General features: G+C 46.9%; 1 protein-coding gene across 2 annotated transcripts; it reads right to left on the bottom strand.

Moving 5' to 3' along the window:
* Positions 1-37,910: 37,910 nt before the first annotated feature.
* On the bottom strand, positions 37,911-117,665 carry Rasgef1c (RasGEF domain family member 1C). Of its 2 annotated transcripts, XM_040748519.1 has the most exons (14): positions 117,572-117,665; positions 62,051-62,233; positions 61,780-61,902; positions 60,505-60,642; positions 58,613-58,813; positions 57,998-58,072; positions 51,875-51,964; positions 49,966-50,068; positions 49,152-49,231; positions 48,973-49,068; positions 45,341-45,436; positions 41,076-41,199; positions 39,134-39,206; positions 37,911-38,647 (listed from the first exon to the last, which is right to left on the bottom strand). In XM_040748519.1, exons 2-14 carry the CDS (start codon positions 62,225-62,227, stop codon positions 38,623-38,625), a joined length of 1,401 nt encoding a protein of 466 aa, XP_040604453.1. In that variant the 5' UTR covers positions 62,228-62,233; positions 117,572-117,665; the 3' UTR covers positions 37,911-38,622. The 2 variants fall into 2 exon arrangements, with proteins under 2 accessions (XP_040604453.1, XP_040604454.1); XM_040748520.1 differs by lacking the exon at positions 58,613-58,813.
* Positions 117,666-121,826: the final 4,161 nt, after the last annotated feature.

The raw sequence follows: 121,826 nt of genomic DNA, 5'->3' as shown, positions 1-121,826 counted from the left end.
ATGAGTACCACTGTCTTCCCTTCCCTGGCCCCCAGTTTGGATCTCTCTTTTCTGTCTCTCTGTTGATGCCTCCACTATTGTTATTGATCACATCCAATCCCCAAGATGTAACCATGGATAAATTGTTACAGAAATGGATCCAATGTTTTGGAGCAGGCTATGCTGGAGGTGTGCCAATCCTCAGGATGCTACAGGTGGTCTACAGTCCTAACCTAGAGCTCTGTAGGGATTGCTTCTAATGCTAGCGCATTCACCTCAGATTCCCTCTCTCCTCCTTGGGAATGATGTGAGCAGCTGTGTCCTTTTCTTATAATGGCTTTACAGGGACAGGATCTAGGCTCCCAGAGTCCTGTCTTTAGGCCATCGGATCCAACACACAATGTTTTAGTTGCTTTTCTATTGAAGTGACAAAAAAACCATGGCCAAGGTAACTCACAGAAGGAAACATTTGCTAGGGAGTCACAATTCCAGAGGACTGGAGTCTGTGATCATCATGGCAGGGAGCATGGCAGCAGACAGGCAGGCATATTTCTAGAGCACTAACTGGGAGTGTACATCTTTATCAGGAAGTAGGAGGCAGAGAGAACTAACTAGGAGTGATGTGGGCTTTTGAAGCCTGGAAGCCCCCTCCATTGTGACACACCTCCTCCAATAAGGCCGTATTTCTTGACCCTTCCCAAACAGTTCTACTAACTAGTAGCCAAGTATTGAAATATTATGAACCCATGGGGGCCATTCTCATTCATTTTAGCCAGGTGTGGTGGCTTACAGTTATAATCTCAGCACTCAGGAGGTTTAGGCAGGAGAATGGCTCAACATTCAAAGGATATACCTTGAGTTCTAGTCCAGAGAGGACAATAGAGTGAGATTTTGTTCCAAATAAAGTACTCTTTTTTTTGAGATAGTCTCCTGAGGCCACGTTGGTCAGGAATTCATTATGTAGTTGAAAATGATCTTAAAGTTCTGATCCTCTTGCTTCTATCCCAAATGCTGGGAGTACAGGTGTTCCAGCATGTCTGCTTTTAAAATGCTCATTTCAATATTATCTTCTCCTTTGTGGTGAGGGATTTGACTTTCAGTGATATTCATATCACCCGTTTTTGGGTATAGCTCAGTGGTAGAGTACTTGGCTCACATTGACGAGGCCCTAGATCCTATACCTAACCACAAATAAAAAGAAAGCATATAGGTGAGGAAAGAGCAAAGAAGGGAAGGGAGGAAGGAATCTTAAAAAGATTATTTGATTAATAGATAAGTGGAACCTGAACATAGTGAAAATCTGAAAATGATTATTTAGAAGTCAAAATATAGGACATACCGATAGAAAAAAGGAGTGTAAGACACCCAGGTCTGGGTTCACATCAATGGTGCACTAGAGCCTGTTTTCACATATTCAGGAATTTAGAGAGCCAATTGTGAAACCATTGGTACCCTGAAATTGACCAGGATATTGGGGGTAATATTGAGGATATTCACAGGATTCTACATAATCCTCTTTTCCCTCTCCCTCTAGTCTTTCCTTATTTTTGGAATGATTTATATCATAAATAAATTTTTATATCAAAACATAAGTGTTTGGTCACAGGTCAGCTGCATGGTGTCTGCTTGTCCCTTTGACTCCAGGTCAGCATCTCTGTATGGAGTAGAGATGAGGTTCCTTACCCCTGTAATTTTAACAACTGCTCATCTGGTGATGGGCACCTGCAACCTGTAGCCACTAGTCAGCACACTTCCTCATGACTTGTTGCTGGAAAGACAAGGACTTTGGAAAAATCTAGCTCATGGTCTGAAGTCCTGATCTCACACAGACATCCCTGGAATAGGCCAACCTGAGTGCATGGATGCTCAGGTAGACCAGCATCCAACACCCTTGGGTACCCGGCACCACCCTGCTGTCAGGAAACACAACATAGACGATCCACAACATATCTGTGTCAGTGATTGTTGTGGAATGGTCTCTTATAACAGCCATTACCATCCTAATTAGAGCAGCTGTGATCACAAGAGACCAAGGTCTCAAATGTTGACTTCCATCGTAGAAGAAATATGGGGCTCTCTGCATCTACAAAGTGAGTTCCAAAACACAGAAAAAACCCTGTCCTGAAAACCAAAACAAACAAAGAAGATAGGTTCTCTAGATTGACAAACTCCAGTAAGGGTCTTGGGAAGGATCCAGTATGATCTTGGCTATACAAATAATGCAAAGGTTACCGGGCGGGCTGTTAACTACCTTTGGTCTCAGTCTTCTGGGCAGATGAAAGGTTATACATCCCTTCCTCTGAAAACAACAACAACAACAAAACCCACAAAAAACCTGTATGTTTAACATGCCTGGATCCCCCACTGCTTATCCGTGATCACAAGAACTTCCCACAAAGGAAGGCGGAGCAAGGGTCCTGAGACCCTAGCCTTCTATTCAGCCATTCCAAGTCTTGCACCTTTCTCTCTGTTGTATGTAATTCTGTGCAGCGGCATGTGGTATTGGGAGATGCTGGAGTTCATAGAGTGGGGAAAGTTAACTTAAGGTGGGGAGGACTTCAGCTACATAGTAATAACTTCTTCACTCATGCTTTGGTGAGACTTTAATGACATTGATGTTTTGGGGTCACCCACACTCCTCTAAGTAACCCTTCATTCATACCCCTTCCGTGAGTGACACCTCACTTGTGCTCCTTCTGTGGTGACCCTTAGCTCGTACGCCTGTGAGCAAGCTCAATAAAATCATTGCTTCACCAAGCTAGACTTGAGTGGAATTATTTCTTTGGTTTGTTGTTGGAGCTTAATGTAGTGGGGACATTTTTGTTTATGCCTTCCCAAGAAAAGTTTGCACAACAGTGATTCCTTCCAAAATTTAATGTTACTTAATAAAGAATAGCCAATATGTGAAAAAAGCTTTTTAAGTGGCACCTGTATACTCTCGCTACTTGAATTTACCCATGGTTATTACCTTTTGGTCACAAATGCTCTATCTTTACATTCTTTCATATTTTGCCTGAATTATTTGATGACAATCCATTTTCCATCACTATAGAAATACTTGAGAAGGACCTCTATAAGGAGGTGGGGTTTATTAGCTCACAGTTCTAGACCATCAGGAGACCCTGTCTCCTAAAAATATGAGTGGCTCTTGAAGAATAACACCTGGTGTTGACCTCTGGCTGTCACATGTACACCTGCACATGCGTCCCCATCGTACACACGAGCGTGCACTCACACAACGCACCCACCCACGCCCACACTCGGAGAAGTAGACGCCTTTCCTGAGGCTTGAAGCTTGTCTCCTGCAGGACTACACCACTCAGAAATTTATCAAGAAACATACTGTGTTCTTCAATTGCTTTGTTAACAACACAAGTGCCCTGTATTCTTTTCATGTCTAAACACTGAAATGATGTGATGATTACTCTAACCTTCCTAATTTTCATATGAACCTCAAAAAAATGGAAGTGGTCAGACTCCCCTTACCTCTAAGGGGACAGACTAGAGGAAGGAAGCTGGCCTCCCTCCTTTTGCTGTTAGTCTTTTAAGGGAAGCCATATGGCAGATTGCATAGAGGGAAGACCTGTCACACTGACCATACCCACAAGCCCAGGGCTCACAGACCATATTGGATACAGTGGCCTTGGGGTTAGGTGAGATGATAGTGTAAAAACCTCTATAAACAAGCTGGACGGTGGTGGTGCACGCCTTTAATCCCAGCACTTGGGTGACAGAGGCAGGCAGATCTCTGTGAGTTCAAGGCCAGCCTGGTCTACAAAGCTACACAGTAACCCTGTCCTGAAAAAAAAAACTTCTATAATAGATGGACCGGGATGTAACTAAATTGGTAGAGTGCTCACCTAGCATGCAGGAAGCCCTAAGCTTGATCACCATCAGCTCATAAGCTGTTCATGGTGGTACATGTCTGCAACCCCAGCACCTGAGAGGCACAGGCAAAGGACCAAGAAGTCAAGATCTGCAAAGGAAATTTGAGGTCAGATTTGGAGCCTGTTGTGTGTTACAGAGCAGAATTTAATTCTCCAGGGGATACCTGGATGAGGAAATCAAAGCCCAGGGAAGTAATGTCTTTCCCCCATAGACGAGGCTAAAGTGGAGGCCAGGGATACAAACCTAATCCTGGCTGCTCCCAGGGCCCTCCTGCATCTCACCACCAGGATGGCGCCAGGCTCAAGATTCAGATGAACTCTGTGTTTCCTTGCATTTGGCTCAGTGCAGGAGGCTAGAGACTTGCAACTGAGCTCTGTCCAGGAATTTGAGTGGGTCTTGGGTCTGATTCCTCCCCTGGGATGCTGAGCTGGGATGAGCTGCCAGGGTGGATGCCCTTTTAGCAGAATCGAAGGTATCACTTTGCCCTTTGTCAAGATCCCTTTGGTTGGAATGATGAATGACTGAGTCACAAAAAGCTGAGAGAGCAAGTAGGTGACAGCTGACTGGAGCCGGCCTGGACCAGCCAGCCCTCTTGTCTGACCATTGGCACTCACACTGACTTGAATTGGACATCCTCAGGGTTCTAATGGCTCCTTCACCAGGGGATTTATTGTACCCAAGGGGCCTTCAGCATGTTAACAAGAGAAACAGATTTGTTCAACAACACAGAAAAGGATTGTTTGGGGAAGCTACCCAGCTGCTCTTCTGCTTAAAGGGAAGGTGGTCAGGCTAGCCTCAGGAAGGATAGGACACCCCGACCTGGACCTGGACACCCGAGCAGCTGGATTCTTGGAGCAGCTTCGTTAGGATGCTGCTGCCCTGTTAAGTCATCAATATGTTCCTCCAGGCTTTGCATCAGATTTCTCTATCTGAGCCAGGGGCTCACACCTGGAGTATAGACACACAAGACACATTGACCAGGGAGCATCTGATGGCCAGAAAGTAGCCCTACTGGGGCCAGCACGGCTCAACAGGTGTGTAACGAACAATGGCAGTCTTTATCTGATGCAGGCACATGCTGGCACAATCTCCCTGATCTCACTTCTTGCTGGGTGGAATCTGGCCACTTTCTTCCAGAAGTAGAAGCAGGGAAATGAATGTCTCTCTTCAGACATGTCATCTGTCATGGCTTAGGTGTCACCCCTCCAAAGTCATATGTTTATGATACTTGGTACATTTGGGAGGTAATTTGGAAGGAGCTCCTATGGTTGCATTGGTAATGAGAAAGAGACCTAAGCTTACAGGCTTCTGGCGTTCCATGTGACATCCTATGCTGTTTGGGGACTTTGTGGTGTCCCAACCAGCAAGACCCTCCGTAGATGGTACAAGGGACTTCCTAGCATCCATTTGCCAGGCTTTTAAAATCTGGGTTCTTGAATGGACAGTGGTGGAGCACGCCTTTAATCCCAGCACTCAGGAGGCAGAGGCAGGTGAATCTCTATGAGTCTGAGGCTAGCCTAGTCTACAGAGTGAGTTCCAGGATAGCCTGGGCTACATAAGAAACCCCCTCTCTTTCTCCCTCCATCCCTCCACCTCTCTCTCTCTCTCTCTCTCTCTCTCTCTCTCTCTCTCTCTCTCTCTCTCTCACACACACACACACACACACAATTTGGGTCTTGTGATCAAACTCAGGTCTTTGTGCTGCATGACAAACATTTTACTTAGTGAGGCATCTCCTCAACCTCTGATCTTAGCTTTTTGAAACAGGGTCTCTTGTAGCTCAGGCTGACCTTGAATTTGCAATGTAGTCAAAGCTGATCCTAAACCCCTGTTCCTCCTGCACTCACCTCCCACAGGCCTAGAATTACAGATTTGTGTCATCATACATGGCTATAAACTATCCCTTGTACATTTCCCAGTGTGTAGGATTCAGTTATAGCATGGAAAGCCATCCTGAGACATCATCCAGGAAGGAGACCACATCATTTCCAGATCACTTATGGTCAATGGAGAGTCTGATGCTTGGGACCATGAAGGTCTTTCATAACCAGCAGCCTGGAGATTTGGGAGGGACAGGACAGTGTGAGCTGCCAGTCACAGCTGATGCCAGAGTCCAGGCTGCCACCAAATCAACATTCCAACACAAGAACAAACAAACACAGTGCACAAGCATGTTGATTACAGCATTTGCTATAGGAACAAAAAGTTGGAAATAAGATCATTTGTCTGTTAGGAAAATTATGGTGCAACAAATTTGAGAATGATTAGAGGCTATTAATACATCACGAAGCTGGGGCAACACAGAGAGTGCTTCTGATGTTCTGTTGAGTGCAAAAGTGGAATGCAAAATATCTGGTTGCCACTACATCGAATAAGTCCACACGTGTGAGCCAGCACTGGAAGGGAATCAGCAAACAAAAATAGTTGGGCTTATTTGGGAGGATTATGGATGACTTTTCAGGTGCCTTGTTTTCATCTTCTCAAAATATATTCTGTTTTGCACTGGGAAAAGGTGATCTCCAGATGACTTGTCAAGAGGCACCAAGAGAATCTGTGAGAGTAGTCAGATTGCAGAAGGAAGAACCAAAGGTAGGGGGAAATATATGGCAATTGCTGAAGTCTGAGGCTGCCAGAGTCAGGTGATGGCCCCAAGGGACATCCTTCTCCTGTTTTATAGTCTGCTAGGCCAGTCTAACAAGCTCTTCTAAATTGGATGGCCTAAATGACCAATGTTTTAACGTTGTGTGTGTACATGAGTCTGAGCATGTACATGCCTTAGACATGAGGGTCAGAGGACAATCTCCGGTGTTGATTCTTGCAATCCATATTAGTCAGAGTTCTCTAAATATATATTTTCAGGTGTATTAGTGCTTGACTGCGTGTATGTCTGTGCATGTGCATTCTTGGTGTTGGATCCCCTGGAACTGGAGTTACAGATGGTTGTGAACTTCCATGAAGTTGCTTGGGATTGAACTTGGGTCTGCTGGAACAGCAGCCAAGACTTTTAATTGGGATTCTGAACCCCACAATCACCAAGAGACTCGTTCCAATGCAAAATCAAAGATTCCTTTATTGTTGTTGTTTAACGGACTAACTGTATTAATTTGGGCCCTTCATCCTTTCATTGCAGCAGATGGTGGGAGAAAGACCTTGAGGAACCTGGAGGCGGGGAACTTATGGGGCAGCATAAGGGGAGTGTCTAGGAGTACGCAACTGTCTCGGGATTGGTGAGCTTCTGGGCTTAGAAGACCTGTTCTGTGTTGATTGGTCAACTGGTTGTTATGGCCTATAGGCCCTCCCAGGGCGGTTGCTATGCTCTGCATGCCACTTGTACCTTAAAGCCCAGAGCCCTGCCAGCTAACTTCTGATTGGTTCCTGGCTTGACCTCCTAGTGACTAGGGCAGGCCCAGCAAGGTCAGACATGTGGTGAGTCAGAGGCTTAAATGTCTTTTCTGCAGCCTGTCATGGCTGCTAAAGAGGGTGGGGTTTGCTGGTCCCTTCAAATCATTGTGCCATTTCTCCAGCTCCAATAGGGTTCTCTAAAGGAGCAGAAAATTATAGAATACATATATTAGGAGAGGATTTATTAGATTGGCTCATAGGCTGGGGTGTGTGTAACCCAGAAGCTAAGAATCTAATTGTTCAGTTCATGAGGGCCCTGTCTCAGCCGTGCCCACGTGGTATTGAAGGCCTGGATGATGCCTGGAGAGCTTCTGGTCTTTACTCTGTGATGGAATCCTGAAAAAGTAGATTCTAATTTCAGTAGAGGAATGCCTCAGCAACAAGATAGATGAATTTGCCAGCAATAGTGAGTGCAAGCAGGCAATAATACAGTTTCCTTCTTTTATATGGGTTGCCACCCAGATTTAGGGTGTGTCTTCTGCTTCAAATAATATGGTCAGGAAAATCCTTCACAGGAGTGCCCAGCAGCATGGGTATTGGTTGAGTCCAGGTGTAGTCAAGTTGAAAACCAAAGTTAGTCATTACATCCTCCAACTTGTTGAAGTAGTGTCTTGGCTAGTCTTATGTCAACTTGATACACAAAATAGAATTATCTGAAAGGAGAAAATCTCAACTGAGATAATGCCTCTGAAATATCCAGCTATAAGGCATTTTCTTTTTCTTTTTTTCATTTTTTTTGTTTTTTAGACAGGGTTTCTCTGTGTAGCCTTGGTTGTCCTAGAACTCTCTCTCTCTCTGTAGACCAGGCTGGTCTGGAATTCACAGAGATCTACCTGCCTCTACTTCTGCCTCTGCCTCTGCCTCTGCCTCTGCCTCTGCCCTGCCTCCTGAGTGCTGGGATTAAAGGCCTATAGCTGGGCCTGTAAAGCATTTTCTTAATTAATGTTTGATGGGGAGGTCTCAGCCCATTGTGGATGGTGCCATCCCTGGGATGATGGTACTGTAAGAAAGCAGGCTGAGTATGCCATGAAGAGCAAGCCAGTAAGTAGCACTTTTCTGTGGCCTCTGCATCTTCTCCTGCCTCCAGGTTCCTTCCCTGTTTGAGTTCTTGTCCTGACTTCCATCAATGATGAACAGCAATATGGAAATGTAAGCCAAATAAATCCTTTCTTCCCCTGAAGGTGGGGTTTAAATCAGTCCACTAGACCCAAGATAAGTGATAAACAGGTATTTATTAGGGAAGCACTTACACAAATAATAGTAAATAGCCAATGCAGTCTTCCTGCTCCTGAAGACTGCAGTCTGTGCCCTTCCGATGATTACCATAACTCAAGAGAGGGAGCCAGCCGCTCCACTACCTTATAAGGGGCCATGTCTGAACACCTGAAGCCATGCCCCTAGGATGTGGCTAACACCACAAGTTCACTGGCAAAGCAAGATGCCATTACACTTTCCAACTTGCTTTTTGGTCATAGTGTTTTGTTGCATTAGAAGAAGTAACCCTAATTAGATAGGTAGAGACTCTTTTTCTTGTCCTCTGCTGGCCTGTGAGCAGCTGTAGGTTCTCCTGTCTCCCATCTCACAGTAGGTAGATTGCATATGGAGATTTGAACTCAGGTCTTCAAGCATGTATAGTAAGGACTTCACCCACTGAGGCTAAGATCAAGCTGTGAGGGCTTTCTTCCTGGATTGTAGATGGCCACCTCCTCACCATTTCTTTATTTGACCAAAAAAGAAGAGTACAATTGTCTTCTTTCTAATTCAAGTGTATTGTCACTGTTGTTATTAGTGTGTGTGTGTGTGTGTGTGTGTGTGTGTGTGTGTGTGATATGCAGTAGTGCTATGGTATGCATGTGAAAATCATAAGACAATTTTATGGGGTTGATTTTTCTCCTTTCACCTTTCTGTGGGTTTCAGGGACTGAACCTGCGTCATCAGGCACGCACAAGCACTTTACCACCTGAGCCACCTCCTCAGCCCTCTTTGCTCATGAACTGCTGATTCTATTTTAAGAACCTCACCCCATGACCCTAACCAATCCCAATGACTTTCCAAGGGCCTCATTTTCAGATACCATGGCACTGGGGGTTAGGGATTCAGTAAATGCTCTCAGGGTGAGGAGGCATACTTCAGTCCACAATACTGAGGCTTCTCTGACAGTCTCCATATATTGGCTGGTTCTTGCTACATCTCTTCGAGGGAAAAAAGAAACATAAATTTGGCTTGACTGTCTATACTTTTGTTAAAGGAAAATCTACTATAATTTCTGTACATGGAATGTGAATGCTAAAAGTGTCCCTGTCCCCCCCCAAAAAAAAACCTTGCGAAAAAACTGTATCAGTTTGGTGTCCCGTGTCTTTACTAAAGGCAGAAGGCAATGTGCTACGGCATCTGCTGGAGCTGTGACTGGATAGCAAATCTGCCAGTAGTTCTGGCCTGGGAGCGTTGAAGGATTTGGGGACATATCTTCCCAGTGAAACAGGCATGCTTTGTAGGGTAAGACTTTCCTAATAAAGGTGGGTGGGATGACATATCCAGATCTGCTTAGATACAGGGGGGAAACCCCTCAAGAAACTTTTTGTGGAGGATAAAGGCCCACGAGGGGCATTAAGAGATGGCTCGCCTGACTGCCTGGGGACCAAGGTGCCAGATACTGTTGGAGGGTCACCTGGTGCTCACCATAATCCCTTCTCCCATGCTGATTCTACTTTATAGGCTCTAGGAGATAAAACTTGCATTCATTTTCCTGAATGAGCATCCATCCACTTATTCGCCCAACACATCTGTATAAAGCAATGACCCTGGGTATGTACAGCGCATCAGCAGGCAATCAAAGATGCCCACCTCATGCACTGTTGGGAGGGGAGCTTAGCTCTTGCCCCATCTCCCCCTTCCTCCCAACCACTTGGAGCCCGGGCATCGTGGTCAGCAGCTTGTTGGCTTGAGAAGCAGCGGGAGGGTAGCTATACTACTCCTCTGTGCGTCTGTCAAGGTGTCTCTACAGAGACTTGACTAAGGGAAAACTTGCTCTGAATTTGGGCAGCATCGACCCACAGGCTACAGGCCCAGATGGAGTAAGGGGTCAGGAGAAAGGCTGTAGGGTAGGAGAGCCATTCTCTCCCATCCCTCTCCTGTTCTTTCCTGTTCCTCCCCTCCACTTCCTGTCTGCTCTACCACAACCTTCCCATCTCCATGGACTGACACTTCTGAAACCATGAGCCAATATAAATCTTCCCTTCTTGAAGTTGCTTCTTGGGTGTTCTCGTTACCTAAGCCAGTTGGGCTAACTCAGAAGCTGTGGACTCAGACAGGTGAAGAGCAAGGGAGAAGGTGCGTGGTCGAAGAGTTCTCTTGGCATAGATGCTGGCCCAGCCCTCCCTTCTCGTCTTCACTTCTCCATCTAAATCACTGTGTGAAAGATTTCCTGCTAATTGCATCAAAATGCAGTTCTGACTGATATAGGTGGATTAAAAGGGAATAAATTAAAAGAAGAGAGATACACAGAGTCTAGAATCTGGTTTCTGTCATCTGGAGACTTCCCATGCTGCCTAAGACACCTAAATTAAGCCTAGTCTAGAGAAATGAGCCATTCTTGACTGAGCTAAGAAAGGCCTGAGGTCTTTGGTTATGAGGGAGGGCATCTAGGACAGCCTCAGAGCAGGACTGGTAGACTGCAGATCAGCATGGCATGTCATCATTTGGTCTCATTTTAGTTGTCGAAATTCCAGCTTAGTCAGGATTTATTGCAAAGTCTGGGGCTTATTATCACCTCAGGCACAACTATGATAGGAGAATAGGACCTGGGGAGGCAGGTAGGGGGAGGCACTGCAGGACATCAAGATTAACACGGAAAACAGGCCAGTTCACAGAGGGAGACTAGAAGCCCTGGAAGACAGGCGGATCTCTGTGAGTTCCAGGCCAGCCTGGTCTACAGAGCAAGTTCATCTGATGCACACAGCATGCTCACAAAACAGCCTGGGAAATACAAAGTAAAGGGGAGGGGCTATAAAAGATCATACCCACTGAGGCTTTGGAATCTTTCCCCCGTTCATTAGCAGTGTCCTTTCAATCTTGGTGGTGGTTTTCCCATTTATTTATTTATTTATTTACTTATTTATTTATTTAGTTTTGGTTTTTCGAGACAGGGTTTCTCTGTAGCTTTGGAGCGTGTCCTGGAACTTGCTCTGTAGATCAGGCTGGCCTTGAACTCAGAGAGATGCACCAGCCTCTGCCTCTCAAGTGGCTGGGATTAAAGGCGTGTGCCACCACAAGTCAGCTCTTTTTTTTTTTTTTTTTTTTTTGAGACCGGGTTTTTCTGTGTTGTGCTGGTTTCCCTCTGCCTCCTGAGTGCTGAGATTAAAGGCTTTTTTCTTTTTCTTTCTTTTAAAAAATTTTTATTTTTATTATTTTATGTGCATTGCTGTTTTGCCTGCATGTATGTCTGTGTGAGGGTATCAGATCCTGAAGTTACAGGCAGTTATGAGCTGCCATGTGGGTACTGGGATTTCAACCTGGGTTCTCTGAAAGAACAGTCAGTGCTCTTAAACCACTGAGCCATTTCTCCAGCCCGTTTTTTTTTTCTTTCTTAATGAGCTGTTTGTTTGTCTTCCATGCCTGTCAGGTTCAAAGTGCCCCTGCCCTCCACCCCTAATGGCAGTGGTGGTGACAATGTCCTAGACTTGAAGGACTCTGGCTGGGTAAACAGAAGGATTGCCATTGGGTAAACAAACCTAATGGTGGGTTTCTGTCTACTAGAAAAACAGATCTTTTAAGGTGGTTCCTGTTTCCTAGGAACCCTCTCAAAAGGCCCAGCCTCTCATTACTGAACCAAACTGCTGATGTTTGACCCTCCTGGATATGGGTCACTTGCTCTTGCTGGCTCCTGCCACCACAATATTTGACACCAAATTTTAGAGTCCACCTCTCCAGCCACTTCTTCTCCACCTGTTGTAACCACTAGCCTCCCCTCTCCTACCTGGTAAGTGTCTGTCTCAGAGCTGCCTGCTCTGTCTCTCTGGGCACACGGAGCCTACCACAAAACCACACCAGTGAACCAGGCAGCCTCTCTATGCCCTTTGGGTGTCCCGTCATGTGAAGGAGATGTCTCTCCGTCAGCTTGGGGACACCCTGGATTGAAATTCTTGTCCCACAACACTTACTCCTTAATGTGTCGCTTTCCTTGTTTCTGTCACTACACTGGAATCCTTCTTCTGATGGAATTCCTGCTCGCATCTCTCCTGCCTCTCCCCCGTCCCCTTAGTCTGCTTCTGACTGCTGTCCAGCTTGCTCTCCAACCATGGCAAACCATTTGTCTTCCTGCCTCCTCTTAGGAGCTGCCTGGTCTGTCTCTGTCCCTCTTGCTAGCTCACTGGAGCCTGATGTTTTCCCTCGCTGCTCCAGGAGTCTACTCCACAGAAGTCCTGCAGGTACATCAGGCGGCTTATCTGGGCCCTCCTGGCCCTCTGTGATATCGGTATCTTCCCCCCTGGCAGAGCTCCCATTTACCATCCCTTTCCCGAAGCTTCCCCTCCCTCCCCTTTACTCCTCTGAAGAATGTCTTTCCTGCTGGCTCTGTCTCTCAGCTCACCATCTCTAACCATAGGCTTGTCCATGCAGAATTAGACTCCTGGACGCCTCCCCTCCCCTCCCCTCTCTAACCTCGTCCCTCCTCATACTCAAAGATTCTATTAAGGGCATGCTGTTTTACTGCAAGCTAGATAATTGGTGTCAAGCACCAGAAAATGGCACACTCAATTTCCAAATTCTCAGTTTGTGACGAGTGCCACTGCACATGCAAATGTTCTCCGAATCCCCTTACCTGTGAGCTTTCTCTAGTCTCCAGTCCTGAAAGCCTTGAATCTCTAAGTTTCCTTTGCTCTCTGCTTGCTCTCATCTCTCCCCTGGCCACTAAACTCAGTCTTGCAGAGATTCAGATGTCCTTTGGGTATGGATAATATTGAACGCTTATTTCACACTTGAATGAAAAAATAAAAGGAAAGGACATGGCTGCTCCTAGGTGGCGGAGGAGAAGGTTTGTTGTAGATATGTGGGAGAGCTTAGCCAGAGGCAGAGACATTTAGAAGAGTCCAGAGCGGACCTGACCCTGATCCAGGTGAGGACTGGGTGAGGGGGAGGAGGAGGGGAGAGAGGGGAATCAGGTGCAGCAGCCAAGAGGCCAAAGGTACAAAAAGGGCAGGTAACCAGAATGTCTGATTATATAGGGAAGAGCCTCCAGGAGCAGGATAGCCAAGGCCCTGGACTGGAGAGCTGGGGTAGAGGGCAGGGTGTGCCAGCCGTGCCCTGTAATAGGTAGAGGCTGAGGGATGCTGGGAAAACCTGGTGGCCAGGTTCACTTTGCTATGCTAGAATGGCAGCTCAACAGTTTGTAGCGATGTTGCTCTACTCTACTAAAAAGCTGGCTCTGGAGTTTGGTTATGGCCCCATATCTCCAGACCCAAGCATGCTTGTTTAAAAGTTTCCTCCAAAGCCTGTCGTGGGTCAGGCTGGGCACCTGACTCTGCGACAGGGAGAAGGAAAGCAAAACAGCTGAGCTCAGGAAAAGACACCTTGTGCTTTAAAACCTAACAAATGAACTGTTTCCAAAAGCGACTGCTACAGCTTATCTCACTCTTTTTCTGGGTTTTACTGCACTTCCAAGTCTTACAGCTCTAAAACTTTGGCTAAAGTATAGTTAATCTCAAGATGTGTAAGACCATTGTGTAAACGTTCAGGATTCTGAAATACTGAGTGTAGTAAACAAAAAATTCTATAAAATCTGTAACAAAAGTTATCTTAAGACTGGTAATAGAAAGTGTTGGCAGTTCTAAAAAAATCTATACATAGGAATTCTCAATTTGCTACAGCATGTTTGTATTCAATTTGGTTTCAATTCTTTTTGGACAATGTCTCCAGTACTGCTGTTTGTGGGGGGGGGGGGGGGGAGCTTTGGACCTGACAATGCCCAGCTTACAAGACATGACCTTTTCTCCATCTCACCTCCTCAAGGCTGCCGGGGTTTTCACCTAACCGATACTATGTGGGATTTTTTCTTAAACACTAATAAAATTGTCCTTGAATTTCCTTCTGAGTACATTTCTAATTTTTTTTATCACTGAGACTAGGACCCCCCCCAAAAGAAACTCTATTTCTCCAGGAATACACTACATCTAGGAAATTAAAAGATAACATCAGAGTTGTGTTCTGGCTCTGGCTCAGCCTTGATCTCCTCTGGGATGAAGTGACATATCCTCAGATGGGCTTATCAGTCAGTCTCAGTTCTCAATCTGCCTGCGGGAGTGAAAACGACTGTATCTGAGCTCCTCGGAACTGCAGTGCGGGAAACACAGGCTCAGACAGCTCTGATACATGTGCTAAGGAAGGCTGTCAATGAGCTGGAGATGTATTTCAGTAAGTAGAGCTCTTGCCTCACATGCACCGATCCCTGGGTTTGATCCCCAGCATTATGTAAAACCAGTGCAATGCCAGCACTCAGGAGGTGCCGTGGGGGAGGATCAGAAGTTCAAAGCCATCCTCAGCTATGAATCAAGTTTGAGGCCAGCCTGGACTAAATGAGGGCCTGTCTCAGAAACAACACCAAACCCAAGGCAGAGGAAATAAGAGATTAAATGTGGGAGGGTTTAAAACAAAAGAAAATTTCCTTGTGAGCCAATATTTTGTCCCTTACAAGGTCAATATGGGGCATCTATTAAAATGTTCTGTAGCTCTGGTGGACCACCTTCCTACTAAGAGGAGGGTCAACACAGGAAAGATTCCTCAATGCTTCTAAGCCAAGTGGTGGCCAAACAAGGGCTTTGAGTCATCCTCACACTGATGGGACCACTGGTGAGAGAGAGAGAGAGAGAGAGAGAGAGAGAGAGAGAGAGAGAGAGAGAGAGAGAGAGAGAGAGAGAGAGAGAGAGAGAGGAGAATTTTTGGCTACCTTCATGGTCTTAAACACCCCACAGGAAAGTATAACCAAAGATAAAAGTGACCCACGGGGATCACACACCCAGACTTTAGTCTTAAGAGATATTATTTAGATGCCATTACTCACTAGTGATTTTCTTTTTTATAAGGAAAATGTCGCCAGATATAGGACATCATGACCCTGCTCCATTCAACACTGCAGTGCCTACCTGAAACCAAGAACAACAGGCCTCTTATCATTTTAAACGAAAGATCAAATGATGGCTGAAGTTTTTCTCTCTCCCCTTCTCTGGAAGCCATCTGGGAGGGGCACACACTGTGATTCCAGCCAGTCCAACAGCTGGGAATATCTTGGGTTCATCACTCTTGAGTCTAGTTAAAAGAAAAACCAGGAGCAGCCCAATGGATGGAGGTTCATGTGAGCTCATCAAGACAGTCTAATAGACTTTGATTAAAAAAAAAAGCCCTCTGTTCTGGCTTCTCATGGCTCCCTAGCTAGGACTTGTAATGCTAAATACTTTTGCTTTTATTTCTTCACATCTTTTTCCAGGCACTAAAGATGTTCTTTCCTCACCACACCTGGCTGTTACACAAATGGAAGTACTGATCCACTCTTGGAGTCTTTCAGATAGGCCCACTGGATGGGGTATCCCCATTGCCATACCTGGATGCCCCCCATTCAGCTGGAAGAAGCCAGATGCATCATCACCCAAGTTCCATGATTGCACCGCTTCAGAGGGGGCATGTTGAGAACAGGGAGCAGAAAATGACTAGGCAGTTTGGAGTAAAAAGTCCCCAAAGAAAACGTAGCCAGTTTCTACCCTGGTGAAAAGCCAGAAGCATCCCGAGCCTCTTGGCATCCTCATCCTTGCTACAGGTCACAGATGCCAAACATGTCTGGGGACTCTGAACCCCAACTTGGCTCACAGATGACCTTTAGGGTTACTTCTTCAGAGGGAATGCTAAAGTAACAATAAAGGTCCATTAATAAAAAGAATTCCTTTTGGTCAAGTGAATAGAATCTCAGGCTTAGGTGGAGACCTAACATTCTAGTTGGGCCAGGTCAATCACCCTTAGGAAGGCAGTTCACCTTAAGCTGTGCTAAAAAGACAGACAAAAGACTTTTTCCTATAATGAGACACCTTTCCCTCTTAGAGTTTGTGATCCCTGCCAGCCACCTTGAGGTTCGGCTGGCTCTGTCCACTTTTCCTTTCTCTTTTGTTCTGCCTCCTTTTAGATGTTGGCCAGAATGCAAGTGTGTTTTCAGTGACGCTATAGGCTTTCTTACTTATTCTTTAAATACCTTCTACCCCTCCCCCTCCCCCACCCCTTCCATGGTGTGTCTGACCTCCATGGTGGTTTCTCCATGCTTCTCTGGGTAGCTGCTGAGATTTATAACTTGCTTGCCTTGGGGTGTCTTTCTTTTAAGTTCTAATAAAATTGTCAGGGAGGGAGGGGGAACTGGGGTTGGCATGTAAAATGAAAAAATATTTAAATATAAAAAATTGTTCTTAAGCCTCCATTTGAGTGCATCCTTAAATTCTTTTTATTAATGAGACTAAGACCCTAAGTAGAGACCCCAGATTTCCCTGTATCAGCACCAGCAGCTGGGGATCAACCTGAAACACATGACCTTTGGTATACATTTATGTTTCAAGCCATAACAAAGCTCTATGGTCAATTCACTTTGTTAAAAGTTGATATATACATTTGAAATCTTGTTGGATATATCTATCTTAATAGATAATGAAACTTTTTGTCAGGTCCAAAAGGAACAACAAAAATTCCTTTGTAAGGTCAAGTGTAATGGCACTCACCTGTAATCACACAAAGAGAAATGAACAAATCCAAAGCAGCCTGGCAAGGACATTTCCTATTGCAAAAAGGGTGTGCCACAACCCAGACTGTGTGAGCAAGCACACCAGGGTGGCAGTCCACTTTGCTTTTAATGAAGGCAGAGACTGTGTCTCATTCTATTGGTGAGAGCTGGACCTCACAACCTCACAGTCTTGGCTAACTCATAATCATTGTGTAGGGAAGACTGTGATAGACTCAGAGCTCAGGTATGTACAGGGGTTGGGCAAACAGGCACATGCTCAAGGGTTTCATAAGATGGGGAACTCTGCGGATTGCTGACCCTTGGCAGGTGAGCCACCTTTGATAGGAAAAAGCTGTTTCTCCCGTATGCCAGAACTTAGGTTTGGTACCCAGCACAGCCACAGAAACATCTCAATTGCTTTACAGGGAACTTCCTATTGACGTTGAGAATTGAGAGAAAACAGGAGCTACATGGCATTAATTAACAACGAGGAGGTGAGAACAAATTTAAAAACTAGGAGTCCAGTACTTCCTGTTATGTCTCTGGAACCAGTGTAACCTGCTGTTCTAGATGCCTACAGTCAGAAGGGACCCCAGATTCCCACTCCCAGCCAGCAGTGGGAAGCATGGCTAAGTCCTTCAGTGACATCCCCACTCCGTCCCAACAGGCTGTCTCGGTGTCCCTTACATCATAATCGTCTCTCCTACTTTTGAACTTCTGCCTCCACTGTTCCAGTGCTGGGATTACAGGCGTACATGGCCACCCTCAGTGTGCACCGCCGTTCCAAGTGTCTGTAGTATACATTCTTACTCTGAGAAGCAGAAGTAGAAAAACCTTGATACAACCCTGTGCACTGAGAATGGATGGTGTGATTGAATTTAAAAAAATCCTACATATCTGATCTTTGTTCGTAGTTCTCAGAGCACAACTCTTAAAACCTTGGGGATTGCAGATAATAGTGTCTTTGATATGCCAATTAGATAAATAACTGGTGGACTTGTAGATAGCTTTACATGGGAGTTGATTGGCAAACTGAACTACTCAACACCATGGCCCAAGGTCTCAAGGAGGAGAGAGGCTGGAGATTGAGTTACTCATCAATGGCCAGTGATTCAATCATTCAGGCCTGTACAAGGAAACCTCAAAATCCTTAATTGTGTGGGCCTCAGCCATATATACAGGCACCTAAGGGATGCTGAGAGTGGGAGAATAGTCTTCCTCAGGGAAGAGCACACCAACTGGTTGTCCAAAACCAAATGGTCATCCCTAAAAACATACACACAAGTAACATTATACAGAGTGAGCAGGTTTATTTAGGAATCTATATATGTATATAAACATGCATATGTGCATGTAATAACGATTAATGAAAGGAGAGGCCATGAATTTGAATGAGAGCAAGGGAGGGTATATGGGGGGATTTGGAAGTAGGTGAGGGAAGAGAAATATTATAATTACGTTAATCTCAAAAACAGTAAAGAATAAAACAAAATAAAAAATCCTTAAATTGCAGGCCCAGAGAGCTTACTGGTTGGTAAACACACACATTGACACAACTGGTTGGTAAACGAACACATTGACACAACTGGTAGGCACAGCCTCAGAAGTGGCATAGGAACCCCACATTCCCATCCTAAGACCTTGCCCTAGACATCTCTTCCATTTGACTTGTCTTATGTTACATTCCTTATCGTCATCTTCTAATGGCTGTGCTGTGGTTTGAATGTCTCCTCAAAACTCATATTGAAATTTGTTATTCTGACGGTACAGGAGGTGGGCCCTTTAAGAAATGGCGGGGTACGGACAATATCTCCTGGAGCAGGCTTGAGAGTAGGTTGTTAGGAAAGCAAGGTCAACTTCCTTGTGTTCTGTTGCTTTCATCCTTCCTCTGCATTTCTGCTCAATGCCCTCTGCTATGCCATGACCCAGAAAGAAGGCTTGCCAGATGTTGGCCCCTTAATACTGGACTTCAGCCTCTTGAACCAGGAGAAATAAATTTCTCTTCTTTGTAATTTATCCTTTCTGTGGTATTCTGTTACAGTAACAAAAAATTAGACTAAGCCATTGCTTCCAGAGTTCTGAGAGCTGTGCAAAGTATGGTACAATAACTAAGGGAGTTTTGGGGACCTCTGCCTTTGTGGCCCAGCTGGACAGAAATGTGGGTATTTGGAGAGTTGGAAGGATCAGCTATTTGTGTGGCAGGGAGAGAGGAAAGAAGGGTTTCCCAAGGAATTTGGGATGTTCTTGTAAGCATAAAGAGTGTAGCTCTGAGAACAGAAAATAACATCTGGACCCCCTTCCCTGTGACTACAGGTGGCTTGCTCTGGTCCTAGGCCCAGAGTCAGGACCTCTCCAGCACCCGCACCATGGAAAGGACCTTGGAACACTCCCCAGGAGCAGCCCGGGCAGGAAGGAGGCCAGCCCATTGGGATGTTTTGGGCTAAGAGGAGCCAGAGACCTGGCTTAGACTGGCTCACCTGAGAAGGAACTCCAGAAACAGGCAAGAGTCCAGACTGGCAGCTACACATCCATCTCTTCATGCACTGACTTTGGCCCCAGGATTTTCCCTCCCACTGCTGTAAGCCAAGTACCAGCCACAACCAGAGCTCAAGAGGCAGAGAGAAAGACCTCTCTCTTCTATATAACAGAAATAATCTCCAGCCAAGTTTGGGGTCAATGAGGGAATGCCAAGGCTCGCTGAGTTAACCCTGGGTCCCTGGCTGTGGACAGGACTGTGTACACTGCTTATGTGCCCACATTAACCTTCTGAAGGAGCAGGCTGCATGCAATCAGGGTGGGCTCTGGGTAGACATTCTCAGCACACAGTGGCCACTACCTCGTGCTATCTTCAGTCATGGAGAAGACCTATTGCTGTCTCTGTCATCCCCTCCTCTCTTCTTCCTTTGCTCTCCCACTTTGTCCTCTTTCTGCTTCACTGCTCTGTTCCTCCATGTCTTGTTTACCTTTCTGGCCTTTCCTGCTTTCTGGAAAATATTATAGTGTGTATATATCATACGTCAGCTATTCTGGTAGACTGTTTAGCTCGCATGAGCACACATGCACAGCTGTCGCCTGGTGTCTTAGTTCACCTACTTTAAAATATCACAGACCAGCTGTTACGTGAACACAGCAGCTTACACAATCTCACAGCTCTGGAGGGTGAAGAATCCAAGATCGAGGTGCTGATAGATTTGGTGTTTGGTGGGAGAGTCCCATAGGCCCTAGTCACCCAGAGACTGTGTGAACATGGGAATAGCACAGGCCACAGACAGCGGCGTCCTCGGCTTCATCTCTTGTGGGGTCATCTGTGGTCACCTGTGGTTTGACTGCCCAAGACTTTTACATATGTAGTTAATGACATACATAACTTTCAGTTGGCCACAACCATGAACCTGCTCATAAAACTATAGTGGAAATCCTATGGGAAAATTCCTGTTGTCCAGTAATAGCACAGGGTCATGCTGGTTGAAACAAACTTACTGTGTTGCCAGTCATGAAGAGTTGAACATTCATTCATTGCATTGCATGTAATCATAATGATGGGCTATCTTCCTGGCCTATGTGTTTTCTGTATTATATTTCTTATCTTCATTTGAAAGATGGTCTAGGGATTATGCTGGACTGGCCTCTAACTCATAGCAATCCTCTTACCTCAGCCTCCCAAAACTTTGCCACTATTTATTGTTTTTTGTTGTTGTTGTTGTTGTTTTTCGAGGCAGGGTTCTCTGTGGCTTTGGAGGCTGTCCTGGAACTCGCTCTTGCAGACCCGACTGGTCTCAAACTCACAGAGATCCACCTGCCTCTGCCTCCCGAGTGGGGGGATTAAAGGCATGTGCCACCACTGCCCGGCTGCAACTATTTATTTATTTGTTTGTTTGTTTTTGTGTGTGTGTGTATGTATGTGTGTGTACTTGTACCACCAAATGTGTGTGAAGGTCAGAAGACAATTTGTGGACGTTGGTAACATCTTTCCATGTGGGTCCTGAGAATTGAACTCAGGCCACCAGGCTTGGCAGCAAGTTCCACAGTGAGCTATCTCACTGTTTTCTGGCACTTTTAAGATATTATTATTATTTGCTTTTTTGTATGTGGGGGTGGGAGGGTGCACATGCATATGCATGTGTGTATCTGTGTATGTGTGTACATGTAGAGGCCAGAAGTGGGTGTGTTGGCATCTTTCTCTATTGATATCCACTTTATTGTTGTTGTTGTTTCTGTTATGTGTGGGAGGGTGTGGGGCCATGGCACACATGGAGGTCAGAGGACAACTCTGTGGAGTCAGTTCTGATGGGGGATGTCCTTCTGTATGCTGTGAATATATGCTTTTCTTATTGGTTAATGAATAAAGCTGTATTAGCCAATGGACAGGCATGATGTAGCCAGGCAGGAAGTGTAGGCAGGGCTACCAGACTAGGAAAGGCTGGGAAGAGGAACTTGGAGAGTGAGTCAAGAGGAGATGCCATGTAGCCACCGAGGAAGGAAGAGACCTGGGCCTCACCTGTAAGCCAAGACAATGTGGAGATACATAGATTAATAGAAATGGGTTAATAATTAAGAGAGAGCCAGCCAACAAGAAGCCTGAGTCATCAGCCAAACAATTTATAATTAATTTAAGCCTCTGTGTGACTATTTGAGACTAAATGGCTTTGGGATTGGGCGGGACAGAAACTTCCACCTACATGGGTTTTAGGGATAGAAACGAAATCTCCAGGCTTGTGTGGCAAACAATTTGACCTGGTAAGTCATCTCACTCTATCTTACTTTTTGAGACAAGGTCTCTCACTGAAACTGGAGCTTGCTACTTTGGCTAGACTGGCTGGCCAGCAAGCCCTAGGCTCTTCCCATCTCCACCTTTCCCGAATTTTATGTTGGCCAACTACTTCTGGGCATGAGGTCTGCCCTGGAGTGTGGTTGAAATACTCAGCGACACCTATTAGAGAAAACTGATTTCCTCAGCAGGTATCACCTGCAAATAGCTTCTTGGTTAGGGGTGGGACCCGTGTCTATTTCTTTTCTCCTCTCTGTGCTGAGGCCTGGTCTCCCCTGCTTAGCTTTTATGTGGATATTATCGGTCTGAACTCGAGTTCTCATAGTTGTATAGCAAGTATTTTACCAACGGAGCCATCTCTTCAGCCAACATCTATTTCTTCTTATATAAAAAAGTTTGCTGTGAAATAGTATAGTAGCAGCAGCTCAAACATCTTGGGTTTGTCATATCTCTGGCGTGTGTCAAGAGGTCATGATAAACAATGGACCTTGGCCATCTGTTTTTGTGTGAGTACGTGCTGATGTCCACTCAATGAGAAATCCCCTACGAAAGCATTTCTCAGAATGTACTCTGACTGTTGAAAACACACACTGCACCTTCTTTGTTGAAAAACCTGTGTGTGTGAGAGAGCATGTGCATGCATGTGTGTGTGTGCTTTGTTCCCTCTCTTATCTCACATGATTTCTTAGGTTCACAGTGAGCATGTGATCACAAACCTGGTGAAGCTAACAGCCCCCCCCCCAGGCTCTGACTCAGCTGTTAGTCTCAATAGGCATAGCACCTTACACCACAAGACTGTTAGGGGGCTCGTGGAGATATTGTTTTAAGATTACAAATGAAAAATCCCTGTTAGTCAAAGACTATATTAGTCTTTAAACTGACACAGTCATAAAAAATAAATCTTGTGAGGGAGGGGTGGGGAGTGGCTCGGTAGGCAAATCCTTGTTGGGTCTCCAGCACTGATGGAAAAGCTAGGAAGAGCAATGAGTCTGTAACCTCAGCACTGGGAAGGGGCGTGGGTGGTGACAGGTTGATACCTGAGCCTTTGCTCAGCTAGTTTAGTTGAGTGAGCTCTGGGTTCAGTGACAGACTCAATGAGCTCCAGGTTCAATAAAAGACTCAGCGAGCTCTGGGTTCAGTGACAGACTGTCTCAAAAACTAAGGTGGAGAGAGACTGAAGTAGATGCCTGATGCCCACCTCTGGCCTTCACAAGCACATGCACACACACACACACACACACACACACACACACTTATACACACACACAACAAACCCCCCACCAAATAGATTGTTTGAAATATTGTATTACATATATTAAGTTTTTTTCTAAACATTTTGGTATTTTAGCATCTTAAAGGATTCCTTCTGGCTGAAGAGATTAACTCTCCAGAGCTAGCCGACTCTTAGAGATGGGGCAAGCTTAGCCAAGGGCATCCCTGAGATACACAAACTGACCAGTCAGACTGGCACCTCCTCTAACTGGCCCTAACACCCCAGAGGTTATAGGACTGGGCCTTAATTACCTCCCAGAACCGGGTACAAGGGGCTGAGGGAACACCTGCTTGGCCTGTTTTGTGTTGTAACAGAGCCCCACAGCCTAGGTGATTTACAAGCAATAGAAGTTTATTTGGCTTGTGGTTCTGGAAGTTGCAAAGTCCAAGACTGGGGGGCCAGTGGTCGTGAGAGCTCTTAAGCAATTCTATCTCCATGACAAGAGACTGAGAGAAAGAGCAAGAAGAGGCCGCCTCTTATGACAAATTCTCTCAATGGCAACCCATTCTAGTAATGATGACACTTATTCTGCCACGTAAAGCATGCCACTCACCACCTAATCAGTTCTTATTGGGCCTTCCTGTTGCTAGGCATTAAGTTTATGGGCACATTCAGCTGTAGCACCACCCCTGCCCTAGTTTAGAGCCTGATGAAACAGTTCGAACCAACCAGTCTTAAATTGTCTGACAGCAAAGTGTAAACCTGCCCTTTACTCTTGTCTTTTGCCTCTTGGACACCCTTGTTTGTTTTCAGCTTCGTGTGACATCATATGCCTCCTCTGTCTGTGACCTGCGAATATATGCGCTTTGTCTCCTGGAGCCTTGTCTGAAGGAGCCCCTGAGCTATCTCACTGGCCAAGGACACTCATTAGCTACCCCCACAGCCTGAACTCCAGAGTTCAATCCCCCAGGCTCACATGCTAGGAGAAAACAGAACCCCAAAGCTGTCCTCTAAGCTCCATAGGTGCCTTGCTATGATGTGTGTTTTTCCCTCTCCAACACACAACACAACAGGTAAAGAAATGAAAAAAATAGAAAAATATAAATACAAAACATGTCTTTTATGGAGGAAGGGTTCCACGAAGGGCAGAATGGCAAGAATCCAAAAAACGTCACAGTGCAGCCCTGCCTACCAGTGGGCAAAGAGCCCAATGTGGGTGTGGGCTGCAGCTGTGCTATGTGTGTTGTTACGGTTAAATATTAAATGTCTTCCAAAGGCACCTATGTTGGAGGCTTGGTCCTCAGTGGGGGAACTATGTCAAGCAATGAAAACTTGAAGAGGTGGGGTCTGGGGGAGGAGGTGGGACATTGGGGGCATGTGTTTGAGAGCCCCTTCCTGTCTCTCTGCTTCCTGACCACCAGAAGGCGATGAGCTTTGCCCTACCTCCCTCTCCCCACGACGATCACGCGCCTCTGTCTGTGACTCAGACACGACGGAACCAAATGGCTGTGGACTAAAACCTCTAAAGTGGCCAAAATAAAATCAGCTTCCTTTAAGTCAGGGGTTCTCAATCTGTGGGACATGACCCCTTTGAAAACTGAATGACCCTCTCACCAGGGTCACCACTGGGAAACGCGGATGTCTGGTTACATTATGGTTTATAATAGCAGCACAGTAGCAGTTATGAAGTAGCAATGAAAACAATCTTATGGCTGGGGGGTCACCACAATATGAGGAACTGTATTAAAGGGTTGCAGGATTAGGAAGGTTGAGAACCCCTGCTTTAAGTTATCTCAAGTATTTGTCACGGTGACAAACAACAAAAACACAGGCGAACAAAACCCTGACTAGCCCAACACGGGTATAGTCTAAGAGCCTTACTGAAACTTCTGCGCAGGCGTGTTGGCAAGCCCGTGGAGGGGCCTAGAGGGAAATGCTGGCTCTGACCACTTTGCAGGTACATCTGGCTCCTTCTGGATCTCAAGCCGCAGCTCAGCTGGACTCTCCAGTCTCTTGAGCCAAAGACTGAAATTTTGCTGGGACCAATTTACACTGAGTTCCTGTTACTCAAAAACGGAAAGAGTCCAGACAGATGATCCTACAGGGAAACACTTTTTTCTCCTTCATAAAACGACTGGAATGCTTTAGGATTGCAGACCTGTCACTTTTGACAAGCTCTCTTTCTCTCTGGGCCACTCCTGTGGTGATTTCACCACGATTGAGCAGGCTGGGTGAGCAAACTATCACTGACCCCCCAGCCTATGTTGTTTTTTTCTACATGTGTGGTGAGATATTTGATTACACTATATAAAGATATGTCACTGTGATTGGTTTAATAAAAAGCTGAACAACCACTAGCTAGGCAGGATTTCCAGGCACGGAGGACACAGAGAAAGAAGCGGGTGTGTGTGTGTGTGTGTGTGTGTGTGTGTGTGTGTGTGTGTGTGTGTGTGTGTGTGAAGCAGGATAGACAGTACTTAAATGAGGTAATCAAGCCTCAGGCAGCACATAGATGAATAGAAATGGGTTGATTTAAGTTACAAGGGCTAGCTACTAGCTGGGCGGTGGTGGTACACGCCTTTAACCCCAGCACACGGGAGGCAGAGGCACGCGGATCTCTGTGAGTTTGAGACTAGCCTGGACTACAAGAGCTACTTCCAGGACAGCCTCCAAAGCCACAGAGAAACCCTGTCTCAACCCCTCCAAAAAGAGCTAGCTACAAACAAGCCTAAGCTATCCACTGAGCTTTCATAATGAATAATTAGTCTCTGTGTTGTGATTTGGGAGCTAACTGGCAGAATAGAAAAAGACTCACTACACACATGGATTCTTGATAATATTCTCTCATTCTTCAGAGAATTTTGTTTTGTTTTTGTTTTCTGTTTTTGGAGGTTTCTTTGTGCAGCCCTGGCTGTTCTGGAACTCACTCTGCAGACCAGGCTGTCCTCAATTCACAGATATCTGCCTTCCTCTGCCTCCTGAGTGCTGGGATTAAAGGCATGCGTCACTACTAACAGGCCCTGTTTATTAAATTTTTACTGTTCAAATTACTCTATGGGGCTAGGAATCATGGTGCATGCCTCTAATCTTAGCACTCAGGAGGCAGAGGCAGGTGGTTCTCTGTGAATCTGAGGCTAGTCTCGTCTATGTAGTGAGACCTTGTCTCAAAACTGAAAATAAACCAAACAGCAAAAACAAACAAACAAAAAACCCCTGTTCTGTGGCTTCTCCATCCAGACACAATGCACACACGTTTATTTTGTGCTCTTCTGTTATACAGATGTGGAGACCAGAGGACACACTCAGCATGAGTCAGGGTCTCTTACTGGCCCAAAGTTAATCAAGTGGGCTAAGCTGGCTGGTCAGCATGCCCTGGGATCTCCCTTCTTGGGCCTTGTCAGTTCTGTGATTGTAAGGGTACACCATCATACCTGGTGTTTTTCATGAATTCTGGGTGGTTGAACTCAAGTCTTTGGGCTTGCCTCACGCTTGCAAGGCAAGCACTTTATGGACGGAGTCACCTCCCAATCCCTGGGGGAAAATTAATTTGTTTTTTTAAAAGATGTTTATTTTTATGTGTGTGTGTGTTGCCTACATGTATGTATGTGCACAACGTGTGTGTGTGTGTGTGTGTGTGTGTGTGTGTGTGTGTGTGTGTTGAGTGCCTAAGTCTTGCTGGATTTTGAACCTTGCTTGTACTCCAGGTTCATCTCCAGCCGTTGGCAGCTGTGCTCTGTATAATTCTTCCTTGTGGACCTCATAGACTGAGTAGCCTTTGCTTGAACTCCACTGATTTCAGAGGCAACCTGAAGAATGGGGCATCTCCCACTTCTGCCCATGTTTCACTGACTGAGATGAATCATCTGACTGCCTACATGTGGGCAAAGAGCCCAGGAGAGGTGTGAGCTGTGCTGTGGTAAGCATGTTGTGACGGCTGAGTATGAGATGTCTTCCAAAGGCATCTGGATTTCAGAAGACAGAGGCCCAGGAGGAGAGAAAGACAGATGTTTCCGTGATCGGCGTTAGTCACCAGAGTAATCTGTTCACACAATTATGGTCACACAGGATGCATCTATCACATGTGCGCATGGTAACACGCTCTTCAGCCTATTCTGTAGTTATAATCTAAAACACCCACTCTAAGTATTAAAAAATACAGTAAAGAAAACACGCATCATAAATACTACGTACATCTAACCTACCAAACACTGTATTATGGCTTGGCTATGAATTGCTATTGTTCTTTTCAAAAGCTAGCGTTCAAGGCACGCTTCCTGATGCAGGGTTCCGGGGAAGGGCTTGGGGAAGTGGTTAGATCATGAGGGCTCTGATTTCATCAGCGGATGACAGATTTATGGAGTCATATTTTGATGTTGTCGGGAGGAGATAGACACCAGGAAGAAGGGCCTGGCTAGAGGAAGTAAATTGCTGGGTGTCTGCCTTGTCCCTCCCGCCCCCTCCTCCCTCCGGCTACCACAGGGTGAGTAGCTTCCTTTCCCATGCTCCACTGCCTCAGCTCGGGCCCAGAAACCTGGAGTCAATGCAGCATGGCTGAGCCCGCTCAAACGAAGACACAAAAAATGGTTCTCTTCCTTAAAATGTACTTATCTGTTCTTTATGTGTGAATGTTTGCCTACATGTATGTGTGTGCGCCATGTGCATTCTTGATACCTGTGGAAGGCAGAGGAGGACATGAGATCCCTGAAACCAGAGTCACAGATGGCTGTGAGCCACCACTGAAGGGTTGGGAACTGAACCTATGTGCTCTGCAAGAGCAGCAAGAGTTCTTAACTGCTGAGCCATTTCTCCAGTCCTTAAGTATGCTGGCTAATTTTATGCCAACTTGACCCAAGCTGGAGTTATCCTGGAAGAGGAACTTTAATGGAAAAATGCCTCCATCAGATTGCCTGTAGGCTAGTCTGTGGGGGCATTTTCTTGATTGATGATTGATGTGAGGGAGGGTCCAACCCACTTGGGGCATTGGTACCCCTGGGTGGGTGGTCTTAGGTGATATAAAAAAGCAAGCTGAGCAAGCCGTGAGTAACACGCCAGTAAGCAGCATTTCTCTGTGGGCTCCTCTTCAGTTCCTGCCTCCATGGTCTTGCCTCAAGTGCTCACCTTAAGGTCCCCTAATAGTGGACTCTACTCTGTAAACCAAATAAGCCTACTCCTCCCCAACTTGCTATATATAAGAATGCCTGTCACAGCATTGTTTTTTGAGGTATCAAAAGCAAAATAACCACACACCAATAATGGAATGACTGTGTATATATATATATATATATATATATATATATATATATCAAAGAGTATCACAGTTATTAAAATGATGACGAGAGCTTTCCTTTAATTTGGAGGGATTTCAAGGCTCATCGGTGGGTGAGAAATAAGATTCAGTAAAGGAGGGAGGAAAGCCAACATTTTGTAATAGAATTCTATTTTTGTAAATGGTTCAAACCCACTGTATGTAAAGGTTATATAAAGGATTCAGGAAATATGTATGAGAAAACACATATTAGGTTACTTCAGTAGGTAGTGACTGGGGGAGGGGGAGGGGCAGGCCAACCAGTAGAAGAAGAAAGAAGATCATCAGAATCAGGTCAATGTGCACACATGGTTGATGTGGAGGCAACCGTCTCAAGAGAAACTGAACAGTTTTTGAAAGCATATGTTTAGGAAGTTATCAGTGATTCAGACTGGATAGGGGTTTCCATTGATTTTTTAATTTTCCTTCACATTAACGTGAGATATACATATATGAGTATCACAGTTATTAAAATGATGATGAGGGTTTTCCTTTAATTTGGAGGGATTTCAAGGCTCATCGGTGCTCAGGGCTGTGAAACTCAACTCAGTTATTTAAATAAGTCAAGATGCAGATCATTATGTAATCTAGAGTATGGAGACATTTTTAAGGCCAAAAGTTAAGCACACTGTTGAGGTTCAACTGTTCTAGAGACCTCAAGGTCCTATAGTTGTTAGAATTCTCAAATTCAGCCTGAAGGAACCACCACTGGCACTCTAGCAGAAGCAGCAATGCTAATCCCACACCCAAACTCAGAAGGTCAAGGTAGGCCCAGAAGTGGCCATAGTAACTGATGCAGGTGGGGGCACTTCCTCTCTCCCTCCCTCACAGTCATGTTGTAAAGGGAAGAGGGGAAGTGAGAGGGATAGGGGTAAGAAGTGAAGGTAGGGGGTAGGGGTAGGGAAAAGGGAGTTGGGAGTGGGGGCTTGTTGGTAGGTAGTGGATTTGGGGGCAGGGAGTGGGGGTTGGGGATTGGAGTGGGGGGTTGGGTGTATGGAATGAGAGGTGGTAGTGGCTGTCTAGAGGATCCCAGGGCTTGTTCCTTCAGAGCGCGCGAGAGAGAGAGAGAGAGAGAGAGAGAGAGAGAGAGAGAGAGAGAGAGAGAGAGAGAGAGAGAGAGAGAGAGAGAGAGAGAGAGAGAGAGAGTGCCCTTTGAGACGGGAGTGGCCCCAAAGCTGTGATGCTCACCGAAGCTGCTTTGGGTATTTTGTAGAGACTCTGGGTCCCCCCTCTTTTCCTTGTTGGTCCTTTTTAGATATGCAGGACCTTTTCCTTGAAATGTCTTCTGGGAACCAGACACTGCCAAGGAAGGTGGGGGCGGAGCTTGCTTTCCCTTTCCTTGTCTTTCTGTGTCCCTCTAACTCTCCTTCACTGTTCCCATCCTCAGATGGCCCAAGACCCTTGCTGCCTAGTCCTTCTCAGTCTGTGTTACCACCCCCAGCATTTTGCTCTCCCCCGCTCTTTACCCTCCCCTGCTTTATTTTCTTCCTTAGCCTAACAGGTTTTACACGATGACAAAACATGTAACGTATTTGTTCCTGGTTTATCTCCTGAGCATAGTGCCCAGGACAGATTAGAATCAGTGGTTCTCAACCTTCCTAATGCTGCCACACTTCAATATAGTTCCCTATGTTGTGGTAACCCCAGACCATGGAAATTATTTTCATTGCTGCTTCATAACTGTAGTTTTGCTACTGTTATGAATCATAATGTAAATATCTGATACGAGACCCCCTAAAGGGGTTGCAATTCATACATTGAGAACCACTAGGTTTTGTTGAGAATTATTTGTAGAGTGAATGAATGAAATCTGTGCAGGTGCTTTCAGCCTCTGGGCCTTTGCAGGGTGTGGTGGTTTGGAAGAAAATGGCCCCCAAAGGAAGTGGCACTATTAGGAGGTGTGGCTTTGTTGGAGTAAGCGTGTCACCGTTGGGGTGGGTTTGGAGGTCTCTTTTGCTCAAGCTTCCCTCAGTGTGACTGTCAGTTGACTTCCTCTTGCCTGCAAGCCACGATGTAGCCAGCATCACGTCTGCTGCACACTGCCATGCTCCCCACATGGTGACAATGGACTGAACCTCTGAAACTGCAATGAAGCCACCTCAATGGAATGACACACACCTTTAATCCCAGCACTTGGGAGACAGAGGCATGTGGATCTCAGTGAGTTCGAGGCCAGCCTGGTCTACAAAGTAAGTTCCAGGACAGCCAGAGATATACAGAGAAACCCTGTCTAAAAAAAAAAAACCAAGAAGAAGAAGAAGAAGAAAGAGTTGTGATGGTCTTGGTGTCTCTTCACAGCAATAGAAACTCTAGTGAAGACACAGGGTGGTGCCTTAGTTTGGAATGTTCTTTCCTTCAGAAGAACTCCCATGTGGCCCTTTCTTGTCACTCAGGCCCCATCAAGTGTCTTTCCCACAGAGATTCTCTTAATAATACCTTACTCTACAATGCATCCTTTCCTTTTTCCTTAAGTTGAGATATAATTCATATAACACAAAACTCACTATCTTAACACAGTCAGGGCTTTCTTGTGCAATGACCAATGCTATCAAACTCCCAGTCATACCCATCACCACCCAAAGAAACCTCATTAACAGACATTCGTCATCCTCCTGACCTAGTTCCTGGCAAAAGATGAGATTATTCTGTCTCCATGGGTTAGCTGCTCCCAATATTTCATAAAGTGGAATCCACAGCTTGCAGCCTTTTGTGTTTGGTTTCCTTTGTTTGGTGCAAGCTTTCCAAAGTTCATTCTGTGGTGCTGAATTGACCAGAACTTCCTTCCTTTTTTTTCTGGCTGAAACATGTTTCATTGTATGGATATAGCAATATTATTGAGCTAACCACTAATAATACATTTAATCCTTTTCCCTCATACTGTGGATACCATGGACAAGGCTGCAATGAACATTTGTGTACAGTTTTTTGCATAAATTTATGTTTTCATTTCTTTTGGGTGTATATTTACAAGTGGAATTGCTGGGTCCTACGGGAACATCAACTTTTTTCTTGCTTTCCGAGTTAACATTGGGATTCTAACAGTCTCTGCTGGGGTTGTCTCTAGAGTGCAGTGAAGACAGTCCTTAATTTAGGTGCAACCAAGGCACGCAAGAGCATCTCAATGGCCAGCAGAAATGATACTTAAAAATGTAGGACCCGGGGTGAAGAGATGGCTCAGAGGAGAACTTGCTGCTCTTCCAGAGGTCCTGAGTTCAGTTCCCGGCACGCACACTGGGCAGCTCAAAACACCTGTAATGCCAGCCCCAAGTTATCTGGTGCCCCTTATTGGCCTCCACAGGCACTGTACTCAAGTGGCATTCGCACACACACATGTTCACACACACACACACACACACACACACACACACACACACGTACCCCCTGCACATAAATAAAAACAATGCGTTTAAAGAATTAGAGCAGGTAAAGGTGCCTGCCTCCAATCCTGGCGGTCGAGTCACCCCTGGACCCGTAAGGTGGAAGGAGAGAACCGACTGTCACAAGTTGATAAATTGTTCTCTGACCTCCACACTGGTACTGTGCCATGTGCGTACCACTGTCTTAAACACTAAATAAATGTAAAAATTAATTGGGACGCAATCTTACGTTTCTTATGGAGTGTAGGATGATAGTTGGATCTGCCTGTATAAGGTGCCAATGATCCAATCAGCATAATTAGCATTTCAACTAAAAGGTCAAAGCTGGAGCTTGAGACAAGAGGAAACATGTAATCCTGGCTATAAAATATTGGTACTTGGGTCATCAAGATGGCTCAGTGGGTAAAGTGATTGCCACACAAGTTTGATAACTAGAGTTTGATCTCTGGACCCCATGGTGGAAGGGGGTCAGACTCCAAAAAACAGTTTTCTGGTCTTTATTCCTGCCGGCTTTCTCTCATAGGACATTAATTTAAAAACGCTACTATGTGGATTCATCTTCATTAACTTTTTCTTTTTAAATTGCAACCCAATATGGTAGCCCAGACCTATGACCCCAGTATTCCTGAGGCCAAAACACCAAGATTGTAAGTTCCAGGCCAGTTTGGGCTGCACTGCAAAGATTCTGGGGTTTTTTTTTTGTTGTTGTTGTTGTTGTTGTTTGTTTTTTTGTTTTGTTTTTTGTAAAAACTATCTCATTAAGCTGGGCATAGTTGCTCATGCCTGTGACTTCAGCATCTCAGAAAGAACAGGATAATTTCAAGTCCAGAACAGCCTGGTCTACATAGCAGGTTGCAGACCTGTCTGGGCTACACATCAATAATGTACCTTTCTTTCTTTCCTTCTCTCTCTCTTTTTCTTTCTCCTTTCTTCTTCTTTTTTCCCCTTTTTCTTTTTTTTTCCAAGACAGGGTTTCTCTATTGCTTTGGAGCCTGTCCTAGAACTGGCTCTATAGACCAGGCTGGCTTCGAACTCACAGAGATCCAACTGCCTCTGGTTCCCGAGTGCTGGGATTAAAGGCGTGTGCCACCCAGCTCCAAGAATGTATCTTTAAAAAAATTAAGAAATTATTAATTCGAGTCTTGGTCACTCTACTAAATTTTGCACTAGGCTTGTGGCATGCTCAGTCACCCAAGTCCCTTCCGAAACGTAAATCTCAGACAGGCATCTTCTCCCCACACTCGGCAGCCTCGCTGGAAGTTCGGGAAAGAACTGTTAGTGTGTAAGGATTAAGTTGCCAGCCTTCACTTACAATAGGCCCTCCAGTTGTGAAGTCCACCCTAAAATCAAACTGGGAGAAAGATCTCCCCGGGACATCTTGGGGAAGAAATGGACTAATTAATGGGTGGTAGAGGAGGAGATGTCAGTGAGAAGTCAGCAATACCTTCTGGCACCTAGAACTCTGCATGGTCGGTGCACAGCCAAGCTTGTGCTGGAGCTGAGTAGGGGGTGATGGGGAGAGGGAGCCTCCTAGTGGTTCCGTGTGAACCTGCTCACTGTGCAAGCCTCCATAGTATACACCCAAGCTCCGACTTGAAGAGGGCAGGACAAAACACAGCAATCAGGATACTATTTTAATGTAATATTAAATGAAAAAAACAATCTGTAAGTTTCTGTTTATGAGCTGGCCACTTTATTGTCAACTTAGCAAAAATCGGAGAGCTAAGGCTTCTGGTGCCTGCGATGTTCCACAGAAAGGCGCCAATAGGGGACTGGATGGAGACACAGCTATTTGGGAAAGCAATTTGCTATGTCTGTTCAGATCTAAACCCTTGATCCCTGGACATGAGAGATGGTTCAGTGGTTAAGACCATGCACTGCTCTTTCAGAAGATCCAGAGGTCAGTACCCAGCATCCACATTGGGGCTGCTCACAACAGTCTGTAACTCCAGTCCTAGGTGATATGATGCCTTCTTCTGGCCTCCTTGGATACTGAACTTGTACACCCACATATTTTACAACTAAAAATAAGACGTTAATAATTAAATAAAGCCTTGCTTTCTCTTCCTTACATACTTCCCCACCTCCTTTTCTTTCCCACCTGGCACAGTTGGGACAGTCTTTCCAAACAGACAACGTGACTGTCATTCTTTAATGGCTCCTGAGTTACTTTTCCTATATCTTTATGACAAATTATGTAATGTAATGACTTAAGGAAGGAAAGATGTTTTTCTGACCATTCCATTCTCTCATTCTCATTCCATCCATTTTCTCATTCCATTCTAGCGGGGAAGCATGGTAGAGTTCATGGTGATGGAGGCATAGGACAGAGGCTCAGGTAGAGAGCTCAGTGTTTGAGGACCCTCTCCAAGGACCCACTACTAGCTATGTCACCTTCCAGAGGTCATACCCTCCCCACAGGACCACCAGCTGGTGACCAAGTGTTCAAACACAGGAGCCCATAGGGGACATTCCACCTTCAAGTCATGATGGCTCTCAAGGACCCAGAAGGTGAGAGGTGATTCCTTTGTACACACCAGCCTGGCTTCCAGTCGCTCACCCTCTGCTCTCTGGCTTACATCTGAGATGCCCCCTTCATTCATTACATTTCCGTCACTGGGACAGAATACCTGCCAGAAACATCTAAATGGGAGAAGGATTGGGGCTTGTGGCTGGAGAGGATAATGCCCACCATGGTGGCGAAGGCATGGTAGTTGGGATGACTGGAACACAGTTGGGCGGAGCAGGGATGGAGAAAGGTCCAAAGGCAAGGCTAAGCTATAAGCCTCAAAGCCCACCCCCCAATGACATCACCTCCCCCTTCTAGGCTCCACCTCCTAAAGACTCCACAACCCCACAACAGCGCCACCAGCCGGGAACCAAGTGTTCACACAGTGCATTTCCAGGGGCCATTTCCTACTCAAAGGACAATATCCTCCCGAGGCTGGCCTGCCAAAGACTTGGCTGCCAGCCTGCATTGCTCTTGGAGGTGGCAGAACCTCAGGGAGGTGGAGCCAGCATGGAGAGAAGTTACATCACTGAGGTCATGAATGCCCTCAAAGAGGATGTAGTGGGACTCTGCCCCCCCCTTCTCTTTTGCTTCTGGGCTACAGTGGAGTGTTTTGAGTGCCGTGTGCTTTTGCTGTGACCTACTGTCTCATTACGGGTGCCAGGCCACCACGGCTCATGAATCTCTAGGATGAACCAAAGTAAGGCTTCCCTCCTGAGAGCTAATTTAGTTGAGGCCTTTTGTCTCTGTGACAGAGAGCTGAGGAACACACCCTCACGCTGGCACACACATTTGGCCAGGGGACACACCCCAGGGGACACTCTGGCATCTTCCAGCCCTTCTCTCTGGCCCCACTGTCTCTGATATTTTTATATCACAGCCATTCATATTATTAGGGTCCTTGTGTAGATGATATGCCATTTTTATTTGGCTTTATTCAAACTTTTTCTTTGACTGTTTAGTACTTTTACCACACTCTGTATGTGCATGTGGTATGTGTGTGTGTGTGTGTGTGTGTGTGTGTGTGTGTGTCTGGGGGGGGAGTTGGAGTGTCTGTGTCTGTGTGTCTTTTGACTCTATCCTGGTTGGAGTTTATTAAACCTTTTAGATGTATAATATTCCCATCAAATTTTGGAAGCTTTCTGCTATCATTTCAACCACGATATAATTACCCTTGCTTCTTTCTTCTGTTCCTCTTATGTTTACATCAGGGAGCACAGTTCTAATGTCACAAGACTCATAGTTCTTAATGCAGTTTTAGTAGATTTTCTTTTTTCATCTTTGTGTGTGTGCGTGCACGTGTGTGCGTGCCTATGTGTGTGTGTGTTTTGGGTGTGCTCACCTGTGCATGAGAATGGACAATATTCTGTGTCTTTGGTAGTCTCCACTTCATGTTTTTGAGACAGGGTTTTTCACTGAACCTGGAGTTCACCGTTTTTGGCTAGACTGGCTGGTCAAGAGCTCCTGGGACCCACCTGTCTCTCCCCCACTGGTGCCAGGGTTATGGACGTGTGCTGCTGTGCTTGGCTTTTACATGGGTGCTGAGGATCTGAACTCTGGTCCTCATGCTTGCACAGAGCAAACATTTTACTCACCGGTCCACCTCCAAAGTACAGATTTTCCTGAATAAACTTTCTTGAGTTGCAGAGAATTTAGAAGTCATTTCCACCACATACAGCTGCGCCTCTGGAGGAACTTCATATCACACAGAGCTCTGTGCAAGACCACAGGTTCTCAGTTTTGGGAGCTGGATCCCACCTTTCACTTCAAATTATTGCAATGTTTTTGAAATGCTAACGATTGAACTCATGATTCTATATTCTAGGCAAGGGATCTGCCACTGAGATGCACCCCAGCCCCAAGGTACTAGAGACAGAAAAGGTTTATTTTGGGGATATGGTCTTGCTAGGTAGCCCAGGCTGGCCTCAGATCCTTGTGCCTCAGCCTCCTGAGTGTTGAGATCATAGGCTCATGACCCCATCTAGCTTAGAGATTCAGTTTTTGTCCAAGTATTGTTTGTAATAACTCAGTATTGAAAGGCTTGTAACAAAGGCCTCCACTTCTTTTCTCCCCCATTTCTTCCTTTTCTCTATCCCCAGAGGCACTCGGCAGCTACAGGAGCATCCCATCCTCCAGCTTACTCTTAACTGAGGCTTCTCCAGGTGCTCTGGCTTCTCCCTTGTTCCAACCCAGCTCCTGTCTCACTACCAACCTGCTGTCTCTCCAGGATTTCCTATTTGTTTTCTTGTTTTGGATTACATGATTGCTGAACCTCATCATCTTTCTTGATTTTATTTCCTTATTTGGGCGGCATGCATCTTGCTGCTGGTGGGGTTTTGGGAGGGATTCCTGAGACATGTTGGTGGGGTATAGATGCACACAGCCACCATGGAGTGTCACCCTTTTCTTGTCAGTGCCTCAAGCATCCTTGTCCCACCTGAGGAGGTTGGACCCAGTGATGACTGACTTATGGATGCTGTGCTGCCCCCCATCTTTTTCCTCTCAAACAGCTCTGCAGTAAGAGTTTATAAGCATAATGACCAGATGAGTCATCAGAGGTGACAGCCACAGACAACATTCAAACATTTGTAATTTTGGTGGCAACTCCCCATTCTGGTTTGGCTACTGTGTCACTAACCAGAGGTCCATGTGTTGGAAGCTTGGTCCCTGGAATGTGGTACTGGGAGGAACCTTGAACTTTGGGGCTCTTTTTTCCCTTTCTTGATGGGTTTTCTCTGTGTAGCCCTGGCTAGCTCTGTAGACCAGGTTGGCTTCAAACTCACAGAGATACACCTGTCTCTGTCTTCTGAGTGCCGGTATTAAAGGCATGCACCACCATGACCTGGCAGAATCTTAGAGCTTTTAAGAGAAGGAGGCCCCTAATGCAGTCATTGAGGCAATCAGGGGAATCAGGGGTACTGCTCTCTCTATGAGGCCTCTTTCTCTGTCTCTCTGTAGAGTTGGAAATCCTCTACTCTCCTAACCCTCCATCATTGTAATCTGCCCTGACTCGATACAGTAAGGGACTGAGTCAGTTCGGGTGTCATGTCCTGTGAGCTAACTAGACCTCCTTATTAAGTTAGTCTCTTCCAATCTTTTGTTAAGCCGTTAAACAGTGACTGGCATCCTGTCAAAGTCACAGCTTTGAATATATCAATTTACATTATAAACAGCAATGCTTGGGCAGCCCTCATGGAGGGCTAGATGTGGACCAGTTACCCCCACAGTGAAGGCCCAAGGGCTGATGCACTCCCCAAACTCCAGTGGGCATCAGTGAGGAGTTGCATGAGACAGAGGAGGCCATCTTGATTGGATGCTGCCAGAACTCATTCAGAATTCTCAGGATTCCTCATGGGCCCTTGAAGTTGCCTTTGCGGCCTAGAGGCAGGGATGGAGCTTTCCACCTTTTTTTTTTTTTTGAGACAAAGTCTCTCACTGAACTTTCAGCTCAGCAACTGTCTACCCTGGCTGGCCAGCAAGTTCCAGGGACCTGCTTACCTTTGCTCCACCAGCACCAGGGTTACAGATGTGCTCCACCAACACCTGGTTTTTATACAGGTGCTGGGGATCCAGACTCCGGTCCTCGAGTTTGTACTTCTCTGAGGACCATCTCTCAGCCCCTAATCCTAATCTGAAAGTGTAGGGTGACCTGGGAATCCCACACTGTACTGTGTTGAAGCTCATCTTGGACCTGAGGATCAGAGACACACTACGGACATTCATGTGCAGGACAGGCGTACAAATGCGTATTTACTCCGACTCTAAAGTTCACAAGGGAGCTAGGCAGAAGGTCATAATATACACATTGCTGACTCCATGACTCCCGTTTGTCTTCCTGACTTGGTTCACCGCTGTCCACCAGAAGGCTATCCTGATACCAGCAGGATGCAGAAGGAGATGGGTGACTACAGAAACAAAGTCCACTGGGAGGGACAGGCCAGGGGCCATCAGCAGAATGCCAGGGGCCAGAGTGGGCTCTGAGCTGGCGCAGGCACATCTCATGTTGCACCATGATTCCCGCTGCAGTTACAGAGGCTCCCAAGCCACCTGGTGACAGATGGTGGTGTTAATCTCCATGGCACATGTCACTCAACAAGATCACAGGATTGCAGTCACCCAGCCCATGGGGGGGGTAGCACTGTGTCCCTGTCCAGAATGGACAGATTGAGTATGTGACCCACTCGGTCATGAAGGCAAAGTTTGCCCAAGGCATGTCAACCATGCTCTTGGAGGCCCTGCAGGTCAGCCAGGACTGAGATACCATAAAAGGTTTCCTGTGCCAATGTGGCCATCGTGGCAGGTGCCAGGGCACAGGGTCTGGGTTGCAAAGTAGTGCGGCTTCGCATCAACTTCCACACGTTGGGCCATCTGTGACAGGGTTGGGATGGGCTGTGTCAGCTCCGTTGTTTCCTCCTCCTCCTCTGTCTCAGGACTTCTCATGTCTTCCCCAGAATAGAAGACCTGCAGATTCAGACACATAGGAGAGTAAGATGAGCCCCTCCCTGTGGCCAGCCGGCTTCCACCATAGGGCACCTTCTCAGCATGGTAGAGGTGGCTGGAGAGGGTGTGCAGATCCTTTTAGCTCAGCCCTCTGAGCCTGTGCTTGTTTCTGACGTCCACCTGGCTGTGCTGACAGGCTGAACAAGCTGGAGGTCATGTATGGGGTGGGGTGGGCTGTGCAGAGGCATGTGTCTTATTTTCTGGTATAAAACAATGGAGCAGGAGTTCCCGGCCCTGGGATGTGCATCCTGACCATCCCACAGAGGTGCAGTCTCCTTCCAAAATCCATAGCCCTTGAGTTCTGCTCTGATCTCTCTGGTCCTGGCTTGTTCCTCTTCCCTCCTCCCAGGGGGGACACTCGAACCTCTCCGCCCTGGCCTGGCCCCAAGTGGCCCAGGTGTCTCCCTCCACTCACCTCGCATGCCCCACCCTGGCACACAGACCCACCTTAGAGATCTCCACCTCTCCTTTTCTGTCTGGTTCTCTGGGCTCTCACTCTCATAGGAAGCCAAATACAGACCTAAACCAAAGCGCAAGTGAAATTATGCAATCATGGCAGGTGACCGTAATTTTTTGTTCACCCAGAACTTGACCTGCTTTTTTTGTGAATTAAGCTTCATTTGGAGGTCATTGTTCATAGGCAGTTTTAAGAAGCAGCATGCAGGCCGGGCGGTGGTGGCACATGCCTTTAATCCCAGCACTCGGGAGGCAGAGGCAGGTGGATCTCTGTGAGTTCGAGGCTAGGCTCGACCGACAGCCTCCAAAACAATACAGAGAAACCCTGTCTCGTAAAAACCAAAAAAAAAAAAAAAGCAGCATGCAGAGACCCCATGGCCCCTCTACCCAGTTTCCACCAGCAGTAGCCATATACAAAACTATAATGATGGTTTAATGTACAATTTTTTTCTACTCAGGATGCTATAAGGTTTAGTACTTAGTAGAAATTTGTAGAAAACACATTCTGAAAATTAAATTTGGATTTTTCTCTTGGCTAGCAATAAGTATGCTCCCCTCTGTGAGCTGCAGCCACGCCCCCATCAGTCATGTGACTCCAACACATACAGTGTATCTTATTCAATAAACAACATGGACTATTTTGCATATAGTGATGTAATCTGTTTTATGTTAAACCAAGCATGCTGGCACACCTTTAATCCCAGCACTCAAGAGTCAGAGGCAGACAGATCTCTGTGACTTCAAGGCCAGCCTGGTCTACGTAGAAAGTGTCATGCTAGCCAGGGCTACATAAACCAAAAATAGTTGCCTTTGTGTTAGATGACTGTGTGATGCTGTAATGTAAGTGTTCTAAGCATGTTTGCTGCAGGCTGGACCAAGCCGTGACGATCTGTAGTCTAGGGTTACTTGAGATGTGTTTCCGACTCATGGTATCTCCATTAGGATGGGTTTGCTGGGGTGTGATTCCATCGTGAATCGAGGTACCTGGTACAGTGTTACCATAATCAGGCCACTGACACTGGCAGAATTTAGACCCAGGGCATTTCCATAGCAACTAAAGCGCCGTGGGCAAAGGTGCCCCTTTAGAGTCATGTCCACCTCCCCCGTTGCCCCCACTTTCTTTTCCTTTATCCTCTCCCCCATCTCTCTCACCTCTGCTCCTCCCTCCCTCCCTCCCTCCTTCCCTCCCTCCCTCCCTCCCTCCTTCCTGTGATGTTGGAGATTGAACAGAGGGCAGCATTCTATCACCAAGTCACATTCCAGACCCCCACCTCTTTTCTTAATGTCTGGCAATCACTAATCTGTTCTACATTTCTTTACCTTAATCATTTGAAAAATGTTATATAAATAAAATCATGCCATGAAGTGGCATGTATCATTGGCATGTATCCTGTTTGTGTCTGAAAAAGTCTAAAGTAGGGGTATATCACCATTCATTTAACCATTCACCCACTGACAGACACTGGAGTTCTTTTCAGTTTGAGGTTATAACAAAGGGAACTTACAGACATTGATATACAGGGTTTTGTTTCTCTGTGAGCATGGATATCATTGGTCTAGAATAAACCAATGCCCAGGAGTATAATTTCTTGGTCATAAAATGTTTTACCAGAAACTCTTTACTAGTTGGGCATGCTGGTCCCTGTCCATAATCCCAACACTGGGGGACCCAAATGTGAGTTTGGAATCTGGACTCAGGGGCCCTTGAGGCTCTAGCCTGTGACCTGTTGGGTTGGTCTTGTGCTTCTTAGGAGGCACCTGGGTGCTGACTAGACAAGGGAACGTACCTTCTCTGTTCCACCTGGGACCAGCAAGTTTGAGTGTGAGGTGTCTCTGCCCAGAGCTGGGGTCCCTGCATGGTGACTGACTAAAGGACTGAAGCATCATTGGACAGTCCTACTGCCCGAATGTCGAGATCATGGAGCTACCTTACCGTCTTCGCTGAAGATGGGGGCAGTGTACAGGTAATGGGTGATGCTGGGATCTTGTTCAAAAGGACATTCCACTTGTTTCCATGTGATGAACTCTCCAACCTGTTTGGCCAGTTCCAGAAATTTCTGCCAGGTTTACAGAGACACAAAGTAGAGCAAAGTAAGTGGCTGGCCTTGGCTCATCACCCTTGAGTGATCTTGTAGATCTGCAAAGGAATCTGGAACCACGGGTGACAGCAGAACCTCGGGAGAATGCTGGGAGTTCTGTGAGAGTCACCTTGCCAATTCTCCTTCATCCCTCTTAGAAATCTGTGACGCCTGTTGCCTCAGGCTCCCAGCTTCCCCATCAAGGGGGGTGGCAGCCAATGGCCCGTAGTAACTTTTTGAGACAGTGTGTGGTAGAATATTACTATAAGGTGTATGACTTTTGTTTAGAGTACATTTGTTGAACTCTGAAGCTGTGTTGCTGCACCTGTCTAGGACACATGGTAGTCCTAACCCTGAATGGCCAGTAGTGAGGCGTGAGCAAGGATAGGCGGGGCTGGAAGATGGGGAGAATAAATTAAAGTGGAAACAAGAAGAGAGGAGCAGCAATGAGATAGAACAAGGAAGGGCGTTATGTCAGGGGTCAGTCACCCAGCCACCCTACCAGCCATGGAGTGAGAAGGGAAGTAAGATAAACAGAAGCAAAAAAGATAAAAGCCCAGAGGGAAAAGGTAGATGAGATAATTAAAGATAAGAAAAGCTGGCTAAAAACTAGCCAAGCTAAGGCTGGGCATTCATAAGTAAGAATAAGCCTCTGTGTGTGATTTATTTGGGAGCCAAAGAGTAAAAAACAACTGACAACAACAGTGTCTCATTATGTAGATCTGGCTAGTCTGGAACTACCAATGTACATCAGGATGGCCTCGAACTCACAGAGATCCTTCTGCCTCTGCCTCCAGAGTTTTTGGATTAAAGGTGTGTGTCTCCACACCTGACTGCCCTCAGCCATTGCCTTTATGTAGCAAGAATGTGCATAGCTTTATTTCAATTTCTTTTTGTGTTTTTCTTTTGGGAAAGTGACACTTGTTGACTTATAGGGGGATGTGAATATAGTTCAGTAAATCTATTTAAGTAAAACATAAGTAATTTAAGGTGATTCGTGTGACTTTTAAGTATGAGTATATATGTGGGTATGTGTACGTGAGTGCAGGTGCCCACAGAGGCCAGAAGAGGGTGTTGGAACCCCTGAAGCTGGAGGCATTTGTGAGTAACATGGATGCTGGGAAGCAAACTGGGCCTTGTGGAAGGTCAGCACATGTTCTTAACTGCAGAGCTATCTCTGCAGCCCAGGCGAACTGACACTTTATTTAAATATCTGCTGTGCGTGTATGTACATGTGTAGGCACATGTGCACCTTGGTGCACACGCGGAGGTCAGAGGACAACTGGTGGGAGTCTGTTCTGTCCTTCTACCACGTGGACCCTAATGATGGAATTCAGGTCCTCAGGCAGCAAGTACCATCATCCACTGAGCCATCTCAACAGCTCTGAGTTAATTATTTCAAGTGTAGTTTTAAATAAAATCATCTTTAATATGCGCAAGCAATTGATTCTAGGATCCCTTCACCCCAACCGAGATACCCACATCCACAGAGGCCCTGGTCCCTTTTTTTTAAAGACGGTACATTATTTCCATGTAGCAGATATACTCCTGTTGCATACTATAAATCATCTCCAGGTTCCTCCTCACACCTAACACCATGTAAATGCTATGCAGATGGCTTCTGTGTGCATTGTTCTGGGAACGGTGACAAGCGAAACAGTCTGTACTCCTTCAGTACAGATGTAAATAAGAAATATTTTCCATCCACCAATGCAGAACTCACGGAAACAGAGGGCTGGCTGCATGTGTGTTTGAATACTCAAAGTATGCTAACTTTCAGAAGGGTTTTTAAACACTTAGCAGCCGGCTGTGGCTTGACTGTGAAATGCTTCTTGCCCAGTTGGTGGCGCTGTTGGAAGGTTTGGGACTTTCGGGAGGTGGAGATTTGCTGGGGGAAGGAGGGCCCTGAGGGTGGGCTTTGATGGGTTACAGCCTGGCCCGCTTGCTGCTGTCTGGGGTCCACTTCTGCAGTGCAGATGCAGTGTGGTCAGCCGGCTTCCTGCTCTACCTTCACGCCTTCCCTTTGGTGGTGGACTCTCACCCTTTGGAACTATCAGCCAAAAGAAACCCTTTCTCCTTTGTTTTTGTCAGAAATAGCAAAGAAAACAGGACACAGGCCAAAGCCATGCCTGTGTCAGAGAGCCTGCCCTGTGTCATCCCTCAATCAGCTCTAGTAGCAGGGTCTAGCCCCTCCCCCACCTGCTCCCCTCAGTGTGTGGACACGCGAGTGAGCGTCTCATAGCCTTCCCCAGCTCTGATTCTAGGGACCAATGCAAAAAGAGGAAATGATGGAGTCCCAATTCCTAGTTATATGTCAGGATCACTAACAGAAAAATCCCATCCCAGGCCTCATCCATGTGACCCCTAGACAAGAGCCTTGGACCACATGCTGGGTTGGACAGTTACCTGGCACTGCCAGCTTTGGAACAACCAGGCCTGCGAGTCGCCCGAGATTGGGCAGGCACCAGCTATAGGCCCAAAAGGCCAGGCTTTGTGCTGTGGTTCTCAGGGGCAGGGAACACTCACAGAGTTTTTGACAGCCTTCAACACCACCGATGTATGGCCATAGATGTGGCCCATTTTACAGAGGGAGGGGATGAGCTTTCCATAGAGCAGTGGTTCTCAACCTGCCTAATGCTGTGACCCTTTGAAACACTTCCGCATCTTGTGGTGACCCTCGGCCATAAAATCATTTTTGTTGCTACTTCATAGCTAATTTTGCTATTGTTACGAATTGTAGTGTAACTGGGCAGTGGTGGTGCACACCTTTTATCTCAGCACTTGGGAGGCAGAAGTAGGCAGATTACGGTGAGTTCGAGGCCAGCCTGGCCTACAGAGCAAGTTCCAGGACAGCCAGAACTACATAGAGAAACCCTGTCTCAAAAAAACAAAACAAAACAAAAGAACTGTAATGTAAATATCTGTGTTTTCTGATGGTCTTAGGCAACCCCTATGTAAGGTCCATTTGACCCCTAAAGGGGTCGCAATCCAGAGGCTGAGAACCATTAATAAAAAGTAAGTAACAGGTCCAGGATTTATGCTCCTTGGAGTTGAAGGCTGAGTGGGCACTGGGTGACCACTGAGGGTCACTTGCTGGCCCTCCTGCAAAACAAGAGCCTCTTCCTTCCCACAGATCAGAAGATCCCACTACTTCATGCCATGCTCTGTCTGCAGAGCCCACCAGCCACACAGGTATGTGGTTGGGCTCTTCTGAGGCATTCGGGAACTCAGGTTCTCTGAGTGGGTGAGATGCCCTGCCTGCTGTGGACCCCAGAAGGTGGGATATCTCTGCCTGAGAGGTGATGGGGACTTTCTGGAGGAGGGGGCATTTGATGGCACTGGTGAGCTGAGACAGCAGACACCTCTCTTTGCTTTTGCCCTGTGTGGTTTCTGCTTCTCGGCTCCATCCTGCTGTTCAGGGACCCTCCTTTGGGGGACCTGCCCTGGTTCCCATGCACTGCACATTTGTGTGGCCCTTGAAGCACCTTGCCAGCTGTCATCATAGGTCTACAGGCCTGGCTTTCCCCAGCCTGGTGCTCTTCAAGGATCAAGATGCTGCTGCTCCCTGTGCTGAGAGCATTTACCATGGAGCGCTGGTTGGCATGTCCCTGAGCCTCATCCTCTCCCTCTGGTTGATGCTAGGAGGACCCAGCCAATCCCACTCGGAGTTGGCTGTAAACTCTTGGACTCTACCTTCCGGGGAGCCCCCATTAATCTAGTTATCCATGGGCTAGCAGTTCCGTGCTGGCAACTTTTGTCTATGTGTGCATTTGTATGACTACAGATGCATGTGGGCAAGTAGAGGTCAGAGGACAACCCCAGGTACTGCCCAGCTTGCTTTATAGGACAGTCTCTCACTGGCTAGGCTACTGTGCAGAGAGCCCCAGAGAGCCCCAGAAAGCCCCAGAGAGCCACTTTTCTCCTCCTTCCAGGTCTAGGATTATGAACATTTGCCAACCAACTGAGATTTCCTTCTCGTGGGTTCCGGGGATGGAACTCAGGTCCTCAGTAAAGGGTATCACAAGCACTGAGGCATCTCACTAGCTGCCTCCTTGTTTGTGCCAGGAACTTTTAGCAGCTTGTCTCACTTGCTGGTATCACTGAAGGCCTGCAGACCCACCTCAAAGTTGACATGCCCATTGGGAAGGCGGTTGGCACAGCCCTCGTTGAGGAAGTAGATGTCCTTGATGAGCAGGCTGAAGAAGGGGATGACGATCTAGAAGGGAGAGGGTTCAGATCAACTTAAAAGCACGGCCCCCATGTATGAGTTAATATCTGGGTGTTCAATTCGATTCCATTAGTCTACCTGTCTATTTCTGTGCCAATATCAAACTGTTTTCAGGACTACAGCTCTATAATAGAGCTTGAGGTCAGGGATGGTGATGCCTCAGATGTTGCCTTGTTGAACAGGGTTGTTTTGGCTATCCTGGGTCTTTTGCTTTTCCATACAAAATTGATTATTGTTCTTTCAAGGTCTGTGAAGGATTGTGCTGGGATTTTAATGGGGATTGCATTGGATCTGTAGATTGCTTTTGGCAGGATTGCCATTTTTACTACATTGATCTTACCTATCCAAGAGCATGGGAGATCTTTCCATTTTCTGTGGGCTTCTTTAATTTCTTCCTTTAAAGACTCAAAGTTCTTGCAATACAGATATTCACTTGTTTGGTTAGCGTTACCCCAAGGTATTTTATGTTGTTTGTGGCAATTGTAAAGGGTGATGTTTCTCTGATTTCTTTATCAGCCCTTTTATTGTCTGTATATAGCAGGGCTACTGACTTTCTTAACTCATACATGTATGAACATCTAATCTTTGACAAAGAAGCTAAAAATATACAATGGAAAAAAGAAAGCATCTTTAACAAATGGTGCTGGCATAACTGGATGCTGGCATGTAGAAGAATGCAGATAGATCCATGTCTATCTCCATGTACAAAACTTAAGTCCAAATGGATCAAAGACCTCAACATAAATCCAGCCACACTGAACCTCTTAGAAGAGAAAGTGGGTGGTACCCTTGAACAAATTGGTACAGGAGACAGCTTCCTGAACATAACACCAGTAGTACAGAAAGTGAGGTCAACAATTAATAAATGGGACCTTCTGAAACTGATAAGCTTCTGTAAGGCAAAGGACACAGTCATCAAGACAAAAAGACAGCCCACAGAATGGGAAAAGATATTCACTAACCCCACATCTGACAGAGGGCTGATCTCCAAAATTTACAAAGAACTCAAGAAGCGAGTCTCCAAAATACCAAAGGATCCAATTAAAAAGTGGGGTACAGAACTAAATAGAGAATTCTCAATAGAGGAGTCTAAAATGGCTGAGAGGCACTTGAGAAAGTGATCAATATCCTTAGCCATCCGGGAAATGCAAATCAAAACAACTCTGAGATACCATCTCACTCCTGTCAGAATTTTTAAAGTCAAAAACACCAATGACAATTTATGCTGGAGAGATTGTGGTGAAAGGGGAACATTCCTCCACTGCTGGGAGTGCCAACTTGTACAGCTACTTTGGAAATTAGTATGGAGATTCCTCAGAAAAATGGGAATAAACCTACCACAAGACCCAGCAACTCCACTCTTAGGCATATATCCAAAAGATGCCCATTCATACAAGGATGTCTGTTCCACTACGTTCATAGCAGCATTATTTGTAATAGCCAGAACTTGGAAGCAACCTAGATGCCCCTCAACCGAAGAGTGGATAGAGAAAATGTGGTACATTTACACAATGGAGTACTATTCAGCAGAAAAAAACAATGGAATCCTGAGATTTGCAGGCAAATGAATGGCACTAGAAGAAACCATCCTGAGTGAGGTAACCCAGTCACAAAAAGAGAAACATGGCATGTACTCTCTCATATATGGATTTTAGACATAGATATGGGGAGTGCCAGCCTACAATCCCATGGCCAGAGAGTCTGGGAAACAGAACCTTCATTCAATGGATGATGGAAGCAGAGGCAGACTCCCACAGCTAAACAGTGAGCTGAACTCAAGAAAGCCAGTAACAGAGAGGGAGGACTGATGAGCAAAGGGGTTAAGACTGGGCTGGCTTAACCCCCAGAAATAGCTGACCTGACAAGGTTTAGCTCTTGAATCCCAGACTGATGGCTGGGATTCCAGCATGAGACTGATCAGGACCCCCCTGAACGTGGGTGTCAGTGAGGAGGCCTAGGTAATCTATTGAGCCTTGGGTAGTAGATCAGTATTTATCCCGGGTATACAAATGAACTTTGGGCGCCCATCCAACAATGAGAGATGAACTCTCACCCTGGACTCCCAGGGGAGGGTCTAGGCCCTGCCCTGGATGAAATGATAGACTATGGACACCCCCATGGAGGGCCTCACCCTCCCTGGGGAAATGAGGGGATACTGGAGGGGTTGGTGGGAGGAGGGGAGGGAAAGGGAGAGAGACCTGGAATTGATATGTGAAGCAACTTTGTTTCTAATTTAAAAATAAAAAAGCATGGCCCCCAGCAGTTAGAAGGGGGCTCGGAGTACAGGCACATGAAGTCCTAGCTTGTCCACCTGCCCCATGGTCACCCAGCCTCAGCTTGGATGGGAGAAGAATCATGCAGAGATCTACTATCACAAGTGACTTCTCCAATCAGAGTTCAGGGTTAGGGTTAGGTTCAGCCCAGCTTCTAAATAGTTCACCCTACAGTGCAACTCCTGAGCTGTGAGCCAGTACCTCTGCAGCTAAAACGCAGCCCCACCTGTGTCCTGGGAACAGATAAGCAGTTGATGGCCTGTAACACGGCCATGATAGTCACAGCTGTGCAAGATGGGGGTTTGACACCTGGCTCTGCCAAGGCCTTCCAACACAACTGGACAGTGAAGAGCCCTCTCTGAGACTCAGTCTTCCAGTCTGGCAGATGGGAATGCTGAGGCCCATCAGAGTTAAGTGGAGAGCAGTGGAGAGAGATCCCTGCCTTGCTGTCTGGCTTTCTAACATTCTGGCTCCTGGGCTGGGGCAGTCTTCCTAGGGCAGGGATTGGGCCAGGTGATTGGTCGCTCAGGTTCCTGACTGCTACAGTTTGGATCCTGTGTTTTCCAGAGGTCCATATGGCTATGGCTTGCTTCCCAGGGAGGTGTTTGTGGGAGGCTGTGGAAACATTAGGAGGAGGGGTTTAGTCATCAAAAGATACTTAGTTTCTGGGGACATGTCTTTTAAGGGATGATGAGACCCTGGGTTCTTTCTCCTCTTTTTGGCTCCCCTACCATCAAGAAAGCGATTTATTTATTTATTTATTTATTTATTTATTTATTTATTTATTTTTCAGTTTAAATTTAGATAAGAAACAAGGTTGTTTCACAAGTCAGTTCCAGGTCCCTCTCCCTTTCCTCCCATGCCCTCCCTCCAACCCCCCCATTATCCCCAGGGAGGGTGAGGCCCTCCATGGGGTGTCCATAGTCTGTTATTTCATATAGGGCAGGGCCTGGACCCTTCCCCAAGAGTTCAGGGTGAGAGTGCACCTCACATTGTTGGATTTTTATCATGTATCTTTTCCATAAAAGGCCCACAGTGACAAAGTCAACCAGTCATGGACTGAAATGACTGAAACTATAAGCCAAAGCCGAACCTTTTCTTTTTATAAGTTGGTTGTGTCGGCTATTTGGTTACAGTGCCAGAAAGCTGATTAATCAATACATGATGCAGCCTACCTGAGATAATACAGTCTGGAGAAGGGAGAAGCTATCAAGGCTGACCCTTCTGACCTTGGGACGGTCTCTTCCTTACCTTCTCTCTGCTGCTATGAGCAGTCAGTGAGCGGTGAGCCGCCCCACGCAGGGCTGTCCTATAGTTGCAGAAATTCCCCGTTGGATCCATCTGGTGCTGGAAGGAGACAAGGGAGGCATTTGAGCAGCTATATGAAGGGACCAGCTGGACACACCCCCTGGAGCAGCAACCCTGTTTACCTCTAGGATGAAGAACTTGGCTGTTTTCACTTTGGCCCAAGTCTTCTTCAGCCTGGAGACAGGGCTCATGTTCATGCCGGCTGGAAGAAGGTATATAGGGCTGGAAGGGCTCCTCTAGCCTGGACAGTCCCTTTTGTTCCCATAGACAGAGGTCTCAGTGTGCTCTGGCTATGACTGCAGGTAGCTGGGTGGGTAGGTGCTGGTGTACATTGTACTGAGGTGCTCATGTAACTCTGACCCTGTCCCAACCATATGGGCTCACCATGGCATCATCAGTAGCCATTTTGGTCTCCTTGTTCTCTCTGTCTCTGGGTGCACACTGCCAGACTCTTCAAATGCACCCCTTAGGGACTGACCTTGTACTGGTCTGCCCTTGGAGATCTGATAGAACATGCCCTCAGCTGCAGCCACCAAGAGCACCACCTGTGCCTAGTCACTCTGTTCCCTTTTAAAAGGGCCCTGCCCATCTCCCATCCTCTTTCTTTCTCTCCCTCTCTCTGTTTGCCCCCCCCCTTCTCTTTCCTCTCTCCCACTGTTCCTGTCCCCAGAGGCTGGTCTCCCTCCTCCCCTACCCCTTTTTATGATCTATTTCCCCTAATAACAACCCCTCCACTTGAAATCTGCCCCATGGTGTATTTCTCTCTTGTGCCTAAATGAAACACCTCTATCAGTCTCTGGGGCAGGGACATGGTTTATTGGTCACCTAGCCCACAGTCACCCACTGCAGAGAAGACCCTACATGCCAGCCGTGCCCGCTTTACCCTCTCAGGTGGTCCTCACACAGGGTATTACAGGCCTGGGCAAGGTCACTCACAGATAATGGCCATGAGGGAGTTGAAGTTGCCAATGTTGAAGCACTCTCGGGCCACGTCAATGAAGAACTCGATCACCTGTGCTCTCTGCTTCTTCTTGGCTGGCTGGGGGCAGGACATCAGAGCTTCAGTGGACACGCGTCCCTCCCCTTCCCTGCTCAAACTCTCCCTTCAACCAGCCTCCTCCTGCCCTTTTAAAGCCCATTTCACAGCTGAGAAGTGCAAGGCCCAGAGTCTTGGGACACTTTGCACAAGAGCCAGTACACACATCACAAGTGTGGGGGTCAGATGTGACCCAGTGAAGCTCCTGTGGGGGCTAAGGCACCCCTGCAGCACCAGAGAGCCAGTGAGGCATCTTGGGGATGGTTCCCCTTCAAGGCTTCTGCCTCAAGGTGGAAGTACACCGTTTCCTTTCCTCCCATCACGGAACTTGCTCTCTCCTCAGTGATGTCCATATACCAAGCCTGGGTCCCTGCTCTGTGTGCTCCCCCCCCACCCCGCCCCGCTCTCTGTCAGAAAACCATGCCACGTCATAAAGTTACCTTGGGGACAAGTTGTTGGGACTCTACCTTTCTGATGGGTTAGGATGAAACTGTCCTTCCCGCCCCCCCCCCATCCCAGGTGGGTTCCTAGCTGTGCTATGTCCAGCTCCACACAGGCAAACCCTGGCTTAGCTGCTTAGCCTGACTACGGGAGCACGGCCAGGCCAGCACAACTCAGGTGGACCCTGCTTGCCTATCAACACAATAGTAGCCTCTCTAGTCACCAAGTGTACTGTGACACCTCTGTAGACGTGCCACCAAAGCCCCTCCAAGGAGAGGTCTCTGCTGCAGAGAGCTGCCCACCTGAGATCTAGTCCTGTCCTTCAAACGGCAACGTTCACCCATCTCAGCGACAATCCGGTGAGGTTTAGATAAAGGCCAACATCTCACCCCACTATGGACACCACAGGGCAGTCTCTCCCTTCGCACATGCCTGACTGCCATGTTCCTCTCTCAGGGGCTGACCCCTAATGAGCACTGACCCTTGATCTCTGTCTCACTGCCTGTACCCAATGGGCACCACTGGAGTAGCCAGCCTGTCCTGTTGTGTTTCACCTTAGAGGACAGTACTCTTGGTATAAAAGAAAAGAAGATGACAGGCAGGCCGTGGCCAGTGTGTCTAACACTAGGATGCCAGAACTTCCTGCTGAAGAAGCAGCCACTGGCCTGGACTTGTTTTGCAATTCAATTTTTATGAATTATGGCCCATCATTTTTCTATATTCAGAAAATGACAGATTAAAAAGTACACTGGAGACTGATGGTTTGGGTGAAATCGTCCATATCCTTCAGAACACGGAATATACATAGTCAAAGCAAGGCTAACAGATACAGTGAAACCTGTAGCAATAACCTGCTTTTCTCCTCCAAATATCATTTACTAAGAGCACTAACAACAGCATAGCTTTGGATTACACTCAAGACACTAGTAAGAAGTAATAGGGGCTTGCCGGGTGTTGGTGGCGCATGCCTTTATTCCCAGCACTCAGGAGGTAGAGGCAGGCAGATCTCTGTGAGTTCGAGGCCAGCCTGGTCTACAAGAGCTAGTTCCAGGACAGCCTCCAAAACAATACAGAGAAACTCTGTCTCGGGGGGGAGTAACAGGGGCTATTGTCCTGGACTTTAATACCATTTTCCAGTTCAGAGAGGCCCAAATTGAGGCACACAGTGGCTGCCCTTCCTCCTCAGCAAACGGCCCGACTTCCTCTACTGCCTTGGCCCTGTGGAGCCACCCTGAGATCTACCTATGGGGGCATTCGTGGAGGGGAGAGGCGAACCTGGTCTGGCATGGTGGTCCAGCCATACCTTGGCCTTGGGAGGTTGGGATTCAGTGCATCCTCCCAGCCCCTGGGTGGTCTCTGGCTACTCACCATGCAGATCTCCGTGGCTACGAGATAACACAGCCTGTTGAACCACTTCACGTAGGCCTCTACATTGTTAGTCTTGTCACTGAAGCGGGGCTAGGAAAGACACCTGCGCTGAGTCTCCTTGTTGGTTATTAGAGTGCAGAATCAGATCACAGCCATTACAGAGAACCAAGACACTGTGACAGTCTCAAAGTCAGCCAGACATACAATGACCCGGTGTGTATCTTCCTGGTCTCCTTCCTGCAGGCTGGTGTCCCTGGGCTCATCCCCCCATCACAGGGGAGAAGACAAAGAGGAGGACTGGGGTACAAAGCGCAGCAGCAGACTGCAGACTCACAATGTGGAAGTCCGTGGTTCCATCCACAGCACCAGATGAAGCACAAATAAATGAATTACTGAGGCTGCAACTCAAAATGCACTGGTATGCACACACAATTAATACTTTTTATCCATATTCTGTATTTGCAAATTAGTCTACTGCTTCATTTTTTTTCAGTTCCAATAGCTTGTGTTACTTTCCCATCCATTGGTGTGCAGGGACAGAAGAACAAAATATTTGGACCACTCAGCTTACATAAGTGTTTCAGTGAAGACTGGACTAAATGAAGCTGTTATGTCTTGTTTCTTCGAGCAAGGATCCTTTGTTTAGTGTCTCTTTTATTTTTGTCTTTTCTTTGCAGAATACTTTCAGGGTTTTGAAAGGATTCCAAGAATAATTCTGGAGTGATATATTTTATTCCTAAGCACACAAAGGTTATGGTGTGTCCTACAGAGAAAATATGTGCTAGATAGCCTTCGTTTATCCATGACTTATACAGACTTGGATAGACAGATAGATGGATGGATAGACAGGCAGATGGACAGACGGACAGATGGAGAGATAGACAGGTAGGTAGACAGACTGGATACCCATACAGATGAACATCTCCTTTCTGTGGTGCTGGCGATGAAACCCAGGGCCTTGTGTATGGCAGGCAAGCATTCTACTCCAGAGCTACAGCTCAGACCCAGGCATGGGTTGGCCTGGCTATTTGCTGGAGTTCAGTGTTAGTCAGGAATGAACAGTAGATATGTGTCTTTAAACCTAGGCATGTGGAAAGTATTGAGGAGTTTGTTGGAGCCTGCATTTTCTCCCAGGAGCAATGGTTTAGGATTGCTAATTTGGTGTTTGTGTTGGCATTCTAGACCATAATGACTAGGAATAGCAGAATCAACTCTATGTATGTATGTATGTATGTATGTATGTGTGCATGTATGCATGCATGTATGTGCATACCCATAACTATAGATTTCCATTTTAACCTTTTCCTGAGTCATAAAATGTTTGGAGAAAAACAAATTTCAATCTATGCTGAACATTCTATGTATGGCATATACATATGCCATTGTTTAAACGATTAAACTTGAGGTAAAGAAATGTGTATGTTGAGCCGGCAGCAGTGGTGGTGCACGCCTTTAATCCCAGCACTCAGGAGACAGAGGCAGGTGGATCTCTGAGTTCAAAGACAGCATGGTCTACAGATCAAATTCCAGGACAACTAGGACTACACAGAAAAAACCCTCAAAAAACCAACAAAAAAATGTGTATGTTAAAACTATCGGGATAGCCGGGCATTGGTGTGCATGCCTTTAATCCCAGCACTCGGGAGGCAGAGACAGGTGGATCTCTGTGAGTTCGAAGCCACCTCTGGTCTACAGAGTAAATGCCAGGACAGGCTCCAAAGCAATACAAAGAAACTCTGTTTTGAAAACTCCCCACCTCAGAAAAAAAGCCCAAAACTACCGGGATAATTTTCAATTAATATAGAGGAGGGAGATAGGAAAATATGTAAAGAAAGGAGAGAGAAAGAAACTGGGAAGTCAAGAGAATGACAAATGCCACAGGAGTCAATGAGGACAAACCCTGTAGATCAGCAGTTACAATCAAATTCCATTTCTTGCCATTCTCTAAGTCAAGGACATAAGTAAAAAAAGAATAGGAAATTATACATTTGATAAATGTCACGTAGCTATTCAGAGGATCCTAACTTGTGGTTCAATGAAGATTTTTCAACTTTATGGTGGGCTAATCAGGATAGAACCTCACTAGGAGTACAGGAAGTCCTGTAATATCTGGACAGGGTTTTAAGGCAAAAAAAAAATCTGAGGGAAAAGCACTGTAAAAGCAATTAAAGGGTAACCCCACAGTAAGAAGTTTCAATTCATTAGGAAAATGTCATGAGTCTAAAATGTTTGTGCTAAGCATCATGTCTTCAAAATGTGGAGGCCAGGCTGGGGAGATGACTCAGAGTCACAGAAGAGCCAGGCTCGGTGGCACTCACTTGTAATCCCGGTGATGTGATTGTTACACTGATGATGAAACGGAGAAATAAATCATAAGGAATGTCAAAGAGATGCTGCCAATGTGGATGTGAAGACATTTGAGAGAATAGTTATTAGTGAGTGACCTCGTATCTGTAAATGTGAACATTTAAGGAAAGTGGTTAAATTCCTGAAATACTGGAAGAGGTTACAAAACAGCTTAAGAAGAAAGAGAAAAGCAGGGCCTGGTTACCCAGGAGGCTGAGGCAGGGGGATCCTAAGTTCAAGGTCTGACTGAATTAGTTAGTGAGCCCATCACACAATTAAAAATAGCAAAAGGGAGGCTTGGGAATATAGCTCCGTGGTAGTGTCTGCCCAGGAAACAGAAGGCCCTGGGTTTGATCCTCAGTACCACTTTGGGGCAGGGGGAGAAGAAAGAGGAAACCTAAACAGTCCTCCAGTCACTAAATAACAGTAAGAATAAACTAAGAAACAACCCAATGAGAAAAACCTTGAGAACATGTCAAACTTGGACGTTTCCCTGGCAAATTCTGGCCAATGCTCCAATAATAGATAATTCCAGTCTTTTATACATAACAGAGAAAAGAGAAAGAGTAGCCAAAAAACAGTGTCAGGAAGAAAAGTAGCAGATCAGTCTTACTCATGCTTCATGGTGGCAGACACTCTAAATGAAACGGCACACAGGACCCAGAGATACACGGAAGAGATGAAGGTTTAACAAAAAGAAGAAGAAGAAGAAGAAGAAGAAGAAGAAGAAGAAGAAGAAGAAGAAGAAGAAGAAGAAGAAGAAGAAGAAGAAGAAGAAGAAGAGCCTGGCAGTGGTGGTGCATGCCTCTAATCCCAGCACTCGGGAGGCAGAGGCAGTCGAATCTCTGTGAGTCGAGACCAACCTGGTCTACAGAGCGAGTTCCAGGACAGCCTCCAAAGCCACAGAGAAATCCTGTCTCGAAAGAGAGAGAGAGAGAGAGAGAGAGAGGGAGAGAGAGAGAGAGAGGTGAAGGTTTGTCATATCCAAGTTCTGCTTATTTCAGAAATGTAAGGCAGATTCAACATTGATTAAAAAAAAAGAATAAAAGCAATCACCTAACAGTTTAAAGGTACGTGTGAGTTCTGTGGCGATGCTTCACTATGAAAATATCTTCAATATCTCCTACATCTCAGAGCAGGGAACTTTTGCTGGGCCTTATGCCTTGAGGTCCCTGGTACTACTGGGCTTGGTTGTTCAATCTGCCTTTAAGAGAACAATGTAACAACATCCAAACAATGTAACAACATCCATACTTGCTTAGATTTCCCACACAATCAGCTTTTGCAGCCTAAACTAATGAATAGCTTTAATCATAAATTATGTATTCTTCCATGCCCCAGGCCTGGAGAAATGTACATGTGTTTGTATGTGTGCTATGAAAATCATTTGCTAGAAATAGCAAACCAGGCAAAAGAGACCTTGTGCAATAAATATCTGCCACAAATGCTGAAAACAGCATGGAGACAGTCTGTTTGCAGAACTGTTTGTTATCTAGGTCAGCTGGAATGGATAGGTTCATCCCTTGTGAAACTGCTGGAGGTTTCTGTAAAGTGCCCCCCAGTCCTTCCTCATGTGATGCCTTCTGTGCTGTTTAATAAAGGAGAACAAAGCTCTTTGTTAGGGACAGATTCCCAAGACCTCGTGCAGGCAGGCACAGAATCAGACTCAGCTGACAGACAGACTATAGACAGAAAGATTACAGACAGACAGACAGATTACAGACAGGCCAGAAATCATAAGCTACAGGAAAGAAACAGGAGACACATGGAGAGGAATGGAGAATTCAGACGTGGGGTCAAAGTCCTTCAAGAGGAAGAGTTAGATTCTTTTTCTTAATGTGATGCCGATGCATATTGGCACATCTGAGACCATCTCTAATGCCTTCAGTCTGTGCAGGGTGATAGAGCTGGAGAAAGAATTCAACAAAACTTAACAACCATGCATGAGAGATCTCTTGACAAACCAAGAACCAAGGCACCTTTCCAAAACCTGAAGAAATAACCTAACAGCAATGCACTTGGGTATGGGCTGCTAAAAGCAATCCTTCTAAAAGCAGGAAAAGAAGGCTGTCTTCTCTCAGCGATCCTGATTGATGTTGTAGCAGGGGTGCAAGCTGGTGCTGGGAGCAAAATTGGGCCGAGGGTGCCCCACATTAAGTAACGATCTTAGCATTCAGAGACTTACAGTGACAGAGGAAGGCCTGTCTACTAGTCACGTCCCTCTTATACCTGTGGAGTTTCTATTTTATGGCTGCCACAGAAATAAAACAAATACTGTTTCAGGGACTGGAGGGATGACTCAGTGGTTAAGAGCACTTGCCAGAGGCTCCCAGCACTCATGTGAGCTCAGTGGTAGCACACTTGCCTAGCATGCACAAGGCTCTAGGTTCAATCCCTAATGCCTAAAATAAAGTTCTATTCAGTGCTGACAGTTGCAAAATTAACATAAAAAAGTACTGTCCTCTTGGGGGGAGCACCCGATAGGCTGAATGGACTGCTGGTTTTCTCTGAATATTATTTTGACTTGAATGACAGGGAACCTCATTATTCAGACCAGCATTTGGCTGCTTGTGCCTTGACAATGAGGGAAAAGCTTGTGACCTCCAAGAAAACAACTCAGAGCATTTGTTGCCAATGACGAAGTCCAAGCTTGCAAGAGAAACTTGGGACCTTACAAAACCCTTGTCCACCTCTGTGAGCTTGACAGCCTCAGGGTTTTCATGGCTTTTCCTCCCCAACAGCAGGGAGATCTGCTTCACTTAGTCTCCAGGCTGTTTTTTAAGAGTCCAGTAATCACATATTCAAGGTGTGGGACAGTTCAGTGGATGTCACCGTGTATGGAAAACTCACTGATACATTTTTAGGTAAGTGTTTAAAAATCATCACTTGCAGTATCTAACAAGAATACGGACAAATATCTCACAAGGATTTCAAATTCCCAACTACATACCTGTGACACCCCCCAACCCCAGGAGATCGGCTCTGGAGTGGAACCTAGGGTTTCCTGCATGGAGGGTAGCCCTCTGCCCTTGACCTTCAATTCACAGCCTGAGGACATACATCTACATAAAGTCATGTGATCTCTACCAATAGCACACAAGAGCCCTGCTTTCCTTCCAAAACCACACCATGTCTAACTTACGCTCCTTGCCTCTCTCAGAGGCAAGAGAGGCTGTCACACACTACAGCACTTAATTTGCACTCTTTTTGTTAGGTGGAGCCATAAATAGAGGGTGATTCCAGTTCTGGCTCAATCTAGCCCTTTGGTTAGACACCCTACTCCAGTGGTTGGGCCTCTCTCTGAGCAAGGAGCTAGCTCTAAATCCTAGTGTGGCCTCAACGTGCCCAATCCTTTCAAGTATGGGGCAACAGCCGGCACTTCCCTCGGTGACCGCTGGAGGGCACCAGCACCCGCCAAAACGCACAGGGAGGACCCGCAGGTCCCAGGCCATACAGGATGCACCCTGTATGCAATCTCTACCCAGTACTGAAGCCTGATTCAAGGTGACAGCAGGCTTCCCGACCACGCCTGCATCCTGGTTGGATGAGTGATCTGATAGGGTACGTCCAGTCAGTCCCCTGGGCTCCCTGGGACTCAGTGCTGTTGCCATCGGAAAGGCCTGGGTGTAGCGGCCAGGGACCCCCCAGTCTGTTCTGGGCAGCATCGAGGCTCTCCCAGCCGTTGCCCGTGAGATCCATCCATATCAACCCCGCCTCCCGCGTGACCACCACTAGGTGGAGGTCACTGTTGTCTCAGCCTTTCCCAGCACCTTTTACCTTTGTGTCTGACAGGGAGTCCTTGTTCACAAAAGCCTGGACAAACTCCTCAGGTCCAATGTGTCTTAGTCGCTCCTGCATGGGGAAGGGAGAAGAGTCAGAAAAGGGGGAGGTGTGGGGAGGGGTTACATGCTGGGAGGCAGCAAGGGTGCCATCAGGGGTGCAAGTGTGGCAGGAGGGTGCCACTTCCCTTCGTTGCCTCTCTTGGGGCGCGTCGGCCTCTGCACCCACATAGAGTCCTGTGCATTTGGGGCAAGGCCAGCTCATTCCCTTTTACCTGCACGAATGAGGGAGTGCTTAGCTGCTGCTCCCTCCCCCCACACCCACCCCTTGCCCATGCAGGGTCCAAATGGGAAGTTCCTAAGGCCTGAGAAGAGCACACAGGGAATGGCATCTTAATGAGAGTTTGAACCCAATTCTTCTGTCCTCAGCCTAGACTCTTACGCTGGCACCTCTAGACCTCCTGTCCCAGGCCCAAGAACACTGAGGGACTGCTTCAGGGTCTTCTGCAAATGCCCCTGGTCACTGGACCTGGATCCCTGGGCTAGTCCGAGGTCAGCAAAGACGGGCGGTGTTGGCTGTCTGGGACTGCTCCCTTCCCTGGGTCCCGCTCACCAGTTCTACATGGGTCAGTTGCTGGGCCAGCGTGTAGGGGTCACTGCAGACACCTAGGAGCTCCCTGTGGATGGAGGCTGGTGGCTTGGTCCTGTATGAGATGGGCTTGTCCGCTCCTACCAGGCCTTCTGGCCCCTGGCCAAGTGATGCCAGTTTCTGGTGCAGAGCCTGCAGAAGCTGATGCATCCTGTTCCCATAAGTCTAGGGCAGAGGCGAGGGGAGAAGGTGCTCAGGTCTGAATGCCCACACCCCAAACTCAACCCCAGCTGTAGGCTCCTGAGTGTGCGTGCATGTGTGCATATGTGTGTGCATGCGTACGTGTGTGTGTGTGTGTGTGTGTGCACGCTTCTGCGTGCAAGGTCAAGTACCAGCAAACATCCTGGGACCTGTTCCATGCTGATAAAAGACCCTACATTGGACATGGGGTAGTTGGGGCCAAAGTGAAGACCAGTTGGGGAGAAGGCTGCAGGGTTACAGGTGTGAACTGAGAAATAATTTGGGTAGAACATCTCTGGCTAATGTGCACAGGCTGCCTGGGCTGCAGGGTGGAGTGGAGACGGCAAGCCAGGGGAGAAGAGGGGGAAGGGAAAGCAAGGGACAGGCCCTGCCCGGAACTGGCCTCTTACTGGCTCCAGTGGGGACCATCCTGCTCCTCACTGAGCCCAGCTCAGAAAGGCCTTGCCGACCTGCTCCTCTCTCCTGTCTCAGTCCCTGGCGGTGCCACCTTCTTCAGAGTGACTTCTACAGCCGCCCAGCTAGAATGATGCTGCACAGGGCGGGATGCGCCATCTCTGCCACCAGAGTGCAGCCCGGCCCTGGGCATGCAGCATGTACTCTGTGACGGGGCAAGGACAAACCCACTCCACACGGAGCTCAGATCGACAGCCTGCTTCGGACTATGCCCTGAGCTGGGAGCAGGGACACAAGGTTCCTGCAGGGGCACCCTCCTCTAGGTACAAGGGAAAATCCATCACCTCTCCTTTAAAAAGAAAGATTTTTAAAATAAAAAAAATTGGGTGCATATGTGTTTGTGTGTGGGTGCGTACACCTCAGTGCAGGTACCCTCAAAGACCAGAACAGGGCTGCAGACTGGAGTTTGAATTACAGTTAAGTTGTGAGCTGCTTGGTGTAGATGGTGGGAACTGAACTCACATCCTTCTGCTCTTAACCACTGAGTCATGTCAGCCCCAGAGACACTACTTCTAATGAGAGATGCCATCAGCCGATGGCATCTTGATATATATATATATATGTATGTATATACATATATATACATACATATATATATATATATATCAAGAGTTTTGGCCAGTAACCCAGAACAGACCCCTGAGTGTGTTAGCCTGTGGCAAATGTCACCCCTAGAGATGACTGCACTCCTCATGAGTCAAGGAGCTATCCCGGGAGCTGGCAGCAGTAGGCAGTTGGGGGAACTCTCTCGGTTGCTCTTGTGGTTAATCTGTGGAGCTCCTCTCCTGCCCCAAATTATAGGCCCTTGGCCACGAGCACTGACTGCCAGCTTGACTGCACGGGGAGCAGGGCAGTGGGCGGGAGGCCTCTGTAGCACATGCCCCTGAACATGGGACTCTGCAGGTGGCTTAGTGGGTCTGAGAGCCCCTGCCTGGCCACCAGTCCATCTGAGCCCATTGGTGGGTCTTATTCATCACCTAATTACCATTGCTGGGACAGAAGGTAGAGGTAGAGATACAGGGCCTAAACGGGGCCTTGGATTTCCTCCCAGCTATCCTGGGCCTGGTTCCTCCACGGGCTCCATTGTGGGGTTGTGCTATGCAGTATTGGGAGAGAAGAGCCCAAAGGAGGCTGGAAATGGCCTCAGGTCCTAGACAGGAAGATACAGGAAGGGGAAGTGACATCTACCCAGGCTGGCCCACCTCGTCACATGGGGCAATGCGGCCCACCACGTCTGTTAGGTGTCCGATGGTGGACTCCTCTTCGAAGTCCCGTGGAAAGGTTTCAGTCCACTCAGCCAACAACTGGAGCAATTTGGCACCGAACTTCCGGACTCGGGCCTGCAAGGCAAAGCAGAAGCGGGGGCCACTTGGAGGGGTGTAGCGAGTTCTCAGAACCACATGAGCCTATCGCTGAGTATGCTCTGCCTATCTGGATCATAGGTTCCTGCAGTAGTTGTAGGAAACCTCGGGCTATCTGTACTGCAGCTGGGAGGGGACAACAGAATAGAGGAGAGGTGGGGAGGTTCTGACTTGTCCCTGCTCACACAGGGGACAGAAGTGAGGCAGGCTCTTGAGACTGGGTGCATCTCATTTCCACCATCTACACCATCCATGGCCTCTCCATTTCTGGGGGTTAGGGTATCTTAGTTTTCCCGTGGGGCTCCCTCTCTTTTCCTTAAGGCTCAGGCTCAGCTGACTCAGTGCCGGGATGGAACTATATGAGTGCTGGCCAATGAGATACCTAGCATTCTAATTCCTCATGTGTAATGACTGGCGCACAGACGAGCATAGGACCTGAGCTAGGCCCATGAGATCTCAGCCTTGTACCTTTAAAGGTCTTTCCACGTGACTGAAAGGGTAGAAGGCCTCCCTGCCAAGGAGGCCCCTACCACCATGCAGGAGGATCTGCTGGCACAAGGTGAGGCCTTAGCCACAGGTGAAATCAGGACAGAGCATCCCAGTGAGGAAGCCCCTGACCTAGTGCTGTGATCTGGGCCCCTCAAAGAGAAGGCAGCTACACGAGTCAGCCATGTCTCTTCTCGTGGGCTGGATGAAGTTGGGTTTCTGCCACAGTATGCAAAAGCCTGACTGACCCAGGTGTAGAAATCAGGCCAGGGAGAAGGGAAGGGTCAGAGGAGCCATGGCGTGGAGAAACCATCCTTCTCATACAGAAATGGAATCCAACTGGATGGAAGCCCAGCAGAGGCATGGGGCCATCCCAGGTCACAGGCAGTAAGGGCCCTACATACCAGGCTCTGGGGACCCGGGGCTGGCTTTAATATGATCTCACTGGACTTTGGAAAATGGCACAGGTAAAGGGTGCCTATCCTTGCAGGCCTGGGGGCTCAGGTAGTTTCATAAGCTCCTTTTCCAGAGGGCAGAGCAACCACGGCCTCCCAGAGAGGCTGACACTGTGAAGTCATGCCCCGGGATACAGATGCGCTCAGAGCCCCCCCCGCCTGCCCAGCCCCTCACCTTGTCCAGCACCGGCTTGTCCAGCTGTTGCTGCTCTATGCACAGGTGGCACACCCGAGCCAGGAGCTCCCGGGGCTCGATGAAGAGACGAGAGCTCAGCAGGAAGGTGAAAATGTAGGCTTTCTGGTGAGGATACCGCATAAGCTCATCAGGGTACAGAGAGTGTCGCCAGCCTGCCCCATCTCCCCAGGCACAAGGCCGTTCCCGGTCAGTCATCTGCCCCATGCTCGCTCCTGCCCCCAGCCCCCCCCGCGCCAGGTGGCTCACCTACCTCGGGGTAGTAATCGGCTGTGGGCACTAGATGCTGAATCAGAGTGTCCAGCGAGGCTGAAGATGGCGCTCCGTCCAAGAGGGGCTGTCCAGCCTGCTCGCCTTCTGTGGATTCTGTGGGAGGCGGGCTGAGGCTGCCCGGGGTGACCATGTCGGAGGCACTCAGTGTCCGGGGCATGCCTGCCTGCAAGGGCCCGAAACAGTAGGGGTAACCTGAGTTTGGCTCCAGGCTGGAAGACTCTGCCTCTCACTGTCCACTCTAGTTCAGTAAATACATCATGTGAGGCTGCCAGTGTCCCTTATTTCACAGCTCACCATCCATTCTGCATTTTCTTTTTTTTTTAATTATGTTTTTATTTAGGTTACAAGCAATCTCGTTTCACATGTCAATCCCAGCTCCCTCTCCCTCCTCTCCTCCCCTGCCCTCCCCCATCAGGTCTCCCAGTCCCCCACCCATTCTCCACTCCAATCCCCAGGGAGGGTGAGGTCCTCCATGGTGGATCTCCAGTAACTGTCATTTCATCCAGGGCAGGACCTAGGCCCTCCCCCAAGAGTCCCTGCTGAGAGAGCCTCCCATACTGTGGCATGGGCACTCAAAGCCTATTTTATGCCAGGGATAAGTACTACCCAAGGCCCCATAGATTACCTAGGCCTCCTCACTGACACCCACATTCAGGGGGTCTGGGTCAGTCCCATGCTTTCCGCACAGCCATCAATCTGGAGTCCGAGAGCTCCCCCTTGCAGCCCCTTGATTCTTTCCCCCAGGAACTACCTCTTCTTCACTGTCCATTTCTCCAGAACCTTCTCCTCCTGGAAAACCTCTCCATAGAGTTGGTTCCCCCCACTTCTCATATTTATAATTCGGGCTGATCTGTAACTCTCAGCAGCCCTTCTGTTTCAGATTAGTCCAGTGTGGCACTTCAGGGGTGGGCCACCATGCACAGGAAAAGCTGTTCTTCCAAGTCCTCAATTGTCACCATATTCCCTCAGCTACTGGCCACAAAGATTGTCTCAGGGAGGATCCTGATCCAGGAACAATCCCAGATCTTCCTTGACATTTGGAAGCTATTGTTCCATGGGGTCCTATTGACTGGACATTGGGGACTGTAAGCCTGATGTCATTGAGTTCATCTTGTCACTATGAGCATCTGGGAAAGTAGACACACTCTTTTTGGGGAGAGAGAGCTGGAAGTGAATTCTTGTGCATGCTACCTAAGGGCTCTACCACTGAGATAACATCCCCAGCCCCTTTGCTACATTTCATTTTGAGACAGGGTCTTCTACGTTGCCCGAGCTGGCTTTCTGTGCACTCTGTAGTCCAGGCAGGCCTTGAACTTATGATCCCCTTGCCTTAGCCTACTGAGTAGCTGAGACCATAGGTCTGCACCACCACATGTGACTGAAAGCAGACACATTCTAAGAACAGCGCTAGAGCCCCTGGATGTTCTGCCTGAGCCACAGGCCAAAGTGCGTGATCTTGAAAGGTCCCCTCTCTCCTGTGTGATGTCTGCCACTTCTTCACCCTGCAGCCTCCCCTGGACCCCAGCCAAATTCTCATTGACAGCATGGAGGTGATACTGACTCTCCATGGGACAGGGCAGCGGTCTGTCACAGGGTGGAAGCAGCCATAGAGGGATGCTTCACGAGACAATCAGAGAAGCTCCCAGAATACCTGGGGCCTGGCTTAGCATCAGGCATTTGATGCTGGGTCTATTACAGTAGGTGGCTACATCACAAAGTTCACACTGGGAGTTGAAGAAATGTCCCACTGGGATGACCTGAGAGGGAACAGGCTGCAAGTAGGGGCTTCGGGAGGTCATTGCCCTGAAACCTGAAGGCAGGATGACCCTGTGCAAAAGCACACCTGCTGTGGGAAAATCCTTCTGTACACCCTGTCAATATGTGTCACTATGATCAGCTTAATAAACAAGCTGTCTGGCGAATGGCCGAGCAGGATAAAGTTAGGCGGAAAAGCCAAACTAAGAATGATGGGATGAGGAAGGGCAGAGTCAAAGGAGTTGCCAACCAGACAGAGAATGAGTCAGACACACAGAACTGGATAGAGGTAAAAGCCATGAGCCTCAAGACAACACGTAGATTAATAGAAGTGGGTTACATTGTAAGAGCTAGTTAGTAACAAGCCTGAGCTATTGACCGAGCATTTACAAGTAATCTTAAGCCTTTGTGTTGGTTATTTGGGGGCAGGCAGTTGGGACAGAAAAACCAACTACACATGCCTGGCTTGGGACTACCAATGTAGGTGAAGGCTGGGATGATTATGGAAGGTGTGCTTAGGTGGCAGGGGTCAGATGTCAGGTCCTAAGTGACAGAGTAGGGGATGAGGGAGAGCACAGGATGATGGGAACATCACACACCCATGTGTGGAAACACAAGTCTTTCCAAGAAGCTCATGGAGGCCCCAGGCCCTGCCCCCACATGTCCTTTCCTGTAAGTATGGATGACTTTTTGATTAGTCTTATCTATTGCCCTATAGCTTCTTTGCACAAAGATAGTATAAACATATATATTCCCCCTTTTATTATGCATACACAAAATTGCAGATCCCCCACACTGTCCGGTTCTGGGTTATTTTTATTACCAACACATCTGGGAAGTCTTTCTGTGGCAGGCCAGGGTTTGTTTAATTTTTTTTGCTAAAATTATTTATTTTATTTTATTTTTTTGGTTTTATAAGACAGGGCTTCTCTGTATTGTTTTGGAAGCTGTCGGACCAGCCTGGCCTCGAACTCACAGAGATCCGCCTGCCTCTGCCTCCCAAGTGCTGGGATTAAAGGCGTGCGCCAGCACCGCCCGGCTTGTTTTAATTTTTTAAACTATCTTATTCACTGTTTATGTGTCCAGGAGTAATTCTTTAAAGCCAATGGTGAAGCAGCCTAAATGTTTATCAATGGATGAATAGATAAACAAAATGTACTAGGTATATATGATGAATTATTATTCTGCCTTAAAGGGAGAGAAAATTGTGATGTCTTACAGAATGGAGAAACACTGAGGATGTTGAGCTAAGAGCAGAAGCCAGTCTGGGGAGACTGATCAGCAGTTAAGAGCATATACTTTTCTAGTGACTCACGGCTGCCTGTAACTACAGCTCCAAAGAATTCAGTGCCCTCTTTTGGGTTCCATGGGAACAGAACTCAGTTATGCTCTCACTGGCTGTCTCTGTCTCTCTTGTAACAACTGTCTGGATTTCCCTCTTGGCATTTCTGGTGGCGTGAGGCTTAGTGGGTGAACGGTATACAGGCACAGTGTGGCTCTAGGAGGTTCCCATCTTATGATGCATCATTGGGCTTCACAGCACAGTAACAAATACCTGAAATAGTCAATGTATCAAGATAAATGATTTATTTCAGTGTCTGGATGGCCTAATTGCTTTGGGCCAGGGAAAACACCATGATAGGGTACTTAGCAGAAAAAAAACAAAACAAAACCAAACTGCTGGCCTCATAGTTGAAAAGTGAGAGAGATGCGGAGGACGAGCTCAGCTGCCATAGTCCACTTCAGGTGCGTGACCTCAGTGGCCCGAATAGCTCTCACTATGTTACGCCTCTTCAAGGTATACCACCTGTCAATAGCACCATCCTGGGGACCAAGTTTTGAAGCACAGGCTTCTGGAGGAACATCAAGATCCAAACTAGAGCAAGGCTGTGTATAAGTAACTTGTATTGTTGCTGTGATAAAAATATCCCCAGCAAACACAGCTTAAGGGAGAAAGGGTTTATTCTGTCTCCAGGTTAATCATGATAGGTAGGAGGCAGGAGCTGGAGGCATCTGGTCACATTGTATCCATTGAGACGAAGCAGAGAGTAATTGTTGGTGAAGTCCTGTGTATATGTCAATAAAGTACTGTTGGCCAATAGGGAAGCAAGATAGGTGGGACTAGGAGTCCAGGAGGACTCTGGGTAGGAGAAACAGAGGGAGTCACGATGTCGCCCGCCAGAGAAGTAAGATGTCTGAACCCCTTTCTCCGGTAAGAGATGGGTTAAATACTTAAGCCAAAGATAGCCAGTAAGAAACAAGCAAGGCCAACAGCTTCATAATTAATACAGCATCTTGTGTGTTATTTGGGGACTACAACTCGGCAGAGCCCAGGCAACTGGCGGGGAAAAACCAAATCAGCTGGCAAGGAAAAGGCTTCACTCTATAAGTAATAAAGGTGGGTACTCAACCTAGCCCTCTCCTTTTTATGCAACCCAGAACCAGAGCCCAGGAAAGACACTAGTCACTTTGGGGGTAAGTCTTCCCATTTTAACCTAATTAAAACAATCCCTCACAGGCATGGATGGAGGCTAACCTAACCAGGATAATCATAAGTGGGCCTGGAGCCTTTTTCCACCCAACAATAACCATCGTAGACCATGAAATAAGTGAGATATCTTATACAATAACCAGTGCTGGTGGGCATGTTGGAGAAACCCTTTGAATACTGTTGGGGCAAAGGGATGAGTAGCACATGATGTCGGTGCTTTTGAATTGTACCAAGATTTGGTTTCATATGACAAGTGTATCATATTTTATTGTCCTTTCACACCAATAAGATCCTTAGTAACACATTCCAAGAAAACGATCACAAGGGAGGGGCACCAGGAAGAAAGGTGTGTGCTTGGGCTGTAACCTGGCTCATAACTGAAGTGGCCAAGCCAAGGCTTACACTGCTTAAGTGCACTCAGTGGCTTATACGGGCAAGGGTCCCCTTATTTTTTTCACACAAGCAGAAAAGCTAGCAGTCCTCCACGCCCTTGTAGGTTTTGCTTACTATGTTGAGGTTGCTTCATTTTTGTAATGAACAGTTAGTTGTTCAACTTTGGCAGCTCTTGTTCTGCATTGAGATGACTGTGTGTGTGTGTCTCTTGTACATTCACATTCCATCAATTTTCAGTTGCACCATCCTTGCATTCCATCAACAGCTCCCGTTTAGTCCGGCTGTATGATCCTTATGATGCACTGCTAAATCTCGTTTCACTGTTTCATTATTACTGAGGGCTTTGGCATCACCGTTCCTGAGGAAATACTATCCTCAAGTTTTCTTTTATTGTAGGATCCCTACATCAGACCAAATACTTGTCCTATAGAATGACCTAGGAAGTACTGCTCCCCTTTGGTTATTGGTAAAAGTTTGAAAGGATCGGTATTAGTTTTCTTCCTGTATTTGATGGTGAAGCCACCAAGTCTGGGAGTTTTCTCTGCTGGTAGCTTTTGTTTTTTTTTTTTTGTTTTGTTTTGTTTTGTTTTGTTTTCTATAGCCATTTTTTTATTCTTTTTTTTAAATTTAGATAAGAAACAAGGTTGCTTCACAAGTCAGTTCCAGGCCCCTCTCCCTTTCCCTCCCCTCCTCCCGTGCCCTCCCCCACCCCCCGTTATCCCCCTCATTCCCCCAGGGAGGGTGAGGCCCTCCATGGGGGTGTCCATAGTCTGTCATTTCATATAGGGCAGGGCCTAGACCCTTCCCCAAGAGTTCGGGTGAGAGTGCACCTCACATTGTTCTATGGGAGTCCAAAGTCCGTGTGTATACTTGGGATGGGTACTGATCTGCTGCCCAAGGCTCAATAGATTATCTAGGCCTCCTCACTGACACCCAGATTCAGGTGGTCTTGATCAGTCCCATGCTGGATTCCCAGGCTGATGCCTGGGATTCAAGAGTTAACCTTTGTCTGGTCAGCTGTTTCTGGGGGTTAAACCAGCCCAGTCTTAATCCCTTTGATCATCAGTCCTCCCTCTCTGATACTGGCTTTCTTGAGTTCAGCTCAGTACTTAACCAGCCACTAAATGTAGTTTCTGTTTCCAGACTCTCTGGCCATAGGATTGTAGGCTGGCACTCCCCAGATCTATGTCTAAAATCCATATATGAGAGTGTACATGCCATGTTTCTCTTTTTGTGACTGGGTTACCTCACTCAGGATGGTTTCTTCTAGTGTCATCCATTTGCCTGCGAATCTCATGATTCCATTATTTTTTTCTGCTGAATAGTACTCCATTGTGTAGATGTACCACATTTTCTCTATCCACTCTTCCGGTGAGGGACATCTAGGTTGCTTCCAAGTTCTGGCTATTACAAATAAAGCTGCTATGAACATAGTGGAACAGACATCTTTGTTGTATGAATGGGCATCTTTTGGATATATGCCTAAGAGTGGAGTTGCTGGGTCTTGTGGTAGGTTTATTCCCATTTTTCTGAGGAATCTCCATACTGATTTCCAAAGTGGCTGAACCAGTTGGCACTCCCACCAGCAATGGAGGAGTGTCCCCCATTCAGCACATCCTCTCCAGCATAAATTGTCATTGGTGTTTTTGATTTTAGCCATTCTGACAGGAGTGAGATAGTATCTCAGAGTTGCTTTGATTTGCATTTCCCGGATGGCTAAGGATGTTGAGCACTTTCTCAAGTGCCTCTCAGCCATTTTAGACTCCTCTATTGAAAACTCTCTATTTAGTTCTGCAGTCCACTTTTTAATTGGGTCCTTTGCTGTTTTGGAGACTTGCTTCTTGAGTTCTTTGTAAATTTTGGAGATCAACCCTCTGTCAGATGTGGGATTAGTGAATATTTTTTCCCATTCTGTGGGCTGCCTTTTTGTCTTGCTGACTGTGCCCTTTGCCTTACAGAAGCTTCTCAGTTTCAGTAGGTCCCATTTATTAATTGTTGATCTCACTGTCTGTGCTACTGGTGTTGTGTTCAGGAAGCTGTCTCCTGTACCAATTCGTTCAAAGGTACCTCCCAATTTCTCTTCTAACAGGTTCAGTGTGGCTGGATTGATGTTGAGGTCTTTGATCCATTTGGAATTAAGTTTTGTGCATGGCAATAGACATGGATCTATCTGCAGTCTTCTACAGGTCAATATCCAGTTATGCCAGCACCATTTGTTGAAGATGTTTTTTCCATTGTATAATTTTAGCTTTTTGTTGAAAATCAGCTGTTCATAGGTTTGTGCATTAATCTCAGAGTGTTCAATTCAATTCCATTGGTCTACCTGTCTATTTTTGTGCCAATACCAAGCTGTTTTCAGGACTATAGCTCTATAATAGAGCTTGAGGTCAGGGATGGTGATGCCTCCGGACGTTGCCTTGTTGAACAGGGTTGTTTTGGCTATCCTGGGTCTTTTGTTTTTCCATACAAAATTGATTATTGTTCTTTCAAGGTCTGTGAAGAATTGTGCTGGGATTTTAATGGGGATAGCATTGAATCTGTAGATTGCTTTTGGCAGGATTGCCATTTTTACTACATTGATCCTACCTATCCAAGAGCATGGGAGATCTTTCCATTTTCTGAGGGCTTCTTTAATTTCTTTCTTTAAAGATTCAAAGTTCTTACGATACAGGTCTTTCACTTGTTTGGTTAGCGTTACCCCAAGGTATTTTATGTTGTTTGTGGCAATTGTAAAGGGTGATGTTTCTCTGATTTCTCTTTCAGCCCTTTTATCATCTGTATATAATAGGGCTACCGATTTTCTTGAGTTGATCTTGTAGCCTGCCACTTTGCTGAAGGTGTTAATCAGCTGTAAGAGTTCCCTGTTAGAGTTCTTTGGGTCATTGATGTAAACTATCATATCGTCTGCAAACAGTGAAAGTTTGACCTCTTCCTTCCCAATTTGTATCCCCTTGATCCCCCTTTGTTGTCGTATGGCAATAGCTAGAACTTCAAGTACCATGTTGAAAAGGTATGGAGAGAGTGGACAGCCTTGTTTTGTTCCTGATTTTAGAGGAATTGCGTTGAGTTTCTGTCCATTTAGTTTGATGTTGGCTGTTGGTTTACTGTATATGGCTTTTATTATGTTTAAGTATGTCCCTGTTATCCCAGATCTCTCCAAGACCTTTATCATGAAGGGGTGTTGGATTTTGTCAAAGGCTTTTTCAGCATCTAGTGAGATGATCATGTGATTTTTGTTTTTCAGCTTGTTTATATGGTGGATTACGTTGATGGATTTTCGTATGTTGAACCATCCCTGCATTCCTGGGATGAAACCTACTTGATCGTGGTGAATGATTGTTTTGATGTGTTCTTGGATCCGATTTGCCAGTATTTTATTGAGTATTTTTGCATCAATGTTCATGAGGGATATTGGTCTGAGGTTCTCTTTCTTGGTTGTATCTTTGTGTGGCTTGGGGATCAAGGTTATTGAAGCCTCATAGAAAGAGTTTGGCAAAGACCCTTCTGCTTCTATTGTGTGGAACACTTTGAGAAGAATTGGTATAAGCTGTTCTTTGAATTTGTGGTAGAATTCTGCACTGAGGCCATCTGGACCTGGACTTTTTTGGTTGGGAGACTTTTGATGACAGCTTCTATTTCCATAGGGGTTATAGGTCTATTTAAATTGCTTATCTGTTCTTGATTTAGTTTTGGCAAATGATAGCTGTCCAGGAAGTCATCCATTTCCTTTAAATTTTCGAATTTTGTGGAGTACAGGTTTTCAAAGTATGACCTAATGATTCTCTGGATTTCCTCAGAGTCTGTTGTTATGTCCCCCTTTTCATTTCTGATTTTGTTAATTTGCGTGTTCACTCTCTGCTGTTTGGTAAGTTTGGACAAAGGTTTGTCTATCTTGTTGATTTTCTCAAAGAACCAACTCTTCGTTGCACTGATTCTTTGTATTGTTTTCCTGGTTTCTACTTTGTTGATTTCAGCCCTCAATTTGATTATTTCCTGGCGTCTACTCCTCCTGGGGGAGTTTGCTTCTTTGTGTTCTAGAGCTTTTAGCTGTGATGTTAATTCTCTGGTATAACTGTTTTCCTGTTTCTTCATGTGAGCACTTAGTGCTATGAACTTCCCCGTAGCACTGCTTTCAAAGTGTCCCATAGGTTTGGGTATGTTGTGTCTTCATTCTCATTGAATTCGAGGAAGTCTTTAATTTCTTTTTTTATTTCCTCTTTGACCCAGGGATGGTGCAGTTGAGCATTATTCAATTTCCATGAGTTTGTAGGTTTTCTGCAGTTTGTGTTGTTGTTGAATTCTAATTTTAAGGCATGGTGGTCTGATAAGATGCATGGAGTTATTCCAATTTTTTTGTAGCTGCTGAGGTTTGATATGTTGCCAAGTATGTGGTCGATTTTTGAGAAGGTTCCATGTGGTGGTGAGAAGAAGGTATATTCTTTTTTATGTGGATGAAATGTTCTATAGATATCTGTTAATCCCAGTTGGGTCATTACTTCTATTAGACCCTTTGCTTCTTTGTTGAGTTTCTGTCTGGTATTCTTGTCTAGTGGTGAGAGTGGTGTGTTGAAATCTCCCACTATAACTGTGTGGGGCTTTAGATGAGATTTAAGTTCTAATAATGTTTCTTTAACGAATGTGGATGCCTTTGTATTGGGGGCATAGATGTTCAGGATAGACACTTCATCTTGGTGGGTTTCACCTGTGATGAGTATGTAATGGCCTCCTTTATCTCTTTTGATTGATTTTATTTTAAAGTCTAGTTTGTTAGATATTAGGATTGCTACCCCTGCTTGTTTCTTGGGTCCATTTGATTGAAAAATTTTTTCCCAACCTTTAACTCTCAGGTAATGTCTGTCTTTGAGGGTGAGGTGTGTTTCTTGTATGCAGCAGAAGGAAGGGTTCTGTCTTCGAATCCATTCTGCTAGTCTGTGTCTTTTTATGGGTGAGTTAAGGCCATTAATATTGAGGGATATTAATGACCATTGATTGCTCATCCTTCTTCGATTTGCGATGGTTGTTGTTGGTGGAATTATGGGTGGAATTTCACCCCTTTGTTCTTTTGGCTGTTGGTAGAGAGGGATTCTCTAATGCTTATGTTTTTCTGGTTGTAGTTAGCTTCCTTGGGTTGGAGTTTTCCTTCCAAAATTTTCTGTAGGGCTGGGTTAGTGGACACATATTGCTTGAATCTAGTTTTGTCATGGAATATCTTGTTTTCTCTGTCTATAGTGATTGAGAGCTTTGCCGGGTATAGTAGTCTGGGCTGGCACCCATGGTCTCTTAGTGTAGGTAGAATATCTATCCAGGACCTTCTGGCTTTCAGAGTTTCCATGGAGAAATCAGGTGTAATTCTGATAGGTCTGCCTTTATATGTTACTTGACCTTTTTCCTTAGCTGCTCTTAATATTCTTTCTTTATTCTGTATGTTTGGGGTCTTGATTATTATGTGGCGAGGGGATTTTTTTGTGGTCCACTCTATTTGGTGTTCTGTAGGCTTCTTGTACCTTCTTTGGCATGTCTTTCTTAAGGTTGGGAAAGTTTTCTTCTATGATTTTGTTGAATATGCCTTCTGCCCCTTTGAGGTGGATTTCTTCTCCTTCTTCTATACCTATTATTCTTAGGTTTGGTCTTTTCATGGTGTCCCATAATTCCTGGATGTTTTGTGTTAAGGATTTGTTGGATTTAAGGTTTTCTTTGGTTGATAAATCCATTTCTCCTAGTGTATCTTCAACACTTGAGATTCTCTCTTCCATCTCTTCTATTCTGTTGGTAATGCTTGTATTGGTAGTGCCTGACTGTTTGTCCAGCTTTTCTATTTTCTGCCTTTCTTCAGATTGTGTTTTTTTTAATGTCTCTATTTCAGTTTTCAACCCTTGCAGCATTTGCATTGCTTCTTGCAATTTTCTGTTTATCTGTTTGTCTGTTTGTTGCCTTTTATGAACTTTTTGGTTTGTTCTTTCTTCCATTTCTTGCATTTTTTGGTTTGCTTTATGTTCCATTTCTTGGATTTTGTGCTTTGTTTCTTCTTCCATTTCCTGCCTTTTTTGGTTTGTTTCTTCTTCCATTTTTTTCATTTTTTGCTTTGTTTTTTCTACCATTTCTTGCATTTTTTGTTTTGTTTCTTCTTCCATTTCCTGCCTTTTTTGGTATGTTTCTTCTTCTAATTCTTGCATTTTTTGCTTTGTTTTTTCTTCCATTTCTTGCATTTTTGCTTCATTTCTTCTTCCATTTCTTGCCTTTTTTGGTTTGTTTTTTTCTTCCAATTCTTGCATTTTTTGGTTTGTTTTTTCTTCCATTTCTTGCATTTTTTGGTTTGTTTTTTCTTCCATTTCTTTGAGGGATTTTCCAATATCCTCTTTTAGGGCCTCTATCATTTTCATGAAAGTGCTTTTAAGGTCGTTCTCTTCTGCTTCCTTCCCATTGGAATGTTGGGGTCTTGCTGGTGTGGAGTCTCTAGAATCTGGCGGTGTCATATTTGTTTTTCTGTTGCTGACTGTGTTTTTGTATTGTCTCTTTCCCATCTCTTCTTCTAGTGGGTGCAGAAAGAGCCCCTTACTGGTCTGGGGACCAGAGTTCCCTTTTGGTGGGTGCTAGCAAGTCCAATAATCTGTTGGTTCTTCTATACCTTGTCCAAATGGTGGTCCGTGGGTGGAGAGGAAGAACAGGAATCTGGGGCGCTTAGCCTCCTACCTGGTCCCCAGGACCCTATGCTGGGTCCTGTTGTACCTGATCCGGAACAGCTACTCCCCTGGTCTCCCTGGCTCCTCTAGTTTCCTGGTCTCGTTGGTGGGAGAGAAGATCTGGAGTCTGGGTTGCTTGGCTCCTGCCGGGATTGGGAGCTCTGTGCAGTTCCCAGGCGATCTGCAGGCTCTGGAACACAGGCTGGGCAGCCGGCCTGTTTACCTGATGCTGCTGGAGGGACAGCTACTTCCCTGTACTCCCAGCCTCCTCTCATTTCCTGGTCTCGTTGGTGGAAGAGAAGATCTGGGGTCGGGGGTGCTTGGCTCCCACCGGGATTGGGAGCTCTGTGCAGTTCCCAGGCGATCTGCAGGCTCTGGAACACAGGCCAGGAAGCCGGCCTGTTTACCTGATGCTGCCGGAGGGACAGCTACTTCCTGCTGGTAGCTTTTGATCATTAACCCAGTCCCCTAACTAGTCTCAGTGCTTTTTCAGATCTTCATTTATTTGTAATAATTGTAACTTTTGTGTTTCTAGGAATTTCCATCTGCTTCATCTAGGTAATTCAATTTGTTGGCATACAGTTGCTCGTGGCATTCTGACCAGCGTTTCTACTTCTGCAGAACTGGCCATTCAGTTGTACTTCCCTCTCCTTGGGGCTTTGGAAGCTCTGGGAAGAGGCTTGAGTCCCATATTTCTCTCAGAGCCCAGAGCCAGCCTGTTGTGTGGGCAGGTATTTAAAGGCAGGTGTTTAGGATCTCAGCCAACACAGGGCAAGGCTGCCGCTTCTTCAGGAAGCAACCTGTGTGCTGTGGAGCTCTGACCTCCAGAGGTGTCAGTAAGAAACAAACTCTGTGTTGCTCCTGTTCACTTCATCCTCAAAGGGTGATCTTCTTTTATTACATACTCTCTCCAGTATCAGTAGTAAACCTAGGCCCTCAGTGGTAATCGAGTAGACACGGTCACCAGCAGGAGACTAGTGGACTTCCCGGGATCCCTGGGCTCCCAACTCTGGACCAAGCTCCTGCCCTTGGTCCTGTGAGGCAGGACTTGATAAATGTTGATTTGCAGACAGACACACAGACAGTTTTAATATTCAGCAGGGCTCAGGGTCTGGGAGCTGAGGAAGGACCACTCTAATAGGAGGATTCCCCAATACAGCCTAGTCTTCCAGGACCGAGGATGCCCGAGTGTGGCCTACTGATGCAGCTGAGGGAAAGACTCCAGTGCCCAGCCCTGACCCTCCACTTGCACAGAAGCATTGTGGGTGGCTGGGGGAAGCCTCTCTACAATAGAATGTGGGCTTTGACCATGCCATCTCATTGCTAGCTTTCCTGATCTTGTCTAGCCCCTACAAACACTAGGGTTCCCCTCTTCTGCCTTGGCAAAAAAACTAGGGGTGTTCATGTCTCATTCTACCTGAAGGACTCCCTGCTGTTTGCTGTAGCCTGAAGGATTCTGTGGCCCCTGCTACGTCCGAGGCTTTTCTAGGTTGAGAATTCACCTGGCTTCATCCACAGGAGGCTGGTGACAGGACTGGCTGGGAGAGGAGCACTGGGCTCACTTATTTGGGGCTCCAGATGGCCTTTGCTCCCTCTGACTGAGCCTGCAGTCTCCACGCTCTCAGAAGCAGTGGTTTTGGAGAGCTCGGGGCACATGCAGGAAATCTGTTGTTGCAAATGGAGAGCACCAAGACCCACTGCAGGTTGGTAGCTGAAAAATAAAGTTCCCCAAAGAGGGAAAATCTGGATTTTCCTTGCTCCATTATCTACCCTCAGCCACGTTGACAATTATTTCCTAAGCTGTACTTTGAGGAGAGGCACTGGGTCAAAGAGCACTCGCCTTATAAAGAGCTGTCCCACTTAACTGATCTCCCAAACCACAGCAAAGCTCAGTTGTTTCTACTTCACAATCACCCCAGGTTTTTTAAATCTGGTTTGAGCTGTTCAGCTCTGGCTGTCCTTGAACTTGCTATGTAGACCAGGCTCAGCTTGAACTCATAGAGATTCACTTGTTTCAGTCTCTTAAGTGCTGATATTAAAGGCGTGCATCACCATGTTTGACTCCAATCACTGTGCCACTATTGTTGTTGTTATTATTAATTTACACGTCTGAGACTTTACCTGCAAGTATGTACATGCACCATGCATGTGCCCGGTGCCCCTGGAAGTCAGTTTGTCAGATCCCCCAGTCCTGGAGTTTCAGACAGTTGTGAGGCGTCATGTGGCTCACAAAAACCCAGGTCCTCTGCAACAGCAGTGAGTGTCTTTAAGCATCATGCCATCTCTCCAACCCCCATCCCAAATCCACTGCCACCACCCCACCCCACCATACTTCTTTGCTTCCAGAAATTACTTTTTTGCTAGTTGGCACCCATGGCAGGAAGACTAGAGGCAGGGTGGGGGTGAATGAGTTCTGGTTAATTAAAGCATTGGATCCACTTCCAGCTGAGCTGGTGGCCCAGGTTATACAGTGAAGGCAACTCCTGAGTCCTGTTTGGAGAAGTGGATTGTGGAGAAGGGTCCTTCTGGTATCTCCCCTTCATTAATAAAAAATTAAAAGAATAACGTTCTATAAGGATACCCAGAACTTAGATAATAACAGCTATTAGTAGTAGTAGTAGTATTATAAAATAAACATTGGCAGCCTACTCTGTAAGCTAACAAAATGAGCATGACTGGTATTAAAATTTATCGAGCCTTTCCCTCCAGCAGATCCACTATTCACCCTTGTCTTTGGTGGACAAGCATCTTGACTTCTGTGCAAATGGCTTCCTTGCTTTTATTTATAATTTTTCCTATATAACTCACTAGCAATATGTAGCAACATATTGCCTAATTGTTGGAGATTTAGGAAATGAGTTTATTAATGACTGAGAAATGCATCATTAGGTGATTTTATCATTGTGTGAACACTGGTACATGCTTATATAAATCTAGACCAGTTGGTGCAGACTATTATATATGAAGGATGTGTGTGTATGTGTGTGTATGTGTGTGTGTGTGTGTGTACATGTATGCATGTACATGTGTTATGCTCCCAGCTATATGGGGAACAAAAATGATCAGAGTAGATCAAAGACAAGAGAAAGTGATTCAATCAAGAGAAGTGATAAACATGTATGTATAAAATTGTGCCCATGTGACATGGTATATTTATCATCAAGGGCTGGCATTGTCAACTTGATGAATTTCAAACCACCTAGGAGATGAGCCTCTAAGCATGCCTGTGGGAGTTATCTTGATTATATTAATTGATGTATGGAGATCTTCCCACTGTGGGTCTCAACCCTGCCTTGAATGGGACGCTGGACTGTATAAATGGGGAAAGCATGGGTTCATTGCTGTCTACTGACTGTGCATGCAATGTGATCTGCTGATTCAAGCTCTGCTGCCTTGATGTGCCTGCCATGATGGGCTGTGTTTGGAACTGAGGTCCAGAATAAGCCTTCTCTCCCTGATGTTGACTCTGTCTTGGCATTTTATAACAAAGTTAACAAACACATAGAAAACCAAGATATCAAGCATTATCATCTGTTGGGGAAGTCCTGTTATTTGCCTGTGCATTTGTCAATAAAGTACTGTCTGGCCAATAGAAAACCTAGATAGGAGGGACTAGGAGTCGAGGAGGATTCTGGGAAGGGGAAACACAAGAGAGTCAACATGTAACGCCATTGGGGGTAGAAAGCCTGGAACTATTCTCCGGTAAGAGACATACTTAGATTAACAATTATGGGGTAATTACTTAAAGCAGAGCTAGCCAGTAAGAGACAAACAAGGCCAACAGCTTCATAATGAATATAGCCTCCTGTGTGTTTATTTGGGACTCATGCGGATCTAGAACCAGGCTGGCACGGCAGAGCCCAGGCGACTGGCGGGCGGAACGGTTTCTCACAAGAAAAAGCTTCTCTTAACAATCATCAAGTTCATTATCATTAATGGGTGCTGTGGTTTAAATTTAAAATGTCCCATCCAGGCTTAGTGTTTGAAAAGCTGGCTCCCAGCCAGCCAGCGCTGCTATTCTGGGAGATCATCGAACCTTTGGGATGTGGGGCTTAGCTGGGGAAAGTGTAATAGGGCACGAAGAGTAGTCTTGGAAGGTAGTGGCCACCAATGCTCTAATACGTGTTCTCTACTCTCTGTTCTGGTCACCATGTAAGGTCACAAGTTCTTGTCACCCTGGCCAGGAGCCATGCTGTCACGCCGTGAGAGACTAAAATACCCTGATGCTCAGAGTCAAGACAAATCTTTCTTCCCTTATGCTGCTTCTGTTGGGCATTTTGTCATGGCAACCAGGAAAGTGACTAATGCAGAAACCTGGTGCCAAGAAGTAGAGCTGTTGCTGTGATGAACCTGACTATGTGGTCCACAGGCCTTTGCAAATGGCTTAGGGGAGGGATGTGGAAGAGGTTGGAGATGTGGGGTGGGGAAGTCCTAGAGAGCTCAATGGACCACTTGGATAGAAGTTTAAATCACAATGTGGATAGTACGCAAACAGTAAAGCCCATGCTCACGAGGGTTCAGACAGGAATAACAACTCCATCGGGTTGAAATAGGGGCTGTTTCTGTTGTATTCAGACAAAGAATTTGGCTACATTCTGTCAGTGTCTGGAAAACGTGTGTGACGCTGACGTCAAAAGTAATGGATTAAATGGCTTGGTTGGTGATATTTCAAGACTGTATCGCATCCAGGTTGCAGCATGGTTATTACTTGCTGCTTTTAGCTAAATATGCAGAGATAATTTTGCAAAGAGTACAGCAAAAGGATGTGAAAACTGTGCAGCTTGGCCAAGAAAAGAGTGTTTTTGAAGCTGCAGACAGGTGGATCAGAGAGAAATAGTTGTCAATGAGAAACTGTACAGTTTGTACTGCAACAACAGGAAAGATTTTTGCTGCTGAGACCCTTCCCATGGAATACCTCAAGCTGTAAAATACAAATACATTTGAAAGATTTTCCTTTGGAAAGTGTCTGGGAAAATGGAGCCTCTAGCGTATCTTGCTCAAACAACACAAGTATCTTCCCTGGTTCATCCGTGTAGGCATTTGCAAACTACTACAGCTGTGACCAGGGCTGGCATCAAAGCTTGGTAAAATTCATGTGGTACCAATTTTGCAGGCAATGACAAGTGGCAGAGTTGTAAATCAATGTTCCATAAAGAAAGCCCATGAAATCAGGCCATGTGTAGCAGGGTCAGATCCCCTGCATGGAACTTTGAATGAACTGTATATGATGCCTTAAAGAGAAGCCTGGATTGTAAGGAACCCTGAGGATTTTGGAGATTCTAGGAATACAGAACACCTCAAAGTAGCACAAGAGCAAGTCTGCTTGCCGAAGGCAGCAAGGCTGTAGGCGCAGAGACGCCCAAGCCTGTTGACCCCAGATGGTGCCACCGTGAGCCCCTGCACCTTCTCTTCTCAGATGGGGGCCACACTGCCACACCTTCTCAATCATGGTGCACTGCAGCCTACGGGAGAGCGAGTCAGAACAGCTTCCTTCAGTGGAAAGTAACTAATACATCAAGGGCTATGCATACACAGTTGTGCGTACTATGCTATCTACCTGGGGCTCGCCTCCTCTGTAGAGAGGCTCCAGGAAGAGGTACATGTGGCTCAGTCTCAGGGTTATGGCCTCACTTCTGCTTCTTTCACAATACCCAGGGAAGTTGTCAGCAAGGTCCCCAGAGAGTCTTGGAGGGGAATGTGGGGTGGGGGAGGACTCAGCACAGCTGGGAGTCTAGCAGGGCTGAACTGCAGACTAGATCTTTGACATGTGGCTGGAACAGTCAGAGGGAGGGGGCTGCCCTGTACTGTCTGCTCCTAAGATGACAGTGACCTGTCTCCAGAACTTGAGGGAGAAACTGAAAGCTGTGAGTAACATGGATGTCCTCAGCAGAGCAGAAAGGGAGAGACCCTCATCCACATCTGGTGAATACGAAACTAATACTGTTGACAATCTAGGCCACGCTCTTCCGGGCTTCTGTCCTCAGTCATCACACAGCCAGATGGAGAGCAAGACGTGCAGACAGAAACTTCCTGGTTTCAAGACTTCTCTACATCAGCAGCAATCAACATTATAACACTGGGCTGGGCGTTGGTGGCACACGCCTTTAATCCCAGCACTTGGGAGGCAGAGGCAGGCGGATCTCTGTGAGTTCGAGGCCAGCCTGGTCTCTGTAGTGAGTTCCAGGACAGCCTCCAAAGCCACGGGGAAACCCTGTCTTGTAAAACTAAAAAATAAAATAAAATAAAACATTGTAACACCGGTGAAAGAACAGACAAGGGCCAGACAGCTCAGAAATGGACCCCACACAAATACAGTCTCTGGTCTTTGACAAAGTAACAAAAGCAACAGATATAGAGTATATCACCTCTGCAACAAGTGATGCCAGAACACCTGTATATTCTCATACAAAAAATTAATCTAGGGCTGGCACAATGGCTCAGTGAGTAAAGGAGCTTGCTGCCAAACCCAAAATTCTGAGTCCTAATCCTGGGACTCCCATGGTGGACAGAAAGAACTGAATCCTGCAAGTTGCCCTCTGACCCTAGGTGCATGGCATGAGTGTGCCCCCTTCTCCTCCTCCACACTAAATAAATGTAAAAAAGAAAGTATTGACTATAGACACAGACATCACATTCTTCACAAACATCAAGTCAATTTGGTCTGTAGATCTAAATGTAAAACACAGACATATAAACTCTTAGAAGAGAATGCAGAAAAACTCGGGTGATCTTAGGCTTTTCATGTTCAACACCAAAGACATGATCCTATAAAGAAAGCAGTAATATGCGGGACTTCATTACAATGGCCATTTTCCACTTCTGAAAAGGCGCTGTCCATCAAGAGGATAGAAAGAGGAAGCAAGGTCAGCGGGCAGATGCCCGGCCATAGCACCTTCCCAGTTAGCCTCTGGGGCTTTCCGAATGGGTGCCATCTGTTAACAGACGCCTGGACATGCTGTGGCTGAGTCTCATGACCTTCCTCAGGCTGTGGTCAGGGCTTGATTCCCCATAGAGGATGGGTTAGCCTGTGTTGGGGACACATAAAACTACTGCTTCATCACTTAGGCTCACCCACCTGGCTCCTTTAGAGGAAGACCTTTGAGCTAGCTGCCCACACCCACATCACCAGTCTATACAACTTCAGCGTCACACTTCACTCATGCAGCTTTGCCTCCAGGAGCCGGTGTAAGGATTCAGGCATTATGCTGGTCTGCCCCTGTCACCTGGCAGAATGCACTCAGGCAGGACCCTGGTGCACTGGACCCCTTTCAAAGAAAGACCTCCGTCCATTTACGCTCTCTTTCTGTTCTTTCTTCCCGCTGTTCCCCTGGGGCAGACCGGACTTTTCCTGTCTCCTTCTCTTCTGTCTTCTCTCTGTCTCTGTGTCTCTTTACCTCTTTTCTCTTCCCACTCCCCTTTCTAATAAAACTTCTCACTTAAGCTCTGTCTGCATGACATGTTTGCCCTCCACCTCAGTCAACCTCACCCGCCCCCTCATGTCATAACAACTGGGTCCTTGTTTCAGAAAAGCCATATTCAGTACACCTGTCACCAATGATACGGTGCTGGAAAGCTTTTAATGCTCTCACAGCTAGAGTGACGACTCAGCGATTAAGAGTATGTACTGCTCCTGCAAAGAGGACCCGAGTTGGGTTCCCAGCATTCACATCAGGCAGCTCACAGCCACCTTTAAGCTCCGGTGTCCTCTCCTGGTCTCTGTCAGCACTTGCACTCATATGAACATACCCATGTGCAAACACATAACATATACATGCAATTAAAAAATAAAATAAGATGCTGGGCAGTGCTGGTGCAGCACGCCTTTAATCCCAGAACTTGGGAGGCAGATGCAGGTGGATCTCTGTGGTTCTAAGCCAGCCTGGTCTTCAGAGCGAGTTTCAGGACAGGCAGGGTTACACAGAGATATCACGTCTTGGGAAACAACAACAATAATAATAAATTATGAAATGGCTTTAAACCTAAGAAATACAATATGAGCCACTAGATCACACACAGCTCCACACTTCATGAAAACAGGCAGCTCCACAGTGCAGACCCATAAATGCTTCCTACCAGCGCACCAGACCGTCTTCCTTGCCCTGCAAACAATTGCATGCATATTTATAGCATCTTTATTTACAGTACAACACAATGTGGTGATATTCACGACTGTATCAATCAGACAGATGACAGAAAACTAAGGAAGGGGCATGCACTGGCAAACTGGGTCTCGAAGGAAGAAAATTTCTTAAAATAGTGACAACTTCCCTCCCAGCATGCCTCTTTGCCTGTTTCGTCCCCACTCCCACAGCCAGCCACACTTGGAGCCCTGGGGAAGGGTGGCAACAGAGAGCGGAGAAATGCGAGCCTCTTCTTGGGGACTTTGAGTTTCACTCACCTGGGGAAATGTCAGGGGCAGAGGGAAGGCTCCTCCACTACAGTTAACAACAACAGCTCTCTGTATACTGTAAGTTCACCGTGGCAGAAGACTGTAGGTGCTCTCACCATTAAAAAAAGGTATATAAGATAATGGAGATGTGAATTTATTATAGAAATAATTCTACTATATCTATATACATCATTTTACAAAGGTCAAATACAGCACGCAGAGTAGAAAAAAGTTCCCTGGCTTGAGAGAGAGGACATTATTGGAATAACGGTTGAGTAAATGTTGGCGGCAGGTAGGAGAGGGCTTTTCCTCGTCTGGGTCCCTCTGCAACTTTGGGGAGTTAAATGCTGTCTAGACAGGTGAGTGGACTCAGACAATGGAAGCAGTTTCCATGGGCAACGTGGCTGACAGTCTCACGGCTGGGAACCCCCCATCTCACTTCATGTGGCTGACGCCCTCTCTTCCAGAGCTTTGGAGTATGCTGTCTCTTGGAGACAAACTCTCAGTTCACACTGCAAACCTGTCCTGTGGGTCCCTCAGCGTGACTTCACTGGGGTCATTTTTCTACAGCCTCTGGCATCTACTGAGGTTCTTGTTTTTGTTTATTGATTTCTTCCCTGTCTCCCCCACAAGGCTGTGAGCTCTGGGATAAAGTTTCTCACATAAAAAGTCATGATCCCAGTGCCTAGGAAGTACTGGGCACCTGGAGGGTACACGTCTGAAAAATGAGTCAGGGAATGGATAATTGTTAGTTGTGTTTTTATTTGACTACCAACTTGCTGTGTGGCTTGGACAGATTGAGTCTCATTTCCTCTCTGAACTAGAAGGAATGGGAAGGTAACGGAGGCCTCGTGCCAGCCTGCTGAGAAACATGAACATTATAGAAAGTCATTGGTTGCCTGGATTCCTGCTCACAGGCCCCACCTTCCTTCTCTTCAAAATCAAGATGCTGTCCACTCGTCTCTAGCACCCAGCCCTCCTCTCCTCTTTCCTATACCATGGAATTAGCATCCACCCGAGTTCCTAAGCGCCATGTTCAGATCTTTGTGGACCAGGTAGGAAGCCCAGGGAGAGGATGTCTGTGCTCAGCACACTGCATTCCAGGTTCACATGCTGGACTCCAGTCCCAAGGACCACAAGCGGATGGAGGGGGCACAGACTGTAAGCCAAATGGCCATTCACAGACACACATGCAGAAGAGTCAGGCGAGAGTCTCAGACAGAACATCTGTATTACCCAGAGCAGCTCAGAGCCAAGCAGCTTGCTGGTAGCGATAAATAGCTCCCTTCACCTCACTGAGGACTGTTTTTCCTCCAGATATCAATGATCATAAACAGGTTTGTTTATTTTATTCACTATATTATATTTTGGTAGTATTAGATTTTTGACTCTTGAATTTTATTTTTAAATGACCTTGTCTATATCTGTAAAAACAAAAAAAACAAATGACCACTACCACCAAAAACTCCTCTGGGATATTCAAATCTGTAGGTTTATTTGGGAGAGAGTTTTATATTTGGTATCTTTACTATGCTAAGTCTTCCAACCCATGATCGTAGTGTGCCTCTCTAATTACCTATATCTTTGACTCTTTCATTAGATTTGCACAGATTTTTAGCATACCAGTTTTGTGCACAGCTATATTTATTCAGGAGTACTTTTTGTAGCCAGGGATATAGCACCACATTATATTTTAATTTTTAATGAATGTGTGTATGTGTGTATGTGTGCGTGCGTGCGTAAGCACGCGCGCATGCACACATGTGCACATGCATGCATATACTGCATGTATGGAGGTCAGAGGACAACCTGAGGGAGTTAGCTCTCCCTTTCCATCATGCAGACCCCATGAATATAACTTAGGTCCTTAGGCTTGGTGGCAGGTGCCTTTACCCACTGAAATATCGCATTGATCTGTGTTGTTCATAGTTAAAATAATGACTGTTGGGTTTCATCAAGGAGTAAAGGCACTTGCTATTAATCCTGATGACCATTTCCCAGGCTCCTCAGTTTTTTGTCACTACAACAAATACAAGAAACAATCTGTTTATGAGGGGAAAGGCTTACGAGAGTTCAAAGGTTCAGTCTGGGACTGGAAAAACGGGGTCTAACCTGCATCGAGGAGCACACCATGGTAAGACTGCCCAGTGGAGAAAAACCGCTCACCTCATGGTGTGTGTGATGGTTGACATTGATTGTCGATTTGACAGGTTCCAGAACCACCCAGACGACAGCCCCTGGGCACATCCATGAGGGCTTTGACAGATTGTGCTGGTGGCTGGGCAGGCCTGTGAGGGGTTATCTATGCGGCATTAAGTGAGGCACGAAGACCCACTTTAAAAGTCGAACAAAAATGGGAAAAGGAATTGGCCAGAGCATTCACTGGTCCCTGATTTCTGGTTCAGACACACGGGACCAGCTGCCTCCAGCTTCTGACACCAGGGCCTCCTTCCAGGACTGACTGTACCCAGGAACTGAGCATAAAACATTTTTCATCTATGACCCGTGTCTCCTGAGGGTAGCACTCTCCACCCTTGCAGGATAATTCCATTTAAACTTCTTCTTTAAAAGTTTCTTTGAACTAGCTTACTAATTTAAGGGTTTCTGTAAGGCTTTTAATGTCTCCTTAGTTTTGGCTAACACACCTACTACCCCGTCCTCCCACCCCATTTTCCTCTATTCCTGCAGCTCCTGATCTTCCCCTTTAGCACATACTCACTCTACTGTCCCTGCTCCCCTGTGTCAACCTACCACATAGAGGAAGTGATTTTAAAGGGTCCTCTGGGCGGGGTGCTATAGAGAGAGAACAGGTAGAGGGGGTAGGAGGTGGGTGGAAATAGCAGAAGGGTGAAGCTGGAGTTCCTTTCAAGCCTTCTCTCCCCATGCCCCCTCCGTAGGCTTGAAGAGGCGTGGATTGCTCTGAGCACACATGCCCAGCTCAGTAGACCTGGAGATCTGAGGATCTGCCTTGGTCTTTCTGCTGGCTTAGAGGGGCCCACCCCGTAGACCCCAAACCCATCTGTGTAACATGAGAAGTCTCCCCTTTCGTGTATATGTGGGATGGAGCCCTGCCATCCTCATCCTTAGGAATGAAATATGCAACCTCTGCTCAGATGCTTGTACTCATCTCCACCTCAGGGCTGGCTGTTCTCTCACTGGACACTTCCGGGTCTTCCCCCTGGCTGCCTCCTTCTCCTCCCTGACTGAAGGTCTACATGGTACTTGCTGCCTGGTCCCTGTCTACCCTGGACCATGTAAGTCATCTCATAATAAGTAATAAATTGCAACACGAGCTCTAGAGGGTTCAAGCTAGATTGAAGCCGTAGCACTTTTAACATGTGGTTGGCTCCTGGGGCCCCCAGCCTGGATGTCCTCTGTACCCAAACAGCTGCTAATTAGCCTGTTTCTGTTCATGGTTGCCCTCCCAGCACGCTGAGCAGACTCTGCCAGTGCTTGCCAGATACACAGATGAATGAATGAATGAATGAATGAATGAATGAATGAATGGATGGATGGATGGGCAACACTATTGGAGGTGACAGGAGGAGTAGCAGATGGAGGAGGCTGGGTGTCAGGGCGTCGAGGAGAAAGCTCAGTCTGCGCCTGGCTGGAGGCCAGGGGTGACAGCGGCGACCTGGCTGCTTCCGCAGGGCTGACCAGCTGGGTGGCAGCTGGGATGGTGGGGAAGCTGCGTGGCTGGTGAGGCGAAAACAAGTCCCTTATTTATTGTGGGGAATGAATGTTAGACTGTGCAAAAATCCTACTCGTCGCCAAGGCCTATGCAGTGACAAGCACCCAGGGACACGGTCTCCCTGAACTGCCCTCACCCCGGCTGAGAGGTGCCATCTTCTGGGATTGCCCACCCTGCCCGGGCAATGCCACCTGGTCTCTGCTTCCACTGTGGCTTCCTTACCCGGTGCCCCTTCTGTGGGGAAGTCCTCTGGCAGCGTTTCCTTCGCCTCCTGTACTGTGGTGTCCTCAGACCGCTACTGGCCCTGCCTGCCTGAAGACCAGGCTGTCAGGCCACATCCCTTCCTGACTCCAGTCCTCAGGGCATGGTCATAGTATAGTGAGTGACCCTTCCCTGTAGATGTGTCCCTCAGGTTGGGCTCCTTGGCTTATTGCCCCAAGTCCATCCATCCATCCTTCCTTTCTCTGTCTTTCATGTATGGTGTGTGTGTGTGTGTGTGTGTGTGTGTGTGTGCACCCCCACTCCCAGCAACTCCACACAAAATTCTGGGCTCAGTCCCTTTCCTAGGTGCCTCTAGGATAGTAGGGCCATCATCCATAGCCAGCACTCAGTTTGTGCACAAAGACACAACCACTAACCTCCTTCCCTTCAATTTGTTGCTAAGGATTTTAAAACATGGTAAGATGTGTTGAGATGAAGTTGACACACCAACCCACCCATCATATGAGATGTACAACTCCATTTTATTTTTTGAGCCAAAAATCTCGCACTGAGCCTGAAGCCTATTGATTTGAGTAGATTGGCAGCCAACAAGCCCCAGAAATCGTTCCCAGTGCTGAGATCATAGACATGGAGCATCTTATCTGGCTTATTTACATGGGTGCTGGGGAATTAGATAATGATGCTTATGTAGCATGCTTTACCAGCTGAGCTATCTCACCAGCCCCGTAATGCCCACTCTGCCTTCTCCTTGGCTTTCTTATATGGGGAGCTGGCCCAGCCTGTCTGAAGCGTCCTTGTCCTGCCAGGGCCTGGATAGGAAGCATGTTGCTAAGTTGCTCCATTGGGCAGGGAGAAGCTCAAGGTTATAGTTCCATGTTCTGTGGTGCGGGGATCACTGTGGGATATAGGCCAATGCTCTCCATAACAGACCCTGTCCTTGTTAGGAATACTATTGCTATGTTGAAACATCATGACCAAAAGCAACTTGGGGAGGAAAGTTTATTTGGCTTACACTTATACATTGTAGTCCTCTGCTGAAGAAAGTCAGGACAGGAAACTGGAGGCAGGAGCTGGTGCAGAGGTCATGGAGGGGTAGCTTGCTCAGTCTGATTTATTATAGAATTCAGGACCACTAGTCCAATGATGACCCCACCCTCGATGGGCTGGGTCCTCCCATATCAATTACTAATTAAGAAAATGTTCTACAAGTTTGCCCACAGCCCATTCTTATGGAGGCATTTTCTTAACCGGGGTCCCTTCTCTCAGTTGACTCTAATCTGTATCAAACTGACATAAAATTAGCCAATAGGACCCCTATAGTTTTCCCCAGTGCCAGCATAGGATCCTTCTGGGAAGCAAGACCCTAGCAGAACATAAGATGCTGAGAACCATTCTCAGCGATGAGATTTCTGAACCACAAGAGCCTGGGATGCTCAGTTCCCCTGGTAAACACACACACAGCACATTCACACGAAGGAAAGAAATAATGGAAGGAAGAAATAAAGAAAGGAAGGAAGGAAAGGAGAATGAAAAAGGTGATTTGGGATGGAATGTGTAAGGATGAGGGAGCTGACTGCAAAAGCAAGACTTGGCCTGCTCACACTGGGGGTGCAGGGTGTGGGGTGGTTAGAGCAGTGGCTTGTGTTTGCCCTCTGAAGACTTGTGGGAAGGGACTTGTAGTCAATAAAGACTACAGTCTTCCTTGGGCTGGAGAAATGGCTTAGAGGCTAAGAGCATTGGCTGCTCTTCCAAAGGTCCTGAGTTCAATTCCCAGCAACCGCATGGTGGCTCACAACCATCTGTGATGAGATCTGGTGCCCTCTTCTGTCCTGAAGGCAAACATGTATGCAGAACAGTGTATACATATAAATAAATAAAATCTTTAAAAAAAAAGACTACAGTCCTCCTTACAACTCTGGGACCCCAGCAAAACAGTGGAGAGGACCAGAGACCCTGCCTTTGACAGTCAACTCAGTCACCCCAGAGCCTGCCTGGGGACGTGTGTGCAGTGTTTACCTCCCTTGGTATGTCCCTTCCATCTGAGGGTGTCACTGCACGGGCACCTTCTGTCAATGCTGGACCTTTGGGCTCTGCCTCTTGTTGCAACTGAGTCATCCTGAACACCTGTGTCCTAGTGACAGGCACCCTGGAGAGATGCTACCCACCCACCCCCTCCTCCAGAGTCTAGGGCAAAAATAGCCAGTCCCATCTCCAAGTGTCTGCGTGAGTCACCCACACCTCCCAGCAAACACCTCTCTTTCCAGAACGGGAGCACCAGGCAAAAATAAACACTGTGTTTTTCCTCTGCAGGCTCTGGGAACTGTGTCAAAGAGTGAGCTTGAGAGACAAATTCGGGGTAAGGATAGAGTGTGTGAGTCTTGGGTGTGTGTGGGGGGGGATGTGCCTTCACTGACTGGCTGTGGAACAGCCCCCTATACTTCCTGGGTCTCAGATTACACATTTGTAAGTGGGGTCAGTAGCCACAGAGGGCCAGTGTTCCTTCCATTGGTGGGGTCCTGTTCTACTCATGTCATCCAAAGGAGGACCTGGAGGACCAGGAGGACAAGTTCTGTGACTAGAGGGACAGTCAGGGTAAAGCAACCAATGGATGTCTCAAGCCTGACCCAGGAATTCAGGGCCCCACATGCTCACCAGCGGCTGGCTGGTCACCCCAGCCTGCTGTTGTCTCTCAGGTGCCACCTCTAGGAAGCAGCTCTACTACACTGGAGATGCTGTCCCTCCATTGCTGTTCCTGTGGCCCTGGCCTCTGCTGAGCTCAGAATTCAGGCTCTGGCTGAGTGCCTCTGTGTCCTGGTGTCCGTGATGTGGGGTACATGATGGGGACAGAGGTGCCGGGGTCCTTAGCAGTTCAGAACCTGAGGCTAAAGCAGCTGCTTCCTCCAGATGGAGCTGGCATACTGACTCCCCCATGCCCTCCCACAGAGTCCCAAAGCCTAGGCATGCAGGTGCAGTCATCGGCCTGGGCCTCTTGGCCAGCAAAGAGCCAGGTCCCCAACCTCATTCTCAAGAGTCCGTGCCTAGACTTGCACCCCAGACCGGAGCCCACTCAACACTTCCGTCATGCACTCACCTACCTAGAGTGGTGCCCTCCCCACTTCCGGCTCTCCCATTTGTTCACAGTGTTCACTTCCGGCTCTTCTCCATGCTTCCTCTCTCCATGCCTCTGTAGTCTATGCTCTCTTCCTAGACCGTCCTTTCCTGCCAGCTGGAGCTGCAGAACCCCTTCAGGTTCAACTCATGTTCTGTCTTCTAGGAAGCCTGTCCCATCTCCCATCCTAGAGGCCATGTCTTCCCTTCTGGGCTGTGTACAGTCCTTTGGTACCTTTGTCTTTATTGTTTGTTTGCTTTGTTTTGTTTTTCAAGACAGGGTTTCTCTGTGTAGCAGCTCGGGTTGTCCTTGAACTCGCTTTGTAGACCAGGCTGGCCTCAAACTCTCAGAGATCCGCCTGCCTCTGCCTCCGGAGCACTGGGGTTAAAGGTGTGCGCCACCACTACTGGCTGCCTTTGTCTTTTGACAGGCCCTGCTACTCCCTGGCTAGCTCCCAGCCTGTTCCCTTACACCTGAGACCCTTGAACCAATCCTGGTAGGTGCGGAGTGCACACTGATGGTGGCTCCAGATAAATGGCTCTGGCTAACATACTGGGTTTCATAACGTCCTTTTTTTCTATTAATTTACTGGCATTGTTTACTGGTGGCTTTCGTGACAGTGTGCCTGCTTTCCCTGGAAAGCTAGGGGGACTGGCCAAATCAAGCACACATTCATGCCTGGCAATGCCCACTGGCAAGAACTAAGTGGTCTGCCTGTAGCCTGGAGAATCCACCACAGCACGACCCCCAATCACCTGCTCACCACTACTGCACCTGGACTGCTATAGAGCTATTCTTCATCTTACGACATCTTCTGTGGCAATCCAAAGTCTGGGTCAGGAAAGGACACATCAGCAATCAGATTCTCACAATGACTGCAGATGTTCAGGAAGAAGTGACCACATGGACATCACTCCTTGGGACCTTCTCCTGTCAGCCAAGGGTACAGAAAATCTTAAGTAATGAAGAATTAATAATCAAAACAATTTCCGTCTTTCTCTAAGTCTAGAAATTTGGGGGAATGGATTAACACTTGTGTGTGTGGTTTTTCCCTTCATAATGGTGATTTGTGACTTGTGTAGCCAGGTGTGGGGAACCCAGGGTGAGCTCAGAAGGTTGGGGAGCTGAGAAGTGCTGTGAGAAGCTCCAGCCTGGGAGGGACTCAGGGCAGGTCTTTGTGGTCTCCCTAGCGACAGTGGGACGCAGAGAACACCAAATGGCCAGCATGGAGCTCAGGCCATATGGTGTGGGCTTGAAAAACAACCAAGACACCAACTAAGACCCGAAATAGCTGAAAATAACTCTGAAAAGCAAGAAGCTGCTTCGAATGTTTCTCATTTTTTTTTGCTGGAAGAGTAGGCCCTCATGGCTGAACTTTAACAAATTCGTCACCGTCTTTTCTGGGAAGGACAAGAAAGATGAAGTCATTGGTGGTGTGACAAAACAAAGACACATAGTGTTCCCTCTGCCTTCCCTTAGAAAAGACAAGCACACAGAGAAAGGGCCTTTGTTAGGAAAACTGGGATGTGTGTGTGTGTGTGTGTGTGTGTGTGTGTGCACCCCCACTCCCAGCAACTCCACACAAAATTCTGGGCTCAGTCCCTTTCCTAGGTGCCTCTAGGATAGTAGGGCCATCATCCATAGCCAGCACTCAGTTTGTGCACAAAGACACAACCACTAACCTCCTTCCCTTCAATTTGTTGCTAAGGATTTTAAAACATGGTAAGATGTGATGAGATGAAGTTGACACACCAACCCACCCATCATATGAGATGTACAACTCAGTGTCTTTTGGTGTAGTCATGGGTTTCTCTGTCTCTCTCTCTCTCTCCCTCTCTCTCTCTCTCTCTCTCTCTCTCTCTCTCTCTGTGTGTGTGTGTGTGTGTGTGTGTATGTGTGTGTGTATGTGTGTGTGTGTGCATCCGTACCTGTACCTGTTTGTGTTCATGTGAGTACACCTACGTGTGGAACCCAGAGGTCACCCCAGGTGCCATTCTTCAAGTTCCACACACCATGCTTTGGGGGACAGTCTCTTACTGGCTCATCAACTAGGCTAGCCTGGCTGGCCAGAAAGTCCCAGGGACCTGCCTGTCTCTGCCTCCCCAGCTCTGGGATTACAAGCGCTCACCACCACACCCAACTTTTTTTTTTAAACTGTGGTCTCTGAGGTGGAGCTCCAGCTCTCATGCTTGAAAGCCAAGCCCCTTACTTAAGGAGTTTTCTCTGCTATTGTGGCTTTATAGTAAGTTTGCACAGTAGAACACATGGGTGTTTTGTAAGTTTGCACAGTAGAACACACGGGTGTTTTGTAAGTTTGCACAGTAGAACACATGGGTGCTTTATAAGTTTGCACAGTAGAACACATGGGTGCTTTATAAGTTTGCACAGTAGAACACATGGGTGCTTTATAAGTTTTCACAGTAGAACACACGGGTGTTTTGTAAGTTTTCACAGTAGAACACACGAGTGCTCAGTTTTGTTTTTCATTCAAGAGTTGGTTATTTGGAGCCCCTTGAATTTCCGTATGAATTTTAAGGTCACCTTGTCAAATTTTCCAAAGAAACCCTCTAGGGCTATTTACAAGGGTTGTGGAAAACCTACAGGTGATTTGGAGGAATGCTGTCTTCCCAACAAGAGCTTTAGGCCCTTGAACTTTAGGCATCCTTTACTTTTTTAGATATTCTCCAACTTAAAGTTTTTATGCTATAAGTTTTACATTTTGATAATCTTATTTTTCTCTTTCTGTGTATTTTATGATTAATGCTATTATGTAACTCATAGAAGATGACTGTACATATTCGTGGGCTGTAATGTGAAGTTCCAATACATGTAATTATCAAGTGAGGGTACCTGCCTTATCTACCGTCATAAGTGGATATCGTATTGTGATGAAAAATTAGAAAATCTTCTCTTGCAAGGCAGTTATGTTGCCATCTGCATTTCAAGGGAAGGGAAACTGAGGCTTCAGCAGAGCCTACCCTGCCCTGCAGCATAAAGTGGGAATGTGGGGTGATGGGTCAGTCTTAACCCCTCCTATGGACCAAGAATGGTAATAGGTTTTGAGCATCTTTTGAAGACAGGTTTGGGGTTTCCTAGAGGTAAAGTCTCTGTCTCTAATTGTGGGGAGGTGATCCCCAAGTCCTGGGCAGCCTTGAGGTCTCTGAGGCTCAGTCCAACCAGGTCCTTTGATCTCATGTGCCATGTGACTCTGAGTCATGCTGAGAGCCTGGCCTTGGGCTCAGGACCTTCAGGTCACTCCATTCCAGCGCCTGTGGACTGACAGAGTCAGTTGAGGCACATCCCCTGGGCTGAGCACTCCGAGTACCACTCTCCCTGTTATTTACATTTTAAAATGAACATTTATCATCACCACGGTATCTGTGGGCTCAAGGGTAAAATGTGCTAACTGCATGCTTTTTAAAATGCATTACAATAAACACCTGCTAATGACAGAAGGCAGGGGCTGACGTGGCAGTGTTGTATCTGGATCTCGGCCTGACCTAGAAAGGCAGCACTGATGGACAACAAAGGGGTGGAGGACGGTGCTGTTGGGGTAGATTTTGGGCCCTGGTGGATTGGAGTCATTAAGAGGACACCCTTAGCCTGGTCTGCGTGCAGCAGGTGGACCCTAACGGCGGAGACAAAAGCCAAGGCAGCCCTCCCCACCCTTTGCAGGCTTTTGGCAGACAGACAGTCCCCTGGAGGGCACTTGATCCAGCCACGCTAAGTGCCCACTTTAATCTTGCAAAGACGGGGCCTCACCCAGGTCCATCAATCCTGTCATCAGAATAATGACTTCCGGCCACATCTCTACAGCTCTGGGCTCAGCATGGGGCCTCTGGTCAGCTCAGGCACTATCTATCATACCCACCCAGCTCTGCCAGGACAGGAAGGGGGGAGTGTTGTGTGGGCTCAGCTGAGTTACACCAGTGACAGAGGGTTCTGGCTGTGTGTGTGTGTGTGTGTGTGTGTGTGTGTGTGTGTCAGAGAGAGAGAGAGAGAGAGAGAGAGAGAGAGAGAGAGAGAGAGAGAGAGAGAGAGAGAGAATCTATATAAGTATGTGTGTCTCTGTGAGTGACAGTATATGGGTATGTGTGTGGGTCTGTGTGTGTATGTGTGTCTTTTCCAAAACAAATGCAGTCATGATAGGATATAGAAACACCACAACTCTAGAGATGCCAGCTCTTGCCATTGGGCAGGGGACAATTCTATCTCCTGTCTTGGCTTCTGCATAGCCCAAGGCCTGGCCTCTGACTCTTGCCTCACCTTAGTTAACCTGGCCTCTTAAGAGGAAGAGGCTGGAGGCAAGGCAGAGGATGTCCAAAGCATGGTAATTTTCTTAGTTTGTATGTGGAGTTGGGGTGGTAGGCAAGACCCTGGTGGGGATAAGAAGAGCAGCCAATTAGAGTTACTTCCAGAAACATCTTCTGGAAGATGCATTCAGAGTCCTCTGTGCACTGGGCTCTGCCTGCTCTTTCTCCTCCCAGCCTTGTTTTTGTCGCTCATTATTCAAGATGAACTCACTGAGTGCCCTGCTGTTCTCCAGCAGCTTCCCTGAGGAAACAGGCTGCTAATTGTCTCCACTTTTAGCCTCATCTAAGCTCCAGCAAATGAAGGCCCTCAGAGCATGCCTTTGCTCGAACCTCCCAACCAGGCTGCAGGAAACACGGGCAGAGTGAGGCTGCTGTGGGGTTAGCCCTGTGTGTCACAGGAAGAGCCTAGCTTGCCCCTGGGTCCCATGCCAAGGCTTAGCCTGCTGCAGCTGCCCAGGGTTGCAGCCTCTATGGCTTCCGCCTGCCCAGCATCTGTTCTTCCTCCTACAACAGAACCATTTGTCCTTCCTCTCTGGCCTAAGACAGAAGGACACACAGTCCCAGCGCCAATGGAAACGAGTCGCCTGGGTCTGTCTGCACTAGTTTGAGATGGACAGGAGATCCAGGCTTGGGGCGTTTACTTGGACTGTGAGCACGAGAGCCTGTCTCCTGCTGAGGTCAAGGGAGGAACAGGAGGGGAGAGTGCAGCCGGTGTACCTTGTTGGGAAAGCAAGGGTCAGAGAAGTTGAGACCACGTTTTACATCCAACCCTGCCTGAAGTCTAGACTTCCTAGTCACAGAAGTGCATTTAGGAAGCCAAGAGCTATTCCTTTTGTGCTGAAGTTTGTTTGAGTCAGGCCTCCATGCTTGTAATAGAATCCTCACACCCAGGCTTTAGAGCTAGCATGCTTCTGGAAAGTGCTACTGCCATCCATTGGCGCTACAATGAGTCAGGTGTGGACTGGGGGAAGTTGTCTCCACCTGTTTTCTGTTTCTATAACAGAATGCACAAGACTAGGTAATTCATAAAGAGAAGCGTATGCTGCCTCACGCTCCTGAAGCTGGAGAAGACCAGGGACATGGTTCTGCTCCATCTATTGTTGGGAAAGAGGAGGGGGCAGGGAATGTATGAAAGGCAGACCTCCAGGGGCTGCTGTGCTTTATACCTGCTTTGTGGTGATGACTCCACGGAGTTTACTCGGTGATGCTAGAGGGGCATTGTCTCTCCTTGAGGATGGAACATTATAACTCAAACACTCCTTAACAACCCTACCACCTTCCCAGGCTGTTATGCTGGGAATCATGCTGCAACACAAGTATGTGTGTGTGTGCACATGCACATGCATGTACATCTTCACGAGTGTGTGCATGTGTGTGCATGCATATTGGGGCCAGAGGAAGGCATCAGGGTGTCCTCCACCTTATTGTTTTTAAGACAGGGTCTCTCATTGAACAAGGCATTTACAGATTCACTGAGACTTGGCGGTCAGCAAGCCCCAGGGATGCTTCTATCTCCGCCTCCCCAGATCTTGGATTATAAGTAAGTATTGTTGTGCATGGCTTCTTTGCTGCATTTATTTATAAAATGTGTGTGTGTGTGTGTGTGTGTGTGTGTGTGTCATGTGAGTCCTGGGAATCAAACACAGGTCCTCAGACTTGGGAGCAAGTGCCTTGACCTGCTGAGCCATTTGACTGGTTTGACTTTTTTTTTTAATGTGGGTGTTGGTTACCCAAACTCAGCTCCTCATGTTTGTTCAGCAAACACTTTATCGACAGAGCCATCTCCTAGCCCCGCAATGTGAGTTCTTAAGGGAACACACCAGAGTCAAGGCACAACAGAAGTGTGGTGGCTTTCACACATAGTGGGCAAGTGTGGGATCCTTGCTGGCTGTAGGACCCCGGGGAGGTAATTTCCTTTTACACTCTCATACATAAAATGGGCCCAATGACCCCACCTCACAAGTGATATCTGGTCTGGAACTTTCCAGCAGGAAGGGCATCCCCAGAGCAGATGGAGATATGCCCATGAGCTTGTGGGAGAGGAAGTAGAAGGCAGTGAGTTCCAGGGCCCAGAGAAGACAGCAATCTGAGAGGAGCACTACCATGATGGCTGGGACAAGGTGAGGGAGGACTCACCAGGAGGCAAGGGGTGGAGTGGAAGCGGGTTTGGTCAAAGCCACAGAGCAGCCTGGGAGTGAAGAACAGACGGTGGCCAGAGGGAGAGTCATGGGTCTGGGATGAACTGGATTTAAGTGGGTAGCAAGAAAGCACTGCAAACTAGCTGGTCAGATCAGAAGGATGGCACCCCAGGGCAGGCTACTGTTTGGATGCAGGTGACCATCACATAACACATGAACTCTTGGCTCCCAGGGTCAGGCAAGATGTGTCCTTCAAGGACACCCTCCACTCTCTGAGATCCAAACCCTCCAACCAGGCCCCAGCCTTTATAGCCCATTGATAAAATTGGCCTCTTGGTCATCTAGTGACTTCTCAAAGACTGGTTTCAACAGCTGTGGTCCAAGCCTTCAAGCCTTCAACACATAAAACTTTCGGGGGAACTCTGTGTGCAAGCTTCTGTCGTGAGAGAATGTACAGAAGAGCTGGAGGGCTTGGGAGGGGTGTGAGCTGCAGGAGGGAGTCCCGAAAAGGGAGGGGGTCTTGGCAGTGCACTGAAAGGGCTCACTGGCTGTCTCGGTTATGGTTTTTATTGCTGGGAGAAACCCCATGACCAAAAAGCCAGCTGGGAAGGAAAGGGTTTATCCAGCTTACACTTCAGCATTGCTGTTCATCATCAAAGGAAGTCAGGACAGGAACTCAAACAGGGCAGGATCCTGAAGGCAGAAGGTGATGCAGAGGCCATGGAGGGTGTTGCTTACTGGCTTGCTCCCCATGACTGGCTCGGCCTGCTTTCTTATAGAATTCAGGACCACAAGCCCAGGGATGGTACCACCTACCATGGTCTGGGCCCACCTCCATTGATCACTAATTGAGAAAATGCCTTACCGCTGGATCTCATGGAGGCATTTCCTCAACTGAGGCTCCTTCCTCTCTGATGACTCCAGCTTGTGTCAGGTTGACACAAACCAGCCAGTACAATGGGTCAGAGAGAAAGAAGCTAGTCAGTGGAGCAGGGATGCAGAGCAGGGAAGAGAAGCTTGAAGGGATGAAAAACTCAGAGTGTGATAATCCCAGGCTTTGAGGATCCCCCCACCCACAACCAGAGCAACCCCTGAGAATGGCATGAAAGCAGAAGCCAGCTGGAGCCGACACATTTGAGCCTGGACCCAGTAATTATCCTGAGGACCAAATTCAGAAAGAAGATGACCAGTGCAGCAGCTGTCAACTGCAAAACAAAACAAAACACAACACCAACCTGACCACAGCACTGAGTAGTAAGAAGCAATTAGTCCAGCCGTGGATGTGGGGTAAGCAAGGACCACAGCTTCGGAAGGAACATGGGGGCCTGGGGCAGATTGAACAGGTCACTGAGAACAGTCAAACCAGCCCAGCTTTGCGTAGGACAGAATCTTCCTGACAGAAAACCATGAACCTCCCTGCAACCCAGAGAAAAGGCCAGGGTGTGATCAGTGACCTGGGTGTGGGAGGTGAGACTTTATTTTCTTTTACCACTCTGCATTGATGACTTTTTCTCCAACAATGAACTTGTATTATGTTTACAAATAGAAAAATAGAAGGGTGCTCTCGGTTTGGGCAGGGGTGGGATAGGGAGAGGAGAAAGGAAGACAGAAAGGAAAGAGAGAGGGGTGAGGAAGGGGGGCGCGATTGCTCTGGGTGCCCTGCAGCCTGGACTCTCTGGGCTGCCACCAGGAGGAGGCAGCCTGCCGGGGCTGAGACATTACACGGCTCTGGGGGGAAGCCAGCCAGCCAATTACTCTAAAAGGCAGCAGATGTAGTTTCCTCTCCCTCCAGCCACTTATTACTCTGCAGAGGTAATAACACATCGGCGCATTTAGGGCACATTCGAATATGACAAAGAGCAGGGATGATGGATTCCAAGCCATTTGTCAAAGTGGGAGCTGGCATGAAAGGTAGCACCTAGCTGCCTACAATTACAGCTACCCCAGGCGCCCTCTTTTCTGAGTCCAGTGCCCCATCACAGCTGCCCTTTGAATCGAGCTCCAGGGCCCACGGTAGTCAGAATACTAACCAGCAACGGCACCGTACTTTACAGTTTGCAGAGTCAGATTGAAATGTGCACCCCACCTTAGAGTTTGCAGAATCAGGCTGGCATGCGCACCCTTTTACAGTGTGCAGTGTCAGATTGACACGATGTCACTCTTAGAGTGTGCAGTAACAGACCCACAGGAGACGCTGTTGCTGCTGCCGCTGCTACTGGGTCCCAGGTTTCTTCATACACACTTAAGGGACTAAGTCGCTAGCTATCCTAGGCTGGCCACTGGGCAGTGTACCTGTGTGCTACAGACAAACCCACGCACCTCCAATCCCCCGGCTCCACTTTCAGACTCAGTTTTACTGAAATATAACCTACAGCATGGGTTATTTATATGATATATGTATAAATAGAAAACATGTTTCCAGCTGTCCACTGGTGTCCCTTTCCACTAAGCTCTGGGTTCCAACCACAAGGAAACATGAATAAGAATCGCCACATTGGAAATCATTGCCGGACACACCAACTTTCAAGTTTTAAACACGCTGTACCCAGGTGAGGGCATTCCATGAACACAGAAGAAAGATGGTGAGCCTTGCACGCCTGACACCACAGACACCAAGATGAGCCACAGGAAGCAGGTGCTAGGGATCCGCCCACCTGCTGAACCACACCCATCCAGGACTCACATTCAGTAATCAGGACTTTTTTTCCCACCAATATATGTCAAGTATCCCTAATCCAGAAATCTGAACTGCTCCGATCTAAATTCTTTGTGTGTCAACGTGAAGCCACAAGTGGAAAAGTCCCATCCTGGAACACACTCATACTAGTAAAATATTGGTTAGCATCTCTTCCAGGCTGCATATTCGAGTTATATACAATACATGAGTGAGTCTTGTGTTGACCCCATTATGGAAGTGTAAATATTTCAAAATCTGAAAACAATTGGAAATTGGAAACACTTCTTGGTCCCAAGAATTTTGGATGTGTCCTTTAAATATAAATGGCCATTTAGCTGGGCACTGTTGGTACATGCCTTTAATCCCAGCACTTGGGAGGGAGAGGCAGACAGATCTCTGTGAATGTGAGGCCAGCCTGGTCTACAAAGCAAGTTCCATGACAGAGCTGCTACATGGAGAAACACTGTATATATATATATATATATATATATATATATATATATATATATATATATATTTGACCATTTCAAGCAAATAATTATGAGAGTTTACAGATACGTGGACTAGAGTGTGCGATGGCTGGATTGTGTTTCCTACACAGAAGACTAGCCAAATCCCAGCCCTATCTCAAAACAGGGTCTTCTTTGGAAATAGGGCCATAGCTGACATAATTCCTCAAGATAAGCCCTTATCTTGATAAGGGCACTAGAGTCCTTCAAAGAAATGGAACATCTGAAGACGCAGGCACGCAGAGGGAACAGCCTGTGACAGTGAAGAGAGACTGGAGTAGTGTGGCTTCACATCTAAGAATACAAAGAATTTCAGGGAAGCCACTGGAAGCTAAGAGGAGAGCAGGAAAAGGCAGATTTCCCTGCAATCTCAGGGGCATCATAGCTTTGTTGCCACCTTTAAAAATATTTATTTTTAATTTTATACACACACACACACACACACACACACACACACACAGGTGCCCACAGAAGCAGAAGAGAATGCCAGATTTCCCTGGAGCTGGAGTTACCGGTGAGTGAGCCCCCTGACTGAGGTGCTGTGAACTGGACTAGCTCTCATCTACAAGAGTTTCCCTGGAGCTGGGGTTACCGGTGAGTGAGCCCCCTGGAGCTGGAGTTACCGGTGAGTGAGCCCCCTGGAGCTGGAGTTACCGGTGAGTGAGCCCCCTGGCTGAGGTGCTGTGAACTGGACTAGCTCTCATCTACAAGAGCAGTGAGCGCTCTTAACAGCTTACTATCTCTCCGCATTTGTCTTGCTTTGGCCTTCTAGCTTTCTTCCATGACCGTGAGAGAACACATTTCTATTGTCTTAAGGCATTCCCGTTTGCAACACTTTATTAGGGCAGTCCTGGGGAAACGACACGTGTGCAAGGCTAAGAGCCTTTGGAAGCATGCTGGCACAGGGCTCACACAAGCTATCAAGAAGTGCAATATCATTTGAAGGCCAGTTGTGCTAAGTTAATGATGTTGCAGTGGGGAAAAAATCTAAGATGGCCCCAACTTCCCACCCTGGTGTACTTTGCCTTGTATTATCCCCTCTCTTTGAGTGTTGGCAGGACCTGTCAATATGATGGATGTCACTCCTGTGATTAGGTTATGTTCTCTGGCAAAGATGAAGGGAGTTTTGCAAATTGAATTAAGGCCCTTCATCAGTTGACTGAGTTAATCAAGAGGGGGTCTGTCTTCAGCAAACCTAACCTGATAAGGTGAACTTTGAAAGAAAGTCTAGACCAAGGCTCTCATCTCTCATCTTAAAGAAGCAAGCTTCCATGAACTGGGCAGCTGCAAAAAAAAAAAAAAAAAGTCACCAGCTGAATTAGCTTGGAAGGAGAATCTCAGTCTCAGATGGGACTCAGCCCCAGCCCCAGGCTGATGAAACCATCATAGAAGGACTTAAATAAACTGGGAACACCCGATTCTTGGAAAATCAAATAACAAATGTGTGCTTTAGCAATATTAAAGAAGAGATCACACATTTGAAGGTGGGAATGTAGGAGGACTTTGTGGGTAGGAGGGTGAGAGAGATGTATGGAGGTTCATATATGAATTTCTCAAAAATAAAATTATAAAAATAAGTAAGTTAAATGTATATTTTACATTTTAAAGATGGTTTAATGTTTGGGTAGCTTATTATGTCCCTTAAACACCAAAACAGAATGATAAAAAGCTAAAGTCAGACAACAAAGGACATTAAATAGAACCACAAATACCTAATTAACTCAAAAGATGTTAGAAAAACATGATAAAATGAACAAATAACTCCTGAAATAAATAAAAATAGATTGAAGGAGGTTGGAGAGATGGTGCAGAGGCTAAAAAAACCTATATTGGGTGCCTCACAGCTACCTATAACCACAGCTCCTGGGAATCTGATGCTCTCTTTTGACACTGCAGGTACACACACACACACACACACACACACACACATGCACAGACACACATGGACATACACACAGGTTCACAGACACATACACACGTTCATGGACACACACTGAAGTGAACTTAGCATATAACTAAACCAATTTACTCATAAGCATTTATCTAAGAAAAACAAAATTCTACTTTACCACAACCTGCTGCTGTAGTAACTAACCTAGTCCATGGAGGAAGGCATTAACCCCACCCCACAGTCTCCTAATATCAAAGACTGCCTATCACAGCTTTGTCTAATCTTCCCAACCCAAATCTTCATCAATAGGTACAATGGCTACAAAGATTAGTTTCTTATTGCTGTGTAATTAGTGAACACACATTTAATGATTTAAAAACCAAGTAAATTCATTGCTTCTTAACCCCCCTGTAGGCCGAGATTCTGGATCATTCCAGTAGGATCCTTTGCTCATGCACTCAAGCAGGCTGATATTAGGAGACTGGCTTGGTACTTCCAAAACTCATTTTGAAGCTTATTCCCCAGTGTAACAGCACTGAGAGGTGGCAGACCCTTTAAGAGCTGGTGGGGCTGTGGGGTGGGGTTAATGCCTTTCTCCATGGACTAGGCTAGTTACCACAGCAACAGGTGGTGGTAAAGTAAGTTTCTGGACCTCTGCTACCTCTTCTCCTCCTGCTTTCTACTGTGAGCAGATGCAGCTCCAGACCCTCACCGTTATCTCAGCCAAGCACCGTGAACTCCCAGCTCCTGGAACTGAGAGCTGATGCGAGTAAATCTCTTTTTTTGATATCATTTCCCACTGTTGGTATTGTGTTATAGCAACAGAAACTGGACAGAGACACTGGTATCAGTGAGGCTTGCTGTCTGGCCTACAGCAGGGCCTCGTCTCATGCCCTGACGGTTGTAACACCCGAGGTCCTTGGATCTAAGAAGCTTCTCACTGCCCACATGCCATGGTAGCTCACGGTTTTCAAGACAGAAAAGACAACAATCAGAGGATTCAGACCTAATCCTTCAAGGGTTCTCCTGATTCCAACTGTTTCCCTTTTTGTTAATTCAAAGCAAACTGACTACTGACCTTGACACTGGCAGAAGCTGTGGGCCACACAAATGTAGCTAATACACAGACATCTTATCACATGCTGCAACATCTGATGTGTGCATTGTGGGGTAGGGACCTTTCTTTCCTTTTCCTTTCCTTTGTTCCAGTGCTGGGAATCAAATCAAAGGCCATGTACTTGTGAGGGAAAAATCCCAACTTCTTGAGGCAGCAAATTTTTTTAATCTATTTTAAAAAAGATTCTTTTAAAATATCTCTCTCTGTCTCTCTGTCTCTTTCTCTCTCTCTCCCTCTGTGTGTGTGTGTGTGTGTGTTTATGGGTGTCTGCAGAGGCCAGAATAGGGTGCTGGATCCCCCTGAAGCTTGATGTACACATGGCTTTGAGCTGCCCAAAACAGATGCTAGGAACTGAACTCTAGTTCTCTGCAAATGCATCAGCACTCTTAACTCCTGAATCATCTCTCTGGCCCAAGGAAGAATTTTAAGGACCATCGCAGAATGCTGCCTACCATAAGTAAATTGTGGTGTATATATATCATGGAAATACTACTTGACAATGAAGAGGCAGAAACTCTTGATACATATAAGAATGTGAACATGGTGGTCCTCCTTTATATATGATTTCACTTTCCGCAGTTCTAGTTACCCATAATCAACCATGATTTAAAAATAATAAATGGAAAATTCCATAAGTAAATTATCCATAGCTCTGGGTGTCAAGGTCAAATCTTGTACCATTCTATTCAATGTTACCTGGGACATGAATCCGGCCTTTATGCCATTGAGGCGTATCCATGCTGTGTTTGCTACACACCCATTAGTTACTGAGTAGCCATTTCAGTCCTCACAGTGTTGCTGGTACAATGCTTCTATAGTCAGTTTCTGACATCAAATGGGAGTCTTGGAGCATACTCCTTGTGATAGCTGGACACTAGTGTACTTAAGGAAAGCAGCGAGAATACTTTCACAAATTCTGTATGTTGAAATGTCATGAGAATACATTGCATGCTAATATTATAACTGTTTTTAAAAGGTTTGTAAGTCTGATGTAGGATAGAACCTGAAACTTTTTTTACATTTTTATTTTACATTCATTGGTGTTCTCCCTGCATTTATGTCTGTGTGAAGGTGTTGGATTCCCTGCAACTGGCGTTACAGACAGTTGTGAACTGCTATGTGGGTGCTGGGAATTGAACCTAGGTCCTCTGGAAGAGCAGCCAGTGCTCTTAACTGCTGTGCTGTCTCTCTATCCCCAGAATTTGAGAACTTTAAATATGTTTTCAACTATAATTTTCATGAAATCCAAATACAGATCAATTACTTCTGATGAAAATAGCCTTGGAACAGGGGGGTGCTATACACACAAAAAAACACATCTGACTTTTTCAGTGTCTTCAGAGAGATCTAAAGTAAATCTTTACTGGTTTTATTGGGTGATAACTTCTTAAATGTATACCAGTTTGAAAGAACAATAATCAATTTTGTATGGAAAAACAAAAGACCCAGGATAGCCAAAACAACACTGTTCAACAAGGCAACGTCCGCAGGCATCACCATCCCTGACCTCAAGCTCTATTATAGAGCTATAGTCCTGAAAACAGCTTGGTATTGGCACAAAAATAGACAGGTAGACCAATGGAATCGAATTGAAAACCCGGGTATTAACCCACACACATAGGAACATCTGATCTTTGACAAAGAAGCTAAAAATATACAATGGAATAAAGAAAGCATCTTCAACAAATGGTGCTGGCATAACTGGAGACTGGCATGTAGAAGAATGCGGATTGATCCATGTTTATCGCCATGCACAAAACTTAAGTCCAAATGGATCAAAGACCTCAATATAAATCCAGCCACACTGAACCTCTTAGAAGAGAAAGTGGGTGGTACCCTTGAACAAATTGGTACAGGAGACAGCTTCCTGAACATAACACCAGTAGCACAGACAGTGAGATCAACAATTAATAAATGGGACCTTCTGAAACTGAGAAGTTTCTGTAAGGCAAAGGACACAGTCAGGAAGACAAAAAGGCAGCCCACAGAATGGGAAAAAATATTCACTAATCCCACATCTGACAGAGGGTTGATCTCCAAAATTTACAAAGAACTCAAGAAGCAAGTCTCCAAAACATCAAAGGACCCAATTAAAAAGTGGGCTGCAGAACTAAATAGAGAGTTTTCAATAGAGGAGTCTAAAATGGCTGAGAGGCACTTGAGAAAGTGCTCAACATCCTTAGCCATCCGGGAAATGCAAATCAAAACAACTCTGAGATACCATCTCACTCCTGTCAGAATGGCTAAAATCAAAAACACCAATGACAATTTATGCTGGAGAGGATGTGCTGAAAGGGGGACACTCCTCCATTGCTGGTGGGAGTGCCAACTGGTTCAGCCACTTTGGAAATCAGTATGGAGATTCCTCAGAAAAATGGGAATAAACCTACCACAAGACCCAGCAACTCCACTCTTAGGCATATATCCAAAAGATGCCCATTCATACAACAAAGATGTCTGTTCCACTATGTTCATAGCAGCTTTATTTGTAATAGCCAGAACTTGGAAGCAACCTAGATGTCCCTCACCCGAAGAGTGGATAAAGAAAATGTGGTACATCTACACAATGGAGTACTATTCAGCAGAAAAAAATAATGGAATCATGAGATTCGCAGGCAAATGGATGACATTAGAAGAAACCATCCTGAGTGAGGTAACCCAGTCACAAAAAGAGAAACATGGCATGTACACTCTCATATATGGATTTTAGACATAGATCTGGGGAGTGCCAGCCTACAATCCTATGGCCAGAGAGTCTGGGAAACAGAAACTTCATTTAGTGGCTGATCGAAGAAGAGGCAGACTCCCTTGGTTAAGTACTGTGCCGAACTCAAGAAAGCCAGTAACAGAGAGGGAGGACTGATGATCAAAGGGATTAAGACTGGGCTGGTTGAACCCCCAGAAACAGCTGACCAGACAAAGGTTAACTCTTGAATCCCAGGCATCAGCCTGGGAATCCAGCATGGGACTGATCAAGACCCCCTGAATCTGGGTGTCAGTGAGGAGGCCTAGGTAATCTATTGAGCCTTGGGCAGCAGATCAGTACCCATCCCAAGTATACACACGGACTTTGGACTCCCATAGAACAATGTGAGGTGCACTCTCACCCTGAACTCTTGGGGAAGGGTCTAGGCCCTGCCCTATATGAAATGACAGACTATGGACACCTCCATGGAGGGCCTCACCCTCCCTGGGGGAATGAGGGGATAACGAGGGGGGGGGATTGGGGGAAGGGCAGGGGAGGAGGGGAGGGAAAGGGAAAGGGACCTGGAACTGACTTGTGAAGCAACCTTGTTTCTTATCTAAATTTAAACTGGAAAATAAAAGAAAAAAATCTCAAAAAAAGATACACTATAAAAAATAAAATAAATAAAATGTATTACTAATATTATTTTTAAATATTCATATAAGCCTGGGCAGTGGTGGCACACACATTTAATCCCAGCACTCAGGAGACAGAGGCAGACGGATCTCAGAGTTCAAGGCTAGACTGGTCTACATAGCAAGTTCCAGAACAGCCAGGGCTACACAGAAAAACCCTTCCTCAAAAAACAAAAAAAAATTAGTATTTATTTTTGTGTATGGTTTGTATATACAAGTTCACATGTGTGTTCATATGGTATGTGTATACATGCTCAAATGTTCATGTGTGGAAGGCCAGAGGTTGATGATTGGTGTCTTCCTTAACACTCTTGTGTACTGAAGCAGGGTCTCTAACTTGAATTCAGGGCTCGCATATTAAGCTAGTCCAGGTATCCAGCCTGCTCCAAGCTTCCCTTGTCTCTGCCTCTCAAGTGCTGTTATTACCGGTAGGCTTCATGCCCACCACCACTTCTGTGGGTGCTGAGGATCAGAACTTGGGGTCTCATGCTTGCTTGACAAGGGCCTTATTCGCTGAGTCAATTCCCTAGACCTCAGATTTCCTTTTTAACTCAACTACCAGAAAAGTTCAAATCACCTGTGGGCTGTACAGGCTATTTCTCCTGGATGAGATCTCTGTGGGTCTAACTACTGTTGAGGGGGACACACAGGGGATATACAGATGACTTAAATGACATTCCAATGCAGACAACCAAATCCAGAAGTGTGGGGTTCTCTCCAAATGCCCCTATTTCTCTTAACAAATCAGTGGACTAGAGACAGACCAGAGACAAATGTGTGTTAAGCAAAGGCCACACACACGTGGAATCTGAATCATTACTGGTTGAGATAAATCAACTGCAAAAAGGCATTAGGGGTCTGGTGAGATGGCTCAAGGGGTTAAATGCCCTCTGTGCAAGTGTGAGCTGATTCTGAATCCCAGAACCCAGAGCTGAGTACGGTGGCCTCTGGGATCCCACTGCATCTACTTCAAGATGGGAAGTGGAGACAGGAGAGTCTTTGGAAGCTTGAGAGGCAGCCAGTCTGCTGTACTTAGCAATGAATGACACAAAAAGAGACCCCCATCTCAGACAAGATGCAAGGCAAACACTTGAGGTTGTCCTTCAGCATGCATGGCATGGCATGTTTGTATTCATGTTCACACATAGGAATACACACACACACAGAGAGAGAGAGAGAGAGAGAGAGAGAGAGAGAGAGAGAGAGAGAGAGAGAGAGAGAGAGAGAGAGAGAGAGTTCAAAATTCATTTAGAAGTAACTGGGGCATGACTGCCATGGTTTGAGTGTGGTCCACCCCCACGGGTCATATTTCAGAAACAAATTCCTAAAGCCATATACAAATGGTATTTGAAAGTCGGACCTTTGAGAAGTCATTAGGGTCAGATAAGATTGCAAAGGTTGGCCCCATTATGATATTAGTATCTCTAAAGGGAGAGGAGGAGAGATCCCAGTTGACACAGTTGTTCTGCTTCCCTATGAGAAACCCTCTGCGATTCTGTGAGAGAAGAAAGACCCTCACAGGATACCAGCTGGTGCCAACCCATGCTTTGAGTTTCCTAGCCTCCAGAGCCACGAGCCAAATAAACTTTTAGTCATTATGTGCTATTCTATTTGATCTTAGGTATTGTGTTACAGAAATACAATATTATTAAATTATTGCCAATATTAATAAATTATTACCACTTTCAAGAAATACATCAAGAATACAAAGGTTTATGAAAATATAGTTGCTGTGTACCGGAGGCTTCAGAGGACTTGAGATGAGGCCTTAGATTTTTTTAAGGAGCTAAGTGGAGGCCAGGCTGTAGTGGCACACACCTTTAATCCCAGCACCCGGGAGGCAAACGCAGGTGGATCTCTGTGAGTTTGAGGCCAGCCTGGTCTACTAAATAGAAGTGCAACTCAGGGAATGTGGGTGTAGGAACTAGAGATGATCCAGTCAGTAAAGTGCTTGTCACAAAGACCTGAGTTTAGATGCCCAGAATCCACAAAAGACTCCACTAGAAGCAATGATGTGTGCCTGTGACCCCAGAACTGGGGAGCAGAGCCAGGGTTTCCGGGATTCAATGCCCAGTCAGTGCAGCTGAGCTGGTGGACTCCAGGTTCAGTGAGAGACAAGAAATAGGTGGAGAATGATATCCACCTCAAACCCTGACCTTTTCATGCACATGCACACATATGCACAAGCATCCATGCACATACACATCACACACACACACACACACACACACACACGCGCGCACACACACGCACACACACACACACACCAGAAGGCAAGCTGGGAGCTGATATCTGTGGGAGCTGGGGGATGGGAACCATGTGAATTAAATTCAGTCTATTCTCTCCATGCTTTTGAAATTCTCTGTTAAGAAAAGGTTGGGGAAATGAGGAGGGTCTATGACTTTCTTCCTGCAAGTCTTGGCAGGCCTTGATGCTGAGTGACCTTGGGCTTTGGCAAGCAGACCTGCTGAGTCCTGGTCCCTGTCTGATCTGGGGAAAAGACAGACAGGAGGGGACACTAGGCTCCCTGTTGCTCTCTCTCCTCATTACGGTGAGTGGCAGCCCTGCTGATCACGTTCATTATGTGAAATGTGCCTCTGTCAACGACTCCGCACATGAAATTGGTTACGGCACAATAACCTAATTTGTTCCTCCTTCTTAGACTTGCTGTTTGCAAAATAGAAGTACATTTTCCCTGCGAACGTTTCAGAACAGCAACCTGAAGCACTTGGCGCCCCTTCCATCACCCGGAGTGCTATACAATTTGGCTGTGCTCATGCCCAAACATCTGTTTGCAAACGGTAGGCCACTGGGGACCTGCAATTCTTGTCCCCTGAGCAGCTGTCACACACTCTGTCATCTCAGCCTCTTTAAGCCTTTCCAGCAATCGGCCTTGCACAAGCTCACAAGACCTCTGTGTGTGTGTCATTTTTTTATTCTTAAGGGGCTGTCAGAGCAGACTCACCACCAGAAGCACTAAGCTGGAGAAAACCCTGGTGTGGTCCAGACACAGTCACTTCCCAAATGACTGGTGGGTGTTGCTGCCAGACGCTGAGGTGCTGGGAAGTTAAACCATTTGATGGGAATTTGTCACCAATAGAGAGCAAATCCCTCTGGGGGGCTACAGAGTGTGACTGAACTCGGAGGACTCAGAACCAGCCCAACTGTCCCCAACCCATAAGCAGAGTGGTTAGAGCCTAGGAAGTGAGTGAGACCTGCCTTTCCAGGCATGTCCCCAGTCTGTGGTGGCTCAGAGCCTCAGACCCCACCTCTGGCTTCTCTGCCAGCTCCTCTTGTGCATGGAGGGTGGCAGGGAACCATGGTATGACTGGCTAAAGGAGGGTACAGATAATGATCACCAAAACACGGTGGGATGGTGGGAAAGGACATCAATGTTCCATAACACAGTGGGGGCACTCAGTCTACAGCAATTAGTTTAGCATACTCGGTGGCCAGAGAGGAAGGGTTTGAAGGAGCCCAGACAAAGAAATGACCACACTGAATAGATGGGCAGGAGAACCCCTGGTTTGATCACTGCACACTGTGTCTGTACATGGTAGTATAGTGTTTCGTCCCATAAATAAGTACTAATGAGTCAGGCCCAGAGGCCCTGCACATCTGATATACTGCCTCACCCCAGCCATTCAGGATGATGACCATAGAGGGACCCAGAGGCAGAGTGAATACTGAGAGCAGGGTCTTCTGTGCTGGATCTAACCATCACCCCTGCCTTCCCCAGATGCACATATTTGGTTTGAATCCTGTTTGACTTTTGAGGAGAGCTGGGGCATCATTGCCCCATATCATCTCCCCTTAAGTTGATCCCCACTGCAACACACACACACACACACACACACACACACACACACACACACACACACACACAAGAACACTTTGGATCCACACCCAAAGACTACTGCAAAGAGGCCCAGTAAGCATGTAGGTGGCTTCATTAGTCAATGGTGCCCAAAGTGAGAATAGTCCATGGAGAGCATGGGAAGAGGGTATAGGGACTCATCCCAATATTTTATTATAGATTGAAAGTCCCAAGATGGACTGCTCTAAAGCCTTTTGAGCAAATGGAAAATTCTACACCTGATGTCACATGATAGGTGCAGCCAAAATGACAATATACTAAAAATACTGTATAAGACGACTTTCAGCCTAGGTGTGTGAGCTGTATGAGAATTTCCTGTTTAAATTTAGATCCTATTCTCAACATACCTTGTTATGTATACGTAAATACCCCAAAGAAAAACCCTTGAACACATAAACTTCTCCTTTCAGACATCTTGGATAAGGGATGGCCAACCTACGCTTGCTGAAAGGATCATGTTAATATTCCTCATGGATGTGCAGCTTACACCATGAATCACAGTAGCAAATTAGAAACCTGGGGGATTGTGGCCATTCAAGCAGTAATCGTCATTAGTCATTGTCTTAGTTAGTGTTTCTGTTGCTGCAATGAAACGCCGTGACCAAAAGGCAAGTTAGGGAGGAAAGGGTTTGTTCGGCTTACACTTCCACATCGCTGCTCATCACCAAAGCAAGTCAGGACGGGAAGTCAAACAGGGCAGAAACCGGGAGGCAAGAGCTGATGCAGAGGCCATGTAGGAGAGCTGCTTACTGGCTTGCTCAGCCTGCTTTCTTATAGAATCTAGGACCACAAGCCCAAGGATGGTACCACCCACAATGGGCTGGGCCCTCCTTCATCAACCACTAATTAAGAAAATGTCTTAAAGCTGGATCTTATGGAGGCATCTTCTCAATTAAGGTTCCTTTCTCAGATAATTCTAGTTTGTGTGTCAAGTTGACATAAGACTAGCCAGCACAGTCATCTATGCCTTTACCCTAGATCTAAACTATGACATTAAAATGTTTTATTTTGAAATTAAAATACATTAGTTATTAAGGTGTGTGTGAGAGAGACAGAGAGAGAGAGAGAGAGAGAGAGAGAGAGAGAGAGAGAGAGAGAGAGAGAGAGAGAGAGTCATGTGGAGGCTAGAAGCAGATATTTCCTGTCTTCTATTGTTCTTTGCCCTGTTCCCTGCGATCAGGGTTTTTCGGTGAACCTGAAACTGTCTGGCTAATGAGCTCCCTGAGATACACCTGTCTCCACCCTGAAACACTGTGGTTATGGGCATGCCCACCACTCCTGTCTGTGATGGGGACGTAGTGCTAGGGACTTAAACCTAGGACTTCATGCCTACACCGCAAGCACTCTCACCCACTGAGCCATCTTCCAAGCCCCTATTAAAGCACCTTTTATGAATTAAAAATTATAACTATGACAAATGATATGATGTTTGGTAGAGGTATGGCAAGTTCAAGCTAATCATGTATTTTGGCATATGGAACTTTAAAAATTCATTTATCAGACATTTTCTCTCCAGAGTAGGTAGGCATTCTTAAACACTACATTGCATAGCTGACTTTTACATCTTACAAAAATGATGTCATCCTGTATACAGTACTTTTTAATCTAACATGATGCATGTACAATTACATTGCTTCCAGTTGTTGCTATGGAGAGTTGGGTCCTGTAACTCTCTCACACACACAGTTATCCCATGAACAGACTCGGGGACAGGGGGCAGGACTACCGCTTTGCAAATATACCCAGCAAGGATCAATTGTGCTAAATTGTTTCACAAACTGGTTATAGAAATTCACACCTCTACCCAAAGACATTGAGGGTCTCTGTCATCTACATTCTCTCCAGTATTTGAATTGCCAGATGTACTGTTTTTACTGACTTAATGAAGGTGTGATGGAACTTCTTTCTTAAATATTTGATAGAATTGACTGTAGAAGGCTCCTAGGCCTGACATTCTCTGTATAGGAAGAATTTTAACTATAAATTCAATTTCTTTAATAAAAATAGTGTTGTGCAGATTTTCTCTTCCTTATGTTATTTTTGACAAGCTGCAACTTTCAAAGTATTTCTCTTCTACCTAAAGTATCAGTCTTAGTATACTTCTAAAAAGTACTTGTTATCCTTTCCTCGTGTGTGTGTGTGTGTGTGTGTGTGTGTGTGTGTGTGTGTGTAATTTGCAATGATATTCCCCATTTTAGTTTACTGGTGACCTGTTCTCTCTCTCTCTCTCTCTCTCTCTCTCTCTCTCTCTCTCTCTCTCTCTCTCTCTCTCTCTCTCTCTCTCTCTCTCTCTCTCTCTATCTATCTCTGACTCTCTCTCCTGGCTAGGAGTTGACTAACTTTATTAACCTTTACCAAAGAGAATTTCCATACCATTTGTTTACTCCTTTATACATGTCCACTCTCATAAGATAGTACTCAAAAGGACCTGGCATCCTGAATACTAGGGAATAGGTCTCAACAAACACACTCCTGCAGAGCAACATTTAATTATAAACACTCCCGAGTATCGATTAGGTTTCCTAAGACACAGCATCAACACCAAACATACAGCCGGATGCTCTTGGCTGGAAGCTGACACTGATGGGGATCTCTTCAAATCTATAATGGAAGGACAAAGTCACTTTGTGGCTAGTCCAGCACCTGATATCCGTCAACCCTCCTTAATCTCTCTGGAACCATGGCGCCTTTCCTAGAGTCTCAACCTAACTGTGACACCGGAGGAGTTTATCTTAAACACTCAGGAGTACTCATGATGGGAATGCACACCTTGTGAGTTACTCAACAATTGCTGGGTGCAGGGGGAGTGCTGGTCCTGAGAAGCAGAAGAGAGACTGTAATAGAGCCCAGGGTGCTGATCAGAGCAGTGGGGTCTTCAGGTGGTGGACACAAAACGGACAGAAAGGTATCTGAGAAACCTCAGCCTAGTTACTTCCTCTTTTGGGGGGAGTTTACATACCCTCACTGCTGCTTGGCATTCTAAACCCTAAAAAGAAGCCCTGCTTACCTGGTTATAATGCGTTTATAGACCCTGGAACACCAGGTGCCCTGTGCCATAGCTCTCAGAAGCACCAATATACACAAAGTGTGGCTGCAGCTAATGCTCCCAAGGTAAAGGATGAAAGGGATGACAGATCCCTGCCCCATCCTCCTTCTCTTCCCTATAAGGGCTCCTTGGGACTAGAGGGGTCTGGATGGAGCGGTGAGGCACCTTTCCATTATCTTTAAGGACTGCTTTGAGTAAGCCTGATTCCTTCCTGCTAACGCTTGTCTCTTGACTATTGGTTTTCAAGGGGTGGACTTAATCCAGTAACACTCTCAACTCCTTCAGTAAAAATACTGGGCAGTGAGACATGGAAAATATTCGTACTGTTTTAAAAACTGGCAAGTTTAGCCAGAGTACATAATTCTGTATGATGCTTTCCCAGCTACAAAGGTTGGTGACACATCCAAGTCTGCGTACAACATCTTATTGGGTTTAAGAAAGGGATTCAAGTAGTTTACAATCAGCTGATCAGTCCTTCAAGAATCAGGTAGACAGAGAAAAAAAGAAAAACAATAAGAAACACTAGTCAGGAACTCTTCTTAAAGAATCTGTCAGAAGCTAAGCTTGGTTCAACCAAGGAATGACAGGAGACTTTCTGGGAAAAAAAAAAGACACTAGCAACCTGAAATCCAATACCACAGTGGTCCATCTCTATAGCATCCATCCAGCATCCCTCTCTTGGGAGTCATGTCCTGGAGAGTAGACGGGCGCTTTCGCTTTGCTTGAACTGGTGAACTCCATCAAAGGTGATAGAAAATTTGTCAGTGTTTTGCCAAGCTATGTTTGGCTCAGTTAAAAAGCTGCCCCCTGGTCTTTCCTAGCTTAGTGGAGTAAGGAGTCATGGAGAAGACTCCCACATGACAAGGAACTGGAGGTGGCCCCTGGGAACTGTGGGTGACCACTGGAGGTTGAAGGTGTCCTCCAAAGTCTGTGTGTTGATTTCATCCCCCCTATGCAGCAGTTTTAAGAGGAGGGGCCTAATGAGAGATGATTGGGTCACAGGCCAGCACCGCTCTGAGCCAGCCATGAGTGATTAGGCACACATGCTTTAACCCACTCCCTGATGACAAGATGTTACAGGACAATCCCTAACCAATACAACCATGTCAAAGCAGAGTGCTTCCTGCCCGTGTGGGATTGGTTTCAGGAATGCAGGGATGCCTGAGGACTAAGATTCAGATTTATATACCTAACCTTTGTCTGAGAGCAGACATTAGGGAATTCCCTCATATGACTCACTGTCCCAACAGTGCCAAGGAGAAATAACAAATTGCTAGGTGGGTACAAATGCTTTAATAAAAACAGAACGTTTTTCAAACTGGGCGGTGGTGGCGCACGCCTTTGATCCCAGCACTCGGGAGGCAGAGGCAGGAACTCTGTGAGTTCCAGGCCAGCCTGGTCTACAAAGCTACACAGAGAAACCATGTCTTGGGAAAAAAACCAACAACAAACCCAGATTGTTTTCAGTAAAATTGGAATAAGTGAATGATACTTGGTGATTTGTGTCAGTGTGTCCCCCAAAGTCCATGTGTCAGAAGCTTTCCCCTCAATACTACAGTGTGTAGAGGTAGGAACCAGGGTCTGTGAATGGTGGCATGCCTAGCATGTGGGAGGCAGAGGCAGGCAGATCTCTTTGAGCTTGAGGCCAGCCTGATCTATATATTGAGTTCCAGGCCAGCCAGGGGTGCATAGTGAGACCCTATCTTTAAACAAAAATGAGGTAGGCAACCCAATAAAAAGCCATGGGTGTTCAGCTCTTGCAAATGAGTTGTCATTTTTATAGGATGGGTTAGTGGGTCATTAGAAAAGTCAGCTTGGCTACCTCCACCTCCCTCTCCCCACCCCTTTCCTCCTTCTGCCATGGGATGACCAGGCACAATGACCCTTACAGATATAGCCCCTTAGTTGTGGACTTCCCAGCCTTCAGACCATGAACCAAAAAACAATCACTATTTACGGTGTCTGGAATTCTGTTACAGAAGCAGAAAATGGACTAAGACATTCCCTTCATATCTCCATCCTTGCCTCCCCTAAAGTCTGCATCTTTGCTAGCTTTGCAACGAAGCTAAAGATGCCTATTGCATCCAATATTTAATACTGAATCAGAGGGATTTATTTATTTGTTGGTTATGTGTTATGCAGGTCAGATGAGAGCATTGGATCCCCTGAGCTAGAATTACAGGTGGTTGTGAGCCACCTGCTGTGGGTGCTAGGAACTGAACTTGGGTCCCCTGGAAGAACAGAGATGCTCTTAACCACTGAGTCATCTCCTCAGCTCCAACTGAAAGTAGTTAACTAATTTAATTAGATGAAAGTAATAAGTTCCTAAAAATTAGTAAAGAAACATGATACTGCTGTGTCTGCTGATGCAAAATACCCAAGCTATCTACAAAACCATTACGAAACAAATAAATCAAATATGGTAGAAAAAAACACACCATGTGCAGTGATTACAACCATTTAGGGGATACAATGGAAGGAAGAAATATTTATGACTACAACAAGCCGGATGAAATTCTCCTGAGTAAAGAAATGTGAAAACCTTGCACAAGGACAGCTTCACCTGTGGACGTGACCTTGAGAAAGAAAAGCATCTATGATTCCTATGACTGTGTAAAGATGTCGGCTCCAGGAGCTGAGACAGGGATGTAGCAGAGGAAAACATGAAGTTTTTCCAAGCACAGGTACCCGAGTTTGATCCTTGGAACTCACTTTTTTTTAAACCAAGCTTGATGGCATGTACCTTTAATCCCAGTACTAGGGAGGCGTGAACAGGACAGATCCTAGGGGCTCGCTGACCAGACAGCCCAGCTTAGTTGGCTAGCTCCAGGTCTGTCTCAGGAACAGTAATATGGAGAGTTCCTGAGGGACAGCACCTGAGGTTGCCCTTTGGCTTAAACACACACACACACACACACACACACACACACACACACACACACACACCTGCACACAGGAACATGTATACATGTGTGAACATACCAATATGGTCCAATTCCAAATATCAACACTATGGAATAGCTAGAAAAACCTTTGAAAAAAAGTGAAAGCAATTAACCCTTCCAGACACAGAAACATTGAGGGGAGACTTTTGTTCAGCTGCTTTCCCTGTACCATATTCCTGAGTACAATTTTTCTTCCCTTTAAAACAAGATACATAAAATAAACATTTTAATTAACTAAAGATAAATACAGGCTCACAAATGCCTGTTACTCTATCTTCAAGGGATCCAACACTCTCTTCTGACCTCCACACATACACATTCCCCAAAAGACACATGTACACAACACACACATACAAAATAAATCTTTAAAAAAACTGAGAGAAAAAAGGAAATCAAAAGCCTGAAATAAAATCAAAGGTCCACCCACAGAACACAAATTGAGGATACTGGGGTACAGCCGCATGGTGGAGTGGTGTATAGTAATGAAAAACCAGAAAGGTCTGTCTCTACAGGCTGTGGAGAGCTGATTTTTTAGGAGGCATTTCTTTTATCACAATACAAAGGGGATGTAACATATGCTAATATAATGTATAAATGGCTGGTTTGGAAAAAGAAACATGGACAGGTAATCTAGGAGCTGTTTAAAATGGTTACCTCCGATGAGGAACAGGGACAAAGACACAGGTATGAAACCGAACCACTACATAACTTATGAATATAGCTTTTGTATAGTTGTGACCTTTGAGCCATAAGAATATTTTACAGTTTCAAAAATAAAGTTGCCATGAAACCCAAGGATATGCAAAAACAGGCCGAATGCAATTAGAAACTCACAACGCTGTATCAGACTGAAAAGAATGCTCAGAGCTCTGAGTGTCCACCAAGGACATCTGAAACTTAATGTAGTTGTTTTGGGACGGTAGCGGTTTACACCATTTAATTCTGAAACGATCTCTGTGTGTTCTAGGATGTAGCAAATAGTCAAATGGAGTGATGATTTGGGAATCAGGCTCTCACTGTGAGAAAAGAGACAGAAATATTAATTTCTAGTTTATTTTAAAGACACTTTGGTTGGGGCCAACTTGACAACGTAAGACTTGATGACACCAGCATGGGCTCGCCTAACCTACATGATGGTTTCTAGGATCCTCAACTCCCAGTTAAAACAACAAAGGCCTCTTTGTGAAATGGGCAACTCTAGGTTTGCTCCGAGTACAAATGTGAGCGCTGGACCAGCACTCCAAAACACCTAAAGAGAAGTGAGAAGGTCCCAGAGGCTGGGCCTAGCCCAAACACCCAGCATCTCATTGGACCTCTGCAACCCCGCCCCCTATTGGACCGGAGTGGGGCAGCACTTGAACGAAAACCAGGCTCCCTTTCCACCTGAGCTCCCCGACTCACTACTAGACTCCTGCTCTCTCCACAGCTCTGGTCTTCCCAGGACAAAGGCCTTTGAGTGGCTATACCACCAGGGGTGGATTGCACAACCCGCAGCCTCTCACGGATCTCGACGCCCCTGGCCCCCTAGTCCAGCCGGCAGGACCGCTCCAGCCCTGCTTCCTTCCTGCCCCTTGTGCCCCTCTTCAACAGCAAGCCTTTCCTTCTCCTATTCAAACTCCAACCCTCCGGAGGCTACCAGCTGCCCCCAGAGCATCCAAGGCCTAGTTCGTCTCGCTGACTTATCTGGTTCCAAGCCGTTCCCATCCCTCACCTGTACTTGCCCCAGGGAGGTGGCGCCTGTTCAGCCCATGGGCTGACTTTCCCATGGGCTCCACTCTTGGTTGTAGCACAGAGGTCTCTAGCCAAGGACAGACCCCCCATTACCCCGTCTTATCGTCTTCCTAGAGGTGGTCTTCTGAAATGGCCTCGGGTTTTCCCTTGGTAGCTAACTGTGCTGTGGTGTGGTCACACGGGCGTGGACGCAGTGCTCGGGGCACGGAGCTGGCAGCCCACAGTAGGTGTCAGCGAACACAGCAGCCTCGAGGCACCTGGCAGGGTGGCTGAAGTACTGGGGTGGGAGCCTGGGACCTCACCTCTGTCACTTCACGGCCGCGAGACAGAACAAGTGAGTCTGTTTACTTGACTGCCAAGTGGAACCACCGCTCTGTCCACCCGGTGGGTCTGCCCAGGACCCTCCCTGGAATCTCTTACCTGTCCTACAGCCTCGGGAGGCAGTCAGATGGGGTGCAGGGGACCGAGCCACCTCACCACCTCACTGCTGGGGAGACTGCGGGGTTGAGAGCACCCACCTCTCTCCAGGGTTTCTCCCCCTGCCATTGCCTGAGGGACACACCCAGAGTCCCAGCAGATGCCTCTACCCTACAGCCCCTCTGCCGGGCACCCTGGTCCTCTGATCCCCCAAGGCCGAGGACCGCCGCAACCTTCACAAGCACACCGCAGGTCAACCTTGCTGTGCCCGTTTCATAGCTGGGGAAACTGAGGCCCATGTGGGTGGAGGTTCTAGACCTGGACTGGCGTTTTCTGCCACTAGCAGGTGCAGGGAGGAGGTCTCCCGTCAGCGGCTGGGGGGGCGTGCCCCTCGCTGGGCCCTGGCCTCCAGGCGCTGCTGAGCGCCTCCGTTCCGGGACCTCACGCCCAGCCCGCGCCCTCGAGAGGTGTGGGGGGGGGGTTCCCGTGCCGCTCGGCCCAGCGCCCGTCCACCTCCCCGCCACGCGCGCGCCGCAGCTCCGGCCACGCGCACTGTCACCCGCTCGCACCTTGCCCCCCGGGTCAGCCCTGCGCGTGCCCGCCCGCCCGCCCGCGGCCCGATCTGCCGTCCCCGCCCACGCCGCTGCCTCGCCCCACGCGCGGACCTCGCCGCGCCCCGCACGCCCTTGTCCGTAGCACAGGTGTCCGGCGCGACCGCGCGTCACTCACCGGCTCCCGGCGCTCCGGCAGCCCGGGTCCGGCCCATCGGCAGCGCCCACCGCGCCCGCCGCAGCCGCCGCACCGTGAACCGGGCGCTGCCCGCCCGCCCGCAGCCCGCCGCGATCCCGCGCGCAGCCCGCCCGTGCGCCTGGCGGCCTGGCCGGAGCCGTGCGGAGCCCCCCTCGTGGCCGCACGGAGAAGCGCGGGTGGAGCCGCCCGAGTCCGCGCTACGCAGCGCAACCCGCTGCCCTCCGCGCGCGCGCTGCCTTGCCTTGCCCATCGAGCCTCTCTTCTGCTCCCAGCCCTCAGGGTCATGGCCGAATGTCCATGCCTGCGCTTGGGAATCCCCCAGTGTGGTTCGTCTTCCGCGGCCTAAAACTGCCCCTACGGTACCGTACCTTCCCGAGCCGGCTCCTTAGGCCTCTGCACTCAAACTTCCCCCTGGACAGACCTCCTCACTTGACCAGTCTCTGGCATCCTGAAATCCAGGTCACACTTGCCTTAAGGCTGAGTCCTGGCCTCTCCGCTGGGCCCTCCTACAATGGCCACTGAACTTTGGGTGGTCTGTGTCCTCGAGTCCTATTGGCACGGGGCGGGTATCAAGGGGGTGGTGAAAAACTGTAGCCACCCTTCTGATAGTGAGGGACATCGCAGAGACTCAGCCATGTTTCATGGTTCTGGAGGCACTGGGGTGCTGGCCAGATAAACGGGGTGGGAGATCACCACAATTGTAAGTGTAAAGAAGGAAGCCTATTCAGGACCTGGTGACCTTCCGCCCCGGCTCCATGCAGGTGTGTCTCACTGTAGAGGTCGGGCATCTGCGTCCCGCTTCAGTAGGACCTGCCTGATGAACTGTGGCAGAAACCCAATCCAGTTCACTCAAGCCAAGTTTATTGGCTAGTAAAACGTTTTAAAAAAATCAAACTAAGTTGATTCCTGTAGTGGTTAAATCACGGACTTTGAATCTGGGAGAGTGCTAGGAGCCAAGGTGGAAGGATGCAGGGCCGAAGCAGCCTCCTCAACAGGGTGAAGAGCTGGACCTTGTCCTCGGGCATGGCCCTGGGGACAAGTTTAGGCCCAGCTCTATTTGAAGCACTCCAGCGGGAGGTGATGGTGCATGCCCAGCTGTACTGGCTTTAGCTCCTAAGAAGCCCCCTGTCTTGGTTGTCCGGATGGCATCTCCCATTCACAGGGTCTGGACCACAAAGGTTCATCCCACAGGGCTGTCCCTGAGAGGGGATGGGCGGGAGGAGCAGGTAGCAGGAGCCAGTGAGGAAGGGGCATGCAGAGGACAGCTGAGAAGTACAGACCCCAAACCGGTTCAGGGGACGGGGCTGATCCAAGGAAGGGCCGTTGCCATGAGAAAAGCCACAGGCTTGATGATCCAGGGCAGGAGAACATGAGATGGGGGGGGCGCTTCCAGGTTGTGGGGAGTGTGAGGGAAGTTTCCCAGGGTGGTGTGGGTAGGTGGTGAGGTTTGCTGAGGAGCCCTTTCCGGGCGGATGGTGAGACTGTGTGGCCAAAGGAGATCTTGGGGGATTCCTGGAGGTGGCTGAACTAGTGGGCTCAGTCTGGGGTTGGGTCCGGGGGTACAGGAGACTCCTGGGTTTCGGTGTCTGACTACACCCTGTGTGAATACACCCTGTGTGAATACACCCTGTGTGAATACACCCTGTCTGCATACACCCTGTCTGCATACACCCTGTATGAATACACCCCGTCTGAATACACCCCGTCCCTGTCTGAATACACCCTGTCTGAATACACCCTGTCTGCATACACCCTGTCTGAATACACCCTGTCTGAATACACCCCGTGTGAATACACCCCGTGTGAATACACCCTGTCTGAATACACCCTGTCTGAATACACCCTGTCTGAATACACCCCGTCTGAATACTCCCCGTCTGAATACACCCTGTCTGAATACACCCTGTGTGGTCTAGGCAGCATGTCCATCTCAGCCTTGGCACAGACACGTCAGGTGACTTAAGAAAGAGGCTGACAACCCAAGGTGGCCAAGCAGGATCACCAGTAGAAGGCACAGAGAGAACAGAACTTTGGGCTCCAGCCAAGGCATTTTATTAGCAGAGCCCATAAACTGTCCATTCTCGGGTCTCATGAAAGACCTCCAAAGTTACTACAAGGGCAGAACGCTAGGAGAAAGTCGCCCTACAGTCAGCCACAAGGAGAGGGGTGTGTGTGTGTGTGTGTGTGTGTGTGTCTGTCTGTGTGTCTGTCTGTCTGTCCTTGTTTTACAGACCAGGGTCTCACCTTTCCACAGAGTCACAGAGTCTGGGTGAAGATTGGGGATGGGGTGGGAGAGAATGCCTGTATGTATTATGTATATATATGGTGAGTGTATGCAGCATGTGGTTCATGGTGGTGTTCTATACATGCATGCAGAGTATACGTGTGTGGTATGTTTGTAGTATGCGGTACATTTAAATGTGTGCATGTTTGGTGGTGGCATGTGCTGCCTTGGGTGCGTGGGTGTGATATGCATGTGGAGTAGTGTGAGTCTGGGTGTAGGTGTGGTGGGCTCCCAGCACCATCATGAGGCTGGCCCCAAAATAAAGGATGATATCACAGATGGGACTCCTGGCAACAGAACCTGAGGTTAAGACTGAAGGTTGCAGAGGTGGAAGGCGATTCCAGGGAGGCAGGGCTGGAGCAGCTCATAAAGGGTGTGTTGTTAGGACGGTGACTGTCACAGCCAGGTAAAGCCTGTCTTCCTGGGGACTCTGGGAATCGGGCTGAATGCAGGTGGATATTACAGAGGGCACAAAACCTGCCTGCTACACTGGGTGGTGGTGGCGCACGTCTTTAATCCCAGCACTCAAGAGGCAGAGGCAGGCAGAATTCTGTGAGTTGGAGATCAGCCTGGTCTACAGAGCGAGTTCCAGGACAGGATCCAAAGCTACACAGAGAACCCCTACCTCAAAAAACAAACAAACAAAAAAACTGCTTGCTACAAAATACTATTGGAATGCTCAGATTCTTGTGGGTCCTACATTAGGCCCAGAGGTTGCCTCCCTCCTCTACGACACACCAGATCACCTTTTCCAATCTGTGCATATGCCTGAGATTGACCTGCAGAGTCAGAGCAGTTTCTGTGTTCCTGCTGGGCTGTGGCTATTTGCACATCTATGGTTATAAGTAGAAACAGAAGCACAGAGTCCTATGGCCTCTGAGTCCTAGACATTGGCCCCCGTCCTTTCACACGGCAGCAGCCCTGTCTCTCCGTGGTGAGCAAGGCTGACCACCTCCTACTATGGTTCCCCACTAGCTCAGACTCTTGGTCCCCAGTTTCTGGTGCTAGTTTGGAGGCTGTGGCATTTGAGGACCCAGGAGAAGGAAGCAGGTCACTGCATTCATTTGCAGGTTATTCTAGGACCCAAGTCTGGTCCTCTCCCTCTGTTGGCTGTGAGATGAAGTTCCTCATCACACAGTCCTGCCATGATGATGCTCTGTTCAAGGACATGGGACAAAGTGACAATGGCCTGAGTCTTCAGAAACCATGAACTGAAAACTCCTTCCCTATTGTTGTTGGGTGATTATTCATGATAATGAGAACATTGACTAAGAAAAGTGTTCGCTGTTGCTAAACCTGATGATGTCGTCTTTAAACCTTCGTTAGTGGTTGTGGGAGAAATCTGAAGACTTTGGAAAAGCAGGCTAGAGAAGTTCTAAAGTGTCGTGTGCTTGTCTTCATGGGCAATTCTGGTGGGAACTCCGGAGAGAGTGTGAAGCTTCAAGCTGGCACAAGCTCAGTGCTGGGAACTAGACCAAGGCTGCTCATGCTGCAGTCTGCCGAAGCTGCTTTGTGGAGCTCTGCGTCCCGAGACCTCATGGGGTTTACGGGAGACAGAGTTTAAAGGTAGCAAAACTGATCTCTCGCTCTCTGTCTCTGTCTGTCTCTCTCTCTCTCTGTCTCTCTCTGTCTCTCTCTTTCTCTCTCTCCTTCCCTCCCTGCCTCTCTTTCCCTGCCTCCCTCCTTCCCTCCCTCCTCTCTCTCCCCTCCCTCCCCCTTACTTTTTCCTTTTTCTTTTGGAGATGCTGAAGATTGAACCCAAGGCCCTATATGTGATAAATAAGTACCCTGTCACTGAAATGTATCCACAATCCTTTTATCCCCATTAATTTTTTTTTAAAATAGGGCTTCACTAAGTTGCCCAGGCTGGCCTTGAACTTGTTCAGTAGCCCGGGAAAGTCACAATCCTCCTGCCTCAGCTTCCTGAATAGCTGTGGAACCAGGTTTGGC

Source organism: Mesocricetus auratus, unplaced genomic scaffold (genome assembly GCF_017639785.1).
Source record: "Mesocricetus auratus isolate SY011 unplaced genomic scaffold, BCM_Maur_2.0 Super-Scaffold_100007, whole genome shotgun sequence".
Classification (NCBI taxonomy): Eukaryota; Metazoa; Chordata; class Mammalia; order Rodentia; family Cricetidae; genus Mesocricetus; species Mesocricetus auratus.
Note: the sequence above shows the minus strand (reverse complement) of the source record. Positions and strands in the feature narration are given on the sequence as shown.

Coding starts and splice junctions, on each gene's coding strand:
- Rasgef1c (XM_040748519.1), bottom strand. CDS start 62,227: ATGCCCCGGACACTGAGTGCCTCCGACATGGTCACCCCGGGCAGCCTC. Junction 49,069..49,151: donor CCAAGTTCTTCATCCTAGAG/GTAAACAGGGTT, acceptor GTCTCCTTCCAG/CACCAGATGGATCCAACGGG. Junction 39,207..41,075: donor CCCCATCTTCAGCGAAGACG/GTAAGGTAGCTC, acceptor GCTTTGGTTTAG/GTCTGTATTTGGCTTCCTAT.